General features: G+C 35.7%; 14 protein-coding genes and 1 non-coding gene across 17 annotated transcripts in view; 7 read left to right on the forward strand and 8 right to left on the reverse strand.

Moving 5' to 3' along the window:
* The window catches only part of LOC100260637 (glutamate receptor 2.7), a 4,665-nt gene extending 768 nt beyond the window's left edge, over window positions 1–3,897 (reverse strand). The window contains exons 1-4 of the mRNA XM_002272180.4: window positions 3,187–3,897; window positions 1,745–3,045; window positions 685–997; window positions 152–549 (exon numbers count right to left, since the gene is read on the reverse strand). Coding sequence (XP_002272216.1) covers window positions 152–549; window positions 685–997; window positions 1,745–3,045; window positions 3,187–3,469 — 2,295 coding nt within the window. The 5' untranslated portion in view covers window positions 3,470–3,897. The remainder of the gene's footprint in view (window positions 1–151; window positions 550–684; window positions 998–1,744; window positions 3,046–3,186) is intronic.
* Window positions 3,898–6,265: 2,368 nt separating this feature from the next.
* Window positions 6,266–8,149, reverse strand: LOC104880483 (uncharacterized). The gene has a single exon (XM_010657184.3). It carries the CDS (start codon window positions 8,147–8,149, stop codon window positions 6,266–6,268), a length of 1,884 nt encoding a protein of 627 aa, XP_010655486.1.
* A 6,225-nt stretch (window positions 8,150–14,374) lies between these two features.
* LOC100257193 (probable pre-mRNA-splicing factor ATP-dependent RNA helicase DEAH9) lies at window positions 14,375–46,609 on the forward strand. The gene is made up of 23 exons (XM_010657185.3): window positions 14,375–14,583; window positions 14,680–14,824; window positions 15,508–15,582; window positions 17,540–17,629; window positions 17,859–17,938; window positions 19,503–19,572; window positions 19,684–19,769; window positions 21,066–21,132; window positions 21,300–21,395; window positions 24,751–24,856; window positions 32,912–32,958; window positions 33,074–33,157; window positions 33,258–33,311; window positions 34,006–34,106; window positions 36,391–36,481; window positions 36,601–36,765; window positions 39,062–39,151; window positions 39,443–39,514; window positions 43,564–43,662; window positions 43,833–43,919; window positions 45,420–45,473; window positions 45,655–45,734; window positions 46,021–46,609. The coding sequence occupies exons 1-23, from the start codon at window positions 14,483–14,485 to the stop codon at window positions 46,163–46,165; spliced, it is 2,085 nt and encodes a 694-aa protein (XP_010655487.1). The 5' UTR covers window positions 14,375–14,482; the 3' UTR covers window positions 46,166–46,609.
* A 2,968-nt stretch (window positions 46,610–49,577) lies between these two features.
* Window positions 49,578–53,820, forward strand: LOC100243523 (sodium/calcium exchanger NCL1). The gene is made up of 7 exons (XM_019222753.2): window positions 49,578–50,041; window positions 51,338–51,529; window positions 51,622–51,803; window positions 52,055–52,176; window positions 52,276–52,543; window positions 52,621–52,920; window positions 53,336–53,820. The coding sequence occupies exons 1-7, from the start codon at window positions 49,675–49,677 to the stop codon at window positions 53,582–53,584; spliced, it is 1,680 nt and encodes a 559-aa protein (XP_019078298.1). The 5' UTR covers window positions 49,578–49,674; the 3' UTR covers window positions 53,585–53,820.
* A 926-nt stretch (window positions 53,821–54,746) lies between these two features.
* Window positions 54,747–55,676, reverse strand: LOC104880484 (uncharacterized). The gene is made up of 3 exons (XM_010657187.3): window positions 55,416–55,676; window positions 55,154–55,319; window positions 54,747–55,063 (listed from the first exon to the last, which is right to left on the reverse strand). The coding sequence occupies exons 1-3, from the start codon at window positions 55,571–55,573 to the stop codon at window positions 54,890–54,892; spliced, it is 498 nt and encodes a 165-aa protein (XP_010655489.2). The 5' UTR covers window positions 55,574–55,676; the 3' UTR covers window positions 54,747–54,889.
* Window positions 55,677–55,709: 33 nt separating this feature from the next.
* On the reverse strand, window positions 55,710–57,083 carry LOC132254552 (uncharacterized). Its single transcript, XM_059740427.1, has 3 exons — window positions 56,750–57,083; window positions 55,996–56,631; window positions 55,710–55,916 (listed from the first exon to the last, which is right to left on the reverse strand). Exons 2-3 carry the CDS (start codon window positions 56,584–56,586, stop codon window positions 55,710–55,712), a joined length of 798 nt encoding a protein of 265 aa, XP_059596410.1. The 5' UTR covers window positions 56,587–56,631; window positions 56,750–57,083.
* Window positions 57,084–63,298: 6,215 nt separating this feature from the next.
* On the reverse strand, window positions 63,299–64,399 carry LOC100253763 (E3 ubiquitin-protein ligase ATL41). The gene has a single exon (XM_002272031.4). The coding sequence runs from the start codon at window positions 64,198–64,200 to the stop codon at window positions 63,544–63,546; it is 657 nt and encodes a 218-aa protein (XP_002272067.1). The 5' UTR covers window positions 64,201–64,399; the 3' UTR covers window positions 63,299–63,543.
* A 2,329-nt stretch (window positions 64,400–66,728) lies between these two features.
* On the forward strand, window positions 66,729–66,802 carry TRNAI-UAU (transfer RNA isoleucine (anticodon UAU)). The gene has a single exon. It is a non-coding gene; the product is annotated as a tRNA-Ile (tRNA).
* A 420-nt stretch (window positions 66,803–67,222) lies between these two features.
* Window positions 67,223–73,494, forward strand: LOC100258909 (protein IQ-DOMAIN 9). The gene is made up of 6 exons (XM_002271982.5): window positions 67,223–67,675; window positions 68,264–68,376; window positions 69,426–69,593; window positions 71,624–71,851; window positions 72,682–72,795; window positions 72,887–73,494. Exons 2-6 carry the CDS (start codon window positions 68,302–68,304, stop codon window positions 73,220–73,222), a joined length of 921 nt encoding a protein of 306 aa, XP_002272018.1. The 5' UTR covers window positions 67,223–67,675; window positions 68,264–68,301; the 3' UTR covers window positions 73,223–73,494.
* Window positions 73,495–74,526: 1,032 nt separating this feature from the next.
* On the reverse strand, window positions 74,527–76,771 carry LOC104880485 (transcription factor TCP4). The gene is made up of 2 exons (XM_010657189.3): window positions 75,721–76,771; window positions 74,527–75,642 (listed from the first exon to the last, which is right to left on the reverse strand). The coding sequence occupies exons 1-2, from the start codon at window positions 75,937–75,939 to the stop codon at window positions 74,791–74,793; spliced, it is 1,071 nt and encodes a 356-aa protein (XP_010655491.1). The 5' UTR covers window positions 75,940–76,771; the 3' UTR covers window positions 74,527–74,790.
* A 6,721-nt stretch (window positions 76,772–83,492) lies between these two features.
* On the forward strand, window positions 83,493–86,890 carry LOC100262298 (nudix hydrolase 15, mitochondrial). The gene is made up of 4 exons (XM_002276345.5): window positions 83,493–83,956; window positions 84,320–84,462; window positions 86,354–86,473; window positions 86,559–86,890. The coding sequence occupies exons 1-4, from the start codon at window positions 83,596–83,598 to the stop codon at window positions 86,781–86,783; spliced, it is 849 nt and encodes a 282-aa protein (XP_002276381.1). The 5' UTR covers window positions 83,493–83,595; the 3' UTR covers window positions 86,784–86,890.
* Window positions 86,891–88,819: 1,929 nt separating this feature from the next.
* LOC100241801 (nudix hydrolase 15, mitochondrial) lies at window positions 88,820–90,485 on the forward strand. The gene is made up of 4 exons (XM_002276302.4): window positions 88,820–89,264; window positions 89,359–89,501; window positions 89,909–90,028; window positions 90,108–90,485. The coding sequence occupies exons 1-4, from the start codon at window positions 89,048–89,050 to the stop codon at window positions 90,309–90,311; spliced, it is 684 nt and encodes a 227-aa protein (XP_002276338.3). The 5' UTR covers window positions 88,820–89,047; the 3' UTR covers window positions 90,312–90,485.
* A 2,137-nt stretch (window positions 90,486–92,622) lies between these two features.
* LOC100267459 (magnesium-chelatase subunit ChlI, chloroplastic) lies at window positions 92,623–94,806 on the reverse strand. The gene is made up of 3 exons (XM_002276226.5): window positions 94,490–94,806; window positions 94,170–94,285; window positions 92,623–93,897 (listed from the first exon to the last, which is right to left on the reverse strand). Exons 1-3 carry the CDS (start codon window positions 94,599–94,601, stop codon window positions 92,845–92,847), a joined length of 1,281 nt encoding a protein of 426 aa, XP_002276262.1. The 5' UTR covers window positions 94,602–94,806; the 3' UTR covers window positions 92,623–92,844.
* A 1,077-nt stretch (window positions 94,807–95,883) lies between these two features.
* On the reverse strand, window positions 95,884–98,103 carry LOC100246928 (spermidine sinapoyl-CoA acyltransferase). The gene is made up of 2 exons (XM_002271877.5): window positions 97,142–98,103; window positions 95,884–96,517 (listed from the first exon to the last, which is right to left on the reverse strand). Exons 1-2 carry the CDS (start codon window positions 97,945–97,947, stop codon window positions 95,983–95,985), a joined length of 1,341 nt encoding a protein of 446 aa, XP_002271913.1. The 5' UTR covers window positions 97,948–98,103; the 3' UTR covers window positions 95,884–95,982.
* A 6,258-nt stretch (window positions 98,104–104,361) lies between these two features.
* On the forward strand, window positions 104,362–113,675 carry LOC104880486 (uncharacterized protein At4g18490). 3 transcript variants are annotated; one of them, XM_019222456.2, is made up of 17 exons: window positions 104,362–104,504; window positions 104,741–104,800; window positions 106,200–106,263; window positions 106,674–106,800; window positions 107,173–107,355; window positions 107,496–108,287; window positions 108,639–108,824; window positions 108,896–109,018; window positions 109,182–109,322; window positions 111,543–111,737; window positions 111,842–112,025; window positions 112,170–112,237; window positions 112,327–112,366; window positions 112,499–112,663; window positions 112,972–113,082; window positions 113,178–113,262; window positions 113,427–113,675. In XM_019222456.2, exons 2-16 carry the CDS (start codon window positions 104,789–104,791, stop codon window positions 113,232–113,234), a joined length of 2,448 nt encoding a protein of 815 aa, XP_019078001.1. In that variant the 5' UTR covers window positions 104,362–104,504; window positions 104,741–104,788; the 3' UTR covers window positions 113,235–113,262; window positions 113,427–113,675. The 3 variants fall into 3 exon arrangements, with proteins under 3 accessions (XP_019078001.1, XP_019078004.1, XP_019078003.1); XM_019222458.1 differs by lacking the exons at window positions 104,362–104,504; window positions 104,741–104,800 and adding an exon at window positions 106,474–106,579; XM_019222459.2 differs by lacking the exons at window positions 104,741–104,800; window positions 106,200–106,263 and having other exon boundaries at window positions 104,363–104,504.
* Window positions 113,676–142,217: the final 28,542 nt, after the last annotated feature.

Consider the following 142,217-nt stretch of genomic DNA (forward strand, 5'->3'; position numbering starts at 1 on the left):
TATTAAAGTTTGGTCCACTGGAACTTCATACAGAATTATTGGTGGACTAGCAGGTGGCTGAAACATTTCCATGCAAAGCTTGCCCAGAAAAGTTTAGGCAAAATTTAAGTTTCAGTGAATTCAAATGAGTAAGGGTTCAGTCACTACTCACAAAGCCTAATCCTCCAAATCTGCTGAGGGGATTGGAGGCAGTGTACTTCTTGCAGTACCGATTCATGAAAACCTTTTCATAAGGGAGTTCAAGAAAGGCTGCTGAGATAGTGCCTTTCTGGAATTCGTTAGGATAGGCATATTGGCTGCTAATATTCTTGATGTTGTCTTTTTTAAAATCAAGAACATCCTCCAAGTACTTTCTCACAAATGAATCACCATCACAACCAACGTTTAACTTGTGAACCTTAAGCCACTCGATGTCTGTCACATTGGGTTCGAGTCGTTGGACTGTCAGCATTGAAGAGAGACTAGCAGTGTAGCTTGAGGTTAAAACGAAAACAACCATTAGCCACACCACTACCACCACTCGAGTAATGTTGCTATTAATTTTTTCCTCTGCAAAATGAAATCATGGGTTGTGAGTGGTTTTAACTTATGAAGATGCAGAATATACAATCAAAATTCAGAGACTTTTCTGACACTGATCCTAAGGATGCCATTGGTCCTACCATTTTTTATATTGATACTTACTGTGAGCAAAGAAAAGAGAAGAGAAGGTGAACCAAAGTGTAGTGCCAAGCTGATCCTTCCACGAGCCTTGAAATTCTGGATTGTTTTGGTGCTCCAATATCCAAACTATAAACATTGTGTAGATCAAGATAACGCCAGTCACCACCCACATTTCCATGGTGAAGGGCTTCATGAACAGCCATGCCTTGTAGGCTTCTCTAGATTTAACTGGAGTTATCATGGACAACCCTGACTCAGCAAATGGCTGAGTAAATTCCACTATTCTTGAACGGTTTGCTAATATTGTCATATCGCCAACGACAGCATCATAAGTCTTCCATGGATTTTGATTCACAAGTGATAGGCAAAGAATATCAGTAACAAATGATCAAAATAAAAAACCAAAATAGAGGTTCAGGAGGTCTGACAACTCATTTTAGCTTTAGAACACACTGTTTCCATGGGGACCAAGTCAAAATTCTGAAGACAAAATACCAGAGAAATCTAGCTAGCAGAAATGAGATTTTTCAGGGTTTTGAGAAACTAGGGTCAGATCAATGACAATTCTATATGAAAGTCAGTTCTTACATTCGTTTTTGTTTTCAGCAGTATTGTTGCAGTAAAGCAGGACAAGATTGAATTGGAGAGATCCTTCAAAAAATATCCCCTGTTTCTGGGGTAAGTTACAATTTGATTAAGGACTTGTTTCTATAGTTGTCCCTTAAAACAAGTATTGGTCAGCAAATCAGACATGTCTTTCACAAAGAAGAAGAAGAAGAAGAGGGCATTTTCAAACAATTAATGGACATTTATGTGAAGCTCACATTTATTTCTAGCTTGGGGTGAATTAATGGACAGTAACGTGATGCTCATTTTTTTTAGCTTGGATCACTACATGACTATTGAGAAGGATTGAAAAAAAAAAAAAGCAAGGAAAGAAAAGAAAAAGGAGACTAGAGAAAGTAGCAATTACCTTGGTATAAACATGATCAACCAGATCATCATATGTGCCATGGATTGAAAAAAAAAAAGAAAAGCAAGGAAAGAAACGAAAAAGGAGACTAGAGAAAGTAGCAATTACCTTGGTATAAACACGATCAACCAGCTCGTCATATGTGCCATCATATGGATGGAAGTCATAGGGTAGAGAGTAATTTTGCTCCAGAATTTTTATCACCTCTCGGAAAATATCAATACAGAAACCAGTATATTTTTTCTCAGGATCAATTTGAGCTTCGTCCACCTTCACAAACTTATCAAAAGAGGTGTTAGCTGGAATTCCTATCTTCAATCGTTTTTCATCAGTGGGCATCTCCCATCCCTTGGGAACACGTTTCAGGTACCCTGGCCAAATCACTGGACCATCCAAAACCTTTGTAGTTCTTCTACTACTATTTGCCTCTCCACCTTCTCTGCTAAAAGGGTGGTCCAAGTCCTGCGTCCAAAAGTCAAGCTCCTTGTAGCCCTTTCCAACAAGGTTTATAATCCTCAATGGCAACGAATTTGAATCCAATTGATCACCCCCTTGGAAACTAATTTTGCCACTTAAACCATTGAAATTGCTTGATAATATAGTTTCTAACAGCCTTTTTGGAGTAATAGTATCACTAGCTAATCTCACCAGGGCATTTGCGATGACAGAAATGCTATCGTATGCTCGTAATGCATGAATTCCCGGCTTGGTGTTGTCTTCTTCTGGGTATTCATTTTCAAACATTTTCTGGAACTGAGCAGAGAATTCTAGGAAGGGCCTACTGGTTTTGGAATAGTAGGTTTTAATTCCTAGAGCCCCTTCTATATAGGAGATAGCAGAAGTGTCAATGGAGTCCAAGAAGCTCGAAATGGTATCTGTAATTATCCAGGCTGACTCTCTCGCCATAAATCCCATTCGCCTTGCTTCTTGGAACAAATGGGTAGCCATCAATGGAGATGATTTGAGAACAATGAAAACTCTTGATTGTATACTGAGAAGCTTCATCAGCTCTTCATTGATGGCTTCTTTTGGGTCAGATAAAGATGATATTGGTGGAAGAACCACGGTATACTCGATCTCTGTACTGAAGTATTGAAGAGCCTCAGATAAAGGAGCTAGCATCCCAGAATCACCACCATGTGCATCATCTTCATAGACTACGATGACCCTTTGCCAATGGTAGGAGCCAACAATAGCTGAAATACATCTGATTTGTTCAGAAACATTGCTACCCATTTGTGTCAAGAAAGGCCACCTAATCTGCCTTAATGGTGGGGTAATGGTTGATGCTGCTAATGAAAGAACAGGCACTTGAGCTCGGTTTCCAACATCAGCAACTAAAGCTGCTTCCTGCCATGTATCCGTGCCCACAATCACCCCCACTTCCTTCTCTTTAATCAGCTCTTGAGCTGCAACCAAATTTAAAAAACTCCATAAATACAAATAAATTTATCACCAAAAATAAAATAAAATTGAGAACTGCACACTGAATTTGGTAATTTGTTACATTAATACCAATAATAAAACTAGTACTGATAGAGATAACGAACCAGTGAAAGCTGCCTGAATGGGTTCTCCGGTGGAGTTACCGAAATGGAGAAACAGCTGGAGATTCTTCGAATCCCTATTGAACCTACTAATTGCTATTTCCATGGCTGTTTTTTCTTCTTTGCCTTTACGGGAACTAGCATCCACGATTGCTCCAATATTTGTGGGTTTGTAGTCAGCTGCGATGATGTATGCATGGGAGAGAATCAGAAGGAAGACGATGAATAGAGAGCAGGGGAAACGAGATTTTGGAGCTGTGTTAACGGAATTGGATGGGACATTCATTAGGGCGTTTCTGGGTAGAGTTCCTTCCCATGTGGTTATGATAACAATATCATTTATAAGGGGAAGTGGTCCATGGAGAGGGAGAGGGAGATGGAGCACACTGTTGCAATGATTTAAGACCAGGGCACTTACTTGAATGTGAATACTCCATATACCTCAAAAAAAGAGTTCCTTCCCAAGGGTGTCTCAACTTGCTTTGAGCTATTCATATTCAGCCTGAAAAGTCAAGGATAAGAGAATAGCAGCAATGTTGGAATTTGACTCGGTCTAGCTTATAAACCAATATTTCTCACTTCTCAACCTTGGCACCAAGCAATATGGCCGTCTTTGAAATTTCATGTTGCTTGCTGCGAACATCCAACGCGGAAGGGATCACAAGCAAATGAAGCTACTCAGAAACTGCTTCGAATTGGATTGGGCAGATGTTCAAGATGGCTCCAAGAACCATTTTTTTCGTCCCTTCCTTTTTTCAACCCTATATATTTTTTTAAACTCTAAATAACTATTTTTATTTTTTTTTATTTCCTAGAATCACTCAAAGTTAGGCCAAAAATCTTGTAATGAAAGCTCCCTTAATGATGGCGATTTAGGGGAAGACTTGGTGTTTAACGACATTGAAAGGGAACGGTTGGGGCCTAGTCCGTGAGTAAATAGATTCTTTCAATAAACAGGGATTGATTTGAAAGGTAGTCGAGATTCCTAGTCAGTAAGTCGTCGCCCACAGGGAATATTCAGAATCACGTAAGGGAATAGCGAAGCCGATGACTTGACTTTGTAAAATTCCTTATAATATATACAACCTTCATATTCTTCAGAAAGATGATATATGGTAAGTAATTTTTTATTTATTGGTTAACAGTATTCATGATTAAAAATAAATTATTTTAAATTAGAAATAAAAATATTGTATTATGTTATGCTATTAAAAAAATGCATGAGTTTTGGTGCTAAAATTGCAAGAGAGTGATAACAAAGACAAAGGGTATGCACACAACATTGTTTACCATATCAATCTGAACTGCCGTGATTCAATCCAAAAGCTACAATACATCATTCTATTCATACAGATTTTCTAGGGTTCCCTTTACAACTGAGCTCTGCTCCACCCTTCAGATTTAATAATTACTAGACACTGCATTACCAATCCTAGTTCTAAATCAACCTTAAAGAATGAGAGTTATGCAGACCCTCACAACTGTGCTATTAACAAATTCAGTCACCAAGGATTCCTGCCATGTACATGATCAAGAGTAGGGGGCAAACACATAACTCAAAAGGTTGGGTAATCTTTTAAGTGGTGGAATTGCAATTAACATGAAGGACACCAACGAATTTTAAGACAACTGCACATAAGGAATATGCTAGAAACAAAAGAAGTTCAATACAAGACCAGAAACAAGGTGAGGGGGAATCCATGCAGAAAACAAAAGATAAACAAGAAGACAAGTCAAACAACATATATAACTATAAATCCACGGTAAGAAGACTGCTCTACTTGCCCTATGGTCTCCCAAAACTAAATTTCCGGAGTCGAAGTAGCTCTCTTCTGGTGAGGGAGATCCACCTACCCATTTTTTCCCAATGCTAAATAGACAATATGATAAATTTTCTCCATTTTTCAGTTTAACAATCCATCAGGATATAAGGAGCATTCGAGTAAAGAACATTTACAGAAATTTTTTCCAGGAACACAAGCATAACATCAATTTAGAAGACTAAGTGAAAAGAAAATTTTGTTTGTTCAGACATGTTAGCTTCACTGGTGTTCTTCAATATGCTTTATCCTTTTAATTAACAAGTGCAAACAAAACTTTTTGCACCAGGACCCATTATGAAATTTCCAATATTCATTCATGGTGTCATCCACAAATAACAATTAAAACATAATCCTTTCTGCTCCCACAAAAATAAATATGAGGGCAATTGGCCATATTAAGTCGTTCTGTTCATACAGAAAAGGGATGGTGGTTGGTGCAAACACACTCCTAGCATTAAACACAGAATTTGAACCTTGTTAAGGCATTGGTTATGTTATCTCATTAAGTATGGATATAAAATTGCAAGCACTAATGCAATTCCTACCACTATAGATCAGATCAATCCAAAGCATAAATAATAAGTGATATTAAAGGATGATTCCTCAGTAGAACCTGCAGGCATTAAAACTTGGTGAAGTAGCCACCAATGGGTTCACCAGTTGGTTTATTCAAGTCCCCATAGGAAACAGAAATAAAAATCATGGTAGAGGACCAAATCTAAGCAGCTACAAGTAATCACACATTTCCATTGTACCTCATACAAACTTCAGCCTGTTCCAACAATTCCCAGACCAAGGAAAGATAGCCACAAGAGGATGTAATGATAAATACAGAGATAAACAATAAAAGCTAAATGATCTGTTAACAAATCCATATATGGTATTGAAAGATTAAACCAAAAATAACAATGTTTAATGTAGTTAAGGAATGAGGGAAATATGAACCTTCCAGCACTGTTCTGCAAGAAGCACCAAATATCTAAGTTATATATACTTAACTGACAACAGAATGAGAGAGCACCTATTTTTCTCTATAACCCTATTTATGGCACATCAACAATGCCTGCTCAAGCTTTAGAAGCCTTGCATGCTGTGAATATTTCTTTTAAGACTTTTACTTCCTTCTCAAAATCCAACAATCTTGTACGCGGTACATTGATCTTATTAAGACATGCTTCCAGATTATCAAACCACTTAAGCTGAAATCCCCTGATTTTTTCTTCCACAGCAACACATACAACCCTTTCTTCCTCTTCTCTCTATGAGGCCTGGTTTCCCAATTCAGCATTACTAAGAACAACACCTCCAGTCCTCACAACATCCCTGTAAAGTGGTTCCTCGGGCTGTGGACAACATTCTCTATACTCGGAAAATAGTCTCTGAGTTTTCTTCAAAGCACTCTTATAACCATCCACCAGATTCCTCATAAAATGAAGTTCACGTGTAAGATGATATACTTCCACTTCTCTTTTGTGATTGTCTTCATGCTTTGTTCTTTCTAAGTGTTTGATCATGCTTTCCTGCTGCTCCAATGTTTTGAGTAAGACTTGCTCATTAGTTTTAGCAGTTCTGCACGCCTGCTCTCTAGCAACATATGCCATTCTAGCTTTATCCATCCAAGTCTGTATCTGTTTCATACAAAAATCAAAATCCTGTAAATTTGGGTCTGAAGAATCATCATTTCTCATTCTCTTATTGTGGTAATTGAGACAGAGATGATCAATCCCATCCCCATGCTCAAACTGCCTCTTCAATGAATTATTAAACATAAACAGGTTACCAACATTCGCACAGGTATCAGTCCTTGATGCAATAGGTTCCTCAGTAGAGTGGTCAGGAATATATATAGGTGGATTACAATGTAAATTTTTTGTCGCAATAAATTTTTTGTCCCAATTTCCAGAAGCAAACCCCTCAATCGGACCACATTTCATGGAAATATCATAATTTTCTTTCCCCACTTCTGCTTTCCTTTCGGACTGAAAACCCATTCTGCAGATTTCATTTCGATTGCACTGCTGCAAAGAATGCTCTCCAGAACCAGTCCTTCCATTGAAAGGCCAATATTCAGGTTCCACTTCCTTGCATTCCTGAAGATTCATAACATCCACACCCCCAACCTCTCCACTTTCGATCTTTCCCAACTCCAACTGCAAACCATTGTTTTGATCCTCCAGTCCTCCAATGTTATCATCAACGTTAAAAGCATCATGGTCGTTATCACTATACCTATCACCATTATCATCGCTGTCACCATCATCATCATCATCCAATCTGATCATCTTCACATCAACCACATCCTGTTCATCATCATCATCATCATCCAATTGGATCGCCTTGGCATAATCCATACCCTGTTCCCCCTTCCCATTACCTTCCACCATAGCCCTTTCCTCAAAGAACCCTGGCCTCTGAAACTCGATCAAACAATGCAAATGTGAAGCATAATAACAATTTCCCGCCTCCCGCACCTGCAATAATTCCCTATTCACCATAAACCACATTAACCCAGCCCAATCCACCTCATGTAACTTCCCTTCTCTGATAAACCCCATCCACTCCAAAACTTCCTCTGGCATCATCCACGCATCCTCATGTAAAAGAATCCAATTCATCACAAACTCCTCAACAAACCCAATCGATTCCAAATCCCTAACTTCCAGTGGAGTATCAATCTCAACCTGCCGTACCGGTAATTTCAGTGCACCGGCAATAGCCATGCGGCTAATCTCAATTGAAATCCTATCCACTGTGCTAAAACCAGCCTTAGGATCGAAATTCAACGCCAATTGTTGGAGAAGATCGGCTCGGAGTTCAAAATCATAATCAAGATGAATAAAATCCCATAACCCTAAATGCTTCAAAAAAAATTCATGTTTCTGAAAATCTAATGTTTTAACAGGACGAAAAGGAATCGGGTTGAAGAATGCGCCGAAAACCTTAAGCTTCGTCCCCAGAGCCGGAGTCGCTGGCTCCCATTCATTCTGGAGTTTCTGAGTTTGATTGGGAAAAGCAGTCCCACCGAGCGCAGAGAGTTGAGAGGGTGTCGGAGAGAGAGCCGCACCATCGGATCCGAGGTGATCGAGCTCGAGGTCTAAAAAAACATCATTGTTGTGGGGATGTTGGTCTTCTTCTTTCGGCATGTTTGGGTTTAGGAAGCTTTCTCAGTAATGGGAATGCTGAGAGGGAGTGTGATTTGAATATTTTGCAGCTTCCGCTTCGTCTTATACGGCAAGATGAGACATTATTGAATGCCCACGTTACACAAGGCGATTCTTTCTGACATCCCAAATCTGCCTTTTGTCTTTTACTAATCAATCATAAAGGTCTGTTTGGACATTTGTTACGCGCTCTATGGATATTGCGGTAGTTAAATGAGCGACGATTGAATGCAAAAAACCTCTACATTTCATACATACTAATCAAATTTTTAACACATCAATTCACTTACTTATCATATAAGTAGGTGTCACCTGGTAAAAAATGCTATGAATAATATTGTTACTTTAAAGATTAATACATGATTGCACCTTGGTTCATGAATTGAAGTGTCGCGTTCCATTTCATCAATTCTAGTTTTTGAGTGATGCATATGGACTTTCTTTATGAATTATGATAGGTTTATATCACCGGTCAAACTTGGAGTTGAAAATCATCAAGACACCGGGAATTATTAAACGATTAAGGATTCAGTTTACCCTAAAAAATCGATATAAGTGATAATACAAATAAGTGTAATGATTTACAAAAAAGATAATGACTCTTTCCAAGCAATATAGAGTGGACTTTATAGAATGATAGGTTGAAACTTTTTATTTATTTAATTATAAAAAGATTTGAGATAAGATGCTCAAGCATTCAAATTTAACATTCAAGTACACTTACCCAACATTCGAACATTCAAAACCCAAGGTTCCAAAATTTTCAATTGGTAAAGGTTTTTTTTTCATATTTTATAAATGGTTTTGGAAAATCAATATTGAGGAATAGTCTAAGTCCACTAGACTTCATCCCTATATATATTATAGGGTTATTTGGTTATATGGGTTAAAATAACTCTCATATTTGCAAATATAACTCATCCTTAAAAAGGCAAAAAAAATTGACTCGATTGAGATAAAAATACCCTTCATTTTTCTCTCCAATATAGATTTCCCTTTCCCTCTATTTTTATAGTAGATTAGGTTTTTATTTGGTCGATGGTTGCTCTTTTTCTTTGTTTTCCTATAGAGGACAAGTCTAAATTCTCACCATTATTTCATTTATTCTTCATTCTTGGTCACAAAAAAATGTAAGCAACCAATAATTTCTTTTTTTATATTATCATTTTATTTCTTTTTGTTTCCTGAAAATTCAAAACCTCACTTCACCATTGTAGGTAAAAAATGGAGACTTCATTGTTAGTTATGAAAAAGTGAAAAAATCATTCAAAAGAAGTTGAAAAGATTTATCCATATGACAAAGTTAAATGATGGTAAGCAATTAATCACATGCATGAAACTTTATTATGGTTTTAGTATTGCTCATATGATTAATACCCATTCTAGTTATATATTGTTCATTTGGATCTTTGATTTGTGGGAAGTGTTGCATTGTTGCATTGAACAACAAATTTTACCATTTGTTAGGTTTAAGTTGAGTTTATGTGTTTTTATTCAAAGCAAAAGTCTATTTTTATATAATTATATTGGAAATTGAGATTGAATTGTTGACATATTATTATGTAGTGAGTTATTTAATAAAAATATAAATATATGTTTAAAGATTCATTACATAGTCTATAGTTGAAACTTAATAAAAGTATATCCTATGTTGTACTATTTCATTTTTAACATAATGGTTTGAAATATTTATTTCTACAGTCATTGATGAAGTAGGAATAATGCTTTTGAAATAAAGTGAATGTAAAGACATTATGGTGAAGAAGAATATATCATATCATGAATTAATGAAAGTTGCGTATTGCATTCTTCAACTAGATCTAGTTAAGTTGTGTATGACATTTCGTAAGACATCTGTTGTAGAGTTGTGTTACCACCAAATAGTCGACGACCAGAAGAAAGACCAAGAAATGAAAGAATTTGTTCAAGTGGAGAGGTTAAGCGCACACGATATTGTGATAGATGTGATAATTATGGGCATAATTGAAAAACATGCAAATGACCAATCTTATTACATCTTAGAGATGAACATAGTTATGTCAATATTGTTGAAAGCAATATTAGCATCCAAGAATTCTCCTTACAACCAGTTCATTAGTCACTTTAATAATGTTACCATAGAATTTGTTTTTTGGGGATGATTTAACTATGTATCTACATTTTTTTTTTTTTTTTTTTGTATAGGGTCATGAAGGAATTTGTGAGCTTATTTTTTTTTGTATATGCTTCAAGCAATTTTTTTTGAATGATGGATTGAAATTTTAAGTTAATGTTTTAATTTTATCATATAAATTAATTGGTTAAGTTTAATTATGGTTAAGTTGACAGTCATTGCATTAACATAAACTTAACTATTATTGAGTTGCATTAACAAATAACTTAACCACAGTTAAGTTCACAGTCAAAACTTTCACTTGAACTTAATAGTGGTTGAGTTACATTAACAAAGAATTTAACAACTTAACTACAGTTAAGTTAATAGTCAGAATTTTCACCTAAACTTAACAATGGTTGAATTATATTAACAAAAAACTTAATCATAGTTAAGTTCACAATCATAGCTTTTGCTTTTTCCGTTTGCAATTAGGAATTTTGCTTTTTCACCACCATTTTTAACCTTTTTCTCTTTTCACTCTTCAATGAATTCATTGTTTTCATTGTACTTGAAGATACAATATGAAATAACTTGACAAAAAAGATGAGAGGATAAGAGGATAGACGAGATGATAAAATGAGATGAGATCATTTTTCCAAGTATTAGGAATGAAATGGAAGATAAGAGGATAAACGAGAATTTTTCTAAGGCATTTGAAGGAAAGATGAGTTTTTTGTTCTATGCACCAAAGGAATAGAATGAAATAGAAAAAGAAGATGAAAAATAAGGAGTTGTTTTGTAAATGAAGCAGAATAGAAGATGAGTTTTCCGTTCTACGCACCAAAAGAAAATAATGAAGTAGAAGAAGATGATGATTTTTTTTATTTTTTTTTCAGTTTCTGAAAGAAAATATGAGGATTCGTTCTGTAAAATGTTAAATGAAGTAAAAGATAAGAAGTTGTAAGTGTTAGAAGAAAATAAAAAGGACATTTTTGTCTCAATCAACATTTTTTTTTCTTTTTCTTTTTTGATCGGTGGATTAAATTTGCAAATATGGAGGTTATTTTGACCCATTTAACCAAATAACCCCATATTATACCTAAAAATTCAAGTTTCTCTTGATGTACACATAACTTAAAATGTCATTAGCCCTTTGGAAACACAAATTCTCAAAATCAATGACTCATATTCGCATCCCCTCAAGATGTTGAGAAGTCCACTAAGGAGTATGGTGGCATTTTGTTTTAGACGTTAAATAAAATGTAAATTATAGAATGTAAGTCTTTAGGATAGCAACCTTTAGGTAAATTTAAATACCTTTTAATTGAAATAGTGAATTATAACTTCACAATCTCTTTCCTTGTAATTTTTATAACCAAAAGTTTTTGGCAAGCTTTATGGGTAGTTTTTCACATAAATCATAATCTTTATGTGTGATTAGAATTCTCTATTAATTTGACTATTTATCTTATTAAACAAATTCTTAGAAATAAAAATTGATAAATTTTGAGCTATATTAGAAAGGACCATCTATTTGCCCCCTTTAAGTAGTTTTATAACTTAGATCTCAAACTTACAATTTCTTTTCTAGAAATATCATGTGAATTTCTAAGTTATTATTAAATTCAACCTCACAGTCATCCCATTAGAAGCTTAACTCAAACCTTTGCTCATTCCATTTTTCATCTTCCTCGTCCTTGGTCTTTATTCCTATCTCTTAGTTTGTATTTTTTTTTCCTTTTATTTTCATTTTTCAAATAAGATGTGGTGGAAGGAGGAAAAAGATAAGAGAAAGTGCAAAAAGGGAGAAGAGTTAGTATTAGGGTTTGGGTGGACATATATGAGATTGAAGATGAAGACGTTATAAAAATTAGCATGTTTTAAAAATAAACAACATAAATGACAAAAACATTTTAAGTATAGAAATTAGGAGAGTGTCCCACTAGGTGAAAGATTCGAACCTTCAAGGCTTGGATTAGGATTACCACGAATCCATTATATTTCTTATTCATGCTTTGATTTAACTATATATAACTAATATATAATCATTATATCAATCATATCACTGGTTAAATATATATAAATATGTTTAATTTTATAAATAAATATACTTGGTCTATATATCAATAAAAAAAAGGTGTTGTGAAACTAAGGAGGTGTTTGGTAAAACTTATTATTTATTACTTGATAACTTAAGTTGACTTTAAATTAAATTATATTTAATTTATTAATTTAAAATTTATTACTTAATTCTTATTTTAAGTATAAACGATGTTTGATAAAATTAGCTTAAAATTTATTTTTAAATTATTAAATTGATATATTTACCCTCATAAATTATAATTAGGGTAAAGTAGGTTGAGTACCAATGGAGATCGTGAAGTAACAAAAAAAATCGGAGAGGTAATTAGGGCAAATAAGGATAAAAAGATAAAATGAAGATGTGAATTTAAGAATAAGTTAATTATTTTTATTTATTATTTAAAGTTGTTTTTTTACTTTAAGTTATCTCATTAAATTATTTTACCAAACATACTTAATATATTTTATGACTTAAATTAAGTTATTAAATCACTTTAAGTTATTAAGTTGGTTTACCAAATACCTACTAAATGTACATTTAACATTAATTTGAAATTATTAATAATTTTAGATACAAATTTATAATATGATTTGAATATAAATCAAATTACAAAAAAAAAAATTGTACTTAGAGTTTTCCATTTGTTTTGTGATTAATTGCAATTGCGTATTTTATAAATAACATTGAAAATAAGATGTAAAAAAGTAGAAATAATAATAAAATTGTGAGGACTACCAATCTTTTGGGTACTACATGATAATCCTTCAAGGAGTTGGATGTGATTTATTTAACATCTATCATTGATGACTCATAGAATACAAATTTATATTTAATTACAAAAATTATATTTTAGAGTTTTGTATATTGTTTCGTAAGTGCTTATGATTTATGAGTATGTATTTTATAAATGACATTGAAAATGAGATGCAAAAAGGTGAAAATAATAATCAAATTGTGCAAACAATTAATCTCGTGGATTCATATGATAATCCATCGAGTAGTTGGGATGATATTCATATAGCATCCATATTCATAGAAAGGAACCCATCATATGTAAATTCTAAGTTTTAAGAATTTTAATTAGGAGGGTGTCATGAGTAAAGGATTGAAATCTTAAAAATGTTGGAAAAAAAAATCTTCATTATGTTTAATCACTAACCTATTGTGTTTCTTAGTCGTGATTATGATATTAACTATATATAACAACGATATTAATCAGACCTTGATTCAAAATTGAATAAATATTTTTAATTTGTTAAAAAAATTATGACTTATTGATATATCGATTAAAGAAGCATCCTAAGAAAGTAAAAATATGTATCCATTGGTAATTTTAACTTGTAAGTTGTTATATATGCAAATATATAATATGATATATATTTATATTAAATGATTCATCCATCATCCTCATACATCTTGACGATTTTTTTGTTTTACTAGAGGAAAAGGAAATTTGTAGTAACAAATATCGGAGGCAAAGTAGATGAAGTTCATAAGTAATTTCTAATTGAAAATAAGTTAAGACAAAATTGTGAATACGAAATGGATAATTCATTCCATTGAAGAAAGATTAAGAAAAATGATTGAAAAGATTAAAAAAAATAAAATTAGGATAATTTTGCTTCAAATTGGTATTCTATATTTCATTTTCATCATTTAATATTATTTCTTAATTTTAATCAAGAATATTTATTTTGTTAATTAAGATGACTTTTTTTTTTAAAAAAATAATTTCATAATGGATTTTTTATTTAATATTGTTTAGTAATTTTGATTATTGATAATTAAGGTTAATTAAATTTAATTTATTTAATAAAAATTCATTGAAAATTTATTTTTATTTCATATTTAGATCTTTTATTATTTGATTGATTGATGTCAAAATTATTTGGGAATTTATTTAATAATAATTTTTAATAAAAATAAATAAATTTATTTTGAAAATAAATAGGAGTAGACTATTAAAATTCTTCCAGCAAGGGAGAAAAATAATTATAAATTAAATATTTATAAATTACTCAACAAGGGAACCATTTTTTGAAAAATAATTTTTGCAAAAGCAGGCTGCGAACAAGTGCTTTGTGGTGAGACTGTGAGAGTCTACAATCGGAGAGGTGGAACCAAAATCGTTGATGAAATGAGTCAGTTCTGGAAACCAGGATCGGAGAAGCCTCGCCTCCTCGACGACGAGGAAGGCGGAGTTCTCTTCTACTCCGCTTCTGCTTCTTCCTCCTCTGGGTACTCTTCTTCTTCCTTTCATATTTTTTTCTTTTCAATTTCTATTATTCTGCAAATTTTTCTATATGATTATCGTAATTCTTGTTTGGGTAACAGATTTGGGTATTCGAACATCGAGAAGCAGAGGCAGAGGCTTCCAGTCTACAAGTACCGAACCGCTATTCTCTATTTAGTGGAGACTCACGCCACCACCATTATTGTTGGAGAGACTGGTAGTGGAAAAACCACCCAGATTCCGCAGGTTCTTTTTCTGTTTCATTTCTTGAATTTTTTTTTTAAAACCCTTCTATCGTTCTTTCCCCTCCTGGTAACTTGTTACCGAGAAAAGTTAAGGCAAGTATTTCGATACAAGATGAAAAAAATTCACTCAACCAGGTGTAATGCAGCTATTTAGCTTAGCTGGGGTGAGGTTTTCATTTTTGTGGAGATAACTTAAAATTTGAGAATTGAAACTTTCTTTGCCATTTTTGACCTGACTTGGTTTTATCATATACCCAAATGGAGGGAAACTGTACAGTCATACCCTCAATTGGATCTCATGTTCCCCTTTGTAATTGAGACAATGTTTAAAGTTATTCTTTTTGCAGCATCTTCATACTTTATTTGAAATGTTTCTATTTTGTGTTTCACTTTGCATTGAAACAAGTCGATAATCTTTATTTTGATTACATTTGAAATGAGTTTTGTTTATTGCAGATTTAATGGCCATTCTTTAGTTTTTGGGAACTGAAAACCGTTAATTTGTGCTGTCCAATATTATAGAAAGCAGATAGCATGACTTAATTTCTAACGGAATGGCCTTGCTAGCCTTAATCCCACTTGGTTTTGGAGTTAATCTTTCCATACAGAATTCAATTTTGAAAATCACTGAATGGATTAAATTTGGACAATATTAAATCTTTTTATCTTCTGATGATACTACAGTACCTCAAAGAAGCAGGTTGGGCAGATGGTGGCCGTGTAATAGCTTGCACCCAACCAAGACGTCTTGCTGTCCAGGTGTTTTATCAATCCTCGCCTACTTCTTCAAATGCTAGTTTTTGCAAATTAAAATTTCTTGTTTCAGTGTGTTTTTTTGGGCCCTTTTGCCTTCCCATTCTATCACCAGTTGTACAAGGGTTGTTGTGCCAAAGTTCTTTAGTTCTCTGGAATGTAGATATACACTTGGAGACATCCTGGGCCTTTTATTCTTTTGCTATATTTTTTATATTCTCTATTTTGATCTTTTATTATAAAAAAAACTTCAGTAATCCTATGAAGAAGGAATGCAAAAAATGAATGTTTGTAAATTATGGGATTTGCAAAGTTTAATCATTGATCTGTGAAATTTAATTCTGGAACAGAAATTTACACTTCCTTTTCCTCATCCTGTCAGTTTCTTTTCTTTGTTGCCTTTATTTATTCAAACAAGAATGTTTGTCAAAGTAGATGTTGTGTAAGGCCATAGTTGTTAAAACTTCTGATACACAATATAATATATATTTTTTTCATGAAAATCGATAAATATTGCCATCCATATCTTATGATTCTTATCTTTAGTGTATCTTAAAATACATGTGTTGAGATTTGATATGATACTCAATACAAAGATGCATAGATCTTTAATTTTATTTTTTTTTTCCATAATTTTTAAGAAAAATTCAAATTTAATTTTTTTTCTTAAAAGAATTATTATACTACTTGCTTGTAACATTTGGTGAGGTTAGAAATCGATCATAAAAGGGAGAAAGAGGTAAAATAATCCTACATGAAAAACTACATTATTGTTATCGAAGGTTATAGTGGAACTTAGGTAAATTTATTCTTACAATGAATATCAAAGAATTTTCATTTGAATGATTTGAATGTTGACATCGAAAATAATGGTGATTGATGAATAAGAACTTTTATTTACTATTTCAGTGCATGTTTGGATTCACTTCCTATTTTCTATTTTTAAATATAGAATGTAGTTATAACTTCTATGTAAAAAGTAGAAACTCTTATACAAAATAGTACAAGCTTACCTTATGTCCTTAAAAATCACTTTAAAAAGTTATAAAATTTAAGGTGGTAAAATTTTTTTAATACCTCAATTTTTTTGAACAATTTCTAAAACCTATTATTTTTTTAAGGTAAGTCGTAAAGAGTTCTTTCATTTTACATAGGAGTTATTATTATTTTCTATTTTTGAAAATAGGAAACAAGAAACACATTTAAGTGACATCTTAGTTTTTCATTTTTTGGTGAGGAAGGAATAATGAAACATGAAAAGTTGGAACTTTGGAAATAACACATAAAGACATATATATCAACAACACATATAGACATATGCCTGGTTAGATTTTGGAAGTAAAAAACATACCTAAAAATTTAAAACAATTTATTTTTGTGGATTTTGTGATAAATCTTTACATTAAATTCATATTTTCCTAAGTTCAACTTTTCAATACTCTAGTATTCAATGTTTTTATATGATAGGATGCATCTTTCATGAAATTGGTTATACTACTCTATGTTACTTGCTTTTGATATATATTTATGTCCATGTATGCATATTTTTTCTATTTATTTTTCACTATATAAAAAATTTATGATATACGATTTGATGGAATACGATGCATGAAAGAAGTGAATAGAAAAATGATACATGATACATTTTATGAGTTAACAACTATGTCTAAAACCTTGGTTGATTTTAACATCATTGACAATAGAATAATTTTGAAGATTAGGTGGTTTATCATCCAGATATTTTGTAAAGCCATAGATTAAGTTGGTATATAATATTTGTAATATAAAACGTCTAAAAGTGGCTCAAGTGATGAGAAATTGCATGTGGGATTGTATTTGTCTTTTGTAGTCCTTCATCATTGGTGTTCCTCTTATGATTGAAAATGATCAAGACTTCAATTGCCCTAGAACTATTTCATTATAATAGACTGCTCACAAATTTTAGCATCATTGTGATGTACAGGCCGTTGCTTCAAGGGTGGCTGAGGAGATGGGTGTCAAGCTAGGGGAGGAAGTTGGCTATACAATTCGATTTGAAGATCTTAGTAAAACAGTAAGATCTCTTCCTTTGTTGCCAAGTTCTCAACCATTTATTTTTTTGTAATCGGATTATCTTTTATTGCCTTTAAAGGCAAATGCACATGGAAAAATGCTGCCTCCCTTATTATTATAGCGGTTTATTATTTGAAAGTTCTCATTCAGTAGATATAGAGTTTGTGTTAAGTATCATTACTGTTTGTTGTGCTTGTAATGCCGGTAGTTTTTCCTTTTTGGTGGCACAGGGTGTAACGATGGTAAAATTTCTCACAGATGGGGTGTTACTAAGGGAAATGATGGATGATCCCCTTTTAACAAAGTATAGGTACTAGCTATGTTTCAAAAAATTTCTTTAGTGTCTTCTATTTTTCGAAGCATACCTTTGATCCTTTTTAACATTCATTTACTTTTGTTCTGTCTAAATTTTTTCTATCTGAAATTGATGTTAAATATTTATATGCTTCTTTGTGGTGCATGATGTACTTGCATGTGCATTGATCTTTGACATGTAAGAGACTGACAGAAAAAATGGTATGCTAAGAAAATACTTTGACCAATATTCACGTCTATTGTCTAGCTCCTATTGTGACCTCTTATTTGGGTTTTCTGCATTTTCTTCTTGGCCCTCCTTGGAGATTGGTTCTTACTTTTGGCTCCAGCTAGAAGCCGAAGCTGAAGCTAAAACCATGATTTTCGAGGCAATATCAATATTTGAGAGCTATATTAAACAGGAAACAGTTTCCTTCATAACCCAAAACAGAGCCTCCATAAAAAAGCAATGCTGTACTAGCTTCCCTTTTGAACTTTTTTTTTTTCATGCCACAAGCGCTATTAGTAAAGTTTATCTGAACCCATATAGAAACTCTGATTGAGCTCAAAAATGAATTTTGGCTTTGAAAAAGTCAACCCAAACAGCTTCTTCTTCTTCTTCATGCATGGGAGATGTTGTTCTGGGTACCAGCTCCAGTTTAATAGTTGATTATGTTTTAACCTTGCTGTAACCTTTAGGCATGCTGCCCTTGTTACATCAGTTATTTCATTTTAATTGTGAGTTACATCATTACACTTGATTATTGAGTACTTTGGAGGTATCATATTGTGGCATATTTTCAGTGTCGATGATAAAGTAAAATCATGAAGTGGTTAATCTTTGAGTAGATGTTTTAGGTTAAACTAGGTTAGAGTTGATATTCTAAACAATTTTTGATGGAACAAAATGGAAAACAAAATATTGCATTTCAGTGGTATGGCATTTTAGTAAAAGCTTTCCTGTGGAATGACCTGTGGCTTCCCACTCCCCCCATAACAACTATAAACTCAATGAAGAACAAAAGGGTGGCTGTGGAATAAAAATAAAATAAAATGCTAAAAAGGTATTGTTTGGAATGATAAAAGCATCAGTTAAAACAGTAGAACTCAAAGGAAACTAAGTGGAGAGAAAAGATGGAATCTAAAATGCCTATTAAAAAATTGAATTTAATAATGAAAATATCCTCCTGCTCCATGCAATGGCAAGCCACTGGGAGAGTAAAAAAATTGTTGGAGGACCTAGGCTTCAGAACAAGGAAGCTCTAGTATCTTCTCTGTGAGAAGGAAGATTGAATAATTGTGCTATCAAAAGGAAGACAAAAAAATCCAGAAAATGATTAACATAAAAAGTTTGAGTGTCCAGCTTTGGCCCAAGTTTGGAAGCTTAGACAAATTAGGATTCATACTTGCCCTATGAATTGTCAGTATATTTGTGACTTGAAAACCATGATCTGCAATCCCTGAACAACTTGTTCAAGATGTTGAGAAATCCTTTACATGTTTTTAACTGAATATCTATACTTGGAAGAATAACTTTTTGTTTTTTTGTGCGGAAATTTTTTGTTCTGGTGACTTGTCAGTGTCATAATGGTAGATGAGGCTCATGAAAGGTCCCTGTCAACGGACATCTTATTAGGTCTCCTGAAAAAGGTATTCTTTTGCTTAATGAAAATCAATCTCTGATAATTTTAAGAAAGAAACAATTTGGTTCTTTGTTATGCGGTTTATTCTTTCTCCTGCAACTATTTATTGGGATTCCAGATCCAACGGCGTCGACCTGAGCTGCGTCTGATAATCTCTTCAGCTACAATTGAAGCAAAATCAATGTCCACTTTCTTCCAGACCAGGTTTTTCTTCTTTGTTTGGTTACTGTTGCTGTATTGTATCTAGCAAACCATTTTACTGTGGAGTTTTGGTGTTGCTGCTTGGGTTCCTCTATATTTCCTAAATTATTTCACTTTCTCCCTTTAGATATTGCTATTTATTCTTTATATTAGTAAACTCTGTTTCCTGTGGTACCCATTTGAGGTGTTATCCTCTGTTGCATATATAAATATTGTATTACTTGAAGTACCTTTCTGTGTTTAACAACAGCGCTCCTTAAGTGCTCAACTTTATATCTTGATATTTTATTTATTTGTACACTCACCCTGTCCATGGGAACTTATGATCATGTGGGTTTTGTCTGAATTAGGAAGGCGAGGCTAAAAATGCATGATTCACTGGCAGAATCTGTGTAAGAGAATACATACATTGAGAGTGTTGGCTAATAGCCGTTAATATATACATACAAAATTCTTTGAAGCAGTTACCAAGCAAACAAATCAAAAAATTGGAAATGTTATACTTTGATTTGGTGCCATCAAAGTAAAGTTTTTACATAAAAAATGGATTGGAAATGGTGGGATCTAGTGGACAAAGAACAATAGAAGATATAGGAAGAACAACAGGAGAAACATTGTCTAGTCTGATTTCTGATTCTGGTATTAAGCAGAAGGATGAGTAGGGGCTTTTTCCACGACTGGGCTGCTTCATTGTGTTAAACTCTGGCTTGGTTTCAAAAAGATCTTGTGCATCGCTTTTGGGGCATTTTCAGATTTGGAGAGTTGTGCCATGTGTAATGTCCCTCTCTGGTTGGAGGTTCCTGTCTTTTTCATGTTAGTGGTTGACAAATAAGTGAGGGAAAAGATCATAACCAAATGCAAGTTCCATTTCTGGGTTCTCAGAGGGGTAATGGCTAAAAATAAGTGAATAGAAGAAGCATGGGAACATATTCTAAATTGTTAATCCATATGGAGAGTAGGTATGATCTTCATTACAAATGAATCCCCACAGCTGGGTGTTTGACTGCTTAGAAGACTACATGATCTATTCAAGTAGCAATTCTTGGGACATGGGAGTGGAGAGGGGAATCCTGAAGCTGTATTGTTGGGGATCATTCTGATCAAGTCATGTTAGAGCTGCTATTAGATGGTGGTGATGGATTTTTTTCCCACCAAACTAATTTACTCATTTCTTATCATCTTGCCATATGAATCAATTGGACGTTCGGTTAGTTGAAAAGTTGAACATTGTTGACTATTTTCCAGAAGTTTCTCCAGTTCAATATGAACTCATAATTTTTGTAACTTTGTAATTAGCAGAAAGCGTCGAGGTCTGGAAGGTGAGGAGTCAGGACCAAGGACAGATCCTGCCATTCTATCGGTTGAGGTATGTGTTACCTGGAATATTTGATACTCTCTCTCTAAGTTGGTCACTTATTTTCTTTTTAGTTATTTTATCTTAATTTTTTTTAATCTTAATTTTCCTTTTCTGAGGTTATAATTTCATCATGGATATGGCAAAATTGAGGTATTGGACATCTGCTTATGATTCAGGGTAGAGGATTTAATGTGCAAATTCATCATATTGAGGAGCCTGTCCCAGACTATCTTCAAGCTGCTGTTTCAACTGTTTTGTCAATTCATGAACAGGTATCATAAGGTTACAAACCTGAAGCGACGCTAAACCAGAGAAATCTATAATGTTTTGTTTTGTTTATTTATTTATTTATTTTTGTTTTTTTGTTTTTTTTTAAATATCATAAAGAAGATCCTTATATTAGTTTATTGAGAAGGAAGGATGATTTTTCAATTTGCAATATAGCTTTATAGCAAAGTTGAAGAAAATGCAGGAACTCTTGATGTTAATAAGACTAATGTGTTATTCCCTTTTCCCCCCAAAAAAAGAACTAATATTTTATTTTTCTTTTCGGTTGGGTTTCTTCTTTGGACCTCTTTCACAGGGAATAGCAACATCAGGTGATATAAGAACTGGGAGTGAGTTGTTTTCTGCTTGTTACTCTAGAGAGTAGAAATAACAAAATAAACCCCTATTCTATAATGGCAACAAGTCTCTTAACTTCCAACTGAAGTTAAATTTTGTGATAATAATGTGTTAACACCAAGTAAATGGACTTGTGCAGGACTACCATTATATGCAGATTATTATGTAGATATGGAACTTCTGAAAAACACATTCCAACTGTTAAGTAAGAGAGTTGTAGCTTCATATTCAGAAACTATTTTTTGTCATTTACAGTGTAAGCATTGCTTATCAGAAAAAGAAGAAAAAACTCATATTTACTTTCCATAAATTCACCTCTGAACTCTGAAGTCACCGATACAGTGTCACAGTGGCAATTTTGTAACTTCATCCTTAGTACTTTGACTTGATCAAAGACTTCCAACTCAAGATTTGAATCTTTTTCCAGTTTAGTGAAGGCTTATCAGAATAAATTTCAGATTGGTTGTTTAATCTTTTATCATGTCTTGACCATGTGTATGATGCTAGCTTACTGATGAGCATCAGTTAACAAAGGTTATAATCGCACTTCAGGAGTCCTAATGAAAACTTTGTTGTATCTAATTTAGTGAATTAAGGAGGATACTGGCAAGAGTAAGTTTTCTAGTCCAAATTGAGATGGAATGAGTCCAAGAGCAGCAATTTTTAGGTTATTCATCCTTCTCTCGGGGAGATAGGGAACCTTTCCCGACAAGTATGGTGTGGAGCATATGGGCACCAACGAAGGTTGGTTTCTTTGCTTGTGAAGCGCCTTGAGGTAGAAGTCTAACTCTTGACTAGCTCAAAAGGAAAGGGTGAACTTTGTTGAATAGTTGTTATTTATGCAAAGGTAAGGAGGGAATGACAGATCATTTACTTCTGCATTGTTCCAAAGCAAGTATGTTGTGATAGCGGATTTTTTCTCTTCAGAGTGGTTGGGTGATGTGCTCTTCGGTTAGATGAAACCTTTTGGGTTGACATAACTCTTTCATGGGGAAGAAACAAAAAAAAGCTTGGAAGGCCACTCCCTTGGGCTTGTTTTAGGCTCTTTGGAAGGAAAGGACTATAAGGTCTTTTAATGATTTTGAGCAGTCCAACCAAGCAATCAAATCCAATTTTATGTGTACTGTTGTGAATTGGGCTAGCGAGTACATAAAGAACCACATTGTGACTATGATAGATTTTGTGGATTGGCTGAGTTTAAAGTAAGGAGAGGAGGCTTTATTTATTTTTATTGTTTTTGCATTCTTGCCTACATTGGGAGTTTAATGTATGCTTAGTGTGTACCATGTTGCGCCTCCTCTTAGGTGCTTTTAATATATTTTCTCATTTGCCTATGAAAAAAGGAGATTAAGTTTTCTAGTTCCGGTACCTTTTCATTCTAATGATATCTGCATTCTTTTGCATTACTGTTATATGTTTGTTTTATTTTACATTCTTATCATCTCCTCAAGTTCTTGGGCTTTTTCTTGTTTCCCAACCCTTTTTGGTTTTAGCACTTTGCTACCCATATTATGCATTATGATGAATAGTAGTTCTTCTTGAAAATAATATCAAACTGAATGGGGAGAGAGAAGAAAGTTAGAAGACAAGGAGAATGATGATATACAAGTATATTTTCCAATGATAAGAATGTACAGGAAAAGAGACGACAAAATAGGATCATGAGTCAATTATAATTACAACTATTAATTATAGGATTATAATACTCTTAACACCCTCTCATAAACTCATGATGTAACGATCTGAAGCATCAAGAGTTGTCAAGAAGGAACTAGAAGTGTATAATGGTTTGGGACTTCCTGAAGAAATCTTAAATGCTTAAAGAAGAGGCAAATGCCATTGAAAATGGTCCCAAACTTGAAATGGTGTTGAGCAAAGCGACAATCAAATTTATGTGCTTGGTATGGTCATGGAAAACAGAGTTGTGAGCTATATGAACACCGCTTTTATTACTGCAGTGCATGGGAGTAGGAGCAGAAAGTGAAATCCTAAATCTAGGTTAACTCCCAGAAAGTGAAATCATAAATCTGCAAGTATGCATTGTAGCTAAACTAGTGCAGTTGTAGTGGTGGCTATAACTAGATACTCGACTTTGGCTGTGGACCAGACAACAATTTTTTGTTTTTTTCTTTTCTAAGAAATAAGTGAGTTTCCAAGAAAACATAGAACCCAGTAGTGGACTTGCGCTTTATAGCATCTCTTGCCCAATCAATATTAAAAAAATGTGTATAAGTGAAAAGCAGAGGAGAACAACAAGCTCTGATGTAAAGTTCCCTGAAGGTATCACAAAATACAAAGCCCTATAATCCAATTAACAATAGTATGCGAAGAGACAAATTGACTGACAATGTGGATTGCATAGGCAATCCTAGGTCAAGTAAAAATAAAATACACTAAAACTACCTACAAGAACCCGATATAAAGGAGGGCCAGCTAAAGGAGCACCATCTGTGGAAGAATAATGCATATCAAGTTCTAGAGGAGTCTCAACTGTTCAAAAATTAGTCTACTTGGTCTTTTGAATAACATCAGCTGCATATTTGGATTGGGAAATAGGATAGCCCTGTGGAGAATAAGTTACTTAAATCTCTAAAAAATAGCAAAGGGGTCCAAGATCCTTCATCTCAAATTGCTTTTGTAACTGGGATGCTGAACTTAATCAAGTGGACACCAATAGACATGGAATTATTTGTCCAAGTGATAATCTTGGAATTGTTTACCTACCAAGTGGGAAACAATACTGCACGATCATTTGTCTTAGCAGTTGTATATTTCTTTGTAGGCTCAGAGACATAGCTTCACATATTCTCATCCATGAGAAAATTCTTCATTAAATACGGCCAATAGACAGTTAGCACTGGTTAGCTTCATGGTAATAGCTTGAAGGGAATATGAATTTTTACTTACCGTAGACTTCAGTTTTTGGTAATGGTAAAAAATTTGGTATTTCTAGCATAGAATCTTAACTTAACATTTGACATTCATTTTGCATTTGTTTCTTAGGAACCTATGGGCGATATTCTGGTATTTCTCACAGGTGAAAATGATATAGATGCTGCCGTCCAGTTGCTTAATGAAGAAGCTCAAAATAATGGGAAGCACTCTTCAGGTACTTCTGATTTTTAATTTACAGCTTGGTTAATTAGTTGTCTACCTATTTTCATCCAAATATTCTACAGTTTTGCCTCCATTATAAGCCCCCTTAATCAATATTTGGTTATCTTTATTTGTGTATCTCACTTGTATACCTGTATTGGTAGTTTTTTCTTGTTTTGCTGTTTGTTTCTCTGAAGCAATGTTTTTAAAGGCAAATCACAAGGCTGGGTGTTTTACTTCTTATGAATGAGGTGTAACCTTTTTGTTTTTTGATAGGTAAAAGAAAAGAGTATATATAAAAAGGAGGCGCCAAATGAGCATCCCAAAAGTATACAGGAAGTATACATTGGTTGCCAAAAGGTAGAACCAAGAGTAAAGAGGAGCTATAAGAAACAACACCCACCCTCATTGAGAATCTAACCAATCAATAAAGTTTGATTAAAGACAAAAGACCATCATCTATAAACACCTTAGTCCACGACCACAAATTAGAAACAAAAAAGTTTTTCAGCCTTTGGTTTTGTTGAGAGAGAGAGAGAGAGGAGAAAAACCTTATTCATTCATTGTAATCTCTACTTACAATTGAGAGATATATATATACAAGGCTAGGAGTCCTAACTACCATACATGTGACCTATATTAACAAGGAAAGATAGTATACTATACATACATTATATTCAACACTCCCCCTCAAGCTGGAGCATATACATCATATGCACCAAGCTTGTTACAAATATATTTAATCCTAGGACCTCTGAGAGATTTAGTGAAGATGTCTGCTAGTTGATCATTTGAATTGACAAAACTTGTAGCAACACATCCTGATGCGATCTTCTCTCTAATGAAATGACAGTCAACTTCAATATGCTTGGTCCTTTCATGAAAGACTGGATTGGATGCAATATGTAATGCGGCCTGGTTATCACAGATGAGTTTCATCTGTTCATCCTTTCCAAATCTCAACTCCTGAAGAAGATGTCTCAACCATATGAGTTCACATGTTGCCAAAGCCATAGCTCGATACTCGGCTTCAGCGCTAGATCTGGCCACTATATCTTGTTTCTTACTCTTCCAAGATATTAGATTACCTCCAATAAAAACACAGTACCCTGAAGTGGAACGTCTATCTGTGGGTGAGCCAGCCCAATCTGCATCTGTGTAACCAACAACTTGAGTATGACCTCTGTTCTCGTACAATACACCTTGGCCTGGTGTACTTTTGATATATCGAAGGATACGGATTACGGCATCCCAATGGCTATCACATGGTGACTGTAGGAATTGACTAACAACACTCACAGGAAAAGAAATGTCTGGACGAGTAATGGTGAGATAGTTCAATTTACCTACGAGCCGTCGATATCTCCCGGGGTCTCCTAAAGGCTCCCCCTGTCCTGGTACAAGTTTGACATTCGGATCCATAGGTGTGTCTACCGGTTTGCAGTCTAACATACCGGTTTCTTCCAGGATGTCTAAAGCATACTTCCTTTGGGAAAGGACCACACCAGAACTAGATTGAGCTATCTCAATTCCCAAGAAAAACTTGAGTTTTCCCAAGTCTTTGGTCTGAAAGTGGGTAAAAAGATGTTGCTTTAGTTTTTGAATACCATCCTGATCACTGCCTGTAATGACGATGTCGTCCACATAAACAACCAGATAAATACACTGCCCCAAGGAGTTATGATGATAAAAAACTGAATGGTCTGCTGTACTGCGAAGCATGCCAAACTCTTGAACAACAGAACTAAAACGGCTAAACCATGCTCGAGGAGATTGTTTCAAGCCATATAGAGAACGGCGTAACCTGCACACTAAACCAGACTCCTCCTGAGCAACAAAACCAGGAGGTTGCTCCATATAAACTTCCTCGGCAAGATCACCATGAAGGAAGGCATTTTTAATATCCAACTGATAAAGAGGCCAAGAACACATAGCAGCCATGGAGAGAAGCAAGCGGACAGAAGCAATCTTGGCAACAGGGGAGAATGTGTCACCATAATCAGAACCATAAACTTGAGTATAGCCTTTAGCAACTAAACGGGCCTTAAGGCGATCAACCTGACCATCAGGACCAACCTTAACTGCATAGACCCAACGACAACCAACTGTAGATTTACCAGAGGGTAAAACAACAAGATCCCAAGTGCCATTAGAGTGCAGAGCAGCCATTTCATCCACCATTGCCTGTCGCCAGCCTGGATGGGAAAGAGCTTCATGGGTGCTCTTTGGAAGAGAAACAGAGGATATAGCAGAAACAAAAGCAGAATAGGGTGAAGATAATCGATGATAACTCAAAAAATTGTAAATAGGATGAGGATTACGAGTAGAGCGAGTACCTTTCCGAACAGCAATAGGTAAGTCATTAGGAGAAGGCAGAGCCGGGGCAGGTGAAGCCGAAGGGATAGGAAGTGAGTCAGCAGGTGCCTCAGGAAAAGGGAGAGGAGCAACGACACGAGGGCGACGATGATAAACCTGAAGTGGTCGAGGGGGCATAACATCAGGTGGGGAGACAATGGGAATGGGCAAGACTTCAGAAACAGGAAGAGACTCAGAAGTGGTGGAAAAGAATGGTGAGTCCTCAAAGAAGGTGACATCAGCGGAGATAAAGTACCGATGAGTCTCAAGGGAATAACAACGATAACCCTTCTGAAGTCTGGAATATCCCAAGAAGAGGCACTTCATGGCTTTGGCGGAAAGCTTGTCCTGTCCAGGAGTGAGAATATGAACAAAGCAAGTACAACCAAAGACACGAGGAGGAAGGAAATAAAGTGGTTGGTCAGGGAAAAGAAGGGAGTGAGGAATCTGATCGTGTAAGACAGAGGAGGGCATACGATTAATCAAATAACAAGCGGTAAGAATAGCGTCCCCCCAAAAGCGAAAAGGAACATGACTATGGAGGAGGAGAGTACGAGCTGTCTCAACAAGATGTCGATTCTTGCGTTCAGCTACCCCATTTTGTTGAGGAGTATGAGCACAAGAAGACTGATGAAGAATCCCATGATGAGACATAAACGAAGTAAATTGGGCTGAAAAATATTCCCTGGCATTGTCACTGCGTAACACACGAATAGAAATATTGAACTGGGTTTGGATTTCAGTATAAAATTTCTGGAAAATAGAGAATAACTCAGCTCGATTTTTCATTAAAAATAACCAAGTACATCGAGAATAGTCATCAATGAAAGTGACAAAATACTGAAATCCTAAAGTAGACGCAGTCCGACAAGGACCCCAAACATCAGTGTGGACAAGCTCAAAAGGAGACTTTGCCCGATTATTCAAACGCTTTGGGAACGAGACACGAGTATGTTTCCCAAGCTGACATGACTCACACGGAAGCGACGACAAAGTTGAAAAATGAGGAACCATCTTCTGAAACTTGGAGAGACTAGGGTGGCCCAGACGATTGTGAATGAGGAGAGGAGCATCAGTGGAAATGCAAACTGCAGGAGATGAATCTGAGGTGAGGTGATAGAGGCCTTGAGACTCACGTCCTATGCCAATCGTCTTCCCCGTACTCCGGTCCTGCAAGGTCACAAATTTATCAGAAAAGGTAATAGAGCAATTAAGAGTACGAGTGATTTTGCTGATGGAAATAAGATTAAAAGGACATTCAGGAGTATAAAGGACAGAAGTGAGAGGTAGAGAAGGCAGAGGAAGGGCCAAACCAATACCTTTAGCCACAGTTTGAGAACCATTAGCTAAGGTAACAGTAGGTAAATCAGAGGTAGTAGTAATAGAGGAGAAAAGATCCTTATTACCAGATAGGTGATCAGATGCTCCAGAATCTAGAATCCAGGGTCCAAGAGAAGATGTGTGGGTAAGGCAGGCAGAGGCATTACCAGGCTGGGCAACAGAGGCAATAGAAGCCTGAGATGTCTGAGACGCGGAGGAGCTCGGAGGCTGAGGCAGCGGAGAATCAGAGGACTGGGCCATATGGGCAGTGCGAGGAGGTCGTCCATGTAACTGATAGCAACGATCGCGAGTGTGGCCAAGTTTATTGCAATAGGTGCAATGAGGACGTTGGCCTCTACCTCGGGTACCACTGCGTCCTCCTCGAGAGGTAGTTTGAGAAACTAACATAGAAGAATCTGAAGCGCTATCAGATGGCAAAGTCTGAGTGGACGAGATACGGAGGAGGCGAGCAAACACATCATCCAAGGACGGAACTGATGAACTACCAAGAATCTGATCACGAATAGGCTCAAGATCCGGACGGAGGCCAATAAGAGTAAGGACCATGAAGAACTTGTCAAGCTGTGTTTGTTGAGCCCCAACATCAGGAGTAAGAGGCATCACAGTCAAGAACTGCTCCTTAAGAGAGGCAATCTGACCAATATAAGTAGATAGATCCAAGTCCTGTTGGCTGAGATGGACAATAGCAGAAGCCACCTTATAAAGACGCTGGATATCATTCGTGTATAATCCTTTGGCCTGAGTCCAAAATTTAAAACAAGTTTTATAGGCCTGAAGATGAAGAAGAATCCGGGGATCAACCGATTGCCATAATACACTACACAACTGTGCATCTATCTTCCTCCACTGTACGCGGTCAACCTCAGGGATATCTGCCTCCTGGGTAACCAAATGATCCTCATATCCTTGACCCATAAACCAAAGTTCAACAGAGGCAGACCAGGAGAGATAATTCTCACTGCCAACCAATTTCTCTGAGGTAATCAGAGGAGATCCAGAGAGAACAGACGTAAAGATCTGATTTTTGGTGGTCATATTCACGTATTTGGATCGAAGAGAGCCCTAAGATGGGTTCAGATTTCGGCGGAGAGAGAAAAACAGTGAAACCACGGTTGTGAGAGGTGCAATCAATGGAGAAAAAAAGGTCGTGACGTGCCTGGAGAGGAAGAGAAGCAGCACCCAAGCCTCGGGGATGGAGGGGGAGCCCTGTCGGAGGTGGCCGGAATGGCAAGAAAGCCAAAAACAGGGAAAAAATGGAGATGCAGGGCTCGGGGAGGACTGCCGGAGGGCTAGAAGGCCAAGACGGCGCCGGACGAGCCTGGAGAGGTGTCGGAAGTGGCCGGAAAGTGGGCCACGCGCCGGCGCGTGGGTGACAGGCCGGAGGAGAAGGGCGGCGCGTGGGGGCGCGTGAGATGCCGGTTGCCGGTGGGGTTTCCACTGGCGTGTAGATCAGCCTCCGGCGGTTCGGAATATGTGGTCTTTTCCCGGAAAAAAGGTCGCCGGAAAATGTCGCCGGAAAAGGTTGCCGGCGTGATGGAGATCCAACGGCGATGAGGTTGTCCGGGCCGAAAAAAAAAAAAAAAATTAGGTTTTCTCCTTTGGCTCTGATACCATGTTGAGAGAGAGAGAGAGAGGAGAAAAACCTTATTCATTCATTGTAATCTCTACTTACAATTGAGAGATATATATATACAAGGCTAGGAGTCCTAACTACCATACATGTGACCTATATTAACAAGGAAAGATAGTATACTATACATACATTATATTCAACAGGTTTCAAAGCTCCTGATATTTAGAAGCAATTTTGTTCTTTTGCTTCCGAATGAGAGCCCCGCCATCCTAAAGAAAATCCTTTTGAGTCTACTTTAACCTCAATCTGATTGATCTTGGCATGCAAATTAAAGATATAAAGTATACAGACATACTAGAAAGAGGGCTTCAAATTAGAGTAATTCTTCCTCCTTTTGGGATTTATTGTTGTGACCAATCTTTTATGTAACCTCTCTTCTACTCCATCCCAATCCGCCATAAATTTAAACAGGGCAACCAAAGGAAGACCCAAGTAAGAGGAAGGGGAAGGGAGTACACTCAACTTAGAACCAAACTCTAGAGCTAAGTCATCTAAGTTTTCCACCCTCCCCACTGATATTAACTCACTTTTATCCAAATCATAGTTTTAAAAAGCGCTTAAAGCATGTCTAGGCTCAAGGCGCAACCACTCCCTAGTTATAGTGCCTCGTTTGCCAAGATATGCATCTTATTGAAGAGTCGCACCTCAATTTCATTACTTTTTTTATTGAATGGTTCTTTTAAATGTTTGGAATCTTAAATTTTTTATTAATTGGATTAGATTTTGAATCATATTTATAAAATTAACATGCATCTCCAGTTGCATTTCACTTCATGCAAGTGCGTGCCTTATAGTGCGTCTTGTGCCCTAAGTTGCAGGAAACTGTTGCGCCTTAGGTGCGCCTTGCACCTTTTAAAACCATGATCCAAATTGATTTGCAACCTTGATAGGGCTTCAAACCACACAAACAACCAACTTAAATAAGTCACCTGATCCTATGAAGCCTCATTGAAAACGAGAGCATCATTGGCAAACAGCAAATGAAAGATTTAAACCCTTGCACTGCCCTCGTCCCTGCCCCTCACCTGAAAAATAATCTCCAATCACAACCCTCTTGAGAAGGAAACTAAGAGCCTCCATTGCAATCACAAATAAATAGGGCAAGAGATGATCCCCTTGCCTCGAACCCCTAAAGCTTTGAAAAAAAACCACAAGGTGCTATTGATAAGGACAGAGAACCTTCCTGTAGATATGTATTACTTTATCCAACCAATCTTCTTCTTCCCAAAACCCATCTTTTGTACAACTGAAAGCAAGAAGTTCCAATTTACATGATCATAAGCTTTCTCGATGTCAAGCTTACAAAGAACACTACGTTCTTTACTTTTCAACATCGAGTTGATGACCTCGTTAGCAATCAACGCTGCATCTAGAATCTATCTACCTTCCACAAAAGCATTTTAGGATTTGGAAACCTCCACCTTGTTTAGTTTATTGGCCAACAACTTTTAAGGTTCACCTACCAAACTGATAGGCCTAAAATCTCTAAGATCTTTTGCTCTTTTTTTTTGGGATTTAAAACCAGAAAAGTAGTATTCAAACTCAAATTGCCCTTCTTATGGAAGTCCTTAAAAAAACCTATCACCTCTTCCTTTACAAAATCCCAACTAAATTGCCAGAATGCTATAGAGAAGCCATTCGGACCTAGCTCTTTGTCCTTGCTAAGGTCCGCAAAGGGTAAAAAAAACCTCTTCCTCTAAAAACAACTCTTTCAACATTGAAGCATTATGAGCTCCTAAAACATTAAAAGACAAGTCGTTAATACTAGGTCTCCAATCCCTTGAATTAGACAAAAGATTCTGAAAGGCCTGAACCACCCCATCCTTTATTTCATTCTCCTCTAAAAACTAGGTTCCATTAATTTTAATTTTGCCCAAAAAGTTCCTCCTTCTGTGGGTGTTAGCCATCTTATGGAAAAAACTAGTGTTTTTGTTGCCCTCCTTCATCCACACTTCCTTTGATTTCTGCCTTTAGGAAATTTCCTCTATAAGGACCCATTTTTTTAAAAATCCTCCCTTGCTTCCTTATTGGCTTCCACTTCCTCTAAAGTCAGGGTGCTAACCCTCTCCATAAAATCCTAAAAAGCTTCTTGGTTTAGGGTTGTATCCTTTCTGCCATCAGCTTTGCCAAACACTTCTTTGTTCCAATTTTTTTCAATTTTGCTACCCAAATGAAAATGAAGGAACCACTAAAATTAAACCCCAACCACCAGCTTTTCAGTAACTCTTTTGTTTGTTTGTTTTTTCTTTTTGGTTTGTTTTAATTTGGAAAATAATATAAATTGCCTACAAACAGTAGAGGAAAATAAAAAAAGAGAAATTACGACACGATTTTCTTTAGTTAGGATTTGGGAAAGGGAAAAGAGACCACCATGTTGGTTGGGAGCATGTGTGAAAGCCAAAAAGAGAGGGAGGTTTAGGGTTAGGTAAGATTTGTTGGAGGAATAGATCCCTAGGTAAGTGGTTGTGGAGGTTTGCCAGGGAGAGCAAGGCTTAATGGCATAGGGTCATATTGAGCATGTATGGGTCACATTCCAATGGTTGTGCATACCAGACCACTGTGGTCATACACCACCGATTTTGCTGGTATCAAGAATGCTTGAGTGATTCAATACAGCTATTTTCCTGGTGCAAATTGATTCTATGAGTGAAAGGTTGAAATGCTTGTCTTTCAGTATAAATTTTTGTTTGTTTAATTAGTTTTTCTGATTATCTCTTATTATTGAACCTTTGTATCCAGGATTGGTTGTTTTGCCTTTGTACTCTGGACTCTCACGTGCAGATCAGGTTGGTGATTATCATGTGGAATCTAGGTTTAATTAATTAAATGGTATGGAGATTCCATATACATATATTGATTTTTTGGGCTGGATAAAGATCTTTATGCTTTCTTTCTTTCTAGGACCTTGTATTTTCTCCTACTCCTAGAGGAAAGAGGAAAGTGGTGATATCAACAAATATTGCAGAGACATCATTGACTTTGGAGGTATCAACTTTGCCTTATAGAGCAGTACTTAAAGTCATAATTGTTAATAGCAGGTGATGAGGCAGTGTTAACATCTCTCCGTATCCTTCTCTTTGTGCAGGGCATTGTCTATGTTGTTGATAGTGGGTTCTCAAAACAGCGATTTTATAATCCGGTATCTTTCATTTCATTTTTTGGGTATGCGCAGTGTGTAATGGAATGCTTTGTTACCACACCAGTATAGAATCTTCAACTTCCTTGTCCTACATAATCAGATATTGTGATATGTGATCTTGCCCCTAGTTTTTCATGATTTTAGATTATGCTTCTTCCCCAGTGGTGCCTAGGCACTGCTTCTGCCAATTTTCTTAGGCATCTATATTGATATATGATCTTTTGGTACTTGATGTTTTTGACTCCTCATTGTTACCAGACTCACCGATGAAATTTCAGATGATTAATTTTCATTGCATATGAACTGACGGATAATTATGAATATTTTAATATTCTGATGATTTCTTTTCTGTTTTATTGAATGTTCAATGATGGCCTAAGATCATGTTTGTGCTTTCTTTTTCTAGTTGTTATTCCATTAAATGCTTAGATCATACTAGAGTTTGCTCCTTTTCAGATTTTTTTTTTTTAATTATCATTTGCCTATCAGAAACAAAATTGTTGCATATGCTAGAAAGATGGTACAAAAAGAATTAGTCTCATGTTTCTTTTCCCTGTTGGCTTTCAATAAGAGGTTAAAATTTTTTATGAATGATTTATTTTTTCTCATTGGAGATTTGTGTTTGTGTTTGTATGCTAGTTTTCTTTCTTTTAGTTATTTTATTTTTTTAATATTGCTGTCCACTTTGTTATAGATATCAGATATTGAAAATTTGGTTGTGGCACCGATATCCAAGGCATCTGCTAGACAAAGGGCTGGTAGAGCTGGAAGAGTGCGACCAGGGAAGTGTTACAGGTGTCTAACTTTCTATGTGCAATTATTTCACATGAACAACAGTTATCATTTCCTTTTAAGTTGTGTGAACTGATTACTGGTGTTATAATTTTTTGGATGTGATTGAATGTTCTTGTTTAGTGTCTATATGGGTACATTTCCTATTTTCTATTTTAAATTTAGAAAACAGTAATAACTCTTTTATAAGGTACAAGAACTCTTAAAAACTTACTTTGAAAAAGTAATGGTTTTATAATATGTTTTAAAAAATTGAGGTATAAGATTTTTTTATTACTTCAAATTTCAAAATTTTTGAAAGTAATTTTTAAAGACACGAGGTAAATTTATTCCTTTTATACAAGATGTTCTGTTTTTTATATGGAAGTTTTTAATAAAAACAAAAATTAGCAATTGTATCCAAGTGGACACTTAATAGACTAAATTCTTTTTTTTGCAATATAGAAATGAACCTAGAATCTCCCTCATCCTCAACACAATCCATTGCCACATGAGTCGGGCAGTTAGTTGTTCTAATGCCTAACCTGATTGTGATTTTATAATTGTTAAGAGAACCTGTCAGGTGGTCCCACATCCCATTTGTTTATTGCTCTATTGTACTAAGAAATTAGGTCACAAGGATCCCTTAGCTATTATGATGGGGACCAAGACCATCTTCAAGTTTATATAAGAGTAGACTTAAGGATGAGAAATTAGAATTCCAAATCTTATTCAAATCAGGAGTCAATTCTTATGACTTCAGCTTTCCTAGTTCATAAGTATTTCATTAGCTAGCATATAAGAGTAGATGTAGGGGATAGAAAAAAAATAGAATTTCAATTCTTATCAAAATCTGGAGTCCAATTCTTATGACTTTAGCTTTCCTAGTTCAGCAAGTATTTCTTAAGCTAGCATTTTACTTAAGGCTTCTTGAATTGCTGATAAATTGAGCTTATTTTAGCAATTGAAGACAATAGTCAACATTATTCACAATTATTCAGGGAATTTGCTGCTTTTCTTTCTCTTCGTACTTGCTTTTAAGACCCTCGTTACCAACATTTTTCTCTTCTCTCAAAAGGAAAAGAAAAAGGGAAAAAAAGCAAAAATAATTCCAGTGTCCTACATCATAATTAACATCTTGTAATTGTTTTGAAAATATTGTTCGGCCACCTATCTGTGTTTTGAATTTATGCATCTAAACATCTAAGCTGCCTCTTTCTACCTGGATTATGAAGGGAATTAGATGAGAATAGGTAAAAGCAAAAAGAAGAAGAACAAGAACAAGAAATTTTCAGAACCAAAGTTACCAGCAAAATTTCAAAACAGAATGTCTTTTGAAACTTTAGGAACCTTAAGTTTCTCTTGACGGTCATTTTACTATTTTAGACCCTTAGAAAATTGAGATGTCATGACTCATGAAAGTTCTACTTGAAAAAGGACTAAAATTCTGAATCATGATCATTATGTTCTCTAAGCAACAACATGGAATCTGATATTTGATATGTTGAGTCATCCTATGCAAATCCATCTACACTGTAGATAAGATTCATAGATTTATTGTTTTCCTTGATTAATTTACTGAAAGCAAGGCACAGAAAGCTTCTTATGTTGCCCATTCCCTGATTCTGTTCAAATTTTAATGGTTTAGTAATGGATTTGAGAAATATTTAAAAAGGCTTTAGACTGAACTAGAAGAAACCCCTTGGGTGTTGGTACTTGGTTGTTCTTCAAATAACCCATGAAAGCATTATTTTTGTTGATCTATTTCATGGAACTAGGGCATTTGATGCAAAACAACTTATGCTCCATCACATAGGAAATGAACTCTTTTTGGCTTTAAAACCAACCTCCAAGTGGAAATAGCAGATATATGAAGATAACATTATGGAGATGAATAATATAGAGGTAGTGAGAGTTTCTTCGAAGGACATTGCTTTTGAGTTGCGGGTGCTAATAAAACTATGAAAAAAGATGTATTGAGTGATCATAAGAGTAGTCCATAACTCTTGGATAGCCTTGTCTGTTTTGCAAAACTCATATTTGTTTGTGCTGTGTATTATTTTCCTCGTGGGAACATTTGATGATGTCATAAAGAAAATTTGTTCTTTTCTTTATTTTGTTCTTGATCATTTTGTTTTGTATTTTCCAAATTTTTATAGGTTGCTATTTTTAGTTGTAGAGAGGACAAGCTAGTGGTTTACTTTTTATCTAGTATAGTTTGTTGTATCTTTGAAATTTATCAAATTCTGTACCCTGTGAATATTCAATAATGCATGCTCTTATGGCATTTGTTGATGGCTGAAAACAGGCTATACACAGAAGAGTATTTTGTCAATGAGATGTCAGCTCATGCTATTCCAGAAATGCAGAGATCAAACCTTGTTTCCTGTGTGATTCAGGTATGCATTTCTGTTGCCATTTTGTTGCAATAGGATGTTAGCATAGCAATAGCTTTGTTACTATCTAAATACACGACATGTAATTGTTGGTTCTGATTATTGTGTTTTTGATTTCACAGTTGAAGGCTTTAGGCATAGATAATATACTAGGCTTTGATTGGCCGGCGTCTCCATCACCTGAAGCAATGATTAGAGCACTTGAAGTGCTCTATTCACTAGGAGTTCTTGATGATGATGCCAAACTTACTTCACCTCTTGGGTTTCAAGTTGCAGAGATTCCACTAGTATGTTGCCATTTTTGCAATTTCCTAGTAGTTCATGTATGGGCATTATTGAATTGTTTATATTCCCTATATTACTAGCTACTCTTGGCATGCCCCAAGACCCACCCTTAAAGGCCCGGAGACCCAAAGTGCAAATGATTTAAACAAGTTTCTTATAACTAGAAAGTTACCCGTCACTAAATACTTGTTCAGAGTAAGTAAAAGCTATATTATATTCCTAAAAAATTCAACTTAAAAAAAATTAACATGTCAAACACTTTACCATTATCCAAGCAACTTCAAACTCAAAACAATCTAAATAGTCATCAATCTCTAACATTTAAACAATGTGCCAAAATAAAAGTCTAAACCTAAAAATCCTAACAAATAATGATTTCCATCATAACCATCACTCCTCACCCGAACTGAGAGCATCTGAAAAATATTCGACAAAAGGAAATGAGCTCACAACCAAATAAGAAATATTGATACAATTTCACAGATAAAAAATTTTGAATTATGAATGCAAATAGTAGATGCAATTTAATAATCATTTTCATAAAAATGCTTGAACTTTGAACATAGTAAAACATTCAACATTTTCAATCAATATTATTTATGTTAATAACAATTTCATATCAAATCAAAATTAGATTATTTCAAAATATTTTTATTATGGTTATCAAATAACAAATGATGTCTGATTATGTGAGACTTTACAAATGGGTGGTTAACCTCAAATATTGTTCCTTTTTAAGGTGGACGGAACCAAACTTTACTAGAACTAATAACCTTTAACCAAACCCTTAGAAGTTGGGGTTCAATGCAATTGCATTCCTTACTAAAGAAATATAAAGGTCGACAATAATCCCTTGTTAACTAGCCAAACAAACCAAAATCAAACAATTGTGTTTATTTTATTCGAACTTACATAAAACATAATATCTTCATATTTATTTCTATTATAAACAATCACATATGATCCAAGATATTTTTCATGCAAAAATGTATTTGATCCATGTCGAGGAACAAAAATAACATTTTATATGATTCAGAATAACATACAAAAAAAGAAACATTTTCTTTTTCAAAATTTGTATTAATTTCCTTTACATAGAAAAAACACTCAAAATCCTAAAAAAATTTAATCTTGAAGAACTTAATCCTCACTTAATATAACATAAAACAAATAACTGTTACCATTGACTATTTATCTAAAATTATAATATTAAAATTTTAATAATATTAATATTCCTAATTCCAACATTAATTTAAAACTAATACTCTTAAATCCAATCCGAAAAATCAATTTTTTATTTTATTATTTTTATTAGTTTAAACTAAAACTCTAAAAAAGAACCTCGTCCTTTTATTTATTTGAACTAAACTAGTTTTTATTATAATTTTATTTTTCTAATTTAAACTTAAACCATCAGGTATCATAATCCCACTTCAACACCTGTGTTGTAACCTTTATATATATATATATATATATATCATCTTTCCATACAACAACCATCCTGTCTGCTTTGTTGTTTCCTACAATACCACCATAGCATAATACTTTATCTCCATTGTAACCTTTCTCTCATTATTATTATTATTATTATTGTTATAATTATTATTATATTTTGGTCCTCCAATCTCTTACAATCTAAGCATTATCTCTTATTTTACCTTTGTTTTTTCCCAATACATATAGTCATTTATCACATGCACGCACTGCAACTTCTTTCACTCTTTCTTCCCTTAATCTTACCCTTTTTTCTTACAACCAAGTTACACAAATTGGATGTGCTTGTTTTCTTCACAATTTATTTAATTCTTACATTCTAACATCTATTTGGAGGTAGTGAATGTGGGTGTATGCATTAAATTTTTATTTGCTCAATGTTCTTATATATATACATGTCATCAATTCAAGCAGCTTTCCTAGTAGTTATGTTCTGTGTACAACATGTTTATGTTTAAACATAGTCCTCCTTGGGCACTTTAACAAAGGGTTAGGAAACCATTCTTTCCAACTTGTATGCAAAACCAAAACTTCTTTGTGACCCTTTTTTCAGCCATGAAAGAAGTACATTGATCTTTCTAGGACGCATGAGATCTAGTATTCTTCCACCTGTTATCACTGGTCTACCAATATTATTGTTCAAGTGATTTTGTTCTTGCTTTTTTTACTTTGTTTTTGGGAAGCAGATTTATTAGACCTTTTTTAATTTTAATTTTAAATTTTAGATTTTACTACTTTTTCATAGATAAAGTAGCAAAGCTGAATGTCTCAGTTTTGATTATTGAAGATTATAATTTTTTATAGGATCCAATGATCTCAAAAACGATATTATCTTCAAACCAACTTGGGTGTTCTGAGGAGATCATCACTATTGCTGCCATTCTTTCTGTTCAGGTGAGTGTGTGTGTGTGTGTGTGTGTATTTATATATTAAAATCTATTTTTTGGTTTACCGTTTTCAGTTCTTGGCTAGTTTCTTTTGTATTATATGGTAGAAAGTATTTCCAATCATCAGTGGTAGTAGTTTATGATGGAATGAACCTTGCAAACTATTTTTATTATGATTACATTGAAACATTTTAAAAAATTGAATCACTGGGAAGTTCCTATTTTTTGTTCCATTTTACAAGTTACAGCAAAAGGCAATTCTCCTAGCTGAGTAGTTTACATGATGTTCTTTTGGCAGTCTATCTGGGTTTCTGCTCGAGGAGCACAAAGGGAGCTGGATGAAGCCAAGATGAGATTTGCTGCTGCTGAGGTTGTTTATTTCATTCTGAATTTAATTATTGATTTATTACAAGGTTTATGTTTATAGTGTATTTTTGTAACTTCTGCCCTTTGATTATACCATAGTAAATTCAGCACACTGTACTTGAGTTGTATTTTGTGAATCAGAATATGATATGTTATATCAATGTTAGCTTGGATAGATGCATCCAAATAGAAACAGCCTGAAGTTGAGGCAATATTTCATATCTATGTATGATTTTCATTTTGATATTGTGAAAACCCACTAGCCCTGGTTCACAGGACCAGGGAAAACCACAGATACAACCATTCTCCCCCTAGATATATAGTGGATAAACTTGGGACTCGAACCTGTCCCAGTTTGCATGGCCAAGGAAAACCGCAGATGCACAAACCTTCCCCTTAGAACCATGTAAAGGTAAGCCGGTGGCTTGAACCTGAGACTTACCATTTAGTGGTGAATGCATCTATCAGTGTGGAATGTCAAGGTCAGGATGATCTTGTGTTCAATTCTTTACTACTGTGGACACTTATCTGAGAAAAAAAAAAATCTTTACTTCTGTAGATCTTGCAAGGAAGTGAAAAAGATTGGTCAACTTTAGAATGAGAATATTCTTTGAACCTGAGCTCTTTGCATTGCTTTTATATTATTACATGTTTTAATCAATCTTGTAGCATTATGTTTAATCTTAAAAGGACAGATTTTTCCATGAAGTAGTTATGCTTCTCAAAGGACCGAGTTTAACCTGAATTTGAAGTTCCAAATTCTTATTTGCATTCCTGTGAACTTGTACTTTCATCAGTTTAGATGAATTAGTTAGACTTATGGACTACTGATAGTGTATCCTTAAGGTTTAGGACATTTCTCTTTGAGTAAGATGCTTTAACATTTACTTGAAACTTCCTATTTAACTTTACCATCCTCATATTTTTCTGATGACAAAATTCTCTTTGTTGCATTCACAGTATGGCAATTTTTTCATACAGATAAGATGGGGCAGAAATCTGCACAGCAAGTATTTTCATTCAAAAAGGTTTTGGCTGGGCCATTTCTTAGGTCCCATCAATCTGTATTTGCATCAGTTTTACTTTAGACATCTTTTACATCTCTAGTTCCCTTGAAGTTGTGATTTATAGTATGGAAGCCTATCAAAACCAACTGCTCAATGGAGCAGCATTTTGTGCAAGAAATGTCCTTGTCCAAATGGCAAGAGTGAATGAGGTGATGATTGTTCAAGGTGGACAAGTAGAGAGATAAGAAAATGTAGGGTAAAAGTGCAATGTAAAACTTGGGAGCAATTCGACATGTGATAAGGAAGCACAAATTGAGTTGTCTTGTCACACCTGGATCTATGATTACCCAGTGGAGCAAGGTTGGTGAGTTGAAGTTCGTAGAGTGAGGAAAGTTAGGAACAAGAGATACTGGATAGAACTAGTGATCATGCTTAATTAGAGATATTGCATAGGAACCACTTGGCAATCTAAAATAATTAGAAGGGAGTTGTTTTTTGAAGAGACAAGATGATGTATAAGGGATCGATGAAAGGTTTTGAAGATGTTGAGAAGGAATCCAAGCCTCATTTGGTGGAGTGAGGAGCAAAATTCCATTTTGGCATGGGGAATGTCCCTTGAGCATGTGGTCTCTGACTTTGTGAAGTATAGCCCTATGGAAAAATGTGTGAGCCCTCCACTGGAAGGGTGAGATATGCACTAGAATCTGAGTCTTTATTTGGAAGGTCACTTGGGAGAAAATCCTAACAATGGATCAGCTGAGGAAAAGTGGATGGTTGACCATGACATTGACCTTTTTATTTTTCAGCTTAATAGGCAAGAAAAATATTACTAACAGCAAGCATTGACCAGTCAAATTCTGATTCACTGTGGTTGGTTTTCTAGTTTGGAGTGTCTTGGATGGTACCCTGTTTGTTTAAGATTTGTTGCTAGGATAGCATGGTGGTTTTGTGGACAGGAATCACAAGGAAGCATGGAATTTATCTCCTCTTTGTTTCTATTGAATAATTTGGGAGGGCAGAAATATAAGAGTTTTTGAAGGGGTACAGCAACTGAAGCAATGATGATAGTTTTTTCCCTTAAGACGCAGCTTCTATGGGATGGTGACTAGGAGGAAACTAATGGATTTTGTAGATAGCTTGGCCTTGAGTTAGTCTAGGTTTTTACTTTCTTTAAAAATTTTAGGGTCTATTTGGTAACTGATCGAAAACAATTCTAAAAAATAGTTTTTTACAACAGTTTTGAAAAACTATTATATGATTTTTGTAGAATAAAAGTTTGTTTGGAAACCTAAACTGCTCTTAACCTATTTTTAATATTTTTAAATATGTTTTAAAAATAATTTTTAACTAGTGTTTTATTTTTAGTTATTTTACATGTTTGTATAATTATTTTTTAAAATAGTCCTAAAAAAACAAGTGAAAATAACTAAAAGATGTTATCTAAAAACATCATATTTTATGTTTTTAAGAATAGAAAATAGAAAACAGTTTTTAATTGTCAAATATGTTTTGTCTTTTTTGTTCTAGAGAATAGAAAACTGTTCTAAAAAATAATTTCCAAACAGACCCTTATTTTCTCTTTTTAATTTTGTTTTGTTTGTGGTATGCTTTGTCTACTATGGGTGTATTGGGCTGCACCCCCTTTCTTATTACATGCCTTGTTAATGAAATTTTATTCGCCAATTAAACAAAAATGATGCTTTAATGAGAATCTTTTCCTTGTGCGAGCTAAGATGGTGAGTTGTTTTGGTGAAGGCAGTGTAGTGTCTATTGTACCATCAGAGGTCACCTTTTATACTCTCTAATGAATAGGATATTTCCAATGCATCATTATTGTATGGGTGTTGGGTATGATACATGTCTTGGTGTCAAATCCTTTGGATCCCAAAATCCTAGGATACAAGAATTTAGTTAAAAAGAGATCTTAACTATGAGTGTAGGTACTTGGATATTGCATTAATGAAAAATAATTAACACTAAACATAAGTACAGTAAAACAAGTATAAGTTATTTAGTGTTTATTACAATTTATTTTGTACTATTATATGATATAATTAAAAAATAAAAATAAAGAGTGAATAGTGTATTCAATGTGATATAAGGATAACTACCAAAAAAAGAAAAAAAAAAAAGAAAGATAAAGAAGTCAGTAGCTAAATAGTTGTATCTGATGTAGTATAAGCCTATCCAACTTGGATTTAACATTCCTACTTGTGGCGTTTCGTATCAACATGGGTATTTTGGCTAAAATTGATGTGTTCGTGTATCACACGAGTGAAGAGTCATTTCTTGAGTGTGCCTTTTTCTTTTTTCTTATTTGTTTTTTCTATATGTCATTTTTCTCCTTATGGGGCAGGAGTTGGTGGTTGCCTGGCTCAGAACAACTTTTTTCTCTACTACCTTTTTATTTTTTATTTTTTATTTGGTGTTGCACCACTATAAATCATCCTTTCCTCAAGTGAAGTATTTGCCCTAGTTCTATTACTCCAAATGCCTTTCACTGGCTTATGGTGAACCAACTAAACTGAAGGGTTGTCCAATTGATCAACAGCCATGTTATGTGCATTGCTTTTGAGAAGTGGGACCTTTCTAGAAGGCTAACTGTCCTACTTTCCTCCTGTGAGATTATATATATGCTTTTGGTTTGGCTGTCTTTTGTTTTTTCAGCACCTTCACTAAGTGCTTGCTAGCTGTTGAACTAAAGTTCTTGGTGGTACCGATTCTATGTAATTTCTTTTTACTGCTTTGTTGTTTTCTCTGAAAGGAAATGAATGCCCAAATTTTTTACCATTGAATGTGGAGGAAAGTTGAGGGCATGTGATTTTCTAGTTTTTCCTCTTCCAACCTTTGGTTTTCTCAGAAGGAAAATTTGAATAACAACCGAGCAGTGTTATTTTCTCCTAATGGATGTTTCTTTTCCATCTTTCTTGTTTCTAGCCAGTTTCTATGACACTTCTGTTTCTTTTTTGAATCTATTTGTTTATTTATCTATTTTTGGCACAAGTTGTTGAGTTTTATGCTTACTCAGATTTTATGAACTATGCAGGGTGACCATGTGACCTACCTAAGTGTATACAAAGGATTTATTCAATCGGGTAAATCTTCACAGTGGTGCTATAAGAACTTTATAAACTACCATGCAATGGTGAGTATCCATGTTTTAAATGCCTTGAACAATTTAAGAAATGAGTACTTTTATTTGTAATGCTATGCACAAAATGTTTCCTTCAGGTTTAAATGGTTTTAGGATATTATTATCTTATATATTTCTTAGATGTGTCATTTAAGTTGCTATTGGTAACAATTCTTCTGCAGAAAAAAGTGATTGAAATTAGAGAACAACTCAGAAGAATAGCACAACGATTGGGCATAGTCTTAAAATCTTGTGAAAGAGATATGGAGGTAATGTGAGGCAACATTTTTTCTCCTTTACTCAGGGAGAGAGTAGGTTAATATTATTCTTCCTGTTTCTGCTGAAAATATTCATGTGTACTCTCTTTCATTGGTCATTTCTTTATTGAGCCTGGCCTTTTACATGTACATTGAGATGGAATAGATGCTTTGCTAATTGCTAATACTTTTCGGTTTTCCCCTTTTCAAGTTAACTGAAACATTTGGAAACATATATTATTTCTGACAGTAAAGTTATGGTATGAAATTCTTTCATAGAAGAGTCTGATATATTATATTTGTCTTCTTTGTTTGTCATCCACCGTGAATAAAGATTTACATGATAGAATGAAAGAAAAGAGAGCAGAGACAGAGAAAATTTTGTTTTCTTGCAATTCAATGCATTACTGTGGCTGCCACACAGTTCTGTGCAGGAACAGTAATAAGAGCTGCCATGAAGTGGCCCATCAGTGAAAAAGAACTAGTTGGATATTCACATTGAACTTCTTTAGAACTGATGGCCAGCAAAACAAAAACATCTTTTAGTTGTTTGACCTTGACTTCACTGGATGTCTTTTTATTTTCATGTATCCTGTTACTTGATCTTCTTCCAGAGACTCAAAAATCACAGGTTTGTTCCATCTAAATGTGACCTTGGAAGCTAATGTTCTTAATTTATGGTTGAGTCTTCCTGAACAAGCTGGTTGGAGTTTCTGAGAGCACATTGAATTTGAAGAAAACTTCCTCCATATCTCAGCCTCATGCCATGGAGGAGGAAGAATAGAGTAAAAAATAGCTAAGAAGTCTTCACTTGCTAAGGCACATCCAATGTAGAATGATGGCTTTTGTAGGCCTTGCATTAACTTTTTGTTTATGTTAAGTATTCATCCACAAACCCTGAAAGCTATTCTATCTAAATAATTGAGGCATGTTTGAGTTCTTTTATCTTCTTATGTATTTACTGGTAATTGTGTTGAGAATGCAGTTTCCTGTGCTTGATTAGAAAAGTTCTTCATGTTTTTTCTTTTCCCTTTTGAATTTTCCCTATTTTATTTCATAATCTATCATCGAAGTTGTATCTAGTTCCCTATTTTATTTCATTTGTCTATCCTCAAAGTTGTATCTTGATTCAATAATACTTCTTTTGTCATCATGGAAATTGGAATGCTCGTAAAGCATTAGATATCAATTAGGTTATACCTAGTAAATGGTTCTATCATTACTTGCAGCACTTTATAACAAGTTTGGACCTGTGATTTTTCACAGATCCATGAAACTAACTGGTCAATAAGATATAGCCACAAATTGACTAGTAAATTGAGAAATATGCATGTGCTAGTGCAGGTTCGGACCAATGCAATAAAACTGCATCATTTTTCTGAGGCTTTTCCTCATTTCCAACACTCACCTCTTTCAATTCATAATATCGCCTTTTGTAACATCAAAAACTTTGTTTTGTTAATCACTGTGTACTGGGATTGTTAAAAATTTTCTGCTATTCAATTCTTTCAGGTGGTAAGGAAGGCAGTCACTGCTGGGTTTTTTGCTAATGCTTGCTGCTTAGAAGTGAGTAATTCCTAAAAATTCAAATGTATCATATTCTCTTTTCAAGGGTATAAGCATTTCATAGATTTCCAATTGGTCTTTGGAGAACCTTCAGTAAAACAAAACCACGAGTGTCATTTTCTGAGAAAATCTTCATTAAGTTAATCTTGTGTTAAATTTGTATTGTTCATCTTGTTGAAAGGCACACAGTCAAGGTGGAATGTACAAGACCATTAGAAGTGCCCAAGAAGTTTATATTCATCCATCATCAGTATTATTCAGGTTAGTACAGAGATTTGACTTGATTTTGAAAATTTGGCGTTATGTAATTCTTCTATGATTATAGAACTTCAAGGCAGCTAGTGGATATATGTTTATTCATGAGATTCAGGATAACGTATAAATCCTGACTTACTAGTTTACAGCAATAGAGAAGAAGTTAAAGTGCCTATCAGGACATGCACTTCACCTTTCATGCAAATTGTTTTCTTGTTTGAATGCTACTAGCAAATTTGTTGAAATGCTAATTTCTTTGATTTTCATTCCCTTTGACCTGGTCACTTTGCAGAGTTAATCCAAAGTGGATTATATACAATTCTCTTGTCTCAACTGATCGACAATACATGCGCAATGTCATTTCCATAGACCCTTCTTGGCTTATGGAGGCTGCTCCACATTTTTACCGGCAACAACGCAATCCTATTGCTTCTTGACTGCACTGTATAATGGTATTTTCTTTTCAAATGAAACAGAGGAGGCAGGCAATCAGAGGAACCATGGAAAACCCTTGTACATGTTTAAGCTGTTATTTTGAGAAATGCATGCTAAAGGGTGGTAACTGCTTGCATTTTTCGCTGATATAGCATATCAAGAGCCCAAAGTTTATAGGGCAATAAATTTTGGTCTTAAAAATTCTTTCTTTCTATCATTTTTTCCCCAATATAAATATTTTTAATGTATCTTGGTGTAACTTTTTCTTGTGTATTTGAGGTTAAAAAAAATACAAATTCAAGGAATGGTAATCTGATTGGGAGGGCAAACTCCAAATGCAAATTGGAGTGGCCTGACCTTGAGTTCAGAGGATCTGTTTGTATTCATAATTCAGAATATATCAGCTAAAAATTATTACACTACACTCAAATCAGGCTTATTGTTCATCTGTGTTCATTTTCTTATTCCTATCTTTTCGTAAGTCATTTCTCACTTGATGATTTGACTCTTGGTTAGCCTTTTCATGTGTTAGAGAAATATGATTTAGTAATTTGTTCGTGTGTTTTTCTTTGTTGAAGGTCTGGCTTTGAGGAGACCTTTTCCGTCTTTCTTCGGAACCTAGGCGTTAGTCTTTCACTTTAGGATTATCAGCACGTGAAAGTCGCAGATTAAATTCTATTGGATGGTCTCAAGTATAATGGAGTTGCATTCTCATTAACAATCTAGTCATGCAGGATTTTCTTACTGACTCTTGGGCTGGAAATCATATTTAATACCATGTCCTTCAATCAATTCAGTCAGTGTTCTTGGTTCTTAGTACAGTAACTGACAGGTTTCAGAAAAAGAGCATTTGGCAAAAAGAATGGGCCTAGTGTTAACTTCTTGGCCATTGGATTATTGTTGTTGTTTGACCCCAGAACGGGGTGGTTACAAACTTCTACTTCCCCCTCACCTTACAATTGAATCTAAAACAACATATATAATAATTAATCTAAGGGAGAAGATTCAACCCACCAATTCTCCCCAATGAATAAATAAGAATAGGTCATGCTTTCTTGCAAGCAAGCCAAGGGTTAGGCCATTTAAAGGGTAAACCATCTTTGTCAGACAGCACGGACTCAAATCTCAATTTTCCCATATTGACGAGTCATATCCGCCAGTCTTAGAACCGTCATAGAGCTTATTTAGCAACCGCCATGAGAAAATGCATGCTCAAAGGATTGTGGTCTCTTCACCAAAAAAAAATTGCAGATGAGGCAGCCGGTGAAATGTGGTTTCCGGGAAAGCAGGCAGAGGAAATTATTTGGTTATTATGTTCTTTTATTGTTGAATCTTGACAGATAGAACTGGCTTTCATTAGTGTTGTTAAACAATAATTGGCTAAGTTTTTAGAGTTTATTATATTCGAAGTCTTCGGGTTTATATTAAATGATGAGTGATGAATGATAAAAATGTAACCACGACCCAGTCGTGATTGACAAAATAAAAGTCCTCCAAAAATAAATCTCACATTGAAAAAAAAAAAAAAAAAGGGGGTCAATGATTGGGTATGGAAGCCTTATGTCACTACATTCCATGTTTGTTTACTATAAACCGGTCATTCCCTGTTATCATTACAATAAGTGGTATTGGTTGTTGAGATGTCCAAGTTCGTTTCTCCTATTTTCCTTTAACCCATCAAAGAAATCAATGTGATCTTACTTTCAGGATCAGTAGTCATGCTTCTAACACTAATTTGGGGTTCTTGTGTCGTGTTTGGCAGCCATAATTTTCCAGTTTCTTCAAACTCATCAAATTTGGAAAATAATAGACCATCTAGTTTAACTGGGTTTTTCCTTCTCCCTTGCCTCCATGATATGCTTAGGACATTCTGATTCAACAAAGTCATCCTCTGTGTGTATTGATCTTCAATCAACATAAATGCATGAGAAAAATCTAACTTTGTGAGAAAAATAATGCCTTGATTCTATAAATAAAGCTTAAAGATATTAAATCCTAGCTGGATATTAGACGTTGAACCAGGGCAATTAAATCTACCAGAACAGAGACTGAAAAGGTCAGTTTCAGTCTTGGGTTCGGTTTTCATTTGAAAGTTTGATAAAATTTTCATCCTTGATCTTCATTTTAATTTCTAAACAACTAGCTGCCAACATTTAAAGACAGACTTGCAAACTTGAGTTGTGAATCTCGTGATGACATTGATAAATACCTTCATCATTCATTATACCTGAGCTGTAATATCAATGGTGTTTTACACCCATGGCATGTCTCGGCTGAAGTTTTGGTTGTTCTAATTATCTGCAGAGTGATGGGTCTCATTACTTCTTCTGCACCAAATTCCAATTTTGGACAAGCAAATCACATACTGAGAAGGGTAAAAACCATCATGATTTGATGACACCGAAGTTCGAAACTTCAACTGCAAAAGTTTCCCTGAACATTCTTGAATCGATTACTCTCCAGCATAAAAAATCAAAACCAGACTGGACCAATCACAGAAACCGTCAAATGAGTAGACTTTTTGCAATGGAAGTACCAAATTAAGGGTCTACAAGTCTCGGCACGAGTCAGTCCCACAAAACCTCTCATCACATGTGCAGAGTCCACTCCATAGGCTTAGTCAGGAAGAGCATGCCACCTGGCCATGGCCGCCCTGGCATGTAATATAAAACATAGCACTACTTTCTAGGGAGAGCCTAGTTATGGCTTACAAAGGGGGTGAAGGACGACCTAACCCAGTATTATAATTGGGAGTTCTTTTGATGGAAAATGGCTTCTTTGGAACGTTCTATAAGGGGGATTTTCCATTGTTTAGTAGCAGAAACGGGGAGCCAATCCGAGTATTGATTAGTAGCATACTGAAATGCAGAAGTTGATACCTTAAAGCAAACATCTTGGGCACAGGCTAGTTATCGGCAAGTAGTGCCAAATCTCTAAGTTAGTATACCCAGTTGAAATTGGGGAAAGGGTAGTCCTTATACGCTTAAGCCACATGACCCAGCTATTTTTTCATGATAATCATTAAACTTCAGCTTTCTCTTCTCCAATTAATAGGCCACAACATTGTCCATTCCAAAGGGAGAAAATTCAACCATGGTCAAGGAAAATGCTCATGCTCCGGCTTCAAATCACCGATGTCTTGAGGTCATAAGTTTTAATTCCTGTAAGCCCTTGTGATCTAGGCGAGTATTGATAAATAAATAAGAAAGAATAGATTAGTTGTTTTACATACAAGAGCCAGCTGCCAGGTCAGTCGTTCCAACGCAAAACTATCTTATCAGGTGGCATGCACTCAACCTCATCAGACGTGCCAAAATGGTAATCATATCTACCAGTCTCAGTTTTATTTATTAAACCAAAATTTGAAGTAAAACCACGACTTTTCCCACTTAACAAGTTGAATCTTTCTGTTCTGCAGGCTCTTACATTTTCTTAAATTTGCTTGTGGCAACTTATTCATCTTCAACTTCTCATCCTCCACATTTATGCACCACGTAGAGTCTCCAAGAAGATGGTAAGAGCAGCATACATCCTTTTTCTTCCCCTTCTCGTGGCCTTTTCTGGGGGTAGCCGTTCGGTTCCAGAGAAGCTCAACCTTGTAACTGATGGCATGAAAAACGTAACCCAATCTCCCATCATCGGCCTGGAGCTTAGCGCGTCAACGGTGACATGCGAACCCACCTATGGCTTCTTGCCTTGCACGACAGTGGTATGGGGAGAGCTCTTCCTCATTGTGGTATACGAGTTCTTGCTGTCCCTTGGAGAGCAATACGTTTCAGCCGGGTCTGACCTCTTCTTCCAGATATTTGGAACTGGTATTTTTGGTGCTAGTTTGTTCCACATTCTGGGCTCAATCCCAGAAGTCGCGATGATTCTTGGTAACTCCTTATACTCTTGATTTCCTCTTCCATCTCTCAACCTTCATTAGTAAATTCAATCGCAAGATTTTCTTTCTTCATACATTAAAATAACCTACATGGAATATTATCATATCTCATTTCCTTAGTTACTAGTTCCTTTCTGGTCTAGATAAATCTCCCCAGTTGAGGTTTTAACTTTTAGTCCATGAATCTTTTTCCTTTTGTACAAGAAGGCTTCATTAATCTCAACCCACATTTTACCGTACGATTAAAAGAAAAGAAAAGATCGAAAAAGTCTGGCTCTAGTCCATGAAATCAATCCCATTTCTAACATGCTTAGTGCCATTTTTCTTCACCTCGAGCCCTCATGGTCTACACCAGCCTAGAGACTCTGACATGGTTGCAGATAAGGTAGCTAGCTAATATCATCAACCATGGAGGAGGCTGCGGGTGAAAGGTCGTTATGAGTTATGACTAGGGCAGGAATATCAAGGCAGTTGCTTGTCCTTGTGGCTGCGATTGAATCTAATCTTGACTTACGAAGCTATTTAATTAAATATTTGGTTTATACTGAGCCAGATAATTACGGAATTATATCCCTCATCCACAAGTTGACAAGGTCAGACATATTCTATTTTATTCATCTCCAATTCTAACCCAGTCGACAAAGCTTCCGGGACAAGTAAGGCTGTACAGAAATGTGGAGATTCAGCGGAACAGTCACATGTCATGGATGTTATTCTATAGTTCTTTAGTTGCTTCTTCCTCATCAAAAGTAAGGCTTTTTCTTAAGAAAATAATTTTTTTTTTCACTCCACTGGCAATGTGAGGTGAGTCCGAGATCTAAAATTTTGACTAGAAAAATGCCTAATTTTCCTTTCTTTTTGCTATCTTACTTTCAAATTATATGCCAATGCAATGAAACAAAGACAAAAAAACCCATTGTTCTAGTGCCATATTAGGATGGTGAATTAATGATGTAGCAAGATTAGGTAACCATCATGCATTCTTTTTACTATTAAGAGATTGTGTTATCATAATGAAAGAGACTAAATCCCATATTTTATTGTATGAATGCAACATTTTTATTCTATTTTAGATATATTTTTGTATCTATGAAACTAGATTATTTACTTGTTTGTTTCCTCCTGGCTTAACCATCAACATGTCAAGGTATTAAAACATGAATAATTGAATTTAAGTTCAAGTATTAGAAGCATTAATGTGTAAGATTTCCAACTTTGAATTGTCATATTTTTGTTAACACATCAAAGAATTTGATATATGATTATAGGTTCTCATGTTCTTTTTCAGTGACTGGGCTTTCTGGGAGTACAGACACTGCTGAATCAATGGCCACAATGAGCATGGCCATGCTTGCAGGATCAGCAGTCATGCAACTGACCGTGATATGGGGTTCTTGTGTTTTTTTTGGCAATTATGACATTTCAGATTCTTCCACCTCCTCAGCTCTGGAAAATAACAAGAAACCATTCAGCTTAACTGGTTTTTTTCCTGCTCTGCCACCTTCATGGTTAAGCATAAAGGCTGCATAGAATGCAATAAACTGATGCTCTTTAGTCTTTGTGTACATGCAGGTTATGGGGTTCGTACTGATGATGCAACAAGGTATACTGCAAGAATCATGATTCTGTCCATGATCCCATTTCTCATTCTTCAACTAGCAAAGCTTATCAATTCATCTTCTGGGATCCGAGTAGTTATCTTAATTTCTCTCCTTGTCACGCTTGTTTTTCTCTTCCTTTACTGCTTCTATCAGGTAAACATCAATTTAGTAGCACAAAACTTTCCTCCAATAGATGTCTCCATATATGTGGGAAAAGTCTTGTTGGTTCATATATGAAATTGATGCACAGATTTTATGAAATGTAGTTTGCACCCACTTGAAGAACAAGGAGATTTTTTCTTTTTATTATTTGATCCGTCATTGAACTTCCATCAACTAAATTTTAATGTTCTCTAGCATATGATATATCAAAATAATCTTTCTGGACAATGAATACTGTATAGGTATTCCAGCCATGGATTCAGGAAAGAAGACTAGCATATGTGCTAAGGAACTTTGTAAAGAACAACCTAGTAGCAAGCCTTCTCACTGCTGCTGGTGAACCTGATGAATCCAGAATAAGAGAGTGAGCTTCCTAGATAATCTTTTCATATACTGTACCCCAACTGAGTCTTTTGAAGATTGTTGCATCTTAGTAATTAGTCTCTGCTTCTTATATTTACAGGGTGTTTCATGAAATTGACCAGAATAAGGATGCAAGCATATCAGATGCTGAACTTAGAGCATTCTTGCTAGGAATTAAGTTGGAAGAGGCAGGCTTGAGAAATGAGGATTTTGTGGAAAAGGTGATGGAAGATTTTGATGCCTCTGGAAATGCTCAAATTGATGAGACAGAGTTCCATAGGGGAATTTCAAAATGGCTTTACGAGGCTAATCACCCTGACAATAATCAATATGACGAGCGGCCTAAGTTGTTCAGCAGATCTGCACAGGTAACTTAACCCATGGCAGAATCTGTTTGAATGCTAAGCAAAACTTTATCGTTATAATTTTTGAAATATGTATGCAGAGTGAAGAGCAGCAGAGCTTGCTGGCTAAGAAAGCAAAGCAGCAGAGTCAGACTGCTCAAAATTCTTGGTTCAATTACTTTAAGGCTGCTTTTCTATTGATAATAGGAACTGCTGTGATGAGCCTTCTTGCACAACCCTTAATTCAAACTATCAATGAGTTCTCCAGTGCTGTAAATATCCCTTCATTCATAATCTCATACGTTATCATACCAGTGGCTATGAGCTACAGAGAGACACTGGGGGCAATCAAATCTGCCAGACTGAAGACCAAACAGGCTATTTCATTAACATTTTCTGAGGTTCATTTCTCTCTTAAATTCAGCTGTCACATCTCACAAAGTTTGCAACCTTGGTTTTCATATTGCTGATCATAACAATCTCCATTTTCAATCATCAACTTATGCATAAGAAAATTGCTTCATAAAATGTGATGGAACAGTTCATACCAGATAAGCCTAGATGCCACTCGGCTACTAGCATTCAGCTAGCAAACAAAAATTATAATATGTCGACATAAACCAATGTGTTTGCATTCCATATGAAGGACAAGATGAGATGTATTTACGCTTATCTTATACCTATCCGACTAGTATTACATCTGTCAGTATCTCATCCCATTGCTCTTATGCTCTTGTCTTCTTATATGTCTAGTGTAGTTGCAAGAATGACAAGAAACTAATTGCTCATTTGCCATTTGAAACTGTTTTTCTGCAGATATACAATGCAGTGTTCATGAATAATATGATGGGTTTGGCCATGTTCTTGTTACTCGTCTATATCAGGGATTTGTCTTGGGATGTTTCGGCCGAAATTCTGGTTGTTCTAATTATTTGCACGTTGATGGGTCTGCTTACTAGCTGCAGCACAAAATTCCCAATCTGGACAGCCATAATAGCATATCTTATGTACCCCATATCTCTAGGGCTGCTTTATGTTCTCACTGAAGTTCTTGGATGGTCCTAAGACTCTCCAAGCAAGCTTTTGGTGCCACCCAGTAGAGAAAAAAGTGGGGTGGAATTCATAAATATGTGCTTAGCATCTTCCAACCCCATCTTCTGCATCAGTTGGATAGATGAGCTTACGCAATCAATAGACATCTGCATAAAAATTCATGTTTTTTCTTCTTGATTCTTGTGTTTCTTTTTTTTTTACAAGAATGTAGATGACTGTATTATGAACATATTTCTATTTTGATTCAATTATGAACTGTATGTACTTTCGAAACTTAGGTCCTAGAAATGGTTGAATGTTTTTCTGAAGATAGCATCAAGCCATGAAGAATTGGGTTGTTTAAGAAATTGTCGGTGCCAAAACTTATCATAACTTGACCATATTAAAGGTTTTTTGACATGTGTCAAAAGGCTCAGAAACTTCAGGGTCATCATGTGTACAGTTTGCCCAAAAAGGTTGAGGCAGGACGAGCCGGTCACCACCCTAGCTAGCCTCTGGTTTATGACATAATTACAGTATTGACTTCCTTCTAAGTTCTACTTGAAATTTTTAATTGTGAGGGAGGAGGTGATATGACTTGGGATAGGAATCAGCAATGGCTTACTACAAAAAATGATAATTGGGAGTCCGGCTCTGGGGAATTGTTTGGAAGAGAATGAAATTATAAAAGGCGCTTGAAGCAATTAAAGAGAAAAAAAATGGGAGAACATAACATGAATACCACAAAAAGAGTGCCCAGGCAGGAATCCGTTTGGTCTCCTGTGTATTAAACTATTATTAGGTGAAGAAATCCCCAAATATCTCCAACCATTTCACTTTGCAGTGTTGCAGGTTTCAGTCTCAGAGCAACAATCATATTGTAGGTGGGGTCCTCAAAAACAGAACAAGACAGGCCTATTTAATATTTCATGGTCAAAGGTTTGATGTCAATTAATGTGCATGTCGCACAATCCATGAAAATCCCCCCAAAAACACAAGCATTGACCAAACTTCAATCTCATACAAACAAACAAACCCACATCTCTCCAAAACTATGAAGGCCCAAATATTGAAAGCGCAATGCTATTATCTTCAAATAGCTGGATTGGAACTGTATAGAATTGGAATTAGATACTTCTGGAATGAAAAATGTTTCCATCTTAAAATACTCACATCATTTCATTCAAACTTCGGAGTCAGATTCTCAAGATCAGACCAGTCACAGGCATTTAGTACATTTTAAAGAGAGAAAAAAAGAAAAGAAAAGTAAAGAAAAACTCTCTTAATTAGATTTCTATGAGAATTGTGTGGTCTTTGGTCTCCATGGGAACAACCCAATTAAAGCTTTAAGTCGAGATCAATATTATCCTCTTCTGCATCATCTCTCAGATAATTCAAGCTCAAGGCTGTTTCTTCCCTGCCCATATGCCCCTCTGTTGAGAACCTATACAAGGGTTTCTGATGGATTGATCCACCTGGTGTTGACCTCTGGTAATGACCCTCCATGCATCCCTTTACATCAAAAGCAAACAACCTTATCAACACCATATGAACAGTGAATTGATTAGAAGGAAAAGGAATTAGGTAATATTTATATTTTACCTGAAATGGAAGTAAATTGACCTCAGAGAAATCCAGTTTAGATGTCTGTCTTGGTGGGGAAGGACCTCCAGGAGGTCCTAATGTGAGGAAATTACCATCAGAAGAAGCACATTCTGTAAAGCCCTTTTCTGAGGTCAGCCCAAAGTGGCTGCTTCTGTTCACTTCCCTGAGGAATGCAGCAAAAGAAATGTTAACCCATCACTGAGACAATGGCTATGATGGCTATGTACTTGAAGCAGGAGGACAAAAGAACTAAGCCAACCTAGAGATTGTTTTGCCGGGATCAAGCATAATTGCACTGCCATTGCCACATGAAGGTGACAGGTACGACTTCTGTATGTCAGCGGGAAAAGGAGTAGGGTAATGGAGCCCCAAAGGTCGGTCATTTGAGAAAGGCCATGGCCTTTTTGTACCAACCATCTGCGTGGTAACCAAATTTAACGTTAGAAAATGGCCCCATTAACTGCCACCTGTTTTCTTCTCAATCAAAAAAACCAAAAACAGTAGAACTCCATTGAAATCAGGTAAAGAAAACATGAAAAGTCAACTTAATGGGTTAAAATAAATCAACTAGAATCAGCAAAGAGAAGAAGAGAAGGTCCAAAAGAAGGGCAGTGGGGAAAATGGCACATGCCTTCTGTTCCTCTGGCCTTATGAAATTGTAGTTGGCATAAGGCCTTTGGTTTGAAGGGTGCTCTATTTGATGATTTCGTCCCGCTGAAAACGAGGTTGACCAAGCGGCAGACAACGGAGAAGGATTCATCTGCAAGTTGTAGAGGTGTATATTATTCCCAAAAAGAGAGAAATCACATAAGAAAAAGTGCATACTAATTATTTATTACCGTTGGAGATGGGTATGGATATTGTTCTCTTTGCAGCACAAGAGGGGCAGTATTCATTCTATTAGATTCAATCCTAGGATCCCCATGAAGACTTGACTCGCAAGAACTGGGAAAACAGCCACACCCCGGCACAGCCGTGGCGGGCTCACCAAAGACACCACTGCCACCGCCAACACCAACCCCACTAGTTGAATTCATGCCGGCATTACCATAAAGGACTGGCACTGTAAAGGGAGATGGGCCAAAGGGGACAGATGTCGAGGTTAAAGGAACATGCATAGCAGAAGTAGTCGAAGAAGAGAGACTCATCATTGTCATGGGAGGCTGTGCAGTCACCGGAGGCAACACTGGACAGAGGAAAGAGGAAGACGGAGGCTGATACTGCCGAGGAAGAGCAGAAAGCAAGCGTGAAGAGAATTCTGCAACAGCCACCTTGTTCTCTTCCTTATCCTTCTGTTCTCTCAATATCTTCTCAAGCTTCGCAACTCCAAGCCCTCTCTGCCGTGGTTTATTTTGCTGATGCTTCTGCTTCTTAGCACATGGGTCCCACTCCTCACCCCCACCACCACCCCCATTGCTGCTGTTACACATTTTCTGCTGCGGTTTGTTTTAATTGAAGTCCAAGACTCCCACAAACTGAATATGAATGAACCCAAACGCCAGAAATCAGAGAATAACTCAAAATCTTAATTCCTAAGATCACAAAATCTAAAACAAGGAAAAAAAATCATTCAGAAATATTGAAATCACATACCAATATGGTAACGAAATCACAGAGGCTGTGGAGAAGAAAGCGGCTATATGCAAATTGACAAAGCAAGAAAACAAGTAGAAGAAATACAAACACACGCCCAATTCACCCTTGTTTTCAGCAAATGGTAAGAAGAGAAAAATCAATGCTTCTTTCCGAGAAAATACTTAAGACCCGAGATAGCCCAGAAATCCAAGCACTGACTAGAATCTAATTCTCCTCTCTGGAAACCACACTCGACTCGGGGCCGTAGCATTCAGGCATAGGAATGACTCCCATGAGCTGAACTATACGAGTGAGAATCTCCAAAAATCCTCACAAAATATTTATAGCGGGAGTGTTTGCCATTTTTGGGCTGGTGTATCTCAGAATGGATCTCACAAAATCTCCGGATATCTTCGTATTTAATATTTTGAGCAGTTTTTGTGAATGAGGTCATCCGCTGTATGGAATTTTCTGACCCAATTTAGACCCCACCCTGGAAAAGGCATTGACCTTTTCCTTTCTTTTTTTTCTAATGCAAAGGTCATGTGTTTATACGAAAAGCTGCTTCTTTTCTCATAACTGATGATGACATAAATGGAATCCTCAGATTATGTATTTCTTTCATTATAATTTTAAATTCTTAACTTATTGAGAAAAATTATTTATATTTAATGTAAATTATTTAAGTTGGTTTTCCATGAAACCATTAAAGTATATGTTGTATTTGATAAGATTGTCAGACTGGGGAGTGATCCTAAAACAAAAGAAAGTGATCTTCTCCATTTTAAGAAGTATTATATTAAATTTTGAAGGCAATCTAATTTGATCTATTTTTCCTATTTAATTATATTATAGAAATTATTTTAATATTTATTTTGCTATGTATGGAGGAAGGGAACTCATTCAGTGAACACATATGAGACTTAAGTTACTAATATTAAAGATAAAGAACAAAAAACAAGGTTTCATAAGGAGGGATTAAGAACACTCTCTTCATAAATAAACTCTAATATCATGGATTCTCAAATTTAATAATGTAAAAATATTAAGAGTTTGTTTCTAATTTTTTTAACATTTAAAATTTTTTATCATTCAACAGTCAAAAATATTGTAAACGTTTTCTAAAATCAGTTTTCATCTTAAATGTAAGATAAAATATTCAAAACTAAAGATAAGTTTGTGAATGCCCAAGTAATTGGCTTCTAGTGAACTCAATAATATAAGAAGTTTTAGAATTCTCTCGTTATGAATGTTTTATATACTCATTTCTTAGAAATACTTTTTTGATCAACTTTTAGAATTTGGTCATTGTGATATTTCATCTAGTTATTGCTTTTAGAATTGTCATATAATAAGAAGGGGCCGACTCAAATCTGATCATTGGATTCAAATTAGTATACAAACATTAATAACAAAAATCATTTCCTTTAATCATTTTAGTAATTCATCAATTGATTTTTATTAGGAACCCGAAGCATTGATATAAGAAATGAAGATCATTTGGATTACACGGTGTTAATGTTATTGATTGATTTAAAAAATGAATTATAGTTTTTTTCTATTTACAAAGAAGAATTGAACGTAAAAAGAAAGTGTGTTTTGTTTAGATATTTTCCGTTTCAGACCTAAAGGACTCTTATAATTTCAAAACGTGCTTACAAAATTAAAAAAAGTTCATATATATATAATATCAAGAACTTTTTTCATGTTGCACTCTTAATTGTATAGTCTCTAGCAATTAGGTGTAACTCTAAAATTGAATTAGTAATTTTAAGACTTGGGAGATTAATCATCAAAATTTACCAAACATATGTTCATTTTGAATTATTTGATCAATGTAGACCTAGAGAGTCCCTTCCTCAAGCTGACAAGGATGACATGGATAATTAGTTATAATATTGACTGAGATGTACTTTGAATCAAGTGATATATGAATAATAATGAGGTTGAACATATATTTAGTTTCCTTGTACAGAGGAATGCCATCAATCCCCAGCCATACACAAATAAGATAGGGTTTTTTCTGGAATTTCTCTTATTTAAATAAAAATATGGACTGTCAACTTCTCTTTAGGTTTCTCAAAGCTTAGGGTCTCCACCTCTTCCATCCATCAAGGGATAAAAAGAGAAAAACAACCTAAAAGCTGAGTTATTGTTTGGATAAATCTTTTATTTTTCATTTTAAAATAAAAATTGATGGTAACTCTCATATAAATGCAAAAATTATTTTATACCAACCTTGAAAAAAATAATGAATTTTAAAAATTAATTAAAAATTAAGGTATTAAAAACTTTTTACTTAAAATTTAAAAATTTTAAGAATGATTGAAGATATCTATATTATAAAAGAGTTATTATATTTTGCATAAAAATTACTATTATTTTTTATCTTTAAAAACATAGAACAAAAAATGCATCAAAACTAACACTCATTAATCAACTTTTATGACTAAGACTAGGCTTACTATTGGGCTCAAATTCAAGATTTGGATAATTCAAGCCCAAATCCAACTCCAAAATTTTTGCCCATATTATTTACTATTATCTTTTATTAAAAATTTAGTTTGACTCATGGATTAAATTAATGGGCTGTTTTCTTCTTTTAATAAGCTTAAAATGGAGGTTAGAACTTAGAAGTAAGGTGAAAAATGATGAAGTAAATAGATGGTTGAAAAATAGATTCATTTGGATTCCTCCGCTTAATGGAAATTTCAAATTAAATTTTGATAGTTCAAGGGTAGAGAATAGAAGTGTATGAGGATGAGTTATTGGAGATTTTAATAGTACTATAAAAATGGTTGTAAGTAGGCATATGGGTAATGCGTCAATAATTGTTGCAAAATATATGAATTTTAGAGATAACATGTTAGCTGCTAAGAACAATTAGTTCTTAAATCTTTAGATTGAAGTGACTTAAAAATAGTGATAGATAATTATAATAAAAAGAGTAACATTTCTAATTCTATTATATTGTTAATGAGAGATATTTGAAAGATAATTCAAAACCTTAATATTTACATGTGTCATTTTATTTATAGATAAACAAATAGAATAACAAATTGTTTAGTTAAAAAAACGTATTTGTAATTTAAAGTTTATCATTTAGAGGCTAGATTTTCTTATAAATGCTATAAAGTTTGGTTTTGAAGATTATTATGGTTCATCTTTCAAACGCTGAATGTGTAGATAATCTACTTCATAGTTTTTTTCCAAAGAGAGAGAGAGGATGGAGTAGGGGAAAGGGAAAAAAGACAAAATTAAGATTAAAATTGGAATATGAATGAGAATGCATCACACGTATAAGACACAAGATGCAACATATCCATTTCTGTTTAAAAATAAAAATAAAGTGAAAATGTTGAGTGTGTTTAAATCACCCTAACAAGGGAAATGTTATTAAAAAGAATAATAAATAATATATATTTGAATGTAAGTTAATTTTAATATAAAAATAAAATATTTAATACATTTAAAGAAATATATATATATATATATATATATATATATATAATCACACATTGAAAATTTTCAATCTCATATATCTTATATTTCTTTAATATTTTTTTATAATTTTTCCTTCTCTAGAATATTCTTCATATATTGATTCTAGCTAATCATTTAATGAATTCTTTATGTATTTATTATTATATCTTATTTACTTACTTCCCATTAAACCCGCCCCCCCCCCCCCCCATACATCCATTTTCCTTGTTTGCATGTTGATATTTAGAGTGGTTTTTTAATTCATACTCATTCATTTCCCTTGTATGTTTATTGAGAACGATTATTTTCTCCCATCCATAATTCAATTCACATTGTTCATTCTCCCCTGGACATTAGTTCATTCTTCTCATTTAATAATGATCATTATTATATATTTCTTTTATATTCATTTTTCAAGCGTGACTACACTTTCGTTTGCCTTCTTGTATCTCTTATTTTTACATGCAATAGAAAGTCTACTTGTATATCTCATTTGTAAGTTGGAATGTCTCTATTGTAAAGATAATTTGAAAGATGGAAGTGACTAAGAAATTAGTTCAAAAAGGCGATGAAAAGGAAGTTCTTTGTATTTTTTATATTGAAATTGGAAAAATGAGAGTTAAAAAAAAATTAAAGAAATTAAATAAATATAGAAAATGGCTACAATTTGGGTTTGCTTTAGCCTTTTTTTTTTTTTCCTTTATGACCCTATCTTAGATAGATGCCACACCATAGAGCTTTTGCTCTCTCTATCCATTTTTCTTTCAAAACACTAAAACCTAATTTGAGCTAAGTTTTATGTTTACAAAATTTGTATATCATGTCTATGACGCCACTAGAAGAATTCTAACCCTCTTGGTTAATCTTATGATACAAGATTGATCAAGTTTTGTATGGGCTCTACACCGTAGTCATCATTCCATCGATTGTCATTTAGTCAAAGACATTTTCAAGTAGCAACAACACATGGTGACAACAATGAATGTGTTAATCCTTACCTTAACTTGCCTTAATTACGATTTGATGAATTGAATGAAAGCCTAAGTTCACCCTCACTTAAATCAAAGAAATCACACACTCATAATACCAAGATGAAAAGGATAAAATTGAAAATTAAACATTGAAATTGAAAGTATAAACAAAAATGTAAGATTACAAATTTACAACTACTCTTAGAGGAACACAAAGTTCTTTCCTTTTATTTCTAACATTCTCCTACTCCTACATTGTTCTACTCCATGCTTCTCTTTTCTCTACTTCCTTCATAGTTGACTATTTATAAAAGGTGGAGTGATGTTGAAGAGTTATCACCTTGGAGGCAAATGGAACGTCTCTTCCTTAAATAGTTTGTAATATGAGGTAACTTTCTAGGATTGTTAAATGTCAAGCATACTATGGTAGTTGGGGCTTTGATGACAACTTTGAATCATCTCCCGAGGTATTGACAATAGTTTTAGCAAGTCATTAATCTTGCTAGGCTAAGCCTAATAGACCTTTTCTGTGATTTTTAAGGTAAATCATTAGGCATCAAGTCATCTTCCTTTTAAAGTTATTAACCTTTCCAAAGTGCTCTATTTAACTTGCTTTTTGCCATGTTTTCTTGTAGAACTCATATAAAATAATCAAGATTATATTGAGAAAATATGATACATTGAGTGCTAGTGTCCGTGCAATCCCATGAGCTTGCATAATTTATCTATGATAATAATAAACAATTTTGCACTAATTATCTATATAAATAAAAATAGAAATAAATAAAATATTTTCAAAACCCATGATAAATATTTAGTTGTTACTATATATTAGACATGATGCATCTACCCATGAGAATCCCAAAACAAAAAATTTGAATCAAAGAAATGTAACATGAAAGTTGATATAAGTTTGGATACATTTTTTGTTTTTTTGTTTTTAAAATTAGAATCTTTTATATAAAAGTAGAACATTTTCTATAAAAAGTATAAATTTCTTTATGTCTTTAAAAGTTGTTGTCAAAAAATTTTAAAATTTGAAATAGTAAATTTTCTTTAATACTTTAATCTTTTTAAACAGATTTTTAAAACTTTTACATTTTTAATACAAAGTTTTAAGAGTTATAGAATCTTATATTGAGGAAATTAATTAAATTGAAGTTAGAGAAAAAAAAAATGACACTATAAGTCCAAATATAGAAACCACAACCACCAAGAATTAGAGTCATGTGGGTGATGAAAGTAATATCATCTCTCTTATCATTGGAACCCTTTGGTCGAGCTTAGTAGGATAATCTAGAACCCACTTATGAGTCAAACTTCCATTGTTGGAAGCTCTTTTCAATGGGGAATTTCCTCTACAAGTTGAAATGCAAGACTTCTACTAATTTTCTTATTAGAATTTGTCAATTAAATTGGTTGGTCTAAAAATAATTTTCATTTTTAGTTAAATGTATTTAAAAAAATAAAACTAAAAATAAAAATAAATTTTAAAATATTATTCAAACCAAAAGCAAGCTTAGGCTTCTCACACACGAGTAGAGGCTATGCACTCACCTTTGACCTTTACAAACGGGCTGATTAGTTTAAAATCCTATCCTAACCACATGGAGTTGTAATAGTAATATGGCATCAAGTCCAAGGTTGCCCTTATTTATTTATTTATTTTAAAGCCCAACTCAACGTGGCAAACAAACAGGTCAGCATGGGGGGCTTTTGACCTGGCTGAATAAATACACCCAACTTTATAATATCACTTTTAAATTAAATGTACATCTCCTACCATATATTAAGCATAATTAAATAAATTTGGGATGAAAATGGAGTTGAGTTTGAGTGTCCAATGGGGCGGATCCATCCAATTCAACAAAGTAAAATATAGGGGTAATAGTTTTTGGGAGTTGAAACTGTCCCTCTATACAATAATATAAAAATTTTTTTTTTTTTTTCTCACTCTTACTTTCCCTTTGACAAAGCCTAAAAGACACTTTGAAACAATTTTTTTTTCCTGAATTTCATTTAATTTTTCTTTTATGTGAAAAGAAGGTTAAAGATATTTGAACTGTGAAATAAAGTTATTCACGAACTTTATAATTCCATTCACGACTTATAGTAAACAATTCATTATGAAACAACTAATTTGAATTTTCGGCATTTCAAGAGCACAATCCAAAACCCCCACCCCCACTTCTTTTTACAATCTGATATACCAGAAAATTGAATTCCTTCTGAAAATGTGCTCTGAAATCTAATAATACACAACTAAGCTCTACAATCTACTGATCAAATTAAATTTATAAACCTTGAACCACACCAGAAATATAATAGAAGAATTACTTATCTATTCCACTGCATGCCTTACAGATTTTCCGCACCAGCTTCTTCATCTCCACAGTTTTGAATCCTTGTCGATGATCTCTCCCTACCCAGTATCCTCCTAAACGAACTTAATCGGGATCCCGACCCACCCACTTTCTGCAACTGTGCACCTCCATCCGAGGTACTCTCCTCCAGTGGTGGTGCTGTTGGTGGCGCTGGTGGGACCATGGGCTCGACCCTGAGCTGAGGCTCAGCCCCGGTGCGACAAATGGGGCAAGTAATGTGTGAGCTCAGCCACATGTCAATGCACTCCGCATGGAACTCGTGCTTACAGTTTGGCAGAGGCCTGACCTTAGCCCCTTCCTCTATGGTGCTCAAGCACACCGAGCACTCTACACAGTCACCGCCGTCGAGCCCATCGGTTGGTTGGTAGAGGAACATAGGCAGTGAGGCTATGACAGATGGGTCGAGCCCTCTCTTCGATGTCTCAATCGAATCATTCATTCCAACTGCTTCAACTTCAGTCCTCGATGAATTTAGTGAAGCTTGGAGTCTTGATCTGTCCTGTCGTCTAAGCAGATGTCTAGCATAGATATGGAGAAGGATGACTAGTACGACGATGAAGAATAAAGAGATTACCCCTGCAATCAGTAATTTTTGGTTTTCGCCGAGCTCTTCTCCTTCAAGCAAACTCATGGCTGGAACAAGTTGAGAATGATGAAGATGATGCTATTGCTCGAAGTTTTGATCAGTTTGTATAGAATCCCAGATGTTTCTTTGTAATGTGAACTCTGAAATGCATGTTGAATTTGTAAAATATCGGTGGTTGTTGAAATCTCGAACCATTATCCTTGCAGCAGTTTGACTTTTGGCCATGGCCATGTTACCTTTTTCATTGAATTTTCTCTGCATCGATCGGATCATGGACAAGAAGCAATGAATTTATGTATAGAAGAAACTAAAACGGTAGTTTTTTAATTCATATTGGTTAAATTATTCTATCATTTTGTCCTTCTTTGACCATTTTAATTGACTCATGAACATTGGTTCACAATATATAAACTAATTAGCTCAACTCACGCTGACAAAATTTTGAATGTGTTAAATTATTGGTCAGACATCCTATACATGTGCCTAAACCCTAACCAGTAACCACTAAAATTGCAGAGGCAATTGTGGTAGGAAATTAAGGGCATATGATTAGTAAAAAGAAAATAAATTAGGTAAGATTTTGGCCCGGAAAGTCAAGTCTATGCTAGTGGTTCGTTAACCTAGCCCTTGAGTTTGGTGAAGGATCATTCTAAGTTCCACCAACCGCCTATTTGGACCAAAACTTAACAACTATAACTTCCCTTTTATTGCCTATATATAGGTAATGAGGACCACTTGGCCTCGACTAATTCTCTAGTAATTAGTAAAAAATGTCAAGCAGATTGCATAAGCCATGGTGCAAGCATATAGTAATTGTTTGAAACGAAATGTTAGTTATGAGGGTGGTTTTCATTGGGTGCATTGAAATTTTGATCTTACATGTTAGTTGAGGGTGCTTTTCATTTGGAGCAACCATATTGATGAAACACCCTTACTAAATACTTGTTTTAATAACGGTGGCCTTTATTAATTAATAGCACACATGCATATTTATTTTTGGGTAGTGATCAATGCACTATTTTCGTGTACGTATACATGTGTATTAAAAGATTAATATTAAGTGTGGCTTCTTGAATTCGGTTTCGAGGATCTACATTTCCTTTTTACCAAACATGTGTATTACAAGAAAATGTCAACTCTCCAAGATCATCTAATCATTGACTAGCCTTATTTTGTATTTCTTAGTCACCAAAATGACTATTTTAGGTTTATAAAATAATTAACAATGATTATTTCAAAATTCATAAGGGCTGCTACAACAGGAAAAACTTTTATTACTACTCGAATATTCCTTGGGCCATTGAATAAAACAAACGACTATATGTTATTCCTAAGATACCCAAAGAAATGACATGCTTGTTACAATTTTGCTATACTCAAATGGGATTTTAATGCCAAAGATCAAAGTATACAATTTCCTAAACAATTCAAACTTCCAATAAATTTTGATCCCCATTTACCTAAGCATAATTTCCTTCCAAAACAACGTTAATTTCCTTTATGTATAGAATTCCAATAATGAGCCGATATATGTTTGGATTAAATTAGTTCTCTTAAGTATCCAAAATAACTTAGCAAAACCTTCGAATTTAAAAAAAGAAGAAGAAAAAGAAAAAAGAATGCTAAAGCCCATTAAGAACTTAAGTTATCATAAAAAGGTCAATATGTTTTTAATATCCTACCACTAATCCTAAGTAATGTATCTATCACTCCAACTCTTACCCGCTGAAGCTTACTAAGTTTATAGGATATCATTTTATGGTAACTTGTTCCCTCATGTATGGATGTTATTCATTCTATACTTAATAGATTAGGACAATTTTAAAATATGTTTACATGATTAAGGACTTTATTTTCACATGATTAATAGATATTTATTTAAACGATCTTATAATCATGTGGGATACAATAATGACATTGTGTCTATATAAGAAGCGAATATAATATTTTACATCCAATAAAGGAAAAAGTTTCAGACATTATGTTTACAATTTAATTCTAGAAAAATATCTAGAAAAATACGATGAAAAGACAATAGAGAGAAAACATAATAATGAAGTGAATTATTGATTCATATTTTTATTTTAAAAAGTAATTCAAACATGATAATAAATATGAAATGAAGTGGATTTCTCATTTCTATTCTCTATTCAAACAAGCCAAGCCAAGCCAATCATGCCTTTAAAGCATTTCATTGGATTGAATCTCTCATCTTTTTTAGTCAAACACTCTCAAAAATTATTAACAAGGATTTTATGTGCTTTATCATAAAATAGCTATACAAAATAACTCAAATATTTATTCCTCCAATTATCTTCATTTAAAATTCTTATAAAGCATTGAATTGACTTGAAATTCAATAGCTATTTCCTTTTCATAATTAAATAATTGTTTTAATTTTTCTTAACCCAAAATCAGTCACCATTGAAAATATATTAAAAAAAATACATGGTTTCATCCTGGTATTTTGCAGTTTATTTTGGTTGTTTTAGCTCTAGAAAATAGAACTTTGAAATGGCTTTGGGTCCAAAATTATTGTATTACAAAGTAAAATAAAAGTTTTCAGATATCAGGGTCCCGTAGCTCAGTTGGTTAGAGCGTTGGTCTTATGAGCCGAAGGTCGCGGGTTCGAGCCCCGCCGGGACCATAAGACTGACTTACCTTTTGGCCCACATGCCTCTCTCTTACTTCCAGTTTTGGGCTGGGCTCTATTGACGTGGCCGAGTTTTTCTAGGCCAGAATTATGATATATGGACAGTCCATAATCATTGCCAACCCGATTGCATTATAATATGGTAGTTGGGAAAGTACAGTGGGTGGCAAAGGGAGGCCCCTCCATCCCCGTCAATAATCATGTCTCAATTTCTAGTTTTGTTTCTTTCCATAAACATGAACGGATAAATAAACAAACAACCCTGTATTTAAAAAGAAAAAAAGATATATAAATATAGAAAAGCAGCACATCAAAATCAAGCATTGTCAATGGTGGTTCTGCAGTCGTTTTTGGCACTTTGTTTTTGCTGAATTATCAAAGTACCTACTGCTGTATACATTCTTCTTATGAGTTGGAGCGTTAGTTGAGGCTTTGATTGAGGCCACACTTTCTATTTTTAAATACTAAATAAATAAAAAATGTGCAGATTGACTCCACCTCTTGTTCTAAAGTTTTTAATTCTTATTTTAATGATTATTCAGGTTTTTTCTTTTTCTTTTTCTTGCAAAACATTTTGTGGGTGTGAGTCTTAAAGGGTAACAATCAATCTGAGATTAAAGATGGTAAAGGGGTTTTAGACCAGGAGAGAATCACTCTGATTTTTTGATGGTAAATCTCCTTTTGAGAGAAAGGGTGGTGATGGGCCACGGCAAATCCACACACCCGCCTTTTATTCCCACTGTGTGTCCCGGCCTTTCCTTCCCTTTTACTACTGCCATCACTACCTTTCTTCTCCAAAATATTGACTACTCCTTCTTCCCCCAAAAAAGGTTTCTACAGGACCCATTTGCATCTTCTTCTTCCCTGGTATGTCATCCCTGCCCCCAAATCTTCTTTATGTTGTTTTCTTCTATATGCTTTTCTTGGTGATTACCCATAGGTTAATTGGGAGAGAAAGGAGGGATCTTGATGTGGTTTTCTGGAAAATATCATAACTTAAGCAGACTGAGAAGACATTATTTGCAACTTCCTATTTTCATTTGGTTGAATTGGGGTGTCATGGTAGAAGGTTCTTTCTTTCTTTCTTTTTTACCTAGCTTGCAGCAACCATTCAGTTTTTGTTAATCCTCTGTTTGGATGCTGAGGAAACTAAGGGAAGACCAAAAATTGAAGTTTTAAGCATTCTATCTTCTGCACTTTTGATTTAAAAAGGGTTTAAACATAGTTTGCTATTGGTTTGTAGTTTCTGATTTGATCTATGAGTGAAAAAGCTTGTTGTCAAGCTACATGGTTGAAATTTGAAAACTGAACATTACAATGCATATTAGCTTATGTGCGAACTTTATTTGCTGGATATCTGTTTAATACCAAACAATTGAGACTAATGATATGCTTTGAGTCAAGTCTGCTTAATGTGGATGCGCATCATTTTGACCACTGGAAATTCTTCCCCAGGGTTATGCTAAGTTGGGTACAGACTCTTAACATCAGAAATGGGTTCTGGAGATTGGTTTAAGGCAATACTTAGCTCAAAGAAAGTGAAAGGTGACAATTCAAGAAAAACGAAGGTATAGAGCCCTAAAATTGCTACTATGCATAATTTTCTTTTTTAATCTGTAATGGGATCATCCAACTTTTATTTGACTCGGTTGTCACGAAAAGCAAGCTTTTTTGCCTAGCATCCTTGACCAAATGTGGATGATAAGGTCTGGTATATAGTACCTTTTATATACAAGGATTCTTCCAGACTGCCAAGTTTGCCTGACTTCCTTTATCTTTTCCATTGGAAATTTTGTTTGCCTATGAATGTTTGAATCTTATTATTTTTTCTTTCTGATGTATTATCTGTCTTCGTATCATTTCTATGGTATCTGGTGACCATTGTTCCTGAAATTGCCTCAGTTTATCATGTTATTTTGTATCCTCATTACTTGTATTCTCAGTAAGGCTTTGAATTGAAGTGACTTAGAGATAAGATTCTACATGCACACATTAATTAGCATTAGCCAAGAGTTAAAGTCAATGCACTTTGATGATAAATCTTTGTTTAAAGAGATTATTAGAACTTAGCTTAGGAGTCTTAACAAATTGCCTGTATGTTTTTAGGATTGTGATACCATTTGATTTCAGTGATCGAGAGAGAAGATTCTGCATGTACGCACAAAAATATACATTCATGTTGGTCTGAGAGAGTAGTTAATTGGTCACTCCCAGATGCCCACACACAAACACTGCTGTATGCTTACTTTGGCGCCATAAGTTAGTACAGGCTGAGTTAAAAGTTAGGTACTTTTGTTACTTCATGATGAAATCTTTGTCTTTGGGAGATTAGAAGAACTTAGTGTAGGAGTCTTAACAAAAACCTATATGTTTTCAGGGTTGCAATTAACCACTTGATGAATTTTTTCTTATTGTACCATTTCTATGACATATGTCAAGGATGTTTGTCTGTGCCCTTCTTATCACAAAGTCTGACCTGTTCATAAAGTTGATAATGTGATTCTTTCTTGATAGTATTTCCTTTTGGTGTGATTGTGAAATTTATGATGTTTACTCATCTCACGGTTATTGTTTCTATGGAGTTGCTTTTTTCATCTCTTTCTACACTTTGAGACAGGGAACTTCAACTGATGCAAAATCAAATGGTTTCAAATGGAGGAGCCGCACTCTGAAAGGGTCTACTGGTTTTTCCTATGGTTCTACTAGTGGAAATCCTGGGGTTCTTGGTATTCCAGTTGAGGATATAGCTGCAACTCGGATTCAGACTGCATTCCGGGCATTTATGGTATGAATTTTCTAAAATTTAGTACTCAAGTTTGGTGTTATTTGTTATGTTGCAACTCTTTGCATGTTATGTATGCTGCCTATAAGTGATTTAAGAGTCTGATTTGCATTTAGTTTGATATGGTCGGTTGCAAAGACATTTGTATGCACATTTTCGAGATGAAAACCATGTAATCAGCACTACCACCTGATTGGATGACTTTGTGGCATCATGCTTTGAATGCAAGATTAATTTTTAACAGTGGGAAGCCCTAGAAATTCTAAGGTGTTTAGATGAGGGTACGTTGTGTTGAGAAAAGTGGGTCTGAACTGGCAATCAATTGCTCTTCAGCGTGTGAACCAAGTTTAGTTTTCTACATCTTAGTAACCATCAAACAGATATCAGAGAAAGAGGAAAGAAGAGCACATGCTCAATTCTTCCTAATTTCATATTCTTATTAATTAGAGTTCATGTTTTTCTTGTTCCTGTTGGATGAGTAGAAATTCCATCACAGAGAAGGGCTTGAAGATCTCAAGATCTGGATAAGATAATATCTGAAATCATTAGTCCTGGGTGAATGCACAGAAGGGAGCTTAAATGTTTTGTCATCTGTTCATGTAATTGAGGGGGAAATTGCATGCCTTGTCAGTCTGTTTTGGTCTTCATGCAGTCAGTAAATAGCAGTTATTTTTATTTCTTTTGGGAATTATTTAAGGATGCTTTGTATTCTGACTGTAATCGTTTCACTAATGAGTGTGGAGAGGGGGCACTGCTGTGCAGATGGAAGGTGTTTTAGGATAAGGTTAATTTCATTCACCTTCCTTGAGATCTAGGCTAAATACACCTAGCCATCATTGGTTTGAAATTTCATCAAATACCTTCTCTACCATTCTCATTTGTTATTTTCACTCACCTCCCTTTTGACTCAAAAAATAAGGGAGGTATTTGACGAAATTTCAAACTAATGATGACTTGAGTGTATTTTGCCCAAACCTCAGGGGAGGTGAGTGAAATTTATCCTTTAGAATAACATGCTTTTAGCTTCATATCACGGAATTCCAAGATGTGTCAGCTTATAAACTTGTTGGTGTGAGACGAGGCAGATCAAATACCTTCTCTACCATTCTCATTTGTTATTTTCACTCACCTCCCTTTTGACTCAAAAACTAAGGGAGGTATTTGACGAAATTTCAAATTAATGATGACTTGAGTGTATTTTGCCCAAACCTCAGGGGAGGTGAGTGAAATTTATCCTTTAGAATAACATGCTTTTAGCTTCATATCACAGAATTCCAAGCTGTCTGGTGTGAGAAGAGGCAGCATTTTCTTGACAAGATCTTTCGCATTCACAGGACTTGTTAGATGTGTCCCTGAAATATGAGGGATGTTCTGTGTTTTTTTCTCTCTCCTTTTCATCAGAAACAATAATTCATTTCATTAAATGAATGAAGACAGAACCAAGAAGGACGAGACATACTCCCAAGGATATGCAAAATCTGATCAAAGAAGAGAGCAAAATGATCCAAGGAGCTACAAATGCAACCAACCACAAGGACTAATTGAAACAAAGAAACCAAAAAGGGTCCCAGAAATTGAGGGGAAGAGTGACTGCCCTTGTGCTTTTGTTTCACTGCCCTGCAAACCATAATCATGCAATCCACGTTTCTTTGAACCTTTTCTTCACTGATTTCTTCTCATAGAACAAAATTTTCCATGATGAAACTGTACATTATGTAGCGATTAAGAAGTTGTGAACCTTATCAGCGTATCCAGACATACGCCAGCTGGCTTCAGGCTGCTCCTTTTACCATATTAACAATTATATCAATCATATTTTTCATGCATGTGGAGCAGTATTACAATATATTGGAGTTTCAGTGATGTTGTAGACCAGAAATTGTGTATTTCTAGAATTTATGAAATGTGAGAGTACCCGTGCTTTAGTGATTCTAAGAGAATCTTATTTCTGTTGGAGGTTTCTTACATGATTTATTTTTTCTCAATTACTAGTATATATTAGCGGTTCAATGATTTATTTTCCCATGTTTCAGGCTAGGAAAACTTTACGACGTTTAAAAGGGATAGTAAGGTTACAGAAACTGACCCAGGGCGATTGTGTTAGAAAGCAAGCTTCGACTACATTGAGCTATCTTAGCTCATGGAGCAGGATACAGACCCAGATTAGAGCTCGCCGACTCTGTATGGTTACAGAAGGCCGGATTAGACAGAAGAAATTAGAGAATCAATTAAAACTTGACGCAAAGCTTCATGATCTGGAGGTAAGACTGACTTTTCTCCAACTGGTATGAAATTTTCAGTGACATTATGCTGGTTGTTAAACTGTTTGAGTTGAAGAATATTGCCATACCCATGATGCACCTGGAGGTGCCTTCAATGAATTCATATATTCTAAAAACTTCTGGAAATAGAGGCCCCATCCTCCCGCTTCTTCGTATAATAAACTCCATTTACAATCAAAGGGAAATTCAAGGGTACAGGCCAAGAGTGAGCAACATACCTGAAATTTGTATGGTGAACAAAACTATCTTCATTTTCACATGGTTCATTAAGTATTAGCTTGGATGGCTTATAACCAATGTTTACAATGTGACTCTAATAAATCACTAGTCCTTTCCTCTTGTGCATTTGATGTGATACATAAGTTGTATTAGTGTTTAATCTAATGTTTGCACTCACTGTTTCACTATGACTTTTTTAATTTCATGTCTCTGCAGCCTACATAATTGAATTTGTGGTGTGGTACTCATGGTATACTGGTGTAATAAAGACTGTTATTTCAATGAGGCTGGAATTTATAGTCTGAAAATGTGTTTCTATTTTTATTTGCAATCTTTTCCACCTGAAAAGGGGCTTTTAGGCTAAGGCTTGGCACATGGAGAAGTTTTTATAAGTATTTCTGTGTTTGAACTTTTCAGTGTTGGTTGTGTTTTATTCTTCGTTTGAACTGCCTAGTCTTTGGCCCTTCATGGGCTGACTTCTTGTTGGCCCTGTGTTTCTTTTACCTCTTGGATTTTGCAATTTGATATGTGGGCGTCTTGGTGCCTGTGCATCTCTCTCTCTCTCTCTTAGTAGTTTGAGTCCCTGACAGGTGGAATGGTGTGGAGGTCCTGAAACAATGGAGGAAATTCTTGCAAGGATATATCACAGGGAAGAAGCAGCAGTAAAGCGGGAGCGAGCACTGGCATATGCCTTCTCTCATCAGGTGTGTGAAATGTGAATGGCAAAATTTGGTTTTTTGTGACTTTTGCTAACCAGGTCAAATGGAAAACTACAATTGAACTTATTATTTGCAGTGGAGGGCTAACTCTGGTCAGAACCAAGGGCCAAATAAATCTGGACTTAGCAAAGCTAATTGGGGTTGGAGCTGGATGGAACGTTGGATTGCAGCTCGCCCATGGGAAAGCCGAGTCCACATAAGCCCAAAGAAAGCACAGAGTAGGCAGAAAAACAAGGTTGGTAAAAACATAATCTCACCAACAACAAAAGTACCAGTTACAGTTAATCCTAATGGGAAAGGAACCACAAAGGCCAGAAGATTATCCTACCCATCTGCTGAAAAACCTGCTGCACGAGATGGGAACATTAAACCTGAAGAAGTAAATGCTAAAGAAGAACAGCCAGGACCTTAGTACTGGACCAATGAAATGGATTAAATGCGGTCCCTTTGATTTTCAGTAAGATATCATAGAGAAGTGCTGAGAAAAGGATTCTTTAATTGTTTGGTCATCTTTAATATTCTGTACATTGAGTGGTTTGAAAGTCATTTGGTTTGGCTTGCGATGAACAAATAGACTTGGATCTGGGACTGACCCATTCATCCATGTCTGATATGGATTGCTTTTTGGGGAGAAATTATTTATTTATAGTGTAAATATACAGCAATTTTTTTTGTGAGGGGAAATGATTGTGTCATTTTAGAAGTGGAATTACCATTGGTGATTACTTCTTTGCTGGTTACCTGCTTATATGATAACTAATATATGGGACTCTGACAGATGTGCTGAAATAATTCACTTCCCCGTGGTCCTATTTTCAGTTTGTATCTCTCATGTTCATTTATTTATCTAATTAATTTTTTTGTGTTGAGTTTCTGAATTTGAGATTTTGATTGGCAAGAAAACATGAAAAATCAGCATCCCGCTGTTTCCCGTCATTGAACTCAATGACCGCTAGTCTATACAACCATGAATGCTAATGCCTGCCAAGCCATTGATTACCTCTGTTTGCTTTCATTTGAATATCTGATTCATCTATTATTATTATTACAGCTGGTAATGTTACCGCGCCAATCACAAGTTTTAGTAGCACATTAAATTGACATCCGATGTGCCACAGAGACTTTCCTTCCCTTCTTTAATGGCCAAGTACCATATGAATCATCCATCTTCCTTCTTCCGCGTCTGGTTTTACTGCATATGCAGGTAAGCATTTCCAATTACCTACCTAACTTCTCTTCCGTTATAACTTCGTTAGAGAAAGAGTGTAATGATGTACTCTCTCCCGTATGGATATTGACCCTCTGGCTCATGTTGTTCCCTTTCATGGAAAAGGACTTCCCCTAGATCCCCTTTTGGATCAGGCGCTTAGAAGTTGAAACTTTTAGCATGATACTTATGTAAGATATCAGCTGGTCCTTTCATTCCTTTTACAATTTAATCTAATTGGAAGGTATCATAATTCATAGCTAAGCTCCATCCCACTAGAAAATGGCCTAACTAATCATTATTATAGAGAAACAGAAGGTCTTTCTTTTATCTAATTTAGGCAAAAGCAATGGGCGATTATTTTCAAATACAGAACAGAACACGAGTGATCATTATTACAGGATGGATTTCTCCTTCTGGGTTTTCATTGTTTTTGTAGAGTTCTTTCACATCATGACACAATCAGAACCATCATTCTTACTGAAGTGGATATAGAAATGAGAAATTGATGACTGCAAAAGGGACAATGCGGTTTATAGCATTAAATTGTAATAGTGGAAACGGGAAGCAATCCAACTAAGATAAAACAGCATGAACCCAAAAGGGAAAACCTACATTCGAACACATTAAACCAAGTAACCGGAGTCACTTATTTGAACTCACATAATAGCTCAATTTTGTATCACCGAATGAAAAGGGAGATTTTTTAAGAAGTTTTAAAGTGGAAGTGTGGTTGGGCGCTAAGTGGAATTGGGATTTTGATTTTGGTAATCTCAGCAGTGAGTAGCAGAGGACTGGCTGTTGCACACCGTGCTCTGCTCCATATCTTCACCTTGAATATGTGCAGAAATGCCAATCCTCGAAATTCCGTTTGAGGCCAATGCAAAGCCAGATGATTGATTGGCTTCCATTGTGATATGTTGAACATTGGCGGTGGAAATAGGTGGATTCATCCAATCGGAAATTAAAGCTGAATCAGTGGACTGAAGGGGTTCCCTCTCGGAAAACAACTGGTTTTGGCTAAGAACTGGTTCTTGTAGTGGAAGTGGCAACGAATCAAAGACAAGCCCTTGAATTCCATTGCCTGTGTCAGAATTCCAATCAATCATTTTCTGGGGCTGACTCATCTCAGGTGGATCACTATGAGGCCAGTGGGTAGATGCGGCATCAAAAACTAGTGGAGACGAGGCAGAGTAGATAGCTTGATCCGCTGAAGAAATAGTAGTAGAATGATGACGTCCAGGTGTTGGGTCTTGGAAGCTCTGAATAGACAGGTAAGGATATTGGGTGTGGCTTATTGCTCCTAAATTCGGATAAGCTGGGCTGTTCTGGAAATGAACTGCAGAAAATGCTGTGGAAACAGGAATGTGAAAGAAGCCCGAACTGTAAATGGGATTCTCATTCAAATGCTGCTGATTCAAATCCAAGATAGTTTCCAACTGCTCAACGCGTAAGTGGGGATGCTGTAGATGATTTAGATTCTGCTCTCTCTGTTGGGCTGATGCAACAACAGAAGTAGATAAAGGACATTGTGTAGGCAACTCAGCAAGAGCATCAATGGCCGTTTTCGCCTTCTCCATGAGCCAATCAACCGCCTTACTGGGTCTGTCGTAGCCGAGTCGGTCCTGGACATCGTAGAATTGAATAGCAGTGTTAGCAGACAATCGCACCCGGCGGTCTCTTGGACCCTTTGAAGTACAAACCTTGCTGTGACGATCTTTCTTTCCGATGGAACGCGCAATGTGACCTCGTCGGACTTGCACTCTTTCTGCTCCCTTCTTCAGCCTCAGCTCCGATGATGCGTGCTCCAAACTGATTCTTGTGCCTTCGATCATCAGTTGCTCAGATACTAATGATGCAGAAGAAGACATCAAGTAAGAGCGTTTGCTTTTCCATATATCTTTTGTTTTCTCATGCAACATCCTAGAGACTTATCGCGACTGTTGAAGATACTGACAATGGCGAAGCAATCCTTTCTGTGTTGGCTCTTTTCATCATCTTCTTCCTTTGATCCTTTCTGTTGCAGAATCCGTAGAGAATCTCTATGTAGCTTATGATGAGTCCTTGAGAGATCTAGACTCGGACTCTCCTTCGTACCCTTTTCCAGCTTTTTGAATGTTTGTGGGGGTCGCCTCCACAACTTTGAAACCTGATACTAAGTATCAGAGTAGAGAAAGACAGTAAAATAAGGTGTGCTACAATGAGAAACCATGAACCCACAACTTAAGAAAAGGCATCTAAGGAATGTGACTGCGTCTGAGATAGAGGTGGTGGCCGTGGAGGTGGGGCGGAGGTGAAAGAGTAAAAGGGAGATGGTAGGGTTAGAAAGAGTACTCTTTCTGTGGAGTAACAGAGTCCGTAAATGAGGATGGTCAATGTGGAGATGAAGCACTGCATTCTGCAGTTGCATCGGTGCCGTTGTACGTACCAAAACAGGAACTGACACCCAGTACTCTTACTACTGCTACTACTCAAACACTCACTTTCTCACAGAGCCCTTTCACTTTCTGCTTAACTCAGTTATTTGCAGACAAATCTCTAGCATAATCCCTCACTTCAAGCAGCTTACCAGAGTAATGGGCAGCTGATGGGAGTTGTGCGCGTGGGTTGGAGATTGGGTGGTGAGAAGTGGGAACGTAGGAGGCATGAAGGCGATGTTTGAAGGATTGGAGAGATGGATTCCTCAAACGAAAGGGACGTATAACTCGATTTTCTTGGGAGGAGGTCACCTCTGTCCACTGTGTCGCGCGTGTCTGAGCCTGGCTTCAACAGTGTGTGAGAGAGAGAGCCCACGATCCACCCCTTTTTCATGGATTCCCCTTCCGAGGTCAAGGAGCTTTGATGATGGATTGCTGTGCATGCCTCAGCATTTTCTGTCCTCGAATATGTTTACTGTATTCTAGAATGCCCAAATTTATCCCATTGAGCACACCCACTTAAACATTGCTGTTTTTTGTTTTCAAAATGAAAATTTTAAGACTTGTACTTAATAAATTTGTTATTTATGGCAAAAACAAGTGGGTGAATAAACACATTTTTGAAAACAGACTTATTTATGTCCTTTTCATAACTTGAGTAATTAAAGTTCCATCAATGTCACTTGTATCTATCTTCCCCCTCTGATTTTACCCCCATATCAAGCACATACTTCCCATGGAAAACGTGACGTCCAAGGACTACCAGGTGTTGTTTATGCGATCTTTGCATTTAATTGCCTCCAATGAATAAGCTGGAGGACTCTCTCCCATAAGTGCCGTGTGGTAATTGCCACTTTCCAAGACCTGTAATGCCTCATCCATTGATACGGTTGTCTTTTAGGGTTAAAATTTGCTTCTAATGGACTTTGAAGGGCGTTCCAAGCTAGTGAAAATACCACCAAAATCCAAAGACAATAAGCATATGACAATCCGAATTACTTTCCAACGCGTAAACACTAGGATGAGATTGGGGCTGAGGGAATGGCTCATATTTTGGTTCAACCTCCAAGGCTCCAATTGAGTGGGTGGCGTCAAGTGGCGATGGAAATAGAATGCAGCATGTGCGGGCGGAGCCCACTTGTCATGATTAGCCTGACTCCTTGGTGTTGATGTCCACTTTCTCACTGTAAACACAGCAACACACCAACAGAATACGGATCCTGACTCTCACGTACTACTGCTGGCCCTGCTCATGCCTTTAAGTTGTATTTTGACAGGCGGTGTTTACTTTGCTGATTTGGTTTTCAATGGACAGCTCCATGTACCATTGGGTCGATTTTAAAGTTATTGTAAAATGAAAAGCTCTATGAAGAAGCAAAAGTTCTTCATCGAAGTAAAGATGATGAAGCAAATCTTGTAAGAGTGAATTCTCTTTATATTGCTTTCCTTAATTTTGTATTGTAGAAAGAGACTGCAGGTGTCAAAAGTGGACAAATTGTTTATCTTAAACCTTAATATACTTGTCATCAATCTACTTGTTAGTTTCAGTTTTCAGGCGGGTGTTTTTCAGTTATTTGTGGCCTTCAGCGATGGGTACCATATGAAATTTAGAGATAAGCAGAATTGAGAAAAATAGCTTACCAACTTTTTTACAATATATAAGATTGATTTGAAGAGGAAAGAAATAATTCTCTAATTACCTAAAGTATAGGACCTATCCAAGAATAGAATATTTACACCTAAAAAATAGAAGGTATATAACTTATGAGTCATTAACCATCTATTTTCTTTATTATGTCCCCTAAGATGGGGTTTCAAGGGAGAACAATAATTTTGACTCGAAGTGTCTCTAGTTGTTGGTGGGGAAAAGGTCAGGGTTTAGTAGAAGCATTGGCTAATTGATTATTGGATGATATATCAGAATTCTTATATCATCAATTTGAAACTTATCGTGGACAAAATGAAAATTTATGACAATTATATGTTTCATTTTAGAGTAGAAGATCGGGATTTACACATAGATATGTTGCACCAATATTACCATAAGAAACCATTAGTATAGTGGGCAATTGCATGCCTAGTTCACGTAATAAGCATTGTAGCCATGCAGATAATGACTCGGTACTCCACTTTGGTGGAAGAACGAGCAATGGAGCTTTATTTCTTTAAACTCAATGAGATAGGATTATGGATAAGGAACACAATGTGAGCACTAGTGGAATTGTGATTATCGATGTTACTAGGCCAATCGATGTTAGAAAATCTTGAAGTAACGTCGAATTTTGTTTAATACAAAATATCCACTTGTAATTGACTAAATTTTTTTTATGTGTATGGAGGAAAAAGATCCTAAATACCATTGTGGAGAAGTGCATTAAACTCTTTGATCATTGTCACTCGCCATTTGGTTTGCTTAAGGGCTTAGATGATGGAAGTGGGTTCACTAAGAGAGAACGTTTGGTAAAGGGTGGGAAGGCTAAGTTTTGTGAGAGGTTTATGGATTTGACTTTTGGCTCTAGTTTGCATGGGATGGTTATTGTGGGGATGGGGAATTTCGGGTTAGGAAATGACCTTTCATGCTTTAGGTCTTCAATCCGAACTCTCTATTTCAATTTATTTCATTTTCTAAAGATAGGAAATACATCCCAAATACTATAAGACCTAAATAAGGTATTTAAGCATATGTGAGCTAGGCTTAAAGCCCACAAGTCAAATTTGAAAATTCAAAAATGCTAAAGTGGAAATGATTTATTGGCATTTTGCTGAAAACGTCGTCATATCACCAATTTATCAGTGAAAATTTGTTGATTTTGGAGAAACATTAGGCAACCGGATATTTCCTTCACTTGTTGTGTTAAAACTCATCGACACATAGTGTTTCAATGACATTTTGTTGAAAAATCATGACACTTTCATCCTTCGTTTTTCTAAATTTTGTTGAAAATTATGTACTTCTATTGCTGATATTTCTACAAATTAAAAAAAAAATTGCTAATTTTAGAGATACATCGGCTCTGAGATATCTCCTCCACTTGTCATGTTGAGGGCCGCTAACACAATATTTCAATGATATTTCACTGAAAAATGGTGACATTTTCATCTTTGGTTGTTATTGGGAGAAAGACATTGTTGAGGGGACTTCAGTAGAGTCATTGAATCCAATTAATAGCATGCCCGTGTAATAGGTCAGTCGAACTATATTTTTGGTCAACTAGTATCCAAGATACCTCAAAATTGGTCATGTTCAAGTCAACATTCTGGCATCGTCCTGTGGGTGAGCAACACGAAACAAGTTTGCCTCCATGAACAATTTGACTGTCTATCTATACCAGGTTGTAGGGCGTAAACATGTATTGCACACGTGTTTACTTTATCAAGTTACTTAATCATTGACCTTGTTTAGCCTTTCGTCTTTCACTATGAGTTTGCAATTGTTTTGTGGATGACATATGTCACGGGTTTGATGTTCGCTTATGCTAGTGGGGTTACTAGTGATTGTGCGTTGCAACAATTTCCCTTGATGCCACCTTACGAGCTCCATGCACTGTGCGAGGTGCCCTACTTGAACTAACTTTCAACTTGCAATTGGAGGTGGCTGCATTTTTTTTATGGTGTACCCACACGATTTAAGGTAGTTGTAATAATGATCCAAATCTTTCTATCTAATGTTTTCTCGCATAGGGTGAGGTTAGCAGAAGCCATCTAAACCTTGGATTAGTAGGAATTGAGTGTAGGTTAGGCTCATTTAGGTCAACTGTGTGGAAAAGCAATTTGGATTTTCACTTTGACCTCTCTTCTAGCTAATGAAGTCATTATGTGTAGGTGACTATTTTCTTTGATCTTTGCTTGTGTGGGGTCTGCTTTCTAGGTTATGCAATTTGAGAAAACGCCACTATTTACTAAGAGGCGATGCATAACTTGTCCCCGAGCATGACATAGTTTTCTGGCCTATTGGAAAAGGTCATCTAGAGTCTAGGGATTTCTTTGAGATCTATCAAAGAATGGCGAGCAGGGCATAATAAATCTCTTAAACACTTACATTAAAGCATTCATACCACAAGACTCCATTTATAGCACCGTCAGACCAAACCTTTTCTTGAAGTCATGTAGGAACTTTGAATATGACATTTGGAGATTGTTAAGGCTATTGATCACCTATTTTTGCCATGCTAAATAGTAGTACTGGGCTACAATGACTTCCTCTACCCCCAAAAGTTGTGAATAGAGTTCAATGGTCATGACAGTCAGTAGTGCATGAGGTAGTCAAATAGGTCAGTGGTGTCGTCGTATAAGGAGAACTTTGGTACCACAAACCTCATGCAGATTCTCTTGTTGTATGATGAAGGTTGATAAAGGGGTAGATGACATGTAGTCCAACATCCTTATAGCCTAGCCAAGCGGGGCTTGAAACTATTCATATTGTGTTTGGTGGTTCATGGTCACTTATTGGTAGGTGGCTCTTGTAACGTTTGTGAAGCAAGCTCCTTGCTATGTTTCTCTTTTCTTGCACAACACTAGTCGCCTTGTCAGGGTTGTGCATACTCCATATAGGCTTACTTTGTGGCTCTTCTATCCAAGGATATGAAGGGTGGACGAGGTCAACTGCTTTCGACATCTCAACCCCATTAGACACTAGTTACTTAGATTGTTCTACATCGTTTTGACCTACTGGTAGCGGCCTTTAGCCTAAGGTTATGAGGTTGCCATATGAGCCTAGACAACTATACTAACCTAAGCGACCCACGCTTCACAATGAAGCTTCTTAGTGGTTCTACATATTTACTCTATCTGAGATGAGTATTTTGCCATCTATGCTTCTATCATCTTTTGCATTACGACCAAGCATTCATCCACAATTAGAATGGGAGCTTGTTCTTCCTCCATATTGCTCATGGCTTGGGTGCTCCTCATGACACTTTTATAGCCTCTTGTCCATTTCCACAGACAACACTAATTGCTAGTGCATGGACTTCCAAAGTGGGTTTTACTAATGAGTATGCCCAACAACACCTTGTCCTATGGTTAGTGATCTTACAAACCATTAAGCTCCTTCAAGATGAATTCCTAAACACAAAGGTAGCAGGGTAAAGGCTTAACTGTCCTTCCAATGATCAAATTAGCAGTATAGGTTCAACTGATGAGACTTTACAAGAAAGAATTGGCTATAGAGTGGCAACCCGTCTTTCATACACAATGGGAAGCGAGAAGATGAGAGTGAGGGATCTATAGAATTAGTGTGAGGAGGAATAGGCTTGCCTTTGTCAGCTTATGAATGCCTTTATGTAGGTCATCCTAACCCTAGTTGTTTAACTTTCGTTGGATTAGTGGTCACTATGTTGGCGTACAAGCATTATGATAGGAGCTCCATTGGTTAGGTGGTTACAACTTTTCAAGAGGCGCCTGATCTTCTATGCTAAGGCTGCCATTAGGTGGTTAGGGTTCTTTCATCTAGCAGTCATCGAAATTTTAAGGATTGCGTCCCACAGGTGGGATACATCTCTAACTGTAGCTTTTAGATTGTACCCACCTTGGACAATGGAGGGGCTCAACGTTTTTACATGCAACCCTCCTCAGAATTTGAATAGGTTGGGGGCTTTAGTCGGTCTCCTATGTCCGGTCATGAGGGTGTGCAGACGCTCCTTAGGAAGGGTTTATAGGAGGCTCTTGAATATAAGCAAACAACCAAGACATAGGGGTCACTGTGACCTGCCTGGACATGACAAGGCAGGCCTAAAAGTGAGGCCCATATCTTACGACCTACTCGGGTCAAGACTCGTCCAAAAGGGAATTGGACCCATCAAGAATTATAGGGCTAATCCTATAGTTTTTTTTTTTTTTTTTTTTTAGTTTCTAATATATTTTTAATTTTTTTTTTATCAAAAAATAAAATGTTTTAGGTCATTTGAATAATATAAGTGTTCGATATTTTAAAGTTTGGTAAAGGGATTATTTAAATTTGTTAATGACCCAACCAAAGGAAATTATTTAAAATAATTTTGTTATTCTTCTCCCTTGCAAAAGTGCACCGACATGCCCACTCAGTTCCTTGTCCAACTTGCCAACCTAGAGTTTGATATGTCAAAGTTTTGGTCGGTTGGCGGGAAAACTTATGATCAATATTTTATGCTGCTGTCATTAGATCTTATGGTAAGTTATTTATTAAGAAGAGTCATGTAATTATTTAAATAAATTTTAGTTAGTTAAATAATTTAAAATAATTAATTTTCTAGAATGGTATAACTAAGGTGACGTTTGTTTTTTTACTTAATTCTAAATAGAATTTTATTGTTTAATAGTATTAAGTATTAGATGGTTTGTTTTTTTAATATTTTTTTTTATTAAATATTAAAAAGTAAAAAAAAATTAATTTTTTTATTTAAAAAAAGTAAAATATTTTTACTTTTTCTATTTAGCAAAAAACACGTAATGTTTAAAAATAAATTATTTTCAATTAAAAGTTAAAAAAACAAACGGTCTTTTAAGCGTAAGTTAAGTTATGAAAAATAAAATTAAAAATTAAAAATATCAAGTCTTTGTTTTTTTAACTTTTTTTTTTTAAAAAGTAATTTATTTTTCAAGTTTAAGTTGTTTAGTTTTCTACTTTTTCACGATTTATTATAAAGTTTTGATTGAATAGAAAAAATAAAAATATTTTTTTAAATAAAAAAATTAAGTTTTATTTTTATTTTTATTGTTTAATAAAAATATATTATTAAAAAAATACACAACTTAATACATAACACCAACACTATTTAATTTTAAGTTCTATTTGGAATTAAATAAATTTTCATATCTTTTGTTTTTAAAAATAAATAAAAAATTTATATAGAATAAAGGAATTCTTAAATAATGACATTAAAATTATTATAATTTTAAAAAATTGATTAAAAATTAAAGTATTAAAAACTTTTTACGTATGTAAAATATTTTGCAATAATGTTTAAGTGGTATACTTATTTTTAAAAATGAAAAACAAAAAATGTATTCACATGAAATTTGTAATTTTATTTGATTCAAAAATTTTATTTATTTGTGAAATGTTATTGATAGAAATTGAAGGCTGAATAATTTTTTTGAACGATTTAATGACTTGAAAAAAGTTGAATGCTGTAGATGATGAGGTATTGAAAAGAAGAATAAAGCCCAAAAAGGTTGGATCAAATGATCTCGATTCTGAGAAGAGTACCATTAACCCTGTCGTCACCTGTCTACAAGATCATGGAATCTTCAAACATGGTGGGCGGATCACAACGGCTGCTCAACTTGGCTCGCCAGCTCCGCCTCTACAAGCCTTCGCCGCCGCCCTCCGACGATTATGACGACCTCGAGGAGCGGGGCAGTGAAGAGGCCGCCGGCAAGGTGGTTTCTCAAGTGGGTTTCGCTGAATCCGCCACCTCAGTTGAGTACGAAGGGAGGTTCAGGCCCAAGAGAGCTGCAGTTCTGATCTGTCTCTTTGAAGGGGATGCTGGGGATTTGCGTGTGATTCTCACGAAGCGGTCTTCTAAACTGTCCACACACTCGGGTCGGTGGCTTTTCTTGGGGAATCTGATTGGTTTGTGAGAAAAAGGAGAGAAAAATGAATTACACTTTCGGGGTTTTTGTTTGTTGCATTGGGGGTTTTGGATGTGTAAAATGAAATTTGGGAATTTAATTACTTTGGGAATGCGCGTTCGGTTCCCGAGAAAGCAAGGGCGATTTTGAATATTTTGTTTTGGGTTCTTGAAAGAAAATGAGAAAAATGAAAACGTCGCTTCAATTGAGCTGAAAAAGGTTGGAGGGTTTTGTTTTATAGGGTGATAGGGAATTCGGTTTCCTTTTTGTTTCTCCTTCATTTTTCAGACCCCCAGAAAGGGGCTAACGATGATTTAGGTGTCTATAATTGCAGGGGAAGTTTCGTTGCCTGGTGGGAAACAGGAGGAGGGTGATAAAGATGATGCTGATACAGCGACCAGGGAAGCCAACGAAGAGATTGGGTTGGACCCTTCCCTTGTAAATGTTGTAACTGTTCTTGAGCCATTCTTGTCTAAGGTAAGATGGATTTTTTATTTTTATTTTTAATATATAATATGATTTAAATGATTTGCATGCTATACTTTAATCAACCTGAAATTGGTACCAGTTTTCTGAGCCCAGTATCAGGCTTGCAAAAATTATGTAAAGATTGCAAAATTGCCTAATTTTGTGTGTTCAATGTTGAGGGTGAATTATACTTAAAAACTAGGAAAAGGCACCTGCAATTGTATGTGCTTTTCTCGTACATAATTGAAATTCAGAGGAAAAATATGTCTACATATGTGAAGAAGTATAACACAATATATGCACAATTTATGAAAGATACTAAGGTAAAAGAGGTAAATGTAAGCAGATATTGACTACTTAACCAAATGGCATTCATTCATCATAAGATCCATGAAGAAGTGCACTAAAACATTACTATTATTCCAAGATTTCCAAGTTCGCCAGTACCCTATCAATATATCAGAAATGGAGCTCAAACATGTACAAGTATGATTGATATATTTGTGGGAACCGAATGTGTAAATATGGCATTTTCAGGGTGTTAGTTAGTGTTAGTTTTGCAGGTCCATCATTACACCCATCTCAAAAGGGAAAAAGAGAATGTCATTAAAAACCTCATTTTTACTTCTAAAAGAAAGAAACAAGAGAACTGAGAATGATGCTAAGCAAGTGCCAAAAAAAAAAATTATATTGGAAGCGAAAAATAAATAAATAAATAAAAGAAAGAGAGTTGCTAACTGTATTTTATTAAAACGCCTTTTGAACAGCAGTACAATAATATTCTCTTTAACAAGTTCAAATATGGTTCCTCTTTTTTTTTCTTTTTTTCTTTTTTTGAAAAAGAAACTATTTAAAAAAGTCAATTATGCATGTTTTGGGTACAGTTTACAGTATATTATCACATGGTATGTTGTTTGTATGCCACCTGAAACACTTGAACTAGTCCTGAACTCTCGGCAACGCTTCTGATATATGGATCAGAAATTCTGTGGAGTAGTGACTCATTCAAATCGATGACAAGGAAATATAAGTAAATGGCATGACACGAGGATTTTTGAGAGGTTTGATACTTGAAACAGGACATTATAAGACTCTAGGAATGAACATCTTTACAGACTAACTAGCAAGAATACCTCAGTTAATGTTCCTGGTCTTCCAGTATTCTTCAAAATGATAATCATGTGAGATGCCTCATATTGATAAACTCATTTCTTAATAGCTTCCACTTCATATGGCTTTAGTGTTGGGTCTCAGTTATCTATATTGCTTTGCTGTTGGGTGTATGCTAACAATTTATCTAGGATTATAAGTTGACTATGCATCTTTATTTGTGGTGATATGGTTTTATTGTGTTTAATTCCCAGGATAAAAAATGGTAAAGAATTGATTCACTGAATGAGCTGTGTTCTCCTGGAGGACAATGTTGTGAGCTTTTACATGTTGAATGTTATATGACTGCTGCAATTTTGTCATAAGAAATTGTTTGAGAAACATGGTGCTTGTCAATGTCATATGTGTGCTCCTTCATTCTCCTCTCCAACTCTCTACATTTTTCTCTTTATGTTTTTTATTTGGCTCTCCTTGAGACATTGTAGTAACTGGTTATGGGTTTACTTGATTTCTGTTGCGAAACTGAACATGTAATGACAATTGCTGGTTCTACTCACACCACATCAATCAGATCATTTTTTTTTTCCTTCAAGCAACCATTGTTTGTAAAATGAGACCCTTTTTGGTTTCATGGATTATTATCTAGGCATGGCATGCACATTGCATAAGCTTGGCCTTGGAGTTACATGTGGCTATTTCATATTCGGAGTGTGCAGCAACTTAGTTGTTCCTTGGTTGTGTTATATGCCAATTGCTTTTGTTTTGACCAACCCCGTTGTTTTCCATGCAGCACCTCCTAAGGGTTGTTCCTGTTATTGGCATACTTTCTGATAAGAAAGCATTTGAACCTGCCCCCAATGCTGATGAAGTGGATGCGGTATTTGATGCCCCTTTGGAGATGTTCATCAAGGTTTAGCTTTAATTCCATTTTTCCCATCACAATTATCAAAGTCATTGTTTCTCTGACTTGTTTTATGTTGACATGCTTGATTCAGGATGAAAATAGGAGATCAGAGGAAAGAGAGTGGATGGGACAGAAGTATTTGATTCATTTCTTCGACTACGAAATGGAGAATAAGAAGTATTTAATATGGGGTCTAACCGCAGGGATCTTGATTAGAGCCGCCTCAGTTGTGTTCCAGCAGCCACCAGCCTTTCTGGAGCAGAAGCCTAATTTTAAGGTTCCTAGGGGTGTAGACAAAGATACTATAATGCCTTAAAAATTCAAAATAAATTTCATTAGATATGATTCTTATTGTTGTGATTTTCTGTGCAATAAAACACATGACAAGGCCTATTGATAACACTTAAATTGCTTTGGATAAGTGACCAAATGGTACTCAATTTTCACTCACAGTCCTTTCCCTTCACCTTGCCTCTGGTCAGTCTCCGGAGGCATCAGAGAAAATTTGATTGTCATGACACCTAATGCCTAAGTTATTGTTGTAGGACCTTTTTTCCAAGCTCCTGAAGCTTATTTGGTTGTGCCTTTGTTCAACTTCATGATTCAATAAATTGAACCCAGTTATAAATCAAGTCATTGATGAAATTAAGTTGTATATTTTCTTTCTATCTTTCTTCCATAGAATGAGATATCAAATGACCTTCCATGTCCAAATATTTTAATTGCTAATCATAATATGAAAACATGTTAAATTATTTATTGAATGCATTCATCCCTTTTCTTGAATTATAAGATGTTTTGGGTGACTTGATTTTGGTTTCTTAGTATTACTTTTCTTATAATTTTTAATTATTAATGTGATTAATAAAGCAGAAAAATAGTGATTCTCAGCTTTTTGCAATCATTTTCATAAGAGCTTAAAGGATTTTCAGAAGTTACTTTTCAATATGTTCTAAATTATTCCATAGGTTTTCAAATAATTTATAAAATACTACTTTTACACTTAAAACAAATATTTAATATTGAACAAATTATCATCAATTATTTTTAATTTCCTTATTAATATTATTATCCACAAAAATATTTAACATTGTACTTAATAAATGAGTATTATATTTTATTATTGACTAAATGGGTGTTTGGTAAATCAATTTAATAACTTAAAGTAAGTTAATAACTTAATTTAAATTATTAAATAAATTAAATATATTTAGAAAAATAATATTTAAATAATAAATAAAATCAATTAATCTATTCTTAAGTCTATATTTTTATTTTATTTTTTTACCCTTATGTATTCTAATTACCTCCATAATCTCTTTTGCTAATTTACGACCTTCATTGTTATTTAACTTTTTTGTCATAGTTATAATTTTTTAAGATAAATATGTTAATTTGATGATTATGAATAAATTTTAAGTTAATTTTATTAAACAATCTTAATACTTAAAATAAAAATTAAGTGATAAGCTTTATATCAATAATTTAAGTATAATTTAACTTAAAATCAACTTAAGTCATTAAGTTTTACCAAATATCCCTAAACTATTTTACTAAATTATAAATTATAACGTAAGACTATAAATTTTATTATCTAATGAATATATAAAATTATTTTATAGTGTGGATAAGTTTAACTTTTACCTTTAATAATTATTAATACATGTGGATGAATTTTTATTGTAATTGTGATAGTTAAATATTATACAATTAAAATTTATCAAAATGATGCAATTTATACAATTAAAATTTATGGAAATGATGTGATTCATTTTTCTACTTCAAATAGTAATTATATTATTTTTGGTATTTTCAATATTTCATCCAATATTTTCTATAAATAAATTGAAATTATAAGAAATAATTTATTAATACAATTCTCAATTAATAATTAATACATCACCATTTTAATTTATTACAATGTATACTTATTTTAATTTATTTTCATATTTTTTAAAAAGTGTAATTACATTTACAATTAATTAAAATGATTAATTTTTTTTCCACTTCAAATACAAATTATATTGCTTTTCACACTTTCAATATTTCATCCAAAATTTCCCACAAGTAATTTAAAATTAAAATAAAATTAATTAATTGTACAATTCTCAAATTACAAATTATATCACCATTTTAATTAGTTTATTTCAAATTTACATTTATTTTTCTTAAGGTCTTAGGTTTATCACTTTATATCCTACAAAATAAATTAAAACTTCTCTTTCATACAATTTTAATTTTTACAAAATATTAAATATTTTCCAACTTTTATAAAATAATTCCTGATATTATATAGTTGGTTGTTGTAAAGATTATATATTTTTGTGTTGGCATGGGATTGTTGACCGGTTGGTAACCTATAGAATGAGTTTTTCTTTCATTTTTTTTATTCACCTAGCATTCGACATGTGACTATAGCTATTGGTCCAATTTGGTTGGTATGGTACACAAAAGAAGACTTCGGTCCCATAGCATTGCCTACTCTATATAATATATATACATCTATATATACCTATTTCAGGCGCAGACCGGGCTCCCGCACAATCGAAAGACGGAACCGGGACTACTTGGAATCAAGTGATGGATTCTGAGGACCTGACGCTCAAAATCTTGGCAGAAGAGCTCCGTCTCTACAAACCTCCTCATTCCATTCCCATTCAACAATCCGGTTCAGATTCTGAATCTGCCAGGCGCAAACCCAATAGAGCCGCTGTTCTCATCTGCCTTTTCCAGGGCGAGAATGGCGATCTCCATGTGATTCTCACCAAGCGCTCTTCAACCCTCTCTTCTCACTCTGGTCAGATGCCTTCTTGAGTTTTTTTTTTTTTTTTTTCTGGTGCTAAAAGGTTCAAATTTGAGGTGATCCATCAACTGGGTTAGTTGGGTTTTAGGTGAGGTTTCGTTACCCGGTGGGAAAAGAGAGGAAGGTGATGCTGACGACATTGAGACTGCCATGAGGGAGGCTAAAGAGGAGATAGGTTTGGATCCTTCACTTGTGAATGCTGTTACTGTTCTCGAGCCTTTCGTAAACAAGGTACATCAGGGGTGTGCAACTCCATTTCTATGCATATATATTGAGGGAAGGCAAATGCTGAAAACTACTTAAAAACTGGATTTCTCTCTTTAACTAATTTGAGCTGCTTCTTTTTTTTTTTCGTTCCCTTGTTTTTCAATCAATGTCATCAATTAAACATGTGGAAATTTTGGAAGAGTAAGTCGATATCTTGGGATTTGTGGTGTGTTCTCAATCAGCCTTCAACAGGCTGTATTCACTCCAATCAAGACATTGGTCCAGTTAATTTGAGTTAAATTCATAGATAGGATTTGGGGAAGGTCAATTCACAAGGGTTAATTGCTTGAGAATAAGACCTATATCCTATGAAGCTATGAGGAAGTTGCAGAGGACGCATTAACCTAGTGATCTCCTTGTCTTCTTTGCAGCGTGGTATGATAGTAGTTCCTGTGGTTGGCATACTTTCTGATAAGAAAGCATTCGTTCCAGCTCCAAATGCTTCTGAAGTTGAAGCAGTATTTGATACTCCCTTAGAAATGTTCCTCAAGGTTTCACTCTCCCAATCAAGTTCCCAATCTATATATTATGCTTCCTGCATGACATTTACTCAATGATGATGGATTTCAGGATGAGAACCGGAGAGCAGAGGAGAGAGAATGGATGGGAGACAAGTATTTACTCCATTACTTCGATTATGAAGCAGAGAATGAGAGGTATGTGATCTGGGCTTTGACTGCTGGAATCTTGATTAGGACCGCATCAATTGTTTACCAGCGCCCACCAGCCTTTCTGGAGCGGAAGCCCAAATTCTGGAGCAGGATTGTTAACTAGGATATGGCACCATAAATCCAGAGAATTCCTTGAGGGAACTCTCTCGTGAGGTTGTTCTTCTCTTTATAGTCATTATTAGAATCCATGAAACTCACCATTCGGACTATCAACTTCAATATCATTGAAATGTAATTCAGATTCTGAATTCGCATATAATATCACGCTTTTCGCCAAGTTCAATGTTCTTGAGTTTACATAGGAACAGTCAGCCAGATGATCAAAAACCTTACATCCAGCAGGATGATTAGCTGGTGAGTATGAAGAAAAAACTTGGCTGAATTCAATGGTTGGCGGAATAATGTTCATGTGGCTCTTAGCTCTTCAGCTATTTCAAAACACAGGGCTTGTTAAGTCATGGAGTTGCACTGCAGGAATACGAATTCTCATGGTAGCTTGCGGGTGTGCAGAAAAATCATAAGCTCGCCATGAATTGGTATCAATGGACAATAAGTTAACTTTTATAGTTGTGAATGATTTCATGACTAAACAAGTTTAATTCATTTAATGGATCTCAATTTCAACACTTATCACTATATCAATTGTAAGTTAAACAAATTTAAAACATTCAGGATAAGAAATTAGTACGAGTTAAGTATTTTTTTTTTAATGAAACTTAACCATAGTTAAATTTTGGTAAGTATTTTGATTAAAAACTTAACCATAATTATAATACAGTTCAGATGACAAGTTATAATGAAAACTTAACTCTAATTAAATGAAATTTAATCCCAATAATGCATATCCTTAATAAAAATTTAACTTTGAGTAAGTTTTTGTAACTAAAACTTAACCTCAATGCAATTCAGATAAACATCTTGAATGAGAATGAGGACCATGAAAGAGAGCATTGTAAATAGGGCATTATGAGATACGAGGGGTCGGCCCTCATAGAGCTTCATGGACTGAGAAAGAAAAAGGGTAGTTTAAAGCCTGAATGAACCTTTATACATAATAAGCTAGAGAGGAACCATGGGAGAGACTTCATATTGTGCGACTTTGCAGGAGAAAGAGTTAAGAAAGTGTGTAAGCTAGAGAGGAATCATGGTGAAACTTCATAACATGTGAGTTTAATGAAGATAAAGTCATGGTGGTGAGAAAGAGTGAAAAAAAAAAAAAAGTGTAAGCTAGAGAGGAACCATGGTGAAACATTATAACCTTCTAAGACTCTCAACTAACCCAAAACAGCGGTAGAGGTATACTTCAGATAAGTTCCACTGTATGCTGGGATGAGAACTGCCACAGTTTGTTTATTTAAATACCCTCAGATGGCTATCAATTATTATCATTCTTATCTGTTTTCTCCTTCAAAAGTACCACTTCTAACTTCAGATGTCTATAATTATTTCAATGTTTCTTCCCAATCCTCAAAACAACCATCTCCAACCTATATTGATGCTTTTGATCAAATGGCTTCTGCATAAATCACATTCAGTTTGTTTGTAAAAGATGAACATATTGACTTTGATCTTTTGGGTAATCGTAACTAGTAAAAACAGGCTAGCAAAACTCAAGGGCTGGCTCCCTAATTCATAACCAGTGAGCTCCTACTGCCATCTATGGTTACCTGTCTCAGTTATTTTTTATTTAATGTTGATTTGTTTTCAAGAGTATTTCTCTCTGGAGTTCTAGAGATTGTCAAGAATACAACTTTCAATGCACAAAAGTTGAGTCATCTTTAAGAAATTTGGTCATCCAATGAATTGTCCGCCCTAGACATGCCAGCAAGGATTTAAAGGGTGATATACATCTTTGGCCCATTCCTTAATAAGTTAAGCTTGAAGACGAGTTAGTTTAACAAATTTGCATCTCTTCATACCTATGCCAACTAGTATGCAATGCATACCTGACCAATCTATTCTACATAAACTCAACTTTGGATAAAGAGTTCCTGATGATGTACTTATTCTAGTATGTCCTAATCTACTATAAATTTCTTGATCATATCTTCTACTGCTCACAGTAGTTCAACTTAAGAATTGCAAAATCCCATCTCAGAAGCTGATGGAAGGTTAAAAATACAGTTATAAACCTTGCCACCAAAAAATCAAGTTCCTACAGGAAGACTCGGTGAATTTGGGATCCCTAATTCTGCATGACATCACAGTAGAAGCTCAGCATGTTCTTATTTTGTGGTTGGTTACTGGATCTATTGAAACTGCTGACTTATTTTTAAAGTTGCATTTGAATGTAAAGCAAGCATGAGTAGTTCCAATTGGAAGAGGAAATGTATAAGTAATCAGCAGATTACGATAACTGAGGTACAAAAGTGACTCTAAAAAACTATGGACAAAAAGAACAGTATGCATATAGATTTTCCCTTCAACTGAACTCTTCATTGTTCCTGAACTTCATAGAAGTAAGCTTAAGACAAAGTTTAATGATAACACAAATAGTCTGTCTATACTCCACAAATCTCATATATGATTCGCTTGAAAAGAGAATGAAAATACCAAAAAGAAAAAAAAAATAAAAAATCAGAATAACAGAACTGCTCAATGAAAGTGACAGAAAAAGGGTCATTTATATACCTTGCTCAGCTAAACACCTCATAGAATTTCTCAATGACAAGTAATCCAGAGTCAATTGACTCCAAGGGATCCTTCCGAAGACGGTGTCTTAAGCAGTTTGGAATGACAGTAGCAATATCCTCTGCAGTTACATTATCTCTTCCCTTCAGAGCAGCCAGTGCTTTTGCTGCTCTATTTGTCACTATGTCCCCTCTTAATCCATCAACATTTAGCTCTGCACAAACCTTGGAGATTTTCACACGGAGATCATGATCAATCTGAACAGAGGAAAGATCACTCCTAGCAGAGGAAATTTGTTGCTGGAGCTTCTCTTGCTCGGCCTTATAAGAATCCCTGAATTCCTTGGGATTTTTGTCAAACCGAGCTCTCTCCTCCACAATCTTAACTCTGAGCTCTGCATCCCTCACAGTTCCCACTTGTGCATGCATTCCAAATCTGTCAAGTAGCTGTGGCCTGAGCTCCCCTTCCTCAGGGTTGCCTGAGCCAATGAGAATAAACCGAGCAGGATGTGAAATTGAAATTCCCTCTCTTTCAACAGTGTTCCATCCCGAGGCAGCAGAATCCAGAAGAACATCCACTAAATGATCATCCAGAAGGTTAACTTCATCCACATAAAGAATTCCCCTATTGGCTTTAGCAAGAAGCCCAGGCTCAAAAGCTTTCACACCCTCTGTCAGAGCCTTTTCAATGTCAATTGTCCCACAGACTCTATCTTCAGTTGCACCCAGTGGTAAATCAACCATGTTGATTTTGGTCATCACAATGGAAAGTAGCTCCCCTTTCAAAATGCTCTCCCTGACTTCCATGCCCATGGATTCTGGATCTTCTGGATCAGAGTTAAATGGGTCACCTGAAACCACTCTGATTTCTGGAAGCAAATCCACCAGGGACCTAACAGTAGTGGATTTTCCCGTTCCCCTATCACCCATGATCATCACCCCTCCAATCTTGGGATCTATCACATTTAGAAGAAGGCATAGCTTCATCTCATCTTGTCCTACTATAGCAGCAAATGGATACACTGGCCTCTGGCTTTCTTCAGCGGCAAGCTTTTGGGCCTGGAAATTCATTAAAGAAAAATTTATACAAACATGCCCGAAACAAATTCTTCAATATTTCACTATATCATTGTCTCCCAAGTAATTATTCCACGGATATAGTTTTTCCTATAAATTTAAAATAAGAAATAAATTTCATCCCAATCTTCTCAAACGTGCCTCAAACCCTAACGATAGCAGAAATACTAATAAAGAACTTTGATCTCACTATATCGTAATTCGTAAGTCATAACCTAAGAAACCCAGATTAGAAAAAAAAAAAAAAACCATACCTTTTCAGCAGGATTGATTTCAGTGGCAACATTGGAAACAGCAACATGGAACTGGGATCTGCCTTTCTTAAGCTGAACTCCAACCCCTCCATATAACTTCTTTCCATGACTCCGCCCTGCAATCAAACATTCAAAACATTTCCAACCCCATTAAGTTCCACTATTACCGCACACCACATCCGCACCGAAAAATCAACAAGGTGCAAATTTTTTTTACAAAGAAACAGCAAATATGATCTGGGTCAGAGCCACATGGGCATCCAACAAAATGATTTTGAAGAAAAATTTGAAGCGGGGTATGACCATTTCTTTAGACATACATGTACAAAGAGGGAGAGATAAAGAGGGAATGGAGGACTTGGAAGTAGAAGAGAGAGGTCTAGAAGCCAAGATTGCCGTTGAAGAAGAAGAAGTCCCAAAAATTCCTGCCATGTCTAAAGTGTCTGCGAATTGTGAGCGCCTCTGTTATGAGGCCTTGGTTCAACCTTCACCACTACACATGCTCCCGACTTGCGATTGGTCTGTTAGATGCGGATAAGATGATAGCGTTTCACCCTCTCCTTTCATCTTCTCGTATTTCTTCACTGAAAAATTGAAAATAAAAATATATGCTATGTTACTATTTACTTTCTCCAAGGACAAGCACGTGTATTGTACTATTGTGTTTTTATTTATTTATTCTTATTTTATTATGACATTTCTTTCTTAGAAAAAATAAAATGTAGAAAAGAATTAGGAGCTTAGGACAAACTATGCTTTATAAATTTTTAGCCCACTCTTGAAAAATGTAAGAAAAAATATATGAAAAAAAAAAGAAAAATTAAAATTACTAGATTATTTTTATATACTTCTTAAAACTCTTTTTATTTATATTTTTTAATATAAAATTAAATAATTTAAAAATACATACATATTTTATTACTTTAATTTTATTTTTTTATTATAGATCAAAAAACTATTTTTCTTAACATTTCTTTTCTTTTGCTTACTACTTTTCCATAATCAAACAAAAAATTTGGAGAGTTCAAATTATATGGACCTCTTATTTTTTTTGTCTAAATAAGTTTTGTTATATCTATTTTTTGGTTAACATAGCAAAAAATATGTTAAAGGTGGGATGAAAATACAAGGTCAAATGATGGTTCCAAAGATGCCTGAAGCCAAAAGCAAAAGATAGAAAATTACCTTTTTAGGTTATATTTGTATATATTTTTTATTTTTAAAAATAAATCCTCATATAAAAAGAAGGGGGAAAAAAAACTAAAAGCTGTGTACATATCTTACGTACTTGAAATATTTTTAAAAATTTTAGAATTTAAGTTTTTTTTTTTTTTCATTTCCTTGCATTTTTAAATATTAAAATTGTTTTGAGGAGCACAATGTTAATTTATTTTTTAATAAAAATTTATATTTTAAAAATTCAGAATAAGAATAGTATCCAAAGGCACCCCTAATTTCCTTTTGACTGACTGTTGTTCTCTTTAGAGGCAGGGCTTTCCAGTGGAAGGAGAACAGAATTTGGAATGCATGTGATATCATTGATTTATTAAGTCTTTGAAGAGGGCTATTTAGAGAGCTGCTTGCCCATGAAGCTGACAAAATTCTTGCGTTTCTTCTTCTCTTTATGAACTTAATTATGGTTTAGAGCAGCTTAACCTCCTAATCCTCAGTTACTGAGTCATATTTTCTTGCATTTTTCCCTCCGATGCCTTACTAACAGAAAGCAACAGAAAGCCCTGGTTTTTTATTATGCAACTGTAAGTACAACTACAAACAATAGATGAACCAGAGAGTCGTGACTTGTCCACTAAAGTCAAGGCAATCCAAATTGTTCATTGGTAAATTTCTCCATCTCTTGCCTGAAAGCATGCAGGGCATTCTCTGGCAAAGTTATTAAAACCTTGAACCCATCCTTGTTTCCAGCCTTGGCTGAAGAATAAGGCAAGAAGAAGCAAGGTTCCACGCTCCCAAGAAGGTGTCTGGAGAGTGGCAAAACAGTTACAGGACCTCCCCACCCAAAGTCCACTGTGGAATGGCCTAAATGCCTCCAGTCAGTGAATCCACTCACTCCCTTCCCTGCTGTGATCCCCTTTTCATAATTTAGCTCTTGGAAGTCTATGAATGAGCGGGCATACTCATCCGTGGCATTGCTTTTGCTTTTCTTGATCAGCTTGGCCGTTTCCCAGATGGGGTTTTCTATCAGCTCTTTGGCGCTAAGCTGCACGTACATGGGGACACAGCCATTGCCCCAGTAGCCGAGTGGTAGTGGCGGTTTCACTAGCTTTCTTATGTTGATTGAATATGCAAACTTCACTTTCTCATGGCAGGGAACTCCAGAGGCTTTAACCCTGTTCCACCAACCAATAACCCAAGTAAAGGACAAAGACAGAACTAGTGGTGGTGGCATATGGCCAACGCCCAATAATCAATTTGGTGTGACAAGTAGTATATGTAGATACTCGGGAGAAATTACTTCCATGGGAAACTGACTTTAGTGTTGTAGAGTTTGACAAAACAAAAGTACCAAAATTGGTCACAAGCGATAAAGCAATAGAAATACATCAAGAATTATAACTGACGAACAAAACAATACAAAGAAGGAATGTAAACAATTAGACATATATCCCACATAGTTCTCCTATATTCCATCCATTAAAGCCAGTTAAAAGTAACTTCTTTTAGAAAATCTAAAAATGAAATCCAAGGTGATAGACATCACTTCCAAATTCCCCACAACAGATTCGTCAAAATATTGTGGGATGGGAAATCTTAGAGGCCTAGCTCAGGTGTGAGGGGACTGGCGTGGGCAAAGGAGCTCTAAGTCAAATTCTGTATTAGCAAATAGTGTTTAAGAAATCAAACTGAACTTACGCCAATTCCTATGTGGCAATGACATAAAATTTAAGAGTTTTGAGTTTGAAGTTGGTGCTGGAATAGGATAAACACATAATCACAAAGCAACATTGACAAACCTGGCTCTCCATAGGAATGCACCCAAAGCTTCAAACGTAGTAAAGCTCACCCCTGATTTTTCCAACAGCAGAGCCTTGTAGCGGTCTAAACACCCATCCCTCACATGAAAACACTCCCTAGCAACTGCTTCACTGGACTTACCGTACGGTGAAGACCCCTTCTCAAAACACAAAACCTCCTCAAACGGCACCTCCACCCGCGGCGGCTCTCTTGGACCTAGGAAACTCCCACGCTCCCAAACCGGCTCAACAGATATCCGACTCGCCCCCCGAGCCAACTCAGCCACGGCGTTGAAAAACTGAGTTGCACCAAGTCCGTCGCACATCGCATGGTGAATCGAAGCCCCGAGACAGTACCCACCGCACGCGAACACCGTCAACTGTAACACGAACGGCGTCACCAAGCCCTCCTCCGGTCTGGGGTCAGGCACCAACTGTTCGACGAAATGCCGATCCGGCTCGTCCAGGTAGTTCACCGACTCAAGCGAGCAGTCCGCCGCGGCGCGAACAAAGGGGACTGCTTTCCCTGCGGCGCAAAACAGCTCGAGACGGTCGTCGCTTCGGCGCCGAAGAGAGCCGGTGAAAGGGTAGTAATAAACGAGTGCGTCGGAGAGTGCGGCAGAAATGACGCGGAAGGGGTCGGAGGGGTGGTTGCTCGCGGCTGTGCTGGTGTAGGCCCGGACGTAGCGGAAGCTGACGTGGAGATTGCGGTCGGTGTCGAGATGGGAGAGGGGGAGAACGTGGTCGTGTTCGAAGGGTGGGCGAGAAGGGAAGACGAGAGCGGTCTCCGAAGCGCAAACTTCCATGGTTGGTGATGCAGCTTAATGGTTTGTTGTAGATTTATGGGCTCTGCAACTGTATGCGCCACCAATCCCAGAGGGAGAAAACGCAGCGTCGATGATGAGGTGGAAGGAGCAACGTGGACCATGCCGTAGCCTCCACTTCTGCTGCACGCGAAAGTCACCTTCCAACTACCACCTCTTACCGGATCGGGTTGGCCCGACCTGACAAATATAGTAAAGAGGGTAACATGTTTCACGCCCCAAAACCTACTCCATGGACATTAGGATAATTTCACACTTCAAGCTCAAAGACTCAAAGGAAAAATAATACAAATATTTGTCTTGTAATTGAAAATTGTCGATTATCAAATTTATGTTTAGAGTAGTAAAATAAATAAATCTATAACTCTCAATTTTTAACTTTTAAAATTAACACATCAATCAAAATGTTATTGTCTAAATAACTCCAAATTCAAATAATTCTAACAAAAACTAAAATTTAATGTCTAAATAATGTACATAAGAAAGTTTGAACCAAAATCCTAATAAAGAAAAAATTTTCCAACCTAGCCATCACTCCTCGCTCGAACTGAAAGTACTTGAAAAATTATCAACGAATGGACATGGGCTCAAAGCCTAACAAGGAACATTAATACAGTTTTATGAATAAAAAAGTTTCAATCATACTTACAAATAGTAGATTTAGTGTAAAATCATTTTCATAAAAACATTTGAGTACAAATATGCTAATAAATTTTAAAGTGTTTAACTAAATATTTTGATATATATCAAAATCATTTCATATCCATTTTAAATCAAATACATTTTAATTGTTTTCACTTTGATTATCAAATAACAAATAATGTCTAATTAGGTAAGATTTTACAAATAAGTGACTAGTTTCAAATTTGTTCTATTTAAGGTGAACAAAACCAAATATCAACAATTATAACTCGTTGACTATAGTCATAAGGTCAACTATTATAACCCGTTTACTAAGGCCATAAAAATATCAACAATTATAACATGTTGACTAAGGTCATTGAAATGTTAACAATTATAACACGTTAACTAGGGTCATAGGAATGTCAACATTTTTAACCCGTTGACTAGGGTCATAGAAATCAGAGTTAAACACTTCATTTCATTAATTCAAACTTACAAAACAAAATATCATATTTCCAAAATTTTCATTTTTCATAAACAAATAAAATGTCCAAACATATTTTTCATACAAAACATATCTTTGATCCATGCATAAAAATAAAAATAACATTTTTACATATTTCAAAATATAATATAAAAAGAAAATCATTTCCTTTTACAAAATTTGCATTAATTTCCCTTACCTTGAAGAAACACTGAAATTCATGAAGAATTTAGTTTGAAGAATTCACTCATCATCTAACATAATATCATATACAATATTTCTTATTGATTATTTATCTAGAGATATAAATTTGACAATCCTAACAATATTTTACATAGTTCTTAGTAATTCTAATTAATTTCCTATGTTAACATTATTAAAAATAATATTATTTTCAACTTCCGAAACAATAATAAATTAATTTAATGAGTTTCCAAATTTTTATAAAATTCATATTCCTCTCTAATTTTGTCATAACTATTTATTTATTTATATGCTTAAATTAAATTAAAACTTGTACAAAAACTATTATTATTATTATTATTAATCTCAATATTCTCTCTTACTTAACAAAATACTCCACCAACTCCACTCATTATTATTATTATTATCATTTTAATTTATTCCACTACCACTCTTTCATCATTTGGCTCTCACGGTTAGATTGTGTTTTCGTTTTTGTTTTGTTTTTTTTTTTTTCACTCAACAATCTCATTTTTGTTTTTCTTTTCTTTTTCTTCCTTTTTTTTTTTTTTAAATTGTCGCCCCAACATACCATCTCAAATTCCAAAATCCAAAAACCCTACATATTATTATTATTATTATTTCAATCTAAAGCCTACACAAATGATTTATTTATTTTCTAAATCTAAAATTTCTCTTCTTCCACTAATTTTTTATTCATTTATTTTTTATTCAATTGAAATTTTCATATTTTCATCAATAAATTAATCTACATTCATAAATTTCCAATATTTTGGTCTAAAAAAAATTAAATAAACAAACCCTAATTTATATTAGGATTTCTAAAGTATTCAAATCTAATTAATGAATATAAAATACTAATCCGATAATTAAAATCTTACTTGAAAAGTTGATATTCAAACCTTAAACCTCAAAATCTTCAACCTTATGCTCTATAATCTTTTTGATCTTCATGTAAAAGGGTTTTCTGAATAGAGAAGATAGAGAAAAATCTAATTTATACCTAAGGCTTTTAAAAGCGAAAGACTTTTCTATCCGTATTAGATTAATTAATTTAATTAATTAATTTTTAAATTATGATTTTACTACTAAATTGGGTTTGGGGTATTACATCCTCCCCTCCTTAACAAAAGTTTAGTCCTCTAAACTTAACATACATGAGACTTGAAATAAAAGAGGATTCTTTTCTCTTATCTCTTCTTTTAATTCCTAGGTGACCTCTCAAACACTAAAATTGATTCACTAAACCTTTATCAATTTGACAATAATATAACATAGTATCATTTCCATCACACACCACATAGGCATAAAACCCTTAACAACCATTCCTAAGCAAGGAACTAACCCATAAAACCAAGATTATACACAATGGTCTAGTCACATGCTTTCCCTCAAAACTAAACTCATGTTAGCTAGGAAAGTGGATAGTCACCCTTTTACCAAAATAATTAATAAAGACATAGAAGGAAACTAACCAATCCATCTTTAAAATCACATCAAAATCCTAAAGGTCAAGAAGTGATAAGTCAACTAACATTTCCATATAACTAGTCCTCATAAGACAACCTCTAAACATTATATTATCCATAATAGAATGTCCCATAGGAATAGCAACAATCAAATCAAAGTTTAGGCTACCAACAAGCATACGTACCCAACAAACCAACAAAAGATATTGAAACAAATAGTGTGTTGAGTTTAGGTCAATCAAGGCTCTAATAATAAAGTGTAAATTCGAATAGTACCTATTGCCACATCAGAAGTGACTTGACCATCTTGATGAGTCATAGCAAACATCCGCCCTTAGACTTTGGGTTTCTGTTTATCCTCTTTATTATCCTCCTTAGGTTTCCCAATTATAAACTTCTTATTTTCTAGACAATCCTGAATCATATGTCTATGCTTCCTACAACTAAAGCAAGCTCTAGACTCTTTATAACAAGACTTACCCTAATGTTTCTTACCACAAATAGAACAAGTCACAACTAAATTTTGCACTATTTCCTTTTTATTCTGACTCTCAGTTGAAACAAGCCTTTTTGGTGCTTGGTTATCATGAGCACTATCACTCCTACTCCTTTTCCTTTGTTGCTCTTTGTATTGTTGAGGCTCCTTATTATCCATTTCCACTATAAGGGCTTTATCTACAACCTCTGAATAGACATTAAGCTTCAAAATAAATATTTTGTTCTTCAGATAGGGCTTCAATCCATCTTGAAACTTTAATGTTTTTTCCTCCTCTATAGCAATCAATTGTAGAACAAAACATGACAACTCCGTAAATTTAGTCTCATACTGAGCCACCGTCATATCCGCTTATTCCAAACGAACAAACTCTCCTACTTTTTATCGTCTAACATTGTTGGGGAAGTACTTTTTGTAAAATGTCTCTTTAAACTGTCTTCAAATTATAGGTCCTTGATCCTCTAAAAGCCTTTTGATCATACGCAACCAATGATCTACTTCTTTATCTAGCATAAATGTTGTATAAGAGGCTTTTTGCTTCTTAGAGCAATCTATAACATCAAAGAATTTCTCTATCTTAAGAATCTAAGCTTTTTGTTTTCGTTGAGTCTGAAGTACCAGAAAAGTAAGGAGGACCTAACTTCTTAAAGTTATCAAATGAGCTACCCTTAGAAGATGAGGGTTGTCCAAGAGCTTGAGCCTCAATAGCTCTAGCCTGACGCTCGACCAAACCAACTAAAGTCTCAAGATACCTATAAATCCCTTCTGCATTCATGGAAAGCAAACCCTCAAGTGGAAGAGGTACATCATTATTAGCCTGATTGTTTTGGGAAGATGTTAGTCTTCTTGGTGGCATGTTGTCCTATAAAGAATTAAGTGTAACTAAATTAGTCACTAAGAAACCAATTAGACAATTTAGATTCATAAGGAAGAATATGAGTTTATATAAGATGAAACTGAAACTTAAACTAATGCATCATTCATTTATCCCCGAAGTAAACTAAAACAAGTTCCAAACAAGATCATAACATAATGCTCTGATACCACTTTGTCACGCCCCAAAACCTACTCCATGGACATCACGATCATTTCACACCTCAAGCCCGAAGACTCAAAGTGAAAACAATACAAACATTCATCTTGTAACTGGAAATTGTCAATTACCAAATTCATGTTCAGAGTAGTAAAATAAATAAATTCTATAATCCTCAATTCTCAACTTTTAAAATTAACACATCAATTAAAATGTTATTGTCCAAATAACTCCAAACTCAAATAATTCTAAGAGGAATTGAATGTTAACGTCTAAACAATGTCCATAATAAAGTTTGAACCAAAATTCTAATAAAGAAAAAAATTCCCCAACCTAGCCATCACTCCTTACTCAAACTGAGAGTATCTGAAAAATTATCAACGAAAGGGCATGAACTCAAAGCCCAATAAGGAACATTAATACAGTTTCATGGATCATATAGTTTCAATCATACTTACAAATAAAAGATTTAATGTAAAATCATTTTCATAAAAATGTTTGAGTACAAATATGCTAATAAATTTTAAAGTGTTTAATCAAACATTTCATATATATCAAAATCATTTTATATCCATTTCAAATCAATTACATTTAAGTTGTTTTCACTATGATTATCAAATAACAAATGATGCCCAATTAGGTGGGATTTCACAAATGAGTGACTAATTTCAAATTTGTTCTATTTAAGGTGAACAAAACCAAATGTCAACAACTATAACCCGTTGACTAGGGTCATTGAAACTAAAGTCAAACACTTCATTAATTCAAACTAACAAAACAAAATGCCATATCTCCAAAATTTTCATTTTTCATAAACAAAGAAAATATTCAAACATATTTTTCATACAAAACATATATTTGATCCATGCATAGAAATAAAAATAACATTTTTATACATTTCAAAATACAATATAAAAAGAAAATTATTTCCTTTTACAAAATTTACATTAATTTCCCTTACCTTGAAAAAGTACTCAAAATATTAAAGAATTTAGCTTTAAAAATTTACTCCTCATCTAACATAATATCATACACAACATTTATTATAGATTATTTATATAGAGACATAAATTTGACAATCCTAACAATATTTTATATAGTTCCCAGTAGTTCTAATTAATTTCCTATGTTAACATTATTAGAGATAATATTATTTTCAACTTCCTAAACAATAATAAATTATTTTAATAAGTTTCCAAATTTTTATAAAATTCATATTCCTCCCTAATTTTATCTTATTTATTTATTTATTTATATACTTAAATTAAATTAAATCTTATACAAAACTATTATTATTATTATTATTATTATTATTAATCCTAATTTTCTCTCTTACTTAACAAACTACCGTGTACTTTTAACAACTCCACCAACTCCACTCATTATTCCACTGCCACTCTACCACTCTTTTGGCTCTCATGGTTACATTTTTTTTTTTCACTCAACAGTCTCATATTAGTTCTTATTTTCTTCTTCTTCATTTTTTTTTAAATTGTCGCCCCAACGTACCATCATAAATTCCAAAATCTAGAAACCCTACAATTCTTGTTGTTATTATTATTATTTTCTTTTTCCAATCTAAAGCCTCCAATTTATTTATTTATTTTCTAAATCTAAAAATTTCTCTTCTTCCACTAATTTTTCATTTATTTATTTTCTATTCAATTGAAATTTTCCTATTTTCATCAATAAATTAATCTGCATTAATAAATTTCCAATCTTTCTAAAAAAAAAAATTAAATAAACAAACCCTAATTTAGATTTAAATATCTAAATTATTCAAATATAATTAATGAATATAAAATGCTAATCTGATGATCAAAATCTTATTTGAAAAGTTGATCTTCAAGTCCTAAACCTTCAAATCTTTAACCCTATATTTTTTGATCTTTCTAATCTTTGTATAAAAAGGTTTTTTAAATAAAGAAGATAGGGAAAAATCTAATTTATACCTAAAGCTTTTAAAAGCCAAAAGACTTTTCTACTTTTATTAGATTAATTAATTTTTAAATTATGATTTTACCCGTAAATTGGATGTGGGTTAATACCATGCCTGTTAACATCAAGTTACCAACGTGGCAGCATTATACGAGTGTAACATTAAAAATTGGAAGCCCTACCTGTCCAAGTAGCTACCCCCAATTCAGCTCCCGCCTCTCTAAAGTTCAAAACTATAAAAATCGGGGGCATTCGAACACAGATCACGCAGTGACACCATTGCAGGAACAGGTCTGAGATTCATTTCATTCTTCAGTTTCCTCTCTCTCTCTCTCTATATCAAATTTAGGTCCTGTGGTTGTTAACCAGGTGGCTTTGTTTATGTATGAAAATTTTGTTGACAACTGAAATTGTTTCTGTTTCTTTTGTGTACGATTATTTTTAAAGATTAGTTTCTGTTGAATTGAATTTCGGATTTGATTTCTGATCTTGATTTTACCAGCTAATCTCTTTGATTCCAATGGCAGATCAGCTTACTTCAGATTGCTTTGTAAAGTCTAGGCTGCTGATCTTTAATGGTTGTTTTGGTATGAAAATTGAGCATTATGTTGCCGTTTTGTTAGATTTCATCACTTACATTTTTTTTTTTGGTTAATTCACTTTCATATTTCATTTTTGATTCATTTTACTAGCTAGAACAGTTATTTTTAATTTTTTATTTTATTTTAAAAATAGGAAATTTCACAAATTCTGTAGATCAGTTGACTTCAGTTTGGCACTGTTGGTAGGATTCACTTGATCTTGTTTTCTTTGAAGTGTATAGTTTCCAAGACTTCCCTAATTATTGAAAGAAGTATTATCATTTTATTTTGTTCATTGCTTTGCCTTGAGTGCCATTGGTGGTTATTCGTAATCATGTGAGATTTGAAACATTTTTGGTACAATTTCTTTGTCATTAATTGGATCCTGTAGATGATGCTCTTTTCTTTCTTCTTCTTCTTCTTTTTTTTTTTTTTTTTTTTTTTCTGTAGTCTGATTTGGAGTCTAAATTTCTCTCATTTAGCATTCTCTTTGTCAAGAAATCAACTACTTCTTGTATTGACTTCATGTTGATAATTTATAATTTTCAGCTTATTCTTCATGTAATGCTTAAGCTTTTCAGTTTTTTATTGTTTTAATTTTTTTATTATATTATTATTTGAGACTTTTTGAGAGTTCTTCTGACTGGGATTTCAAGCTTTTCTTTTTGTGGAATGAACTTCTCTTACACTTTGTGCTCTATTACAATGACATGACATGCCTTATTTCTGCTCTATTGCAATGAGGAAATTGAAGCCAATGTGAACCTCATGTTTTAATGGCTGCATTGTGTCTCTATAGTTTGTCTTTATAGGTCCCCATACTAATTGAGTGAAGGAGCATTTCTCCTTGGAGATCTGAAATTTCTCTTCTTTCTCATCTTTACTATTCTTAGTTCTTTATTTTTCATCTTGGAGAACGAGGGTTGGGTTCTTGAATTGCATCAATGGAGTCTAGACAAACATTCTGCTGTGCCAGCAGAAATTTTAATGTTTCTAAAGATAAAAATAAACTCACACAAAGGTACATGAAGCTAAGAGAGAACTTGAGCCCCCTCCTAATATCTACATCCTAAACCTTGAGTCATCCTTTATTAGGTGTCTTGTACTCTTGCATCTCTATTTACTACATAGAGTTTTTAAAAGCTCATCTCAATTTCACAACTTTGTCTCCTCATCACCTAAAATATTATGAAGGTATACTTAAACATGTTTTCTTATTCTATATTCTTTACAAAATGAATATGTACTAAATAGGAATTTGAGATATTTTCCAACACATTCTAAATGCAAATCCAAACTGACTTAATTGAGTTAATAGCTAAAACGTCTTATGATCTACATGGAGTTGCATCTAACCAACTTCTAGTTGTTTGTGGAGACTAAGCATATGAACTTATCTACACAGATGGCAGAATCAAAAAAGGAGGCTCCTTCATCTGCTGATCCAAAACAGAAAACTCCATTGCTAGGTATTCCTTTCATTTCTCTTAAGTTAAGTATATATTAAGGATTTCCAAATAAATGTTTTACAGTCCCTTGGTATCTTCCATGATCCCTTCCCAAACCAAACATGAATCTTTCAATTCATTTGGCTCTCATTCTCAATTACTTATGGGAAATTCCCATATATTTTTGTTTTGACCGTAATGAGCTGTACTCTCTTCTTTGTTCATATTCAGAGGACTCTTCAGACCAAACATGTGTAAAAACTCCAAAGTGGCTTGGTGTATGAGGATCTGTTCAGCCAACCTACACTTTTTGTTGCTATTTAGGCCTTTGGATGTAGTAATGATTTTGCGTTAAAATTCTCTAGATCTAGTTGTTCCCAAATTTAAGTGAATCATGTAATGAGTGAGATTATATATTCCACTTGTAACAGATGAGGGAATAGGAAAGGAATTTCTCAGCTCCTGGAAATCAATGGCTGTGGCAGGAGATGACACTATGGACTTCAACTTTGAGACAGGGGCCAAAGGCAAGACGACAGCATTTAACTTCAGTAAAATGTAAGTTCTGCTAAAACCTTGGGTTGTTGCAATTTTTTCTCCAATTTAATATCTCATCTGAAAAACCTAGTGAATTTTGTTAAAAGAAGGAACACATATCAGGTTCCGTTTAGTCAAATTCTGAGTATTTATTGCATAAACTGCTTGAATTTTCTTTGCTAGTTTTTTTGTCTCCTCACTTTTTCACTTCTGGACTTCATACACTATTGTGCTCTTCCTCAGTGTATGTGGCGAACAATAAATTTTATGACTTGTGAAGACCAATCTGATATGTGTCTGGGACATAATCATGCTCATTCTCCAGTTCATTGAATGTATCACTCATATAAGTGCGTCACTGCCAGGGTACTCATAACACAATACTTTATGTAGGGATATGGACTTCAATCTTGATGGTGATTTTGGCAAGATATCATCCTTCAAAGTAGATATGTCAGACCTTGATTTCTCACCCAAAAAGACTGGGAAATCCAAGGAACGATCTGGAGAAGATTCTGTCAACAGAAATCATCAAGGAAAGCAAGACAATTTTGCATTCTCTTTTGATTTTAATGAGTGAGTGCATGAAAATCTTGTGGGAACTTTTGAAGTTCTTTATTGCTTTTATGGCATATATATGACATTTCAAAATTAATAATAGCAGGATAAGTTAGTGTTTTATCTTTGAATATCATAATTTTTGTTCTTGGTTTCAGCTTGGATACTTTCAATTTTGAACCAAGCTTAACAAAAGCAGAAAAAAAATCTAGCAAAGGAGTTTCTGCAGATAAAAGTGTGTGTCAAGACAGCAGAAACCCCCTGGCTGAAGATATTAGTGCATTTGACGATGGCATAGCCATGAAACTTCCTGCATGTGAGATGGCTACAACTTTAAAGGCAGACACTTTGGTAGGTGGTCTTGGGAATCTTGATTCCATAAATGATAATGGCTCTTCAGAAACTGCAAATTTTGAAAATCAATCTTTGTCAAACGAGGCAAGAACTTCTATGGAGAAAAAAGTAATGATCACTGCAGAAGAAAGTGACAAACAAAGTCAACCATCAGCGAAGGCAATTTCTGCAGATCCATATGATCATCGGAGAATCCAGGACATACCTGTTGAGTCTGTATCCAAGAATGAAACTCATGGTACTGTTTCAGAATTGCAGACAAAATTTTTTTCCCTGGACCCAAAAGTAAATAACATATCAGGTGGAGAGCAAAATGTTAATACCAAAATGATAGCTGAATCAAGATCTAATCATGAATGCTCACAGTTTGACAATTCACCTCCACTGCATATCACCACATCACAGAGCAATGACACTGAAAGGAACAAAATGGGCTGTGGTGATCACGTTCCAGCAGAAAATATAGATGGCACCCAACCAGAAAAATGTGATTTAGATCTTGAAGATATTCTCTTGAGGAAGGCTTTGCATGTTACCAAGGCCGATAGTGAAAACAAGAATTCAACCTCAGAGCTTACCTTGACTCCATTGAGCAGGTCAACAATCTATAAACTTTTAGCTTAATTGTCACTCATTATCACCCTTGTTCTGTTGATTTAATTCTTGAGATTATATTTGGAATGTAGTATTAGGAGAAAAATTAATTTTGATTATATATCCTTTAAATTGCCTTTGACTGATGACTGAAGTCAGCGAACATATGTTCCTGTAGCTGTAATCATGGTTATGGATACAGATCTTGGTCTCACCTTTGTTTTTTTTGTTGCCATCTGATAATGAAAGAGAATTTATGTTCAGTGATTCATTAACTGTGTTGAGGGAAACTGTTATAAAGGGCATGACTTATGAATTCCAATATCAGTTGTTCAGTTGTTTATTTGATGCAGTGGACACATGATGGACAAATTAATACCCTTGAAAGAGAAGGCAACTGGAGCCATTCGGTCAAAGTATTTCAGGAGAACAGAAGAAACATCTCAGTTGCATCAGGCATTGTCAACTCAGACAAAAGTTCTCTCACTTGGAAGCAAAAGGATTGATGGCGTACATTTGATTCCTGCAGATGAAGAAAGGTAGCTTATGCGTTTGATAACAATTGCCACTGTTAGTGTTCAAATGACACTGTCCCATTTATCTTCAACAGGGAGGATACAACAATTGGGGGCAAATTGGTTGGTCGTTCAAGTTCACAAACCACAGAATTAGCAAAAGGTGAACCTGTTTTTCTGGGAAGTGAAAAGAATGTCCAAGATGTTAATCCTATCAAGTGAGTCATCTCCATGGAATTTCTATTCTATGCTAGGATTTTACATGTTGACTTCTTGTTAAACTTATTTTCACCCTGGAAATAGGACTGCATCACTGAAGTTACAAGCAATACAAGAAGTGTTGTGTTACTCAAATGACATTTCCTGTGTAATCTTCAACAGGGATGACCTTGATGCTGTTAGAACCCAAAGCAGGATCAGCAAACTAGTAAGTACTTCAAGGCCATGCGTTCAGGAAGTAGCAAAAGGTGAAACTGTTTTGCTGGGAAGTGCAAGGAGTGTTAAAGATCTTAATACTTTCAGGTGAGGCATCTAGTATGGTTTGGATTTCTGGTGTACTTCTTCGTTTGAGAAACAGATATAGGTCATTGGAGTCTAGAAACAACACTTTTGAGTGTGATTTTGCATGGCTTTCAACTCCAGAAGTGGAATCTCAACACTTCTGGGTGAGGCGTCTCTAGCAGGATCTGTCATTTTGTGCCTAGGGTTTTAAACTTTGGCTTTGTGTATTAACCACACCATTAATGCCTCAAACATGAAATGTCTGTGTTGAAGGCACTATTTTAGATTTTTTGGGTTTAAATTTCAGTCTCCAGAAGTAGAACCTATTCATTTGTATCTGTGGAAGTTTCAAGAATTTTAAAGCCATGCATGTACTTAATTAATGTGGAAAGCATATTTCACTACATTTATATAAACTTGTGATGCTGATTATATATATATATCAGAAACTGAATAGATCTTTTTTATTAATTAAAAAAATAAGAAGAATGAGACATCCTTCCACAATGTACAAGCTTAAATTAAGACAAGGGAATAGATTCATTTACTAGGAACAGAAGAAGTTACAAAAAGTGAAGCAACATTTGAACAACAATTAAGTAGACTCAAGGAGGCACATAATGTCCAACAAAAGATACCAATTGCTTTGCTCTTCTTTTAGCCAACCCATTTGCCCCCTGATTAGCCAAGCAAGGAACCCATCGAATGTAGCATCCCAACTTTGTAAAGTTATCGAATATTTGGTGCAACTACCTATCAAGGCTCCATGAACCTCTTTCCTTTTTAGCCACCTATGAGATAACAACTGCAGAATCCCCCTCCACCACAAAGTTGGACTAGTCCAAAGCTTTTGCTTGCACAAGGCCTTTCAAAAACTCTACAACCTCAGCCTCAATAGCAAAACTATCATCTGCAGGGTTAGCATATGCTTTAATTACTAAACCTCAACGATCTCTAATCACTCCACCAATCCCAAGTTGCCCTCGGCTGCCCAAAGAACATCCATCAATGTTCAATTTAACCATTCCTTCACTTGGTGCTGACCATACTTGAGAGGTTGACTAGCATAAAAGGTGCCAATCTAGCAGAGTATAAACTCAATTGGGTGCCTGTGAAGGTCTTGCTAGTATTAGCCCAAAGGGAGGATGAAGAGTAAGATAGGTCCCAAATCACATCCTCTGTTCTTAGTATCATAAAAATCCTCGCATTTCTTTCCCATCATATCGACCAAATCAAACTAAGATTCCCCAAAGAACCTTTCCTTTTGCACGATTCCTAAAGTCTTTGAAGAAAATAATCATCATATTGACCACCAAATAGTCTATTTCTTAAGAAACTGAAATTCCTGTGAGGCTGAATAGTGATCCTGATAATTTTCTTAAGAAATAGAATATTCAGTTTCTTTGAGGAAAATGATTTCTCTACTCTCTTTATATCTTTTACTTTTTATTTTTTAAAAAGTTAACTGAAAGAGAGTCAATTGGCAACAATCAAGTGGTGTGGTTTAGTCTACAGGTCCTTTTTTGTTTTTTTGTTTTTTTTTTTTTTGTAAATTTATAAGTAGGATACATTGCTTGGGGATGACAATAGACATTATCATGATGTTGAAAGGGACACACATATGGATGCACGGTTGGCCTTTTTGTTTCTCAACAATTTTCCCGTTGGTAAAGTTCCATCACCCTTTTCTGTTACTACAATGTATGTTAATCATAAGAAAGAAAAAAGAAGATTTTGACTTGATCAATGGATTGTGAGCTTTCATGGGAGATCATTCATTGGGTGTACTTTGAGTCTGAGCCAAGCCTGCTCTACTGGATTTGATTATTCATTTTTGTTAAAACTGTGTGGCCTTCCATCTAGTACACAAGAATTTTTCTGTTTTTGTTTTGATTTTCATAGAGATTTACTGTCATTGGGGATAGATTCAGTTTTTAATTTTTTTATTTTTTTAATTTTTTTTAATTTTTTTCTGTAGTATACTCCAGTTACTTTTCAATGTTGTGAACAAATAAATCTCACTAAGGTGTTCAGCTACCGCATCCATTTCCCAATTTATTTTGACACCTCTTTTCTTCTTATTGCATGTCCTCATTTCAGAACTTCAAATTAATCCATGTTTCCTCTTGTAGTTATAATTTTCCTTATATTCAAATTAAATAAGTTCTTTCAGTCATTCAATATGCTAAAAATAATCATTGTTCAAATCTCATAATATCAAGCTGTCTGAGATTCTTGCAGCCTTCAGGTTGATCCTTCCAGCTCAATTAAGCAGATAGCTAAATCTAGTACCCATAAATGTGTGAATCCAAAACCTGTGGTTCTAAGCATGGGACCCATTAAAAACTTGAAGACAATTTCTGTTGAAGGAAACAAGCTTTCAGGAGTTAAAGACCTTAGTAGAACACCCAAACCATCAAGTTTGAAGATTTCAAGGTTTGATGTGAATTTAACCCCTTTTATTTATTGTTGAATGTATTGCTATATGTGGAGATTTTGGGACTCAATTTTGTAATGACTCAATTTTTGCCTTAGTATAGGGCTACAGGAGCGAGCAATATTCTGTCAAATTCTACATTTGGGAAGGAAATCAAATCATTGAGAAAATCAGAACAAAACATGGAATTACAAGGAAAGACTGCATCCAAGATGGTGCCTTCTGTTGACACTCTGAAGAAAACACCACCAACCTCATCCTCATCTTTGAAGCGGAAAACTTTAGAGGTGCCTTTTTCTTTCCTTCTGCTTTCTTTCTTTATTTTTATTTTTATTTTATTTGTTGTTATTTTTTACTTTTTGGATTTAATTCATAAAGAATTCCCTCAATATTTTAAAGCTAACTCGTATTCTTAACAAGCTATTCCGCAGGCATCAAATGCAAATGTCACTACCTTAAATCCACTTAAACGCCTATCTGAATCACCTAGAGAAATCAGGTCCTATCATACTGTTTATTTATGTGGTCTAATTCATTTTTCTGGATCGTTCCTTTAAATAATGCATGACTTTTTCTTGAAATTTCCAGAAATTTCAAGGAAGCTTCAGAAGTAGTTTTTAAAGAACAGGTAACCTATTGCAGAAGCATGTCAGCTTGTTATTTATCATGGCTGCTAAAATTTTTATAAAAACAGAGAGGTGAAAGCTTATGTCAGTTATTATTATTATTTTTTATTTTTTGCTTTGGTTCCTGTACATAGGTTTGCAATCAAGAGAAACTTGTAGATATGAATACCAAGAATGTTCTGACCTCTGTGCTTGATACTCCTCGGGAGGTGAACATGTCTGAACTAGAAATACCTTTGGCAATGGAAAATGATCTAAATGTTGAAAAGGCTGAAGCATATACAAAGGATCTTGAAGATGTAAGTAAACTACAGGTTTCACTTGATTATATATTTACTATTAATTGAAGTACATATTCTCTTCTCCTCAAAGCTGATCAAACCATGACAAATACACGAGTCCAAAAAATGTCTCAAGTGTCTTAAAAATTGTCTACCTGAAAGCTGTCTGGTAGAGTGATCAGAATGTTTAAAGGAGCAGTTGTTAACTTGCAATTGAAAAATATTATTGCATGGCATCATGTTTATCATTTAGTTTATTCATAAAATCCCAGTATATGATACAGACAATCTAAGTACTATGGGAAGGCTGCTATTGTTTAATGCAGATTTGCAACATGCTGAAAAAGAAACATGAGGAGGCCAAGGAAATATTGGTTCGTGCAATTGTGAACAACAATAACCTGCTGATGGTTAACCATCCCGTCTATGAAGAGAAGATATCCTTCCAATTATCTTTGCTGTTATATGCTATTCTTCCTCTTTTAACTTTATTGTGATGTAGAACAATTGCATGTTCCTTCACAAGTAAAACATTCGTACAATTCAGAAATTTGCTGCCCGAATCATGTCTAAGGAGCTTCAAGTGTGATCTGCTCAAGAACAGTTGTCAAACAATGGTAAACAGCACACTCCCTCCCTCCCCTCCATATATCTATAGAACATTTATGTATTTGTGTATGAGATATATGAGTTTTTGCACTATGTTTTCATAACAAATGATTGATTTTAAATTTACAATCTGTTTGGTTCACTTGGATATGTTTCTTGCTGTTAATTTCAGGGACTTGCTATGTGTTCTTCATGGTACCACAGTGGATTCAGCTTGGGCTATTGGCACCACATGTAACTGTAATAGCAGAATTACTAAAAGAAACCTAGTGAAAAGGTTAATAAAAGATGACCTGCAAGCCAAATCTGAGCCTGCATCTGGTCTAGAACCCAATATACCACAAAGGAGCCATATAAAATGCTATGCAGTGATATATGAAAATAAGTTTTCTAATAAGATGACAATTTCTGATTCCTTTTAGGTGGGCTTTTGACAGGGATATATGAATGTGGATTAGACAAATGAGCCGGTCCAGTAAGACACTAGGATTTTTCTATTTGATTTGAACTGCATACCCTTGTATAGAATAAGACCTTTGATTTGATTGTGAAGAGGTGGTTGAGGCATTCATGAAGCACTGAAGACAGCTATGCTGGCCCGCTAGTCTTTGCTAAGCAGATTCTTCCTAAGATCAGTATAGAAAATATTATAGACGACACAGAAGTTAACTGGAAAGGGTGGGGCTTGTTTAGAAGCTATAAAGTGAAGAAAACTGAGCTAGGATGTTAGTTAACAGTAATGGGGCAAATTTTAATAGGGGTTAGGAATGGTCCGGAATAAGCCATAAGAGTTGTGGCTGTCAGATCCCCCTACCATAAGGGAGAAATTTTAGAGGGCTTCTCCATTATAAAGCCACCTTTCAGCTTTCTCGCATATCATACGTATATTGCCAAAGCTGTGACGAGGCAAATCACTTGTTGTATAGGAATCGGGGGTTTCATTGAATCATAGGGTCTTAGGTCTCCTTTTTACTGACTAATTAGTTTAAGGGGCACCACAAATATTGATTTAAACTGGTTGGTATTTGTTTTTATTATCTGAAAACCAGTCATTAAGAGTATGACAAGAACAAACAGACAACATAACTAGACAAACACTAGATTGTGCAAATTCAGGTCCGCCTTCCACCCACTTTCATTAAGAAATGTAGATCGAAGCACTTTTTAACCTATATAAACCAAAACCCGAAGCTTCAAACTCCACAAGCAACTAATTTTTCAAAACATCACAGGCTAAATGGCTAGCTTGAAATTTAGTGTGTGCTTGATCCTGGTCTTGCTTTCATATTCACGGCACGAATCCCGATCTACTCCACCGATTGAGGAGAGGAACAACTCAACCGGACCATCCCAATCATTGGTTAAAGGTACCGAGGAAGTACTGAACTCAGGGTTTGGAAATAAAGGCACAAACAAAACCTGGTATAAGCCTGCTCGCACGAGTCCTGGAGGACCCGACCCTCAGCACCACTCCAAAAATCAGTAGCAAGGAACTCTTGGCAGAGGTGGTTGTGATGTTTTGGCAAATGGAAGTGATTTGTGGTATATTATTATGGCCTTGCCTTTCGTGAATGCTTGTATTACCGATGCTAACTCTGTTAGAAGTTATGAATGTCGAATATGGTAATGCTACTTATTTAAGAATGCTTGTGGTGCTGAAGTTTTATTGCCATTTATTTTTTATACTTCCGAGCATATTAAGAATTGACTATCGCTTTCATGCTTAAGTTTAGTGCATGAAAAGAAACATTTGGTTAGCATCAAACACTTAATTTATAGTTATAGACAATTAGCCCATCATAGTTATCGATAACAGATTCGTAGTGCCCTACCAGAAGTGACTATTGATAACATAAAGAACTCAGAACACAGGATCTTCCCTCGCCTTTGACTTCACTTTTCCTAGAAAAGAAAAAATTATGTGGGCGGCTTCCTAAAGTCATTTTACATATAAAATTTATCAAAGCCGTTGATCAGGATCAACAAGATTCTCGAGTAAATCACTAATCATGGATAAAACATTGAGATAGCTAAGGGCGGCATTGATAATTATGAGCAAATGAGACACACCAGTGACACCACCACACAACGCCCTATGCACATATAAAGCATACAAGAGAAGCATTTTTCTTTGTTTTATGCGTGGAGCACCATCAACATGAAAACAAAATCACTTCCAGGTACTGCCAACTTAGATTAATATTATATGGAGAAGCAGCCAACTTAGATTAATAAAGGCAAATTATCTTTTGCACTTTTTAACTGTTAAGCATAAGCATTTTAATGAGAACCTTTTTCATGATTCACCGGTTGAAGGCCAAGTGGGATGTACGAATCCACTAGAAGGTTCTGGCCACTGTGGACTGATGGAGCATTTCTTTTATCTTTAACTTAACTATCCCATAGTTCCCAAGGTTTTGCATGGTTGGGGTCTCTACCCGTTTTATATGTGATCTTCAGAAGATATAAATAGAATAAGGCATGCTACAATTATACTTCTGATCACACAATATTAAGAGCTCGCTATCAATATTGGGCTTAGCTTGATCAGTTTGACCTTAATTAATGACAGGATTGCATGCCCAGCAAACTTGGCTTGCCTGGAAAATGCTCATTATCTCTCCTTTTGTTTTTGTTTTTTGCTTTTTTACTTTGCAATGCTCTCCTTCTCCCTCTTCGGACATGATGAGGACTACTACAAATGAAACAACCCATGGTTTTGGATGTTTGTTGCCTCAACTTAGTGGTTTTCTCCACTTGTTATGGTGTTGCATTGAACTTCTTCAAATTCTTCTAACCCGACTTCTTAAAAGATTTCCCTTTGCCTTAGGTTTCTTTGTTACCTTTGACTTGTGTTTTTATTGATGGAGGTGGCACAACTATCTTGTAGTCCACCAAATAGTTTGCTAGAGTCATTGCAACATGAAGGTCGCACACTCCTTGCCTTTTGCAATTTAGTTTGGACTCATCCCTGTAACCCAAACATAAGGTTAAACAATCTGTCTTCCTTAAATACATTTTTGATATGCAATATCGAGGAATTGAACTCCTTGACATACCCTTACATAGAACTAGTGTGCCTTAGTCTTTTCAAGGATTCTTGAGCCAACCATGTGGTATTGGTGGGTAGGAATTAATCTTTCAATTCCTTCTTAAGAGTCTCCCAGGTGATGATCTAGGGCCTTCTTGACTTAGTATTATCCTTGGCTTTGGTTCGTCATAATAGCTTTGTATTACTAGTAAGGTACATATTGGTGATAGTGACCATCTCTGTCTTGAGGATTTGAGCAGCTTTAAACTATTGTTCCATATCCCATAAGAAGTTCTCCAACTCCTTGGCATTTCGGTTGCCATTTAAGCCCTTCGGTTCTAGGACACAAACTTTGGAAGGGGCTTTCAAACTCGATGGAGTTCCTTGCAGCATTACGTTCTTGAGAATTGCTATGTCTTCCTTAAAAGATTACCATGAAGTCATCTAGCAAGGCTTTGACGTCTACTTTCAAACTTGCCACGTTGTCCTCAATGAATTTGTCGTGGAACTCCTACAAATTCCGTTGTACCAAGATTTCTTCCTTGCTGTGGTTTGCCTATAGGGACATAGTGCCCTTATCACCTTACCACTCTCCTAACAATTCTTCCAATCGTGAAATCCTTTCTCTTAGGGGTTTCGTAACACTTCTCCCAAACATTCCCTTGTTGGACTTTGATACCAACTATCACGGGCACAAAATTTCCATGCAATTTTTCACGTCCATATGTGCTTAAAAGCCCTCTAAGCTAGCCTACTCTAACCCACATGAGATGACAACAAAAAATAACCCTCAAGACACATGAGATTACAAGGCTCAAGTCCCAACTTGTATTTTATTTCCTCCTTGAATAATAATACAAGGCATAACTTAGCAAGACCCTCATAATAAATCTAGTGAGTTTATGCTTCTGCTTCTCCTCTCTCTTTACTAAGAGGCTCTCCATTTTTTTTTTTTATATGTGTGGCACCACTTACTCCCTATTTGACTAAGAGTAAACAATCCTAGTTCTATTCAAACTACAATTACAATAAAAAATTGAACTTTACTCAAACTCAAATTGCAATCCCATTTTGAATTTGACTCTAAGCTTTCAAATGACTTCGACCCATTCCTCATCCATTTGAAACTCCTTATGTCGCTGCCTCTTGCCTCTATCGATGTACCAACCCTTTAAGTCTTTGATTTGTTGTGCAACTCCTCTTTCTTGGGTTTGCCCTAATGCTAAGATGTCTTAAGACAACTTGTTGCATGCATCTCTATGTAGTTCATGTGCATGGCAAGCCCTCTCTTGGCTTGAACATCTAGATCACGTCCATGCTAAGACAACATGCTTCTACATCTATCTTATTGCTACTATGACACCATATCATGGTTGAGCCCTCTTCTGGTGCAGCAACGAGTCTTGATGTTGTGCTCAAGACTCTTTATCTCCACAAAAAAGGCATTGCCCCTTTGTACCAAGCATTAGGCATCCCAAACAGTTGGCTTCATTGTTTTTACATTGCTATACCTCATCTAAGTCCATCTTGATACTACAAGCAGCTATGGCATTAGGCTCATGGCTCACCAAATCGCCTCATTGCATAAGACATTACGCTCTTGAGCAGTTCATACCATCTAGTGGCTTAAGCTCATGACGCATAATCATTTATATCATCCATAGCCTTGAGCAGTTCATAGCATCTAGAAGATTGAGCTCACGGGATCTTGTGTCGTTCATATCATCCACAACTCGAAGTTGTTCATAGCAACTAGAGCCCTGAGCTCACGTCCTTGAGTAGCTCATGTTATCCATAGTTGTGAGTTGTTTATAGCATCTAGAGCCTTGAGCTCATGACCTGGAGTCATTCATTTTGCCACGACCCTGACCTGTTCATAATATCTAGAGCCCTGTTCTTACTACCTAGAGCCATTCATTTCATCCATAGCCCTGAGCTATTCATAGCATATAGAGCCCTAAGCTCACGACTCGAAGTTGTTCATGTTAACCACAGTCTTGAGCAATTCATTGCATCTATAGCTCTGAGCTCACCACCCAGAGTTATTGATGTCATCCACAACCTTGTGCCATTCATAGCATCTAGTGGCTTGAGGTCATGATGTAGAATCGTTCATATCATCAACAACCTTGAATGGTTCATAATATCTAGTGTCTTAAGCTCATAGGATCCTAAGTTGTTTATATCATCCACAACTATAGCTATTCATAGCATCCCAGACCCTAAGCAAACGACCCGGAGTAACTCATGTCATCCACAACCCTTAGTTGTTCATAACATTTAGAGAATTGAGCTCACAACCTTGAGTCATTAATGTTATCCATAACCTTGAGCTGTTCATAGAAGCTACAACCTTGAGCTCATAACCTAGAGTCTTTCATGTCATCGATAACATTGAGTTGTGCATAACATCTAGAGTCCTAGGCTCATGACCCAAAGTCTTTCATATCCCAAAGTCTTTCATGTCATTGACAACCCTGAGTTGTGCATACAATCTAGAGCCATGAGTTCATGACCTAGAGTCTTTCATGTCAACCACAATCCTAATTTGTTCATAGTAACTAAAGGTATGAGCTAATAACCCGAAGTCGTTCATGCCATCCCCAACCCTGAGTTGTTCATATCATGTAGCCTAAAGCTCACAACCTAGAGTCGTTCATGTTAAGCACAACTCTAAGTTGTGCATAGCATCTAGAGACTTGATCTCATAGGATCCCGAGTCATTCATATCATGCACAACTCTGAGTTGTTTATAGCTTTTAGAACCTTGAGATTAGGATTTAAAGCCTTTCATGTCCACAACTACCCTGAGTTGTTCATAGTATTTAGAGCCCTAGGCTCAAAACTTGGAGTCATTCATGTCATCCTTAGCCTTGAGTTGTTCATAGCATCAAGAGCCCCTAGCTCATGACCCAAAGTCGTTCATGTTAGCCACAACCTTGAGTAGTTCATAGCATTTAGAGCCTTGAGCTCACAACCCGAAGCCCACGACCTGGAGTTGTTGATGCCATCCATAGCCCTGAGCCATTCATAGCATCTAGAGGCTTGATGTCATGACGTACAATCATTCATATCATCAACAACCCTGAGCGGTTCATAGTATCTAATATCCTGCACTCATGGGACCTCGAGTCATTCATATGATCCATAACTATAGCTGTAAATAGAATTCAGAGCCCTGATCTCACGACCTAGAGTAGCTCATGTCATCCATAACCCTATGTTGTTCATAACATCTAGGGACCTGAGCTCACGACCTAGAGTCATTCATGTCATCCACAACCTTTAGCTATTCATAACATCTAGAGCCCTCAACTCACGAGCTGAAGTTTTTTCAAATAATCGATAGCCTTTAACTGTGCAGAGCATTTAGAGCCATGAGCTCGCCACCCAGAGTCTTTCATGTCAACCACAACCCTAAGTTGTTCATAGAATCTAGTGGCCTAAGCTCATGACCCGGATTCATTCATGTCATCTATAACCCAAAGTTGTTCATAGCTTCTAAAGGCTTGAGCTCATAACCTTGAATCATTCGTATCATTTACAACCTTGAGCGATTCATAACATCTAAAGCCTTGAACTTATAGGATGCAGAGTTATTCATGTCATCCATAACTTTGACTTGTTCATAGCATCTAAAGCACTGATGCCACGACCCAAATTCATTCATGTTATTCGCATCCCTCAACTATTCATAACATCTAGAACCTTGAGCTCACAACCTAGAGTCTTTCATGTCATCGATATCCCTGAGCTATGCATAGCATCTAGATCTTTGAGTTCATGGCTTGAAGTCTTTCATGTCATCAACAACACTGACCTATGCATAACATCTAGATGCTTGAGCTCATGACTCGGAGTCTTTTATGTCAACCACAACCCTAAGTTGTTCATAGCATCTAAAGCCTTGAGCTCACAACCTAGAGTCATTCATGTCAACCACAACCTTGATCTATTCATAGTATCTAGAGCCTTGAGCTAATGACTCAGAGTCTTTCATGTCAGCCATAGCCCTAAGCAATTTATAGTATTTAAAGGCATGAGCTCATGACCTGAAGTCATTCATATGGTCCACAACCCTAAGATGTTCATAACATTAAGAGGTTTGAGCTCATGACCTAGAGTCTTTCATGTCAACCAAAGTAAGCAGTTTATAGTATTTAGAGGCCTGAGCTCATGACCTAGAGTCATTCATGTCATCCACAACCCTGAGATGTTCAGAACATCAAAAGGCTTGAGCTTATGACCAAGAGTAATTTATGTCAACCATAGCTTAGAGCTTTTCATAACATCTAGAGCCTTGAGCTCACAACTTGAAGTTGTTCATGTCATTCGCAGCCCTCAGCTGTTCATAGCCCCAACCGACATATTGCTAGTCCCTTAGCAATGAAGGAGTGAAAAATAAAAATAAACATTACTATAATTTACAACCTCATGCTGATAAAAAAAAAAAATTCTCAAATGGCATGATGATCTAACTCTCACATGGAACATTAAAGAAATAAAACTCAAACTTCAACAAGAGTTATCAAATAACTTGTCTAATCACAATTCTTAAAGAGAAGGCATTATGCAAATTTAAGCTTTAAAATCATTTCCACTTCCAAAGGATCAAACCTTACTCTTCCACAAAAATCTAAGTGTTATTTATTAGCTTCCGAATATAGTATGTTGAACTAATCTCTCCCCCCAACCTAGTTCTTTTTCAAAGCTTAGCAAACTAATCAACCTCCAATAGGCTAAGAACGCACCTCTTTTTTCACAATTTTTTTTCATTGTAGGAGTACAAGGCTTAAAGGTATTCTTTTTTAAATTGTCCATGTAACGGGGGTTCATCGATGACTCCCAACCAATTAAGGTTTAGGGCATCAAGCTTTAAGGATCTTTCAACCACTAACTCCTCGGATTTTACCCCGGACTTTTGAGAATGAATTTTAAATACCCAAGCACCTACAGTATGTTAAACTCCACCTATTCACCCTTGTAACGAGCATTGAGGTCGGTGACTCCCAACCAATGAAGGCTTAGGGCACCAGGTTTTAAAGATTTTCACCATATACCCCTCAGACCTTGCTCGGGTTTCAAGGCAAGCAAACATTTTTTCTTTCTTTCTTTTTTTCTCTTCAAAGACTCATTGGCCTTTTATAAGGTGTCCCAACACTATTAAATGAGGTCAAAGGTACCAAGTCTAAAATTTTCCTAAGTCAAGAGGGAAATAGTTTTTCATCTTATACTCGGAACCTATTGTGCACAGTGTGTGGATAGCTTAAAGTGGAAGAACTAAGGTTGACTTCAATAGAAGTTTCAACAATTCATCAACTTTAATAAGCATAATACAAAATCTAAGTCAAGTAAAAAGACAAAAATTCAATTTCTCCCATTTCATTTTGAAATTTTTTCCTTAATAACCATGGAGAGTAGAGAAAAAAAACTTAAAAAATTTAAAATTAAGCAAAAAACAACTAAATTACCAAAATAACTTAGCATTATTAACAATACTTACTTCCTCAACTCTCCCCCCAACCAAGCTGAACATTGTCCTCAATGTGACAAAAGCGATTGAAAAATAGGGAGGAAGTGGTACCTCTTGAGTGACATGGAGTCTGAGTCATATAGGAGAAACTGATTACTACTCAAAAAGTGCTATTTGATAGCCTATAATTAATCCTTTTAAACACTTTTGAGTAGTAGTTTAGGCCTTTTAACTCAATTGGCATGTTAAGGATCCTTTAAAGCAAATTTGATCACTTTGTGTAAGTTTTGGTGTTTTTGATAGTATATTGATCACCGAAGCAAGTCAAGAATGAGGAGAGCTATGAGGAATCTTGGGCAAAGCTTAGAATTCATTTGCCAAGAGTGAATTCGGATTGCAAGGAGAAAAAGCAAAGAGAATCTGCCATAAAGCATATTCTTGATGACAGTCGTAGCAGCCACTTTTGGAGCACTTTCTGAAGTCCAAATGATGCATGCTATATACCATTTCAAATCTCAGGAAGTCAACAATCCAATGCTTCAAACGGTGCGCGATTCGGAGTTGAAACGAAGAAGTTGCAGCCATTACAAGTCAATCACTCTAAAGTGTTGCGGAATCAGCCTTTTGTTGCGAGAATTTCGCAGCACTTTTGTACAGTAAGGTGTTTCTCCTTCTGACGATTCACGAACCATGCCGCGAGAAGGGAGCTGGGAACCTCAAGGTGGAAGCCAACTTCGCAGCCTTGTGAAGATAGCTCGGTGTTGCGAAATAATTTCGCAGCCCTCTTGGGTGTCTGCGAAATCTCGCAGACACCATTTTTCTCCTGCGAAATGGCTCCTGAAGCCTCCCGAAGCTTGCTACCGACATTGGGAGATATTTTCCATTAGATTTTTGTTGTCTAAATCCCAAAATACTCCTTGTAAACCACCAATTACATGATTCCTTAGTTTTTAAGTTAGTAAAAAGACTAAATATCTTTGTAACAATTAGTTTTATATTATGTTGATATATATACCTCTCGGGAGCCTGTTCTCGAAGAGGAGTTCTTTCTGAAAACGTTTGGGTAAGCAAGTAAAGGTTTTTTCTTTCTTCTGCCTTACCTTCTCACTTTGTATTTTCATTTTATTTCTAAGTTATGAATTCTCTGAGGAGTTTTCCCCAGAGAATGAGTAACTAAACCTCCAATTCCTTGGAGCTAAGGTTGTCGGGGAAGGTTCCAAGTGCAAGAATGCAAAGCTCTGTGGTTTTAGCTAGTAATGAAGAGGAAGTGAAATCCTTTAGTGATTTCAATGTTTTTAGTTAACTTAAAACACCTTGGAGTCACCTGGGCCAACACTTGGTAAGGCAAGTGATTTCCAACCATGGAAATGCACTAGTTTACCCCTTGCGAGCCTCTGGGAGGTGACTTCAAGGTAGGATTTTCTGGAATTACCAACACTTGGTAAGCTTTTGGACTCCTAGGAGACATCCATTAGTTATCTCTTGCGAGTTTGTGAAGGGAAGTCCAAGGTTAAAGATCACCTTGAATGGTAAGTGCTCGTGAGAGGCATGAACCATTGCAAGTTGCATCAGTGAGAGAATTAAAGTGAAATCTAATTGAAGGAGTCTCTGTACATCACCGGTTAGAGAATTGACTATATGTTGAATCTCTAATGCGAGGAAATGAACCATCTGACCGGAGCTATGTCTTTTGCATGAGGAACCACCCCAGTGAACCTAAATCTCCAAGGAATGTTTTTCTTCCTAAATTATTCCAAACTTCTGTTAAGTTAGTTAGTTTAAGTCTCAACCTTTACCAATCAAAGTTTGTGTTTTATTTCTTAAGCTAACCGTGAAATGAAACAAGACCAATTCACTTGGAATTGGTATCCTTGATTGCTTGTTAATCATTCCCAGTGAACGATCCTAGAGCCACTATACTATAGTAGCTTTGTATTTGCTACCCTAGTGTATGGTGTTATAGGTATAAATTTTGTTGATCACTCCCTCATCCAAGGAGCACCAACTGGACATGAATCAGTTGAGACACCAATTGGGCACGAATCAGAAACCACATGTTTCAAAGAAAGCATAAGAGTTAGTGAGTAGAGGAAATAGAAAAATGCCAAGTTTAAACAAAAATGATGTCTATATATGATGTATCATCAGTAATACATCCAATCCCAGAATGTAAGACATCAAAACATGAAATTATCTATACTAATATAATATGTAAAGACAAAAATTAAAGAGATGATCAAGTAATGGTAAGGTCATGTGGAGCTGATGCGTCTGTGGTGGCCTCTTGAATGGGTTGGATAAGGATTTTGAACCCTGTTATGGTAATCTCCTTAGGTGACATAGTCTCCTCAACTGGAGCTCTCAGCTGGTAGCTATGGGATTTGATGGTTTAAGGAGGTCAGTAATGGAATGAGAGGCTTAGTGTGTGTGATCCCAGGGTGCGCGGGGCTCTCCTCTTCATATGCATGGTCGCAGGGCTCTGTTGGCATTTTAGCCACTTCCCTTGGCTTTGCAAGGTGTTTTTGCAAACCTTCCTCCATTTTGCAAGTCAATTTTGCAATTTGAAGGCCATTTCAATGCTTGGAGGTGATTTTGCAGCCATTTCGCAGCTTGGAGATGATTTCGCAGCCATTTCGCAACTGCAAAATGAGTGTACGGGGCTTCCAAATGGCTCTCATGTGCCAAAAAGTGGTTTCGCAGCTCAAAGGTGATTTCGCAGATGTATCGCAGCTTCGAAATGAGGGGAACTGTGCTGCAAAATGGCACTCGTGTGCCAAAGTTGGTTTCGCAGCTGCGAAACACCCTTCCAAATGGTGTCTCGGCTGCGAAATTCCCGCTCAGCTTTGTGCGCTTGTTTTCAAACAACCATAACTTCTTCATTTCACCTCCAAATCACATACCGTTTGAAGCGCTGGACTCCTGACTTTCCAAGATTTGAAACGAGATATCGTATGCATAATTTGAGCTCCAGGAAGTGCTTCAAAAATGTGTCCAACAGTAGCAAAATGGAGGTGCGACATTTCCGTTCATGGTTTGCACAGTCATCTTCAAACAGCCATAACTTTTCCGTTTCAAATCCAAATCGAGCACTGTTTGAAGCTATGGACTCCTGACTTCCCAAGCTTTGAAAGGAGATATTGCATGTATAATTTTAACTTCGGGAAGTGATCGAGATGTGTCCAACAATTTCCGAAATGGGGGTGCGGTTGTGACATGTCTGTTCATGGCATGCGCGCTGAAGGATTTTAAGGTGTAGAGGTTTCACAGCCATTTCGCAGCTGCGAAATGAGGGTCACTGTGTTGCGAAATGGCACTCGTGTGCCAAAAGTGGTTTTGCAGCTTCAAAATACCCTGCAAAATGGAGCTTTGGCTGCGAATTTTTTTTTTTTTTTTGGATTTTGCAGCCATTTCGCAGCTGCGAAATGAGATTCACTGTGCTGCGAAATGGCACTCGTGTGCCAAAGTTGGTTTCGCAACTGCGAAATACCCTGCCAAATGGAGCTTTGGCTGCAAATTTGGGAATTTTCACGCTTTAGAGCTTCGCAGCCAATTCGCAGCTGCGAAATGGAGGCTCCTGTGCTTCGAAGTGGCACTCGTGTGCCAAAAGTGGTTTTGCAGAGAGGGGCTTGAGGCTGCGAACTGGTTTTGCAGCAAAGTGTCGATTTCGCAGAGGCTGCGAAATCTCGCAGAGCTTTGTTTTTGCCCTGTTTTTGCTCTGTTTTCGCTCTGTTTTCGCTCCGATTTCGCTCCAAAAGACTTCCTTCAATTTCTTTTCAATTCCTCTTGATTTTGATCATCCAAAAACCTATATTACATCAAAACAAACTAGAATTAAAGCATTGAAATCAAAATTAAAGCATTTAAATCAAAATTAAAGCATTGAAATCAAAATTAAAACAAGAAATTAACAAAACAAAAAGATATGGACTAGCTAGTCTTTAAAAAAACTAAGTCCATCAAAAAATTTGATCCTGATTTAGCTTGCCCGGATCCCATATGAAGCTTGCATCCCTCACTTGGGACTTGGTTTGTATGATTTTCCCATACAAAGCTTGGGGGAAAGGTGGAGGCATGTGTTTCTTCATCAATTCTTCCTTGATGACTATCCTCTGTGGTTCTCTTTGTACATTAACAGTATAGCCATCTTTCTCTATGCTTTTCCCCTTTTTCTTTCCTTTGATTTCCTCCCTCTTTTCTTTCTCTGTTTCACTCTCTAACTTATGCTCTAGCTTGCATGTGGGCAGATCAACCTCTTTACCACTCCTCAGAGTGATCATTTCTTTGGCTTCCCTCTTTTGTGAAGGTTCTCCCTCCTCAGCCTCCATTTCATGGATACTCATGGAATTTTGATAAGGTTGAGAAGGAGAGTTTTCTTTCTCTTGCACTGTGTTGAAGTCGGCTAACCTTGAGAATGAATCTTGGAGAATATCTAACTTCTGAGATAGATCATTTTGCATTTCATCCATCCTTTTATTCAAAGTACTCTCCACTCTGTCAATTCTTTGATTGATTTGAGCATTGATGGCTTCTTGGTTTCCAATAAAATCTCCCACGACCTTGCAAAGATTCACCATAGCTTGTTCAAGGATTGAGGCTTGATGTGGTGCTTGAGCAGGTTGCTGATACTGAGGTGGCTGTGGTTTCCAAGAGAAATTTGGATGGTCCCTCCAATTGGAATTGTAGGTGTTGCAATCACCAAACATTTCCCTCTCGGCTGGAATGGTAGGACACTCTTCCACCAAGTGCTCATATGATCGACAAATGGCACAAGGCATAGGTAGCAATGGTGTCTGAGAGATGGCTTGCACTGGTTGCATCTGGTTCATTTCTAGCTCTTCCAATCTCCTTTCCATAGCTGCAATCTCTGCCTTCATGTTCATACCATCATTCAAAATATACATCTCACCCTTAGCTTTAGGTTGAGACGTCATTCTTCCCATATCTCGAGCATTTGGTTCATCCCATTCTCTTGAGACTTCAGCCACATAACTCATGAAGTTCATGGCTTCCTCTGCTATGGTATTCAATATGGCATGCACAACTAGCAATTGGTGAATTAAAAACAGAGAACACAAAAGAAAACAAAAGAAAAACAATCCAAAGAAAGAAAGAAATTAAGGTAGACTAAAAACTAAAGAAAATGTATACTAAAATATGAACAATAAAGAAATAAAAAGAGTTAGTAAAAGGAAAAGAAAAGTCACCAAACTTGTGATGAAGATCACAAGTACTCTAGAAAGGTGATATCACTGTAAAGTGGCACCATCCCGGGCAACAGCGCCATTTGATTCGTGCCCAATTGGTGTCTCAGCTGATTCGTGTCCAGCTGGTGCTCCTTGATTGAGGGAGTAATCAACAAAATTTATAACCTATTACACCATTTACTAGGGTAGCAAAGACAACTACTATAGCATAGTGGCTCTAGGATCGTTCACTGGGATGAGTTTTCACTTTGCAAATGATATTAATTCAAAGCTGAATTGGTGCCTTTTCATTTCAAGGTTAGCTTTAAAAGAAAACATAAAGATGAGTTGGAAAAGGTTTGGTTTTAAACTAACCACAAATAGTAACTGATTTTACTTACAAAGAAAAGTGTTTCTTGGAGTTTAGATCACTAGGCTCATATTCCTCATACAAAAAGGGAGTTCCGGTCACTTGTTTCTTTTCCTCGCATTAGAGAATTAACATATAGTTCCTTCTCCAACCGGTGCTGTACAGATGCTTCCCATTAATGGGTTCAAACACTAAATCTCTCTCACTAATGCATCTTGCAATGACTCATACCTCTCACCTAGCACTTGCCATTCAAGGTGATCTTTAACCTTGGACTTCCCTTCAAAAGCTTGCAAACGATAACTAATGGATGTCTCCTTGGAGCCCAAAAGCTTACCAAGTGTTGGCAATTCCAGAAAATCCTACCTTCAAACCACCTCCTAAAAGCTCGCAAGAGATAAACTAGTGCATCTCCATGGACGGAGATCACTTGCCTTACCTAATGTTGGCTCAGGTGAATTAAAGGCGTTTTAAGTTAACTAAAAAGATAAAAACCATTAACGGGTTACACTTTCTCTTCATTAAAAACTAAAACAACAAAACATCCAAATTATGCATGCAGAAACTTACCCGGCTTTCCTTACTCTAAGAGACAAAAAGCTTAGCCTCTCATCCTCTGAGGAAAAATCCTCAGAGTTTGGTTGGCTAGAAAGAAAACTAACGAGAAAACAAGAATATATATGAAAAACAGAGCAAGTGCTCTGTTCGTTGATTCTATATGTGATATATCTATATATTGATCGATCTTACATCTCTCCGAGAGTCTTCCTTTTAGGTTTACAAGAGAGTTTATATAGGAAGGTAATTTACCCTTCCTTGGATACTTCCTAGCTAAGGAATTACATGAGTGGCTGAATACAAGGAGAAAATGGAAATTTAGACAACAAAAATCTGATGTAAAATATCTCCCAATGTCGGTAGCAAATATCGGGGTGCTTTAGGAACCATTTCGCAAGAGAAAATGGTGTCTGCGAGATTTCGCAGACACTCAAGAGGGCTGCGAAATTACTTCGCAGCAAAAGGTTATTCTCGCATGGCTGCGAAGTTGGCTTTCATCTTGTGGCATTTGGCTTCCATCGCGGCGTGAAACTTCAAGGGAAATCCAAAGCATTGTGCAAAAAGGCTGCGAAATCATTCCGCAACAAAAGGGTGATTTCGCAACACTTTGCTGAATCCTTCCTTCAGCTTGGAGCAGTGATCTTCCAAAGACTGTAACTTCCTCATTTCAACTCCAAATCGTACACGGTTTGAAGCGTTGGATTCTTGACTTCCTGAGCTTTAAAATGGTATATAGCATGTACAAAATGGACTTCGGTAAGTGCTCCAAAAGTGCGCAAGAAGACTGCAGATGCTGTCCTCTGTTTTCTTCACTCTGTTTTTCCTCTCTCCAGTGCTCTTTCCTTGCATACTTTGAACGACTTTGGCAAAGGGATATGGGGCTACAAAGCTTGGTTTCTTCATGAATTTGAGCTTCCAAAAGCTTTGCCATGAACTATATACAGCTCTCCCTCATTCTTAAATTGCTTTGGTGATAAAAAAGCTATCAAAACACCAAAACTTAACACAATTTGATTAGAATTGATTACGAGGGTCCTTAACATGTTAATTAGGTTAAAAGACAATAACTACTACTCAAAAGTGTTTAAAAGAGTTAATTATAAGCTACAAAATAGCACTTTTTGAGTAGTAATCACATAGCATCTAGAGGCTTTAGCTCATGACGTAAAATCGCAAATATCATCCACCATCCTGAGCGGTTCGTACCATTTAAAGGCCTGAGCTCATGGGATCCCAAGTCATTCGTATATCAAAAACTTAGATCTGTTCATAGCATCCAGAGTTCTAATCACCTAGAGTCATTCATGTCAACAAAAGCCCTAAGAGATTTGTAGCATCTAGAGGCTTAAGCTCCCGAGATCCCAAGTAGTTCATATCATTCACAACTTTAAGTTGTTCATAGTATCCAGAATTCTAAGCTCACGACTCGAAGTAGCTCATGTCATTCATAACGTTGAGTTGTTTATAATATCCAAAGCCTTCAGCTTATGAGCCAAAGTACCCCATCTCATCCATACCCCTGAGTTACTTATAGCAATTAGAGCACTGAGCTTATGACCCAAGGTCTTTCATGTCAACCACAACCCTAAGCCATTCATAGTATCTAAAGCCTATAACCCACGACCCAGAGTCATTCATGTAATCCACAAATTTGAGTTATTAATCTTGAGAAAACAAAGGCTATGCTTAGTTAAGAAAAACACCCAAAAGGGGGGGTGAATTGAGTTTTTAAAATCTTTTCAATTACAAAAAATTCAAACACAATATAAGCAAAGTAAAGAGATAGAGTTTAGAGAATTCAAACTCGGGTTTATAGTGGTTCGACACTTTCTTGCCTACGTCCACTCTCTTCAACCTCCTAACCGAGTGAGGGTTCCACTAACTTGAAGCTTCAACCAAGCTTCCAATCTTCTTACACTTGGATTCTGGCTCCAATGGGCTCTTACACAACCTCTTCAAGATTCAACCCTCTTGAAGGCTTTAACACTTAGATTGGTACAAGATATAATCACTCAACCTAGCTTAAGGATGACTCAAATACAAGACAAAGCTAGGATGACACACAAGAGTGCACTAAAGGATATGCAAGTGGTGATTTAATGCACTATGAAGGAAATGAGAGCTTTTTGATCAAGAACAAGTAGGTAGGCTATTGAATGCAAGTGTTATCTTCTCAATAAATGAAGTGGAGCTCTCAATTTATAGGTTTCTAAGCTCAGGAGTCAAAAACATGAAAAGGTAACCTCGTCTGGTCGAGTTAGGGGTCGATCGGTTCACTAGCCATTGGAGCATTTAATGCATGACAGGTTACCGTTGCCTCAATCGATAAGAGAAACACCTCGACCGGGAAGAGAAGGCTACTAAGAGAGAGAGAAGGTTTTTGACCTTCCTCGACCGATCTTCGATCGGACGACCACAACCGGTAGACCGATCGACCGATTGAGCCTTTTTAGCCCCGACCGATTGAGCCTTTTTAGCCCCGAAAACCTATTTTTTTGATTCATTTATTTTCTAACACTTAGACAAGGTCTTTAGGTAAATTATTAAGCCAATTATAAAACATTTTGCTTAAGGTACATTAGTTAAAAACTCGGGTTTTAATGAAATCAACGTTTTAGAGAATAAACCGAGTTTTCAAAGATGCATGAAACATGTGAAAATCCTAAGTGCACTCATGCATTCATCTTACATTGGTTTCCTATGATCACAAGTCTTCCAAGCATCTCGATCTTGTATCAATTTGGTCATTTGATGAATTTTCGAGTTTATACCTGAGATTCTTAAACATTAAACCAATTAGTCACTTAACCATGGTTTGTTATCATCAAAACCCGATTAGGAGAACCCTTGGGCTAACAAATCTCATATAGAGGCTTGAGCTCATGGCATAGAATCATTCGTATCATCCATATCCTTAAGCGGTTCATAGCATCTAGGGCATTGAGCTCACAATCAATAGTCTTTCATATCAACAACAACTTTGAGTTGTTCATTGCATCTAAAGCCCTGAGAACATGACCTAAAGTTTTACATGTCAACCACAAACAATAGTTTCTCATAGTATTTGGAGGCCTGAGCTCATGAACTAGAGTCGTTCAGGTCATCCACAACCTTGTGTTGTTGATAGTATCCAGAGCCCATAGCTCACAACTCAAAGTCGTTCATGTCATCAAAAACCCTGAGTTGTTCATGGAATCTAGAGACTTGAGCTCATGATGTAGAAATGTTCATATCATCCACATCCTTGAGGGACTCATACCATCTAGAGCCCTAAGCTCATAGGATGCTAAGTGATTCACATATTCCATAACCTTGAGCTGGTCATAGCTTCTCGAGGCCTGAGCTCATGACCCAAAGTCTTTCATGTCAACCACCACCTTGAGCTATTCATAGTATGTAGAGCCTTGAGCTGATGACCTAGTGTCGTTCATGTCATCGATAGCCCTTAGTTATTGACAACATCTAGAGCCTTGAGCTCACTACCCTTAGTCGTTCATTTCAACCACAACCTTGAGCTATTAATAGCATCTATAGTCCTGAACTCATGACCTGGTGTCATTCATGTCTTTCATGGCCCTTAGTTGTTCATAGCATCTAGAACTTAGAGTTGACCATGTAGGAATGTTCATATCATCTACAACCTTGAGTTTTTAATAGCATCTAAAGGCCTTAACTCAATGGATCCTGAATCGTTCATATCATCTATAACTCTATACTATTAACAGTGTTTAGAGCTTTGAGATCATGACCTAGAGTAGTTGATGTCATCAATAGCCCTGAGTTGTTCATAGCATCTAGAGCCCTGAGCTCACAACCTAGAATTGTTCATGTCATGTAGAAACCTAAGTTATTCATAACATCTAAAGTCTTGAGCTAACAAACTGGAGTCATTCAAGTCAACCACAACCCTAAGTTGTTCATAGAATCTAGAGCATAGCATCTACAACCTTAAGTTCATGACGCAAAATCGTTAATATCATCCACTATCCTAAGCGGTTCACAACATGTAGAGGCTTGAGCTCATGGGATCTCGAGTTGTTCTTATCATCCACAACTCTAAGTTGTTCATAGCATCTAGAGCCTTGAGCTCACAACCTGAAGTCTTTGATGTCAACCATTACCCTGAGCTGTTCATAGTATCTAGAACCCTAAGTTCATGACCCGATGTTGTTCATGTCATCCACAACCCTAAGTTGTTCATTGTATCTAGAGCCCTGATCTCACGATCTATAGTCATTCATGTAACCCATAGTTGTGAGCTATTCATAGCGTCTAAAGACTTGAACTCATGATGAAATTTTTTTCATATCACCCACAACTATGAGTTGTTAATAGCATCTAGAGCCTTGAGCTCACAACCCGAAGTAGTTCATGTCATTCATTGCCTTGAGTAATTAATAGCATCTAGAGCTCTGAGCTCATAACCCATAATTGTTCATATCAATCACAACCCAAAGTTTTCATAGTATCTAGAGCCTTAAGCATATGATTAGAAGTCATTCATGTCAACCACAACCAAGAATTGTTAATAGCATTTAGAGGCCTAAGCTCACGACCTTGAGTTTTTCATGTCATTAACAACCATAAGTTGTGCATATCATCTAGAGGCCTGAGCTCACGACTTGGAGTCTTTCATGTGAACGACAATCCTTAGTTGTTCATAGTATATAGAGGCCTGAGCTCATGACTGTGAGTTCATGTCATTCACAACCCTGAGTTATTTGTAGCATCTAGAACCCTAAGCTCACAACCTAGAGCCAATCATGTCAACAATAGCCTAAAGTTGTTCATCTCATCTAGAGCCCCAAGCTCAAGACTCGGAGTCGTTCATGTCATCCACAACCCTGAGTTGTTCATAGCATCTAGTGGCTTGAGATCATGACATAAAATCACTAATATTTGACTCATGCCCAATTGGTGTCTCAGCTGATTTGTGTTCAGCTGGTGCTCCTTGATTGAGGAAGTGATCAACAAAATTTATACCTATAACACCATACACTAGGGTAGCAAATACAAAGCTACTATAGTATAGTGGCTCTAGGATCGTTCACTGGGAATGATTAAATTAACAAGCAGTCAAGGATACCAATTCCAAGTGAATTGGTCTTGTTTCATTTCACGGTTAGCTTAAGAAATAAAACACAAACTTTGATTGGTAAAGGTTGAGACTTAAACTAACTAACTTAGCAAAAGTTTGGAATAATTTAGGAAGAAAAGCATTCCTTGGAGATTTAGGTTCACTGGGGTGGTTCCTCATGCAAAAGACATAGCTCCGGTCAGATGGTTCATTTCCTCGCATTAGAGATTCAACTTATAGTCAATTCTCTAGCCGGTGATGTACAGAGACTCCTTCAATTAGATTTCACTTTAATTCTCTCACTGATGCAACTTGCAATGGTTCATGCCTCTCACGAGCACTTACCATTCAAGGTGATCTTTAACCTTGGACTTCCCTTCACAAACTCGCAAGAGATAACTAATGGATGTCTCCTAGGAGTCCAAAAGCTTACCAAGTGTTGGTAATTCCGGAAAATCCTACCTTGAAGTCACCTACCAGAGGCTCGCAAGGGGTAAACTAGTGCATTTCCATGGTTGGAAATCACTTGCCTTACCAAGTGTTGGCCCAGGTGACTCCAAGGTGTTTTAAGTTAACTAAAAACATTGAAATCACTAAAGGATTTCACTTCCTCTTCATTGCTAACTAAAACCACAGAGCTTTGCATTCTTGCACTTGGAACCTTCCCCGGCAATCTTAGCTCCAAGGAATTGGAGGTTTAGTTACTCATTCTCTGGGGAAAACTCCTCAGAGAATTCATAACTTAGAAATAAAATGAAAAAATACAAAGTGAGAAGGTAAGGCAGTAGAAAGAAAAGACCTTTACTTGCTTACCAAACGTTTACAGAAGGAACTCCTCTCTGAGAACAGGCTCCCGAGAGGTATTTATACCAAACTAATATAAAACTAATTGTTACAAAGATATTTAGTCTTTTTACTAACTTAAAAACTAAGGAATTATGTAATTGGTGGTTTACAAGGAGTATTTTGGGATTTAGACAACAAAAATCTAATGGAAAATATCTCCCAATGTCGGTAGCAAGCTTCGGGAGGCTTCAGGAGCCATTTCGCAGGAGAAAAGTGGTGTCTGCGAAATTTCGCAGACACCCAAGAGGGCTGCGAAATATTTTCGCAACACCAAGCTATCTTCACCAGGCTGCAAAGTTGGCTTCCATCTTGAGGTTTCCAGCTCCCTTCTCGCGGCATGGTTCGTGCATCGTCAGAAGGAGAAACACCTTACTGTACAAAAGTGCTGCGAAATTCTCGCAACAAAAGGCTGATTCCGCAACACTTTAGAGTGATTGACTTGTAATGGCTGCAACTTCTTCGTTTCAACTCCGAATTGCGCACCGTTTGAAGCATTGGATTTTTGACTTCCTGAGCTTTGAAATGGTATATAGCATGCATCATTCGGACTTCAGAAAGTGCTCCAAAAGTGGCTGCTACGACTGTCATCAAGAATAGGCTTCATGGCAGATTCTCTTTGCTTTCCTCCTTGCAATCCGGATTCACTCTTGGCAATTGAATTCTAAGCTTTGCCCAAGATTCCTCATAGATCTCCTCATTCTTGACTTGCTTTGGTGATCAATATACTAACAAAAACACCAAAACTTACACAAAGTGATCAAAATTGCTTTAAAGGACCCTTAACATGCCAATTGAGTTAAAAGGCCTAAACTACTACTCAAAAGTGATAAAAAGGATTAATTAAAGGCTATCAAATAGCACTTTTTGAGTAGTAATCAATATTGTCTATCGCCTTTAGTGGTTCATAACATTTAGAGGCTTGAGCTCATAGGATCCCAAGTCCTTCTTATCATCCAATACTTTGAGCTGTTCATAGCATCTAGAGCCCTGAACTTACGAATCAGAGTCGTTCATTTCAATAAAAGCCTTAAGCGGTTCGTAGCATCTAGAGGTTTGAACTCATGGGATACCGAGTTGTTGATATCATTCACAACTCTAGGTTGTTCATTACATCCAGAGCTTTGAGCTCACGACCTAAAGTAGCTCATGTCATCCACATCCCTGAGCTATTCATAGCATCTAAAGCCCTAAGCTCATGACACAGAGTACCTCACCTTATCCACACCCTTATGTTGTTCATAGCATGTAGAGCCTTGAGCTTATGACCCGAAGTCATTCATGTCAACCATAGCCTTAAGTTGTTCATAGCATCTACAACTCTGAGCTCATGACCCGAAGTCATTCATGTCATCCATAACCTTGAGCAGTTCACAACATCTAGAGGCATGAGATTAGGGGATCTCGAGTCATTTATATCATTCACAACTTTAAGCTATTAATAATAGCATCCATAGCCTTGAGCTCATGACCTAGAGTAGCTAACGTCATCCATAACCCTTAGTTGTTCATAGCATCTAGAGCTATGAGATCATGACCAAGAATCGTTCATGCCAACCACAGCCCTGAGCTATTCATAGTATTTAAGGCCCTCAGCTTACAACCCAGAGTCATTAATGTCAACCACAACAAAGAGTTGTTTATAGCATCTAGAGCCCTAAGCTCACGACCCGTAGTCTTTCATGTCATTGACAACCCTGAGTTGTGCATAGCATATAAAGGCTTGAGCTTACGACCAAGAGTTGTTCATGTCAACCACAACCTTGAGTTGTTCATAGTATCTAGAGCTTAGAGCACATGACCCAGAGTCGTTCATGTCATCAATAATCCTGAGCTATTCATAGCATCTAGAGGCTTGATCTCATGACATAGAATCACTCATATCATCCACATGCTTGAGAGGCTCATAAAATCTACAAGCCTGAGCTCACAGGATCCCGAGTCGTTGATATCATTCACAACTTTGAGTTGTTCTTAATTTCTAGAGCCCTAGGTTCACGACTTGAACTCTTTCATCTCAACCACTACTAATAATCTTGGCATTGCACTCTTGTGCCATCTTGTCATTGTCATAGGTCACTCATAAGACCAAGGTGTTGTCTCATAAGGCCTTGGTGTCGCATATGCTTGGTGTCAAGGAGCTAATAATAATCTTGTACTTGAAAAAAATAAAAAGCAAAACGTTGTTCCCCTTATCAAATGGAGAAGCCAAATAAAATCAACAACACCAATCATTAATAAGTTAATTTGGATTCATAATGTTTTAGGATTTGGAATTCAAAAACTTTATAGCCATGAATTCATTTTGTGATAATTAAACCACATGTATTATGTCAACACTATTGCATATTGCATAAAATTATCGTCTTTCTAGTAAACTTAATTTCATTCAACAAAATTTCATGGAATTCGTCCAAGTTGGGTTGGATCCATATGTTTGCACTAACTTTAGTAAGAGTGTAGTAAGTAAAAATAAAGGATATCATAGAAATAATGGATTAACCCTCAAATTGTGGATAGAGAAAAGAAATTGACTAGAAGCAATTATATTGTGTTTGTCTTTTACATAGGGTTATTGACTACAAAGCTTAATTATTACTATGGGTTATTTCTTAATTTATGCTTTTTCTTTGAAAATCTAAGATAAAATACGCACTTAATTAATTTGTATACATGCTCACCATCGTAATCCAAGTCCAGGTCTTCATCATGGATATGCCGTGGAGCTGATCTGGTATCTCTATCCAGCAGCATGCAGAACATATGAGCGTTCGGCCAATGAGCAAATTATTGTAATTAATTGGTTGCAAGAGATCAACAACGGCCTTGTGCAGGGTGAGGCACGTTTGGGACTTTATTGATGGAATCCATTGATAAACAATTGGGTTGGCCGATACAAACCTCTAGCTGGTTGGCCAATGGACTTTTCCTTTGGCATCAGCATTTATGGAGGTTTCCATCGTGTAATCAACTCCTTTTTAAAGACCTTTCCGGCTTATTACTCGCTAGAATGACGTTGCATTTGGATTAGACCAAGGAGGGCCTTCGTGTGTCGTTTTGGCTTTCAAGAAAATCAACACAGCTTGTCCATATTGTCGAAACCTCCATCCAATTCTCATGAATATTCATGCATTCTGCTAGAATGATTTTAACTCAAGGCAGCTTGAACAAGACAAGATCAAATTTGGACACAAGTCAGCTCGTTTGTTTGGGAGCTAATATAGAAAATGCTGTAACTTGGAAGTTTGTTGAAAGCATGGGAATGGACAGTGGGGAAGAAGAGGCAACAGGCCAAAAAATATGCGTCTCTTCCGCGGCGAAAAGGAAATCCTTTGTGGAGGGTAACCCTCCATTACTAGCAGCCCGCCCCTGGTTTTCTATATTACAAATGATAGAGATGGTGCATCGAATGCAGGAGGCGATTGGAGAATAAAGATAGAGAAAGAATTCAAATTGAATGAGCTAATTTTAATGGGTACACCTCAGACATCCGCATAAATTAACTATTCAGAAAATTTGTTTCTTTTGATATGAGTTAATAGGTCAATGACATGGGCATGTCATACAGTTGTTAGTCACATTAATGCATGTCCACAACCGCCTTATAGGTTCAAAGATAATATTGTGCTATTCAATTTGGACTTCCTTTAGCTCCACTTTGCTTCAAATAAAATGAAAGCAGCCGCCCATCCCCTAGCTATATATATCCGACCATCCTAACCTTGAATTCATAAACAATCTTTCTCAAATCCTCATGGCAAGATTAAGCTTCTGGGTGTGTGTTATCTTGATCTTTCACTTATTTTTGAGCTCGGAGCCTCGCCCTCTCTATCCGCATCCGGAGAGGAGGAACCCAAACCAATATGGTGCGGTACTGAAGGGTGCTAAAGGCCATTTCAAAATTAGTTGGGAAAACGAGGAAACAGACCCAATCCAGTACCAGCCCGCGCGAGCTAGTCCTGGGGGACCTGATCCAAAGCATCACGTTTAAGAATCCTTGGACGGATCTTCCAGCAGAGCTAGCTGCAGGCGTTCTGCAAGGATTGGAATGTAGAAAGCTTTTTGTATTGCTACTGCTAATATTTATGTACGTTCCGTGGATGCATGTACGGCTGGCCATTTCCTAATGGTTGACATGCATGCATTTACAAAATATATGATCTATCTTAAATGACATTCTTCTGTGATTTGAACACATCGATTTTGATGTAGAATATGCCGGTAATGATATCTAAATTGCAAATTTGCAATGGCTATGCATTCTAAACCTGGAGAAGAGGCTGAATCAGAATAACGAGATGCAAAGTTTTATGGTGGAAAATGAAAAAGCACCCCACATTAATACTAGTTTGGCAGAGTTTCTGTCATTGTACTGATCAAGAGGGTCTGTATGCACCTCCTTTTACACATCCTCATATTTCACTAGAACCCAAGCCTCCAACTACAAAAATCCACCACTGCTCAAAAAGTCCTGCAAAAATACTCTTGAGACTCCAACAATCTAGAAAATTCAACAATGTCCTTCATGATAGCTACAATTTTTTTTTATAATCATCTCAGAGTGTTGTAAAACTACCAATCCAGGTTGCCAGGCAATGAAAGTATTTTCCATTTTCTGCTATCCAATTGTTCTATGTTCTACCAAAATTGGACTCTCATGCACTTTTGATTGGATTGTGAAATGTGAATCAGTCTTGTTGTGCTATGCAAAAGATATTAAGGATCGATCCTACATTAAAGAATCCAATTGATATGTTAACCAAAACAATGATAACAAAGAAATTGGAGTTATGCGCAACTTCAATGGGTCAAGTGTGAAGTCAGATTGTTTGAGCGCATCATTTTCACTAATCAATAAAGGAGGATGTTTACTTGTAGTCTTCAAATGAAAGATCGTTAGATTATGAGGCTTCGATCATGCTTGTTGTATTATAGAGAGGATGTAATTGGATAATTTTTTATTTATTAAATGATGGATTTGCCCTTATTATATTCAATCTCTTTTATGATATAGATTTTCATAAAAGAGAGAGAGAGAAAGTGTATACATCTGCAATTGAGAGGAAAAAGAGTCTTTACTATTGTAATATTCTTATTTTCCTTTGATTAGTAAATTTTTTAGTATTAACATATTTTGTGGACATAATAATCATATTGATCGTCAAAATGTGCTAAAATCTCTCTTTTTCTCTTATTACCACTCGTGTGTGTGTGGCTTAACACTCTCATGTTGCATGCTCTACTGTATTAACACACAAATACGTGGGATCATATCACTAATTGCATGATTCCAAAAACATTTTTTGGACTTTTGCTGGATCACTACCAATGTATATACAACTACAAAAGTGCTAAACTTATACAACTAGATCACTTTAAAAGTTCTAAAATTGCCAGATAAATGAACTACTAAATTAATAAAGTCAAATTCCTTTTGAAACTTGCCAACTACTGTAAAGAGATTAACAAAGAGTTTTTGTTTGATTTATCCATTTAGGCCGTGTAACATGTGATGATCCACTATAAAATGTTTGACTCAAAAAGTATTTGTTTATCATGATAGAATTATATTTCGACCGCATTTCAATTAATATTGCCCATCCGAGCTCCAGATTGTGGGTGCTGGCTGGAGTGGGAGGCCAGAGTATCAAATTTAAAGATTCTAATAGGTAGGGCCGCCCAGAGTGCTCAAACAAGGCTTGGAGTGGGAGAATGAGGTACCTAAAAGCGTAAAAAAGACACCACCAAACTCTAAATTAAAATTTGCAGTACACTATATTGTGAATAGATGGTATATATACTAATTTAAATTGTATAGGTAATGGGCTCATTTTCCATTAGGAAGTTTGAACGAAGAAAAGGCAGAATGTTAATTAGCCCTTGAATATCCTCAGCAGCTTAAATAATTGATTGCAAAACAATATTACACCGACTAAGTGGCTGGTGAAGATTTTAATCTAAACTTCAGAATGTACTAGGCAACTGCATTTGAAGCTACATTGGTGACCCGTGGAAGGTCTATTATCCAGGGCTAAGTGCTGTAAAGTATTACTAAGATTAATTGTTAGTTAATTTCCTGAAATTAAGCTTTAAGGTTTTGAAGTATAATTTTTAGTTTAACATATATCTTATAAGATATTTAGAGTATGTTTGTCCCTATTTTTATTTGAAATATTTTTAATAGAAGTGTTTGTAGAATAATTACCTATTAAGTGTTTTTTTTTCAAAAAATATAATAAATATTTTTTTTTAATATTATGAGTATTTTATAAAATTTTAAAAGTGTTTTTTAAATTTTATTAAACGTCTAATTTTATTTTTAAAAACATGTTTTAAATTAAAAACGTTTTCTAGAACAGTGAGGACTTTTAGTTCGTTCAAGTCTTAGTTGGAACCTCCTAATTTTTTTTTTTTAAAGACAGATTTTAAATTAAAACTGATTCCTAGGATCATTGACAAAAGTAATCTTAGTTCGTCCATGTCTTAGGAGGGAACCTCTCCACCTGATTGATCTACCATTTTATGGAGCACATGTAGAAAGTAAAGGATCCATTATTGTTGCCCAACAGGAAAAGTGTCACTTCAACATGGAGGCTGCTTTTCAGAGTTCAATCAATGGCAGTAGAATTTAAGTATATAATGTCAGTTAAGATGTAGCAGATCTCAATAATGGTACCATAAGGCTAAAATGGGATACAGAAATGATCAGACCAATTAATAGAATTTGATGATTGATTAATAATGGAAAATGGTGTGAGAAGCCATACAAAAGAACAGGTCAGAAACCCTAGACGGGAAAGAATAAAGAAGCCCAGTCTCCTCCAAAGCCATGGATAACCAGTTTTTTCTATACTTAGGTGGCTGTGGGTGATCAAAGCCCATTTGTTACTTAAAAATACCTTATAATCAGCACTGAGCCGAGAGAGACCTGATCACGAAATTACGATCTGGAGAATCTAATAGATCTTTTTTTTTTTTCCTTTTTTTTTTGTGAAATCCTTTGAAAGTAGTCGGCCTGTTGAGCACTCGATAAAAAAAAAAAAAATGGAGGTTCATGACATAACTAGGCTCTCGTTTAAAATAAACACATGCACGATTTGCAATCAGTTACAAGCAAGGAGATGCTCATTGAGTTGTTTGCACTATCATTGTTAGGTCATGCACGATTTGTTACATACAACTCAAATATCCCGACGTAGGGAAACTTTCAGATTTCATCAAGTGCCTTCGTTTTGAATTTTGCCTTAATACTAATTGTGAGGACTGCATTTTCTAGCTCCAGGATAGAGCATTGGTGGATATAATCCATATTCTGCTCTATCAACTCCGGGTTCTTTTTATTTATTTATTTATTTTTTATGAACAGACCATCCGGTTACACAATATGAAGCAAACTAAGAAGTGAAGCTGGTGTAAAGATATCCTACTCGAGTTTATAAAAGTCAAATTCACTATGTTGATTAAACATTGTTGAGCCACGGTGAACCCTAAAATACACGTTCTTCTCTTGCATCACGGGCATTCAATGGCTCCAGCATAGTTGAACCACATATCCTACTCTATATTGCTTGTGATAATGAGTCTCATTCTCTCCGCAGCACTGTCTATGAATATGGACTTGTATCTTCAAGTTCTATGTAAAATGTGAAGAGAATAGCGCAATTGAGATTTTTGTCACCAAGAAAAAGTCCATTAATTTAAGCAGATCTCTGCAATAATATTATCCAGTATATTTTGTTGTTAACAAATTTCCTATGGTAGTAGAATGGATGCTTTCTTCCTTCTCACATTCCTACACCTTGTTTGATATTCAAGCTAGCCCCTTGGTCTTTATGGGCTCCATCAACAAAACAGTGAAGTAGTAAGCCATGTGTGATCTGATCCGACATGGAATTTTTTTGTTTCAACTGGACAATTCTATGGATGATATTCACAAGTGTACGTAGACTAGTGGCAGCATTGTTATCTCACAGCACTAGCGAATATTAACCAGTGACAAAAAAGAGTGTAATCTTTTGATAATGGAATATATCCAGTGGATGGATAACTGAAGAACTGGCCAGCATCCAACGACAAGCTGCCCAACCAATTGTTATTCTTCTTGAGCTCAGCATTGGTTTCAATAACTGATTAAATGTCACCAACCGTCTTTCCAGTCAGTGAATCTAGAGCTATCCTTTTATGATAATGACACAACTGTTTTCGATCCTCTTGGTAATTGATCTTTATCTACCAGCATAGGAGAGTGACAAAGAACAGCCAAAGCAGGAGTGAAGCTTTGGTACCCCATTGGCAAAAGCTTCATAGGATAAAGTTGAGCAAGTAAAATGGTCCTTGATATCTTTAATTTATAATGGACACCTAATTTTTTCTATTGTTTTGATCTTCTGATAATGAACTAGGCTGTTAATCCAATGCGGAAACTGCC

This window comes from Vitis vinifera, chromosome 10, assembly GCF_030704535.1.
Source record: "Vitis vinifera cultivar Pinot Noir 40024 chromosome 10, ASM3070453v1".
In the NCBI taxonomy this organism is placed as follows: domain Eukaryota; kingdom Viridiplantae; phylum Streptophyta; class Magnoliopsida; order Vitales; family Vitaceae; genus Vitis; species Vitis vinifera.

Bases quoted from the DNA above. Each gene is read 5' to 3' on its own strand.
- LOC104880483 (XM_010657184.3), bottom strand. From the start codon at position 8,149: ATGCCGAAAGAAGAAGACCAACATCCCCACAACAATGATGTTTTTTTA.
- LOC100257193 (XM_010657185.3), top strand. From the start codon at position 14,483: ATGAGTCAGTTCTGGAAACCAGGATCGGAGAAGCCTCGCCTCCTCGAC. The intron at 24,857-32,911 runs GTACTTCTGATT...CTTTGTATCCAG, and splicing joins TAATGGGAAGCACTCTTCAG to GATTGGTTGTTTTGCCTTTG. The intron at 36,766-39,061 runs GTATGTTGCCAT...AATTTTTTATAG, and splicing joins AAGTTGCAGAGATTCCACTA to GATCCAATGATCTCAAAAAC.
- LOC100243523 (XM_019222753.2), top strand. From the start codon at position 49,675: ATGGTAAGAGCAGCATACATCCTTTTTCTTCCCCTTCTCGTGGCCTTT. The intron at 50,042-51,337 runs GTAACTCCTTAT...GTTCTTTTTCAG, and splicing joins AGAAGTCGCGATGATTCTTG to TGACTGGGCTTTCTGGGAGT. The intron at 52,921-53,335 runs GTTCATTTCTCT...GTTTTTCTGCAG, and splicing joins TTTCATTAACATTTTCTGAG to ATATACAATGCAGTGTTCAT.
- LOC104880484 (XM_010657187.3), bottom strand. From the start codon at position 55,573: ATGGTTGGTACAAAAAGGCCATGGCCTTTCTCAAATGACCGACCTTTG. The intron at 55,320-55,415 runs GTTGGCTTAGTT...TGCATTCCTCAG, and splicing joins CCCGGCAAAACAATCTCTAG to GGAAGTGAACAGAAGCAGCC. The intron at 55,064-55,153 runs GTAAAATATAAA...TTTGATGTAAAG, and splicing joins TCAATTTACTTCCATTTCAG to GGATGCATGGAGGGTCATTA.
- LOC132254552 (XM_059740427.1), bottom strand. From the start codon at position 56,586: ATGTGTAACAGCAGCAATGGGGGTGGTGGTGGGGGTGAGGAGTGGGAC. The intron at 55,917-55,995 runs GTAATAAATAAT...TACAACTTGCAG, and splicing joins ATCCATACCCATCTCCAACG to ATGAATCCTTCTCCGTTGTC.
- LOC100253763 (XM_002272031.4), bottom strand. From the start codon at position 64,200: ATGAGTTTGCTTGAAGGAGAAGAGCTCGGCGAAAACCAAAAATTACTG.
- LOC100258909 (XM_002271982.5), top strand. From the start codon at position 68,302: ATGGGTTCTGGAGATTGGTTTAAGGCAATACTTAGCTCAAAGAAAGTG. The intron at 68,377-69,425 runs GTATAGAGCCCT...ACTTTGAGACAG, and splicing joins ACAATTCAAGAAAAACGAAG to GGAACTTCAACTGATGCAAA. The intron at 71,852-72,681 runs GTAAGACTGACT...AGTCCCTGACAG, and splicing joins CAAAGCTTCATGATCTGGAG to GTGGAATGGTGTGGAGGTCC.
- LOC104880485 (XM_010657189.3), bottom strand. From the start codon at position 75,939: ATGTTGCATGAGAAAACAAAAGATATATGGAAAAGCAAACGCTCTTAC. The intron at 75,643-75,720 runs GTTTGTACTTCA...TACGATGTCCAG, and splicing joins AGAAAGATCGTCACAGCAAG to GACCGACTCGGCTACGACAG.
- LOC100262298 (XM_002276345.5), top strand. From the start codon at position 83,596: ATGATCTCGATTCTGAGAAGAGTACCATTAACCCTGTCGTCACCTGTC. The intron at 84,463-86,353 runs GTAAGATGGATT...TTTTCCATGCAG, and splicing joins TTGAGCCATTCTTGTCTAAG to CACCTCCTAAGGGTTGTTCC. The intron at 86,474-86,558 runs GTTTAGCTTTAA...TGCTTGATTCAG, and splicing joins CTTTGGAGATGTTCATCAAG to GATGAAAATAGGAGATCAGA.
- LOC100241801 (XM_002276302.4), top strand. From the start codon at position 89,048: ATGGATTCTGAGGACCTGACGCTCAAAATCTTGGCAGAAGAGCTCCGT. The intron at 89,265-89,358 runs GTCAGATGCCTT...GTTGGGTTTTAG, and splicing joins AACCCTCTCTTCTCACTCTG to GTGAGGTTTCGTTACCCGGT. The intron at 89,502-89,908 runs GTACATCAGGGG...TCTTCTTTGCAG, and splicing joins TCGAGCCTTTCGTAAACAAG to CGTGGTATGATAGTAGTTCC.
- LOC100267459 (XM_002276226.5), bottom strand. From the start codon at position 94,601: ATGGCAGGAATTTTTGGGACTTCTTCTTCTTCAACGGCAATCTTGGCT. The intron at 94,286-94,489 runs GTATGTCTAAAG...GTTTGATTGCAG, and splicing joins ATCTCTCCCTCTTTGTACAT to GGCGGAGTCATGGAAAGAAG. The intron at 93,898-94,169 runs GTATGGTTTTTT...ATGAATTTCCAG, and splicing joins AAATCAATCCTGCTGAAAAG to GCCCAAAAGCTTGCCGCTGA.
- LOC100246928 (XM_002271877.5), bottom strand. From the start codon at position 97,947: ATGGAAGTTTGCGCTTCGGAGACCGCTCTCGTCTTCCCTTCTCGCCCA. The intron at 96,518-97,141 runs GTTTGTCAATGT...TTGGTGGAACAG, and splicing joins GCATTCCTATGGAGAGCCAG to GGTTAAAGCCTCTGGAGTTC.
- LOC104880486 (XM_019222456.2), top strand. The intron at 109,019-109,181 runs GTGAGTCATCTC...AATCTTCAACAG, and splicing joins CAAGATGTTAATCCTATCAA to GGATGACCTTGATGCTGTTA. The intron at 112,664-112,971 runs GTAAGTAAACTA...TGTTTAATGCAG, and splicing joins ATACAAAGGATCTTGAAGAT to ATTTGCAACATGCTGAAAAA.